This window comes from Podarcis filfolensis (genome assembly GCF_964270895.1).
Source record: "Podarcis filfolensis genome assembly, chromosome: 1".
Classification (NCBI taxonomy): domain Eukaryota; kingdom Metazoa; phylum Chordata; class Lepidosauria; order Squamata; family Lacertidae; genus Podarcis; species Podarcis filfolensis.
This window is the reverse complement of record NC_139604.1, coordinates 88,312,250-88,444,348: the sequence shown is the minus strand read 5'-3', so window position 1 is coordinate 88,444,348 and position 132,099 is coordinate 88,312,250. Positions and strand designations below refer to the sequence as shown.

The 132,099-nt window shown below is 42.3% G+C and overlaps 5 protein-coding genes and 1 long non-coding RNA gene across 20 annotated transcripts; 4 read left to right on the top strand and 2 right to left on the bottom strand.

Moving 5' to 3' along the window:
* Positions 1-2,141: 2,141 nt before the first annotated feature.
* Positions 2,142-14,346, top strand: LOC310758928 (retinol dehydrogenase 12-like). Of its 2 annotated transcripts, XM_083605718.1 has the most exons (8): positions 2,199-2,268; positions 4,010-4,030; positions 4,924-5,042; positions 6,442-6,597; positions 9,850-9,954; positions 10,866-11,075; positions 12,533-12,722; positions 14,092-14,346. In XM_083605718.1, the coding sequence occupies exons 1-8, from the start codon at positions 2,255-2,257 to the stop codon at positions 14,192-14,194; spliced, it is 918 nt and encodes a 305-aa protein (XP_083461844.1). In that variant the 5' UTR covers positions 2,199-2,254; the 3' UTR covers positions 14,195-14,346. The 2 variants fall into 2 exon arrangements, with proteins under 2 accessions (XP_083461843.1, XP_083461844.1); XM_083605717.1 differs by lacking the exon at positions 4,010-4,030 and having other exon boundaries at positions 2,142-2,268.
* A 21,922-nt stretch (positions 14,347-36,268) lies between these two features.
* Positions 36,269-36,760, top strand: LOC310759123. The gene is made up of 2 exons (XR_014546231.1): positions 36,269-36,480; positions 36,522-36,760. It is a non-coding gene; the product is annotated as an uncharacterized lncRNA (long non-coding RNA).
* An 8,857-nt stretch (positions 36,761-45,617) lies between these two features.
* LOC310758738 (retinol dehydrogenase 12-like) lies at positions 45,618-57,227 on the top strand. Of its 5 annotated transcripts, none has more exons than XM_083605650.1 (7): positions 45,618-45,820; positions 48,925-49,083; positions 50,892-51,106; positions 51,828-51,932; positions 52,499-52,708; positions 54,144-54,333; positions 55,472-57,227. In XM_083605650.1, exons 1-7 carry the CDS (start codon positions 45,741-45,743, stop codon positions 55,572-55,574), a joined length of 1,062 nt encoding a protein of 353 aa, XP_083461776.1. In that variant the 5' UTR covers positions 45,618-45,740; the 3' UTR covers positions 55,575-57,227. The 5 variants fall into 5 exon arrangements, with proteins under 5 accessions (XP_083461776.1, XP_083461778.1, XP_083461780.1 ...); XM_083605652.1 differs by having other exon boundaries at positions 45,624-45,820; positions 48,925-49,043; positions 50,951-51,106; XM_083605654.1 differs by having other exon boundaries at positions 45,632-45,757; positions 48,925-49,043; positions 50,951-51,106.
* ZFYVE26 (zinc finger FYVE-type containing 26) lies at positions 57,206-111,582 on the bottom strand. Of its 5 annotated transcripts, none has more exons than XM_083603666.1 (42): positions 111,444-111,582; positions 108,963-109,160; positions 108,139-108,217; positions 106,884-106,973; positions 103,825-104,365; positions 103,526-103,656; positions 102,488-102,652; positions 102,263-102,351; positions 101,779-101,942; positions 100,735-100,947; positions 98,109-98,768; positions 96,988-97,080; positions 95,946-96,017; positions 95,081-95,229; positions 94,196-94,394; positions 89,704-89,967; positions 89,422-89,532; positions 87,010-87,174; positions 85,601-85,828; positions 85,138-85,243; positions 84,246-84,985; positions 83,128-83,324; positions 82,797-82,901; positions 82,312-82,434; positions 81,601-81,777; positions 81,163-81,409; positions 80,479-80,577; positions 80,014-80,171; positions 79,635-79,804; positions 79,315-79,346; positions 78,196-78,329; positions 71,786-72,006; positions 71,434-71,581; positions 70,378-70,587; positions 67,713-67,931; positions 66,758-66,955; positions 66,020-66,222; positions 64,891-65,032; positions 63,978-64,037; positions 62,153-62,335; positions 61,592-61,636; positions 57,206-59,742 (listed from the first exon to the last, which is right to left on the bottom strand). In XM_083603666.1, exons 2-42 carry the CDS (start codon positions 109,151-109,153, stop codon positions 59,533-59,535), a joined length of 7,731 nt encoding a protein of 2,576 aa, XP_083459792.1. In that variant the 5' UTR covers positions 109,154-109,160; positions 111,444-111,582; the 3' UTR covers positions 57,206-59,532. The 5 variants fall into 5 exon arrangements, with proteins under 5 accessions (XP_083459792.1, XP_083459794.1, XP_083459793.1 ...); XM_083603668.1 differs by having other exon boundaries at positions 67,713-67,928; XM_083603667.1 differs by having other exon boundaries at positions 108,963-109,157; positions 111,444-111,566.
* On the top strand, positions 111,443-119,413 carry LOC310759064 (galectin-related protein A-like). Of its 6 annotated transcripts, none has more exons than XM_083605886.1 (5): positions 111,443-111,579; positions 113,140-113,243; positions 116,602-116,690; positions 118,458-118,632; positions 119,109-119,413. In XM_083605886.1, exons 2-5 carry the CDS (start codon positions 113,217-113,219, stop codon positions 119,250-119,252), a joined length of 435 nt encoding a protein of 144 aa, XP_083462012.1. In that variant the 5' UTR covers positions 111,443-111,579; positions 113,140-113,216; the 3' UTR covers positions 119,253-119,413. The 6 variants fall into 6 exon arrangements, with proteins under 6 accessions (XP_083462012.1, XP_083462011.1, XP_083462014.1 ...); XM_083605885.1 differs by lacking the exon at positions 111,443-111,579 and adding an exon at positions 111,611-111,716; XM_083605888.1 differs by lacking the exon at positions 111,443-111,579 and adding an exon at positions 111,707-111,727.
* Positions 119,414-120,436: 1,023 nt separating this feature from the next.
* Positions 120,437-131,669, bottom strand: PLEK2 (pleckstrin 2). Its single transcript, XM_083605641.1, has 9 exons — positions 131,125-131,669; positions 128,891-129,052; positions 128,095-128,276; positions 126,930-127,021; positions 125,805-125,992; positions 125,030-125,131; positions 123,623-123,706; positions 122,640-122,718; positions 120,437-121,773 (listed from the first exon to the last, which is right to left on the bottom strand). Exons 1-9 carry the CDS (start codon positions 131,170-131,172, stop codon positions 121,646-121,648), a joined length of 1,065 nt encoding a protein of 354 aa, XP_083461767.1. The 5' UTR covers positions 131,173-131,669; the 3' UTR covers positions 120,437-121,645.
* Positions 131,670-132,099: the final 430 nt, after the last annotated feature.

The following is a 132,099-nucleotide window of genomic DNA, read 5'->3' as shown; positions in this document are numbered from 1 at the left end:
CCAGACATCTAAAAGCTGTTTTGAATTGGCTTTATTCAGCTGGTATGCTGGTATGCTTTTACTGTACTGCTTGGCTAATTATACTTCTTGGTAATTTTATTATTTTAATCTATTTCAAATGATTTGCTAGCCGTTCTGGAAATAGTAATATTGAAGTGCAGGGTAAAGTAGAAGTGGAGGAGGAGTGATAGTCAAGTACATTGCACAACTAGGCTTAAGCAGGGGAGCGCAGTGTACTTAAACAATATGATGCAATTTACACTGATACCTGAGATTAGATTGGAATAATTTTGTGGGTGATCTCAAAAGAGTCTGCTATGGTTAGGGTGGTGTCTCATAATGGAAGTGGTGTGACACCTTGGTGAATCGAAGACTGAGGTGTTTTCTGTTGTTTCATATTTTATTTTCTGCATAAAAATAAATAAAACAATAATAAAAAGAGCCTATTTGGGAAGAGTTTACATAAAAGGTTGTGAGCAATCTTATGATTGATTTTGACGTGCTAAGGATAATCATAATAAAGTTTGTGTGCTAATCAGGGCCTGCCAGCTATGAGGCAAGGTGAGGCAACTGCTTCAGGTGGCAGGATCCACAGGGACAGTAGATTCCAATGCAGGATCTTTATTTCCTCCCTTGTTGCTGATGCAGATCTTGACTCACCCCTTCTTTCCTGGAGTGTGTGTGGGGCATTTTGTGGCTCACTTCTGGTGACAAAAGTGTCTCAGGCCAGCCCTGGTGCTTAACAGCAGTACATTGGTGTAGGTATTCCCAAGGCCAAACCAACAGCTGCTATGGACCTCCTCCAGCAGAAGAGACACTATAAACATCTGCTGGCACGTAAGAAAAGGCAAGCCATTAAGAAAACCTGAACATGACTTATTCAGGCAGTTAAATCCAATGATTCAGCCACATTCTGACATATCACATCTAGCCCACAAGGCTATGGCCCAACCATGGTGGACTGTCACATTCCCCCAGGGACCTGGGAGGCACACTTTCAGGAACTTTACTCGGACAGTTCTGCTGAAAATGGAAGATCTAGGCAAATGATAAGAAATCTGCCTATGTGGGATCCAGTGATGGTGACAGAGATTAAGAACTAGGTAGCTCAGCTAAGACTGGGGAAGGCCCCAGGGGAAGGCCTAATCCCAGCAGAGGCCATTAAAAACAATTTGGACTTCTGGGCCCCCACTCTGGCTTCACTCTTGACCTGCATTGACACCAATGGTCGAGTCTCCAAGGACTGGGGCCTTGCAATCATTGCCCCTATATATAAAAAGCTGATGAGATAAAACAAGATATATAGTCAACATCTATTTCTGTGTGGAATGGTTCATTTCAGTGAGAATACATACATTATATATTACCGGTACCTGTAATCCAGAAACCCAGCAGGCTGCTGCTGGATGGACAAAACACTGTTTCTTCTCCAGCAGCAGATTGCATTGTCGGGCTTCAGAGAGAGGAAGAGAAGCCTTCAAGTTACACTATTCATACTCTTTAAAAAGTGTGTTTAAGATAGCCCTTTCTATTTTTTAAAGAAAAGCAGAAACGTGGGGCTCCAATTTGCAAAGCACATCTGGTTCAGAAAGCGGGACCAGGCCAATTTCCTGCTAAAAATCACCCTCTAGTTGCTGTTTGTGTCATAAACCCACTTGCTTTACTCTGATAGTGAGACCGAAGTACATTAACAAGTAGAGGCTATAGATCAAATCCATATAGTACACTTTATTTAGAAGTTTTATGAAATAAAATAAATATAAATATCCTCCCCCCAAAAGACTATTCAGTCCAGGGTCTAAAGTGATCTAGCTGCACCATTGCCTTTCCTCTGCAAGTATATTAAATATTTTCAGGCTGTTTGGACTGGGATTCAGTCATGTACTGGCAATTTCAGGTTGTACAATGAAAGGAGATTTGGATATCTTGCATAACAAAGCCAGTTTCTCCCAAGACTGGATTTTTTTGCAATAAGTATAATGTTGGGGAAATGCACTGGAAAGTGTGGGATAAAAATTGCTTGATGCAACATTCTACAACCTCCCTCCAGATAAATCAGGATGAATGCTCAGTAAGCAGCCTGTCACCCTCTTGGTTGCTCCCAGCTATTAGCATTTGCCAACAGGTGGTGTCATAACTTTCAGTTCTTGTAATTTGTTATTTCTAATCATGTGGCACTCCTCCCACACCTCTCACTGTTTTATTTATCTCCGTCAGTGGAGAAATTTCATTTGCAGAGGAGAAGTTTTCTACAATGTCAGCTCTCAGGTTTGGGTTTCTTTATTTCACTAGCTATCCTGTAGGCTTTACTAACTTATTCTCAGAACCGCAAGTAACATTTTGCATAGGCCACATGCATTTTTGTATGCAATACTGAAATACAAGAAGTGGACAAAACCAAGCAGGTTGCAGTCCTAACCCCACTTACCGGGGGGTAGGACTTACTTCTGAGTAGATTTGGTTAGGACTGTACTATGTGTAGATAATTTCTAACCTAATTTAATATTTGACTTTTTGCTGCACTTTTATTATGCTGGAAGCTGCCCAGAGTGGGTGAGGTATAAGTAAAAAAAAATATTATTATTTAATATTCATTGAGGTTATGATTAATATCTCCTTGGCACGCTGAAATAAATATCTACACTTATTGCATGCATTGTGTGGCTCCCTTTCCCCCTCTCTCATTAATATGCTTGTGGGCTCTAGCACTTTGGGGAGATTTGCTTCAGCCCTCCCTAGTGACATTCTGAAGGCTAAACTGAAAAAAGTTGCTAGGAACCTTTGGGTGAAACCATGCACTTTAAATGTATGGTGCAGATGTGACCTTAGGCTGAAATTGTGAGAGAAAGCCTTACTGAACTTAATGGGTATTATTTCTATTATTTCTGCAATTGTGCTACTGAATTTTCCCCTGGCTCCCTGTTGTTATGTATTATCTGCTATCTCTTTTGTCTGTATTGTCGCACAGACCCCAATTTTTGAGCAGCAATACATTCCAGGGAGTCTGGTGCTTATGCAGGGGTTGGCTTTCTAGGAAGAAATGTTATGAATTGGGGTGAGGGGGGCAGTCCATTTCCAGACCTGCAATCCTGTATCCAGGGCTGGTCATTAAGTGGCCACCTAGGGCACAGACTTCAGGGGGACACAGTACTGACCTTTGAGGGGCAGTTTTATATAGGTGAGTTTTTGTAATATTGTATCTTATAAATTTCTGATCATCTTATTTTTTTCCACAAGACATCTGCTTTTGAAAATTGAAATTAGTAGTTTTGTGCAAGTAGTTCAACCTAGGGTACGAAATAACTTAGCACTGGTTACTGCCTGTATCTGTGAGGGAATGCAGAAGGCGAAGGTTGCCAAACCACTTGCTTTGTCAGGGAATAGCTTTCGCTGGCTAGTTAGGTGGTACGATTTAGCATAGCCAAAGAAGTTGCTCTGTGCCATAGAAACCAGCCTTTCCCCTCGCCTGGCTGGTAAGTAGAAGAACAACAGCAGAGTAGTGTGAGGGAGCTGGAAGCTGGAAAAAACAGAGACATGACTTGCTCTGTGCTGGACTTTGGGGCTTCCCTAGAAACCATAGCAAGATCTATGGTTGCTAATCCTGTGAGCGCCTCCATCTTATGCTCTAGTTATATATGCATATGTGTCAATAAAGCCATATATCCTAACAGCACCAACAGTCTCCATTGGCCTTCACTCCAAGGAAGCAAATCCTTGGGAAGCACAGGCACCTCTAGAGTCTCTCACTGCTCAGAGATTGGGGTGGTATGTAACAGAAGGTTAATGGCTATTGAGCTGTAGGATATACTATTTTCTTTATGCATATATACAACCTGAGCATAGGATGGAATGGCTCACAGCATCAACACTCCAACAGATCTTGCCTCTCCATTAGGTTCTTAGCCCCCACCATTCTGCTGCATATCTTTGGATTCAGCACAGCCTACGGAGTCAAGCTCAGACAAACCTCAAATGCCAAAACTAACATCCTTTTGCTTTTCCTTCCTAGCATAGCATGGCATCCAGCCAGGTAAGAAGGACGTGGGAATACCTACCTGCTCTTTGAAGCATCTACGGTGGTCATTATGGCAACACATCTATTTCCTATCTAACTTTTTAAGGTGTCAAAGCCATTCTGATCCTGATTGATTGATTATTGTTGTCATCGCTACTTATTATCTGCCCTACACCTTAAGGCCCCGGGGGTGGGGGTGGCTTACGACATTTAAAATGCAATTATTGCACAATATTAAAAACAGATCGAAACAACTTCTTTAACCAAGGAACCAGTTTGACTGGTTCACCAGGTTTCCTCTTGTAGAGTATAACCTCACAGACAAAAAATCACAGGCCTGCAAGAGATCCACAGATATCATCCAGACTCATCTCCCAAACCAGTAGCAATATTCTTTCTTCAGATTTTTGCTTAATTGGTGTTACATTTTTTTCATTTAAAGGGATTTTTTACCATGCTCTTCAGGTCAAAAAGGCTCACTGCGTGTCTTAGAAAGGAAAGTCTCTGTTCTCTGGCATAGAATCTGAGGGTGCCCCCAGATTATTTTGTGGGAAAGGAGTCAAGCGCACTCTGGAACTTTAGAATTCTACAGTCTAAATCCAGCTGCTCCTTGTTGTTATATTTTTAAACAGACTTTTTGTGGTTTGGAAAGTGATGTGGGAATGCATGAGCCAGAGGAGCAGGTTAAAGGATAGAATCACAGAACTGTAGAGTTGGGAGGGATGATGAGGGTCCTCTATTCCAACCCCTGCAAGCAGGAATCTTTTGCCCAATGTGGGGTTCAAATCCATGACCCTGACATTAATAGTCTCATGCTCTAGCATCTGAGCTACCCAGAGGAGCAGACCAAGAGAAAACCTCTATACATACCAAAGTAACATTTACGGCTGCGCTCTCTTATGTTTTAGGAAGTGGTTTGCAGGAGGAGTATGCACATCAACAGCTCGGCTGGATGGAAAGGTGGCCGTGGTCACAGGGGCTAACACTGGCATAGGGAAGGAAACTGCCAAGGACCTCGCACGAAGAGGCAAGTTGTCTGTCCATTCATCATCCACCACATGCCACTCAACCCAAATTGAGCGGGACATCTCTGAATTACAGAAGCCATCCTGTTTTTTGGTCCAGTACTCTGCTGTGAGTCAGCTGGTTTGTGCCAGACCAAAAAACACACTCTTTTTTTGTTTTGTTTTGTTTTTTGTTTCATGCTCTCCTGCAAATTGGCTCTCTCACACCAGAGCGCTGGACCAAAAGACACTGGCTCCCACGAGAGCACCCCTATTTTCATCAGACGGATGTTGCAGAGTATGCCACCATCAGCCTTAACCATTTTTAAGTGAACAAGCAAATTTATAAGTGCATTAACTCTTTCCTTAAACAGAGGGTTTCTGGTTCATAGGATTTATTTTCATTTTTTAAAGGAAATTCACTGAATTACATAAGCCCCCTGAAGGAGAGAAGGCATGTTGTTGTTTTTTTAAAAAAACACTCCACAAGGGCTCTGCAATAGCAGCTGCACTTTAATATGTAAGCTGCCATATCTGTTTTAACTATATATTTCCCCTTTGGCTCTAAAAGCATACTTGGCATACAATGTAGTTCTTAGCCACACTTCTCTGTATTCACTTTTTCTATACAATAAATAATTTTAGAAACCTCTATCATGCCACTTTCCTTAGGCTGCAACCTTACACACTGGAAGTAAGTCCAACTGAAGCAACTGGTCATTACTGCTGAGTAGACATGTCTAGGAGTACACAGTTGTTGCTTTAAAAGGCCAAACAATGTGATCCACATGCAATTTTTTACCACAGGGATGAGGAGCCAGTGGCCTTCCAGATGTTGCTGGACTTCCACTACTCCTCAGCATGGCCAGTCGTCAGGGGTGATGAGAGCTGTGGTCCAGCCCTTCTGAATGTGCCCTCATTGGTGAAATAAACATTTGACTGTGTCCCATTGGAACTGCAGTCTCGATATATTTAATTAACCATGGTTTAGCGTTATATCTGAATACAGCCATTACATTTGGGGTAAGGGGGGTGTATTTATTACTATAAATGTATGTATTCTGTCCCCTAAAATAACTTTAACCAAAGGTAATTTCCATTTTTAGAAATACATTAAAGTGTATTTTTCTTGAACATAGTAATGGGTAATTAGACAAGGGCAACTACTTCAAATGCTTGAGGTGAGCTTAAAAAAGCTGAGTATTACTCCCCTCCCACAATGATTCACAATTCATTGCTGCCTATAACATCTGCTGGCAAAAGGGCTTTTACATATATTTATATTTACATATTCATATTGTAGAATTTTTATATTAATTTATATTTTGTTGCATTAAAAGAAATTAGTCTAGAAAGACAGGACCAAGTTTAGAAACAGCTTGTTTGCCTTATTCCTCTTTTCTATTAATTTCCCTTTTGAAGGTGGTCGTGTCATCCTTGCCTGCAGAGATATAGCAAAGGGGGAAGCAGCAGCCCGTGAAATTATAGCCGAAACAGGGAATCAGCAAGTTATTGTGAAAAAACTGGACCTGTCTGATAGCAAATCTATACGGGCATTTGCAGAAGATTTCCTAAAAGGTATGACTGACTAAAAGTTGGCACCTGTGTAGTTACTGGTCCTAGAGATAATCTGTGTGGAGTCAAGAGTTTCATAGGTTTTGTTTAAAATAGAGAGGTATTTGTCTGGCTTCCCTATGTGTTCTTTAAACCAGGGATCAATAACCATTTTAGACCAGGGGGCACATTTTGAATTTTGAGAGAGTGCTGACTGCTCCAGTCACAAAATTGCTGTAATGGGGGCCATGGCTTAACACAACATGGCTGCCATAGCATAACACAAAAGAAAAGAGAGAACAGTCATTGCTGATTTTCCACCCTTACCCCACCCTTGGACATCCTCATGCTTAGCACAGGAAGTCATCTATGTCCTGCTGGTCCTGATTGTAGTGACACAGCTGTGAAAGGCAAAAATTCCTGTTTTCTCCATTTCTAAACAAAGCGAAGGCTGACATCCTGTAGCCATTTACCTGGTGTTGTAAGTGACAAAACTGCCCCTTTCCCCTTATGGGGTACCCAAGAGCCCATATAGAATCCTTTCGTAGGTTCTCTATCAGTAGGAGAAAATAACAGAGACCAACCAGAGAATATTGAGAAGCAAAGCAGCTAGTAAGCCTGATCTTTATTGACTGTTGCAACAGGGTGCTCCCCCACACACAGGAGAGAGGAGGAGGACCCAGAACAAAGGTGTGTCTGCCCTTATATAGACATTTTAAATTGCCCGCCCCGGAGTCCAAGACCACAGCCAGAAACATCATACATACATCACAGAAGGGGTGTAGCCCAAGACCACCACCAAAATACATCATACCTACATCACAGAAAAGGTGGTCTACAACAAACCTGAATGAGTTGTTTATCTCCTGGCAAGTTACCTGATTGCATTATCTGGGTTTTGGCCACTCTTTTGTTATTGTAACTACTTAATTCCTGAATCTAGGTCACAGGCTCACACCCTGTTCATATCTTGAATGTGCCCTTAAGACAGGATTTGTGAGGACAGGATTTGTGAGGAAAGAGACAAGGGGAAGGTTTCTCACTTTGACCTTGCAGAGAAATATTTGAGGTCAATTTCTTCGGGACCTTGTCTATGGGGTTTCAGACGTGTGGTTTATATATACAGTTATCAAAATTTATTTATTTTATATATGACCTTAAATTTTTTATAACACTGGGAATAACCCCCACTGAACACAGAGACATCTGAAGTAGAAATGTATCCCATTATACTGGACATTAACAATGCTGTGAATTCTTAATAAGTACTTGGACATTAGCTTCTGCACAGCAGGAGCCTTTTTGCAAATTTCACATTTTGTATTTGCCATTTGAGGAGGGAATTATTTAACACCAACCTGCATTTATTGTGTAGTATTTACAGAAAATAACTTTTAGCAGGTACCTAATCTTGAATGAGTCCACTACAGAAAAGACGCATCCTGGTTGCTAGGAAAAAAGAAGTTCAACCTATGGAGATTCCAAGAACTCCTAGAAAATAAGACAGAAGCAGGAAAAGGACAGTAAAGGGGAGGGGTAAACAGAAACTTTTAATGACCTCAGGGATTTCTATTGCCTGGTGTCCAAACAACTTACTTTACAGTCACCACATTGACTTTACTAATTGGCCTAAAAACACTGGCAGGTGGGAGCAGCTAAGCCGATTCATTTCACAGAAATCACTTAGAAGGGAGTCTGCACATTTTGCTTCATAACTTTCCTTGTAAGAGGGCTAGAGACTTAATTTTTTAAATAGAAGCTTAGAGTCTAAGGAACCCGCCTGAGGTCACCAAAGAAGGCCTTGTGCCTGCTTGGCGATCTCCACTTTAAACCTTCCATGACAATGTTCTTGTATTTAAGAGGAGCTAACCTTTTGCTTGGAAGCTTTCCCTTGAACCTTTCTGGCACTTTGAAGCAGGAGATGGATCATTCCACAGCTTCCATTTGAATTTCAAGATGTCTTATATAAAACACCTGGCAATGTTAACTGTCAGAGACATGGTAGATGGACCTTAGGTATGACCCAGAATAGCTATTCTTATAATTGTCTCATTGCACTCTTGGGCACTCTTACTTCTGGGTCTGATTAAAAGGATGATATGCTTTTGAGTAAACACATTTAAGCATGTATGCTACATTTTGCCTGAAAGGGTAATAATGTGTGTGTGTGTGTGTGTGTGTGTGTGTGTGTGTGTGCGCGTGTGTGTGTGTGCACGTGTAGGAATGACTGTTCGGCTCCTTAGATATAATAAATCCTTCTAATGATAGTAGCGTTCTATCCAAAACATGTGTCACTCAGAATGGACACAGGGTATATTATATATTTAGCTAACAATAAAGATTTAGAGATAATTTTTAAATAAATAATAGTCCGTGAAAGTGGACTACTACAATTGCCAAAACCCATTCAAAATGGGTATGCATGCACTCAGATAATTGCATACTTGAGCAATAAGGATACATATAATATTCACTGGAAATTAGTCTGGGGTAATAGGCCGTTCATACAATCCATTTCTTTCCCACTAGTGCTTCCATTTACAGTGGCACCTTGGTTAAGTACTTAATTCGTTCCGGAGGTCCTTTCTTAACCTGAAACTGTTCTTAACCTGAAGCACCACTTTAGCTAATGGGGCTTCCCGCTGTCACCGTGCCGTCGTGGCGCTATTTCTGTTCTCATCCTGAAGCAAAGTTCTTAAGCTGAGGTAATATTTCTAGGTTAGCGGAGTCTGTAACCTGAAGCGTATGTAACCTGAGGTCTGTGCAACCCAAGGTACCACTGTATTTATTTATCCTGTCATGTGGTCCGATGGTGGGATCTCACTATTTATTTACCTAAATTAGTAGGAGAACTTGGCAAGAACCATCAACCCTCTGTCTGATAGAAGTTTAAATTTCCTCCACCTGTCGGTCCCGTCGGTTAAACTGTAAAGTTTTTCTGTAGACTGAGTAACACAGTCTAATATTTCCTCACTTAGTATTTGCTAATTATTTTAATCAATTTACTATACTGTACTTCCTTGTTCCCAACATATATATTCACAGTAACCTTAAATCATAGAATTGTAGAGTTCAAAGGGATCATGGGGGTCATCTAGTCCAACCCCTGGAAAGCAGGAATGTCAAATAAAGCATCCATGACAGATAGGTGGCCATGTAACCAAATGCTAGTTATGATGACAGTTTAATAAGAGCCTTGCTCCTTAAAACATCTCAATCTTCTTGTCTTTGGTATTTTCTGCTTAATACCCCAATCTCGGCCATTATTTCCTGTAGAGGAGAAGAAGCTCCATATCCTCATTAACAATGCAGGAGTGATGATGGTTCCCTATTCCAAGACTGCTGATGGTTTTGAAATGCATATTGGAGTCAATCACCTTGGTAAGATCATGAGACATTGATGTGATAAATGGATATATTACCTGGCTTCTCTTTGCCTTTGCTTATCTTCCCTGCTCTTTTCCCCAGATTTCACAGATTATTCCTGTATTTGTAAACCTGAATTTATACAGGAAAAGCATAGAGACAGGCGTTGTTGAGGGTAACACCATGAGTATTTCACAAATTAAATTTGAACGCAAAAAGTTATAGACTCACTGTAAACTCCAGTATGGACAGGCCCCAAGTCACAGTCCCCTGGAGATTTAATTAAATTATTTATACTGTGCCCATCTTGGTTGAATTTCATATATTCATTTGAACTAACCAGCCAATTTTTTGGTTATCTATTTCTAGCTGATTTATAGTACAGTAAAATTAATGTCATTTTGTTTGATTTTTAAAAAAACAACCATAAAGTGTTTACATTATTGTGAGTACTATTTTTGTTCCAAAGGTTAGTTTTACATTATACATATGTGTGCCCATAAGCTCTAGAAAAAGGTAAAGGTAAAGGACCCCTGACAGTTACTGTAAGTCCAGTCACAGACGACTCTGGGGTTGCGGCGCTCATCTCGCTTTACAGGCCGAAGGAGCAGACGTTTGTCCTCAGACAGTTTTTCCAGGTCATGTGGCCAGCATGACTAAGCCGCTTCTGGCGAAACCAGAGCAGCGCACGGAAATGCTGTTTACCTTCCCGCCGGAGCGGTACCTATTTATCTACTTGCACTTTGACGTGCCTTTGAACTGCTAGGTTGGCAGGAGCTGGGACCGAGCAACGGGAGCTCACCCTGTCGCGGGGATTCGAACTGGCGACCTTCTGATCGGCAAGCCCAAGGCTCAGTGGTTTACACCACAGCATCAGCCACGTCCCTAAGCTCTAGTAAATAATTGTAAATCTCCTCTCCCTTTAGGGCATTTTCTCTTAACATTCCTGCTGCTGGACCGTTTGAAAGAGTCAGCCCCAGCTCGGATAGTGAATGTTTCTTCGCACCTCCATGCTTTTTGGCGGATAAACTTCAAGAACCTGCAGGGAGAGAAATACTACAATGGGTTCCTGGCATACTGTCAAAGCAAACTGGCTAATGTTCTGTTTACCAGGGAGCTGGCTCGTAAATTGCAAGGTGAGCTTTAAGAATGAAATGCTAATGGCACACAACCACTCATACGTACGTATATAATAGGGTTGCCCATAGCCAAAGCCTGGATGTGTGAGGAAGGGGGAAGTCACAGATTACTGAAAGGTTGCACGCATGAGAGACACCCCAATCTCCAAGCGGTGAGAGACTCTAGGGATACCAGCACTTACCCAGTGTTCAGCTTTCTTGGAATGAGGTCAGTGGAGACTGTGGTGTCTTTAAGATATATGGTTTTATTTACACATACATACAATCTCAGCATATGATGGAGGGGCTCATAGCATTAGCACAGCATAGATCTTGCTTCCTCATTTATTTGCTGGGAGCCCCAAAGTCCAGCACAGAGGTAAACATGTCTCTCTCCCAGGCGCTGCAGCATCTCCCCACTTCCCCTCTCACTCGCAAGCAGCTTTCCAGCTCTCAGCTCCTTTGTTGTCCTTTTGCTTCTTTGTCACCTAGATGCAGCTAATTTCAACATAGCTCATTCCTTTGAAGTGAAGCAGAGCACTACAGTGGCTGTCTGGTCTTTGAATTCAAAGAGCTTGCCTGACTGGCTCCCAACCTCCCCCAATCTCGTAACCATAGCTGGGTTGAAATTTAATGGAAGCATCAGAATGAAATGACTCTGCATTTAAAATTCCTTCTGGGAAAGCTATTAAAAGTATGATTTGGAGCCGTGGGTAGAGAAAAGGTTAGGCATCACCACATCACCTCTATGTTTCTCACTGCTCCCAATGAGGAATTTTAAATATTGCACATTGAAAGGGGCCATTGGGCTAACCTGACATGCATTTTGTGGCATTGGATGTCTAAATTGTCCTAATATTGTATCTTACCCATGCCATTGCCAGTGGCTTCTAATGTTATCTAAATTAAGGGTTTTCAGTGATTTATGAATCCACTTTCCACAGTCTCAAATGCTTCTTTATCCCCAAGGATGTTTCAGCCAAGCCATCTCACTGCTGTCTTTCCTCTCAGTTCAAACTCAGACTGGTTCCGAAGTGCTTATTTGCTCCCTATGGCAAGCTCTGATAAGTGTTGCTAGTTCCCAAACTGTGCTGGGCATTGCACTTCAAGACTGCAGGGAGAGAGGGAGATCCCCAACCATCAAGACAGATTAACATTCTGTTCACCCCCCCCCCAAATATGTAAACCATTCATTTAGTATGCTATAACAGATTTCAATTTAAAAGATGTTAACTTTTTGCTGTTTTATTTATATTTTTTTGTGTATTTTTTAAAAATGGCTTTGTTAAACCCTCGATACTAATTGAGTGCTGCACAAGGTTCGGTGCATTGCAATGATATTGTGTGTATTACAGTGAAAAGGGTGGTCCAATACTAGCTGCCTTACAGGGTACATGGGAACAATATTACTCCTTTCCTTTTGAACCTTTGGATTCATATATTTTGGTTGATATTTCTGCTTTATGTTTTTCTAGGCACTGGAGTTACTGTCAATGCTTTACATCCTGGTGTGGTTGATTCTGAATTGTCGCGTTACTCATATTCGTCAGGAATTTTTAAAGCGCTGTTTCGCTTCACGTTTAAGACACCAAAAGAAGGAGCCCAGACTAGTATTTACTGTGCAGTGGCAAAGGAACTGGAGTCAGTGAGTGGGCAATATTTCAGGTGGGTCTGGGATTGTGATTTGCAGTTGGAATACAGACATCTGGATTCAGCACGTCTGGATAAAGTTTTCTGTGGTAATGCTCAGAGGTGCCCACATCAGACCCAGAAGGCAATATTAAAATGGCACATCGCACATTAAAAGAAAGAGATCATATGCAATAGCTCTAACTTAAAAATAGCAGTGTGGACATGGGTTGTGAAAAGTCTTTGCCTCTGGTACAGCAGACAGAGAACAATTGCTCCTTCGAAATATTAAAGGTAAAGGTAAAGGACCCCTGACAGTTAAGTCCAGTCATGAACGACTCTGGGGTTTTGACGATCATCTTGCTTTACTGGCTGAGGGAGCCAACGTTTGTCCGCAGACAGTTTTTCTGGATCATGTGGCCAGCATGACTAAGCCGCTGCTGGCGAAACCAGAGCAGCGCATGGAAACGCCATTTACCTTCCCTGACAGAGCGGTACCTATTTATCTACTTGCACTTTGACGTGCTTTCAAACTGATAGGTTGGCAGGAGCAGGGACTGAGCAACGCGGGGATTTGTCCTAGGCCCTAGGCTCAGTGGTTTAGACCACAGCGCCACCCACATCCCATCTTCGAACTATACAGAAGCTATACAGAAATAACAAAGCTATTATCAGGAACATCCAGACAGAACAAAAGCCCTTTTCATACATAGTCAATTGGGGGGGGGGTGTCATATACCAAAATTTGCCCCTTACTTTTTCAACGGTGGGCAGGACAGCTTCTTTATCTTGTGAACTGCCCTGAGTTTTTCGGATGAAGGGCAGTATATAAATTTAATAAACAACACCAACAATAATTCATTATTATATTTTGTAACTTGAGAAATGACAAGCAGTTTGCTGTCAGTGGGCTGGCCACTAATTCCTTCACCCTCAAATGATTCGGATGCAGCTTCAGTTGGGGGGGGGGAGCTGCAACAAAGCCATAGTGTCTCCTTATCGGCAACCACCATGTTTTGTGACAACTGTCTCAGCCACCAATGACTGCAAAAATTAGGCAAAGTGCAGTGGACAGTGCCCCATACAAAAACAATGAAAACATCTCCTTTGTTCAGGAGTTTGAATTTGCTCTGATATGATCACTCAGTTAATAGGTTTGGCTATTCCTCGTCTTACTTGTCAACCCTATTGAATTGTCTGAGACTTACTTCTCAGTAAACATGTATAGGATTGTGCTGCTGGGGTAACCTTAGCCCACTGTTGTCCATAAACCCAATTTGCTGCTATATTGATTTGGGAAATACGCTCAATGTTTAATCAGAATTCTGATTCTTTGATGGTTTTGAATGGCTTAACAAATGATTAACAAAGTGCCTAATGAATATTTGTTTTTTTCTTTCTACAGTGACTGTAGACCAGCCTGGGTTGCTCCTCAGGCTTGTAACAAAGAGACCGCAAAAAAGCTCTGGCAAGTCAGCTGTGAGCTGATGGGCATCCAGTGGGAGTGAACTGGGATGGGTCTGTGGTTGACATTCGTAGACAGAATGTGAATGCAACCGGAACGAAATAAACTATCCTTATCTTCTCATGTGTAGATGTCAGTGTCTATCAGGCACTTTATAAACATAGATTGTATATTAATAAAATATGTTCTAATCAACACTGAGTTCTACTCTTTGGTGACCTGAAGACAGTGATACTTAGCTGCCAACACATAACTGCTTCCCTGGGCGGGGGGGGGGGGGAGTGAATCTGCCCTAATTGGTTTGTCATATAACTTTCACATGTAAACCTGTTAGATTGGTTGGATTTTGAGAAATTATCCCTACATAGAGGAGGGCAAAAGTATTTTTTTTTATGTGCTGAGTCAGAATCTTCCTTCACATTGAAAACTGCTCGCTTCTGCAGCAGATATACTAAAATTGGGACGATACAGAGAAGATTAGCATGGCCCCTGCGCAAGGATGACAAGCAAATTCGTGAAGCGTTCCATATTTTTTGACTTCCGGTTTCGATTGCAGACAGAAAGGGAGCGCGGAAAACCTCGTCGGGGGTTTTCCGAGTAATACAGGGGCTTGGGGGAGCCGCAAAGGCACTGCGCCCCCCAAAAATCTTAAGGGGGACACCCTTGAGGGATAGGCTATCCAGCAGCATGGGAGCGGTTTTGCGTTTTTTTCGGGTTTTTTCTTCTGGAAGAACTTGAGGACGGCAGGACTGTGAGCGCAATGGGAAAGTATCGACCCTGTGTTACGATGCCTCTGGCTCTCACTGGAGAAAGCGATGGATCTCCATAACTACAAGAATGGAACCCTTAGTTTGAGTAGAGCATTTTTATTCCAAAAAATTGAAGAACACACTAAGTGAACGTTGGAAGTTAAAGGATTTAAGTAAGGAATTCAGCTTGGCAGAGGATTAAAATGGCGCAGGATACAAAGTCGCAGGGAGGAGAAAGGAAGTAATATTCTGCCTGACTGAGTGAGTACAAAACGAAAGGCCTCGGCACTTATTGTTGAGGCTACTAGACTCACCAAATACCAAATACAAAGTAACAAATAATAGACTGCGTGGAAACTTTGTTATACCTTTTTTGGGAAAGTAATGAGTAGAAATGCAACAACATAAAGTCGTTTAAAAGAACAGCTTGAAAGAGCAGGGGAAAAAAGAGGCAGAAAGAAAGTATGAAAAGCGGCTCTAAAGGGATGAAAAGGAAAGATTGAAAAAAACTGTTTTCCTATACTTTGGAACTTTCCCCCCCTTATTCTGAAAACGGTTTGTACAGAAGGCTTAAGAAAAGAGGATATATTAAGAACTTTGAAGAACCCTCTGCACATTTTCTTTTCCCAGCCCACTTTCTAATTTTTTCTACTTTCCCTTCACAATTTCCGGATTTCTGTATTATCCTCCCAATTCTTTTTTGGATTTTGGTACAAAAACCCAGATGTTTGATTGTGCTACCTCTTCCGTCTTCTTTCTCCTCCCCCTTTTCCTCCTTTTTCTTTTCTTTTTGTTTCTTACCTCACTAATACAATATTAACAACTCATTCTTCCTCCTCTCTGTTTTAATAATAATATAAAGAGCTGTAAAATCTAGGGAAATTCTGCTCTAATCCAATTCCTCACCTTTTGGGGGATTTGTATCTACATGCTGAAGCAACAAAGAACAGATGGGACTAAAAAACTGATTCTAGAAATGGACTAAGTGCAAACAGTGGAAGAGTCTAGAATTTCACCTCAACAACGAATAGCCGAGTTTCCTATTTTACGTTAAACTTCAAATTAAACTTTAATAAATCTGAAAGGACATAAATAGACTCTATATACTTGCAAAACCTTTGGTTTTGAAGATCCTGACTTATCTAGTTACTTATTTGGACACTTATTTGGATATTTATATTCCATCAGGAATTCCAAAGATTGAAAGCAAACTGTAACTTATTAGACTTTGGATTCATGCTCGGAATAAACTTCTGAAGACTCTTTCCGCGAATTGGATTAAGCTGACAAGTGGCTGAAGATGACAGAATTTGATTTGGACTGGACGCTCTCTTTCTAACTATAAAAGAAGCTATCCCTCATTTATTAAAATTCTCTTTGCTCTGAAAAATAACATACTAACACGACTATATTTAACATGTGACAAGGTCACTGGGACTCTATAATATTTTAAGGGTTTTTTTGGGGGGGAGTTTTGACTAAAACCAAGGGGGGTATAATATCAAGAGGTATAAAGAAAGTGGTAAGAGAGTAAACTTGTAAACTTGTTAAGGTCCATTAAGATATACAAAGAATAAGAAAGAGATTGTGCGCCCTCTAGGGGAGAGATCGAATATTAAAACAGACCAACTGATAAAATAATTGTAAAATGTCGGGGGGAAATGGAAAAAAGGTAGGAGGGACACCAGGAGATAGGAAGGTATCCCGACAAGAGGAAATTAAAGACCTAGACATTTTGTGGCTAAAAATCAAGGAGGAATTTAAGCAAAGTGAATTACACATGGAAAGTAAACTAGGAGAGGTGCAGGAACAGATAGATAGAAAGATAGAAGGTGCTGTAGGAGAACTTTCTAGTAAGATACAAGATTTGACAGTCAGGTCAAAAACAATTGAAGAGACAAATAAGAAAATTAAAAAAGAAATGAAGGAACAAAAGAAGGAGACAGAAAAAATAAAGGAAGAAATAAAAGACTTGAATAAAACGCAAGGTCAAATTTGGGATAGTCTAGCTATGGCAGAAATGCGACAGAAGCAGCTTAATTTGAAATATAGAGGAGTGGGAGAAGAAGCAAACGAGAACATAAAGGAAAAAATGATTAGGGAATTAGCAAAATGGTTGGAGATAAAAGAGGAAGAGGTAGCATATACGGTAGAAAATGCATTCAGAGTAAGCGTGAAATCCCAACAAATTAAGTCAATAAAACTTTCTGGTGATTGTTTAGTTATTTTTAATTCAATTGAGATGAAAAACACAATATTAAGAATGAGTTATCAAAAAAAAATAATAATTGGAGGCAGGCCAATTATTATTTTTAAAGAAATTCCAATCAGGATTTTGCGCAAAAGGGAAGGATATAGAGAAATAATAAGTGTCTTGAAAAGAAATGCTATACAATACAGATGGGAGTTCCCAGAAGGAATCTCCTTCTACTATAAGGATAAAAGATTCAAATTGACAGACACTCAAGAAGTGAAAAAAATTCTGAGAAGATATGAAAAGGAACTTGGAAAAGTGTAAGAAAGACCTGGAGGAAGAGAGATGAATACGGAGGAGAAGAGAGGAAAAAAGGAAATCGAGAGGGAAGAGACAGGGAGAGGAGGGGAGGAGGACGGAGAGGAGGAAGGAGCAGTAGGAGGAGAAGAGGAGGAAGAGGAAGAAACAATCGGAAATAGAACCACCAGAATATAAACCAGAAAAACAGAGTAGAACGAATCGTAACTAAACATAACAATGTCTCTTAAATTTTTGTCCTGGAATGTTAATGATTTGAATGAAAAACATAAGAGAAATAAAATTGAGAAGGTTTTAAAGAAAAAGAACTTTGATGTGATTTGTTGTCAGGAAACACATGTGGCCGAAAAACATAAGCATATTTTGATAAATAAAAGGTTGGGAACAGAATTCATTAACTCAGATACAAACAAAAAAAGAGGGGTAGTGATATATGCAAAGGAGAAATGGGAACCCAAATTAATATGTAAGGATGACGAAGGAAGAATTTTGGGAATACAAATTAACCATCAGGGAGAAAAATTTAATGTGGTAACCGTTTACGCCCCAAACACAAATAAAGCAGAGTTTTTCAAGAAACTGGAACAAATATTATTAGACCTAGAGAGTTATAAGTTGATTTTACTTGGAGATTTAAATGGAGTGCCAACACCGGAATTAGACAGAAGTTCAAAAAGGAGGAAACTGAATCAAGGGAAACTACCAAGATTGTTTAATGACCTTGAGGAAAACCTAGACTTAATAGACAGATGGAGACATAAAAATCCAATGATGAAACAATTTACACATTTTTCAGAACCACATCAGAGCTGGGGTAGGTTGGATCAAATATGGGTCTCAAGAGAACTAACAACAAGAGTTGTGAAATGTGAGATACATCCTAGAACCCTCTCCGATCATAGTTCGATAGCTTTGGAGTTAAAATGTGAAGTACAGGGTACGTACAGATGGAGAATGAACGATTATTTACTTGAAAATGATGAGGTGATTGAGAAGGCCAAAGTTACCCTTGAAAGAATATTTTGATTTAAACATCAACAAAGAAACAAATATCGATATAGTTTGGGATGCCAGTAAGGCAGTTTTAAGAGGTTTTCTGATTCAACAAAACAGTTATAGGAAAAAGTTGAGAGAACAAAAAAAAGAAGAGATACTCAATTAAGAGATTGTGAAAAAAATTTAATAACAAAACCTAGTGAGGAACGAAATAAGCAATTGTATAAGATGTTGCAAACACAATATTCAATGTTAATAAACCAAGAAGTGGAATGGAGAATTAAGTCAATGAAACAAAAATTATTTGAATCAGCAAATAAAACGGGGAAATTTTTGGCGTGGCAATTAAGAAAACCAAAAAACCAAAACGTGATTAACAAAATAAAAATAGAAGAGCAACTTTTGGAAGACCCTAATGAAATAAAGAAAAGCTTCCTTAAATTTTACGAAAAATTATATAAAAGAGAAGAGGAAGATATAACAGAAATAGAAAAATACTTAGAAGACAATAGAATTGAATGTTGAACGGAAGCGGAGAAAAGCCAACTAAACAAACCCATAAAAATAGAGGAAATCCAACTTCCGGGTTAGCGCCATCGGCGAATGGCGGAGTTCCTCCGATTGGAGCAACTGGCTCCGTGGAAACTGGGTCTTCCCACCGCGGCGAAGGTGGGGACCCACTAGAAATCCCAGGTGGAGGAAGCCTGGGAACGTGGGGTTCGGCAGGGCACCAGGAGCGCCCCCCCTACTTGCGGGGAATCCCATTTAGGGGCTCCGGAGCGAAGTGGGGGTGAGCGGCGCGGTGCTGCGAACTGATTGCTACTTTCACGGAGGGAAGCCGCACAGCCATTGCCGGAGAGCGCTGACTTTTTCCTGTGGACAATTAGACTCTAAACAAGTACCCGTGAGTAGAAACGGAAAATTGGATCAAGAAACACCCTAATTTGGCACCGAAGCGGGAAGGTTCAAAACAGGAAGTCCGCCTTCCGCTTTTTGTAAATAGACTGAAGCAAAAACCTTGTAAGCTAATAGCCTGGAAAGTCGTTCATAAAGGTCGAAACTTCCTTCATTTATAACCATTAAAACCCCCTTGGAAGCAGGAGAAAAGGGGGGGGGGATTTTGACTGTTCAAGCCTGCAGGAGAGGGAGTAAAGAGAGATAAGTTTCCACCGTCTCAAACCTGGGAACAGGGTGTCAAAGACAGAAATTGTCGGAGACGTTCATTGACTGTGAATGGAACATTTTGACAGATAGCTAAAAAAAGAGAAACAAACTGATTCCAATGTTGCCTTTTGCATTCTAAAGAAACAAAATATTTGAAAAATGAAAGTAACTTTCCTTTGTTGGATATGCTTTAAAAAGATGGACACAAATAGAAATTGTCTTCTCTAGAGGGAGCTTGTTAAATTGTTGCTGCAGTCTACTTGGGGACTTTACAGCTGCGAGATTAAGATCGTGGGACCAGTCTTTTGACCTTGAATAAAAATGTCTTAGGAGGAAGTTTTGGTGCTTGCTTTTTGCAAGACAAATGCTTTGTTGGAGCAGTTGCATGAGAAGGTGGATTTGATGAATGAGAAGATGGTTTTGATGACTGTTGTAGTCAGTAAATGCGGACAAACAGGGAATACTGACACAGAAATCATACAGAGACCAACTCAGGAAACTGGTTCGACTGGGCAAGTGCAAGTGCAAGGGCAGATGATAATGGAGGAGGTTGCGGTTGCACCTCAAGTAATACAAATGGAGAGATCCGAGGCCCTGCAGGAGCATAAGCCGCTGTTTTTGGAGATTGAATTTGGAGTGGGCCAGGGGGAGCCTGGAGTTGAGGAGGCTCTTAACTTCGGAGGGACTTTGAAATATGCTGTTAAATATTTTTTGGATTACACTGATGACTGCGGGGAGTGGGACTGTGGGGAAGGGGCTGGTCTGATGAGGGGAGATGGAGATAATTATGGGCTGGAATCCCCCAGAGACCTACTCCTCAATGAGAAAGGAAAGAAATTAAGAAAGAGACCAACAAAAGACAAGGAAAAGTGCAAGTATAAACAAGAAGAAGAAGATATGCAGAAGGGGCATGGAAAAGACCTAAGAGCCTCGGACATTAGATTACCAGGTTGATGGACTAGATGGAATTGACAGTAAGGACTGACATAACCCGAGACCAGGAAAAAGGGACGTTGGATGAAAATTGGAAGAAAGTCTATAAAGAAATTTTTTTATTTTGGGAATTAGTGTAAAATTAATGAATATTAGGGAAAATGTTGGAATGAAACTATCTGGCTTTAGTAGAAATGATATAAGGAGTTATGTATAAATAAGGATTAAGTTTTAAGTTCTAAGGTATTTTATGATAAGATAAGGTTAAATAAATAAGATAAGGGGCAGGGCTTCTGTTGAGGTAGGTGATTAGCTGTGGGAGGAGCTTGTCAGAGCTTGTAGGGCAGCGGCGCGCGCCTAGCGGCGCGCGCAGTTTGATCCATCTTTTAGATTTAGGGGAGCTAGTCTCAAACGTTTGTTGGGGGAGATATAGGTTTATTTGGGGGGATTTATTTGTCCTGTCTTCACGCTTTTTATGATGGAGGACCGCTGTAGTCACCCCCAACGACACGTTCTCAAGATGGAGGGTGAGGGAACAGCTGCAGTCGCCTGTGGTTCCTGCGCAATGTTTGCCATCTTGCCAAAGGTTGCAGGCAGCTTTACCTGCAGCAATTGCATGTTGATTGCCCTCTTAAAAGACAAAGTCCAGCAACTGGAGGAACGTGTAGCTACGCTCCAAAGAATTAGAGAGCTGGAGCTCTTCTTGGAAGCAACAGAGCACACCGTCTCCACCAAGGAGGAGACAGGGGACTCCCCTGAGAAGGAGGCTAGTTCACCAACACAGGAGCCAGATATATGGAGAAACGTGACTCAAAGAAGTAGGAGACCCAGGGTTCGCTCTGATTGTTTAGAAATACGCAATCGCTTTGAGGTCCTTTCCCCTAGCATGGAAGACGAAGAGCAGACTCCATTTGAGGATCTCTCCCTCATTACAGTCGATCAGGTATATGAAGACGAGCAGCAAAGGCAGTCCTCAGGGAATGTGCAGGCGACCTTGGAACGGACAGCTCACGGAAGAACCCCGACCAGACCTAAGAGGAGGCGTGTAGTGGTGATAGGGGATTCCCTACTGAGGGGAACAGAAGCAGTGATCTGTGGGCCTGACAAGATGTCTCGGGAAGTGTGCTGTCTCCCCGGGGCTAAGGTCCAAGATGTAACTGAACGACTGCAAGGAATCATAAAACCCACTGACAAATACCCCTTTCTCTTGGTTCATGTGGGAACCAATGACACTGCAAGCAATAGCCTCCAGAAGATCAAAAGAGATTACGAGGCTCTGGGCAGGAAACTGAAGCAATTAAATGCACAAATTGTCATCTCATCTGTCCTCCCAGTTGAACGACGTGGCCCAGGGAGAGAGGGAAAAATAGTGGAAGTGAACAACTGGCTTCGCAAATGGTGTAAACAGGAACGGTTTGGATTCTTAGATCACGGAATGCAGTTTCTTGAAGATGGACTTCTGGCAAGCGATGGGCTGCACCTCACAACGGTTGGGAGGAATGTTTTTGCAAAAAATCTCAGAAACCTCATCAGGAGGGCTTTAAACTGACTAATGTGGGGGAGGGAGACAGTGCTCCTGTAGGTAGGAGTCTATCAATTGATGAAGATGATCATCCAAATGTCATAGACCGAATGGAGCAAACAGCACGCAGACCTAGTGGTGGGAGGAAAAAATCCTTAAATAAGAGACACGGGGGAATGATTAATGGACTTCAATGTCTGTACACTAATGCGCAAAGTATGGGAAATAAACAAGATGAGCTTGAGCTCTTGGTACAGCAAACTAAATATGACATAATAGGAATCACTGAAACCTGGTGGGATAAGTCCCACGATTGGAATGTAATAATGGAGGGATACAATCTATTTCAGAGAAACAGACCAGACAAGAAAGGAGGAGGAGTGGCGTTATATGTCAGGGATGTGTATACCTGTGAAGAGATCCAAGATTTAGAACCTCAAAGCCAAAGTGAGAGCATTTGGGTCAAAATTAAGGGAGAGAAGAATAACAGTGACCTCATAGTGGGAGTTTACTATAGATCCCCAAGCCAAACGGAGGACATAGATGATGCCTTCCTGGAACAGATGGCCAAGCATGCAAAAGGAAGGGAGATAGTAGTAATGGGGGACTTCAATTACCCGGATATTTGTTGGATGTCAAACTCAGCCAAGAGCATAAGGTCAAACAGATTCCTCACTGGCCTTGCAGACAACTTCATTGTCCAGAAAGTGGGAGAAGCAACAAGAGGAACAGCCATTTTAGATCTGGTCCTAACCAATGTTGATGACCTGGTTAGTGGGGTAGAAGTGGAAGGATCATTAGGCGCGAGTGATCATGCTCTTCTGAAGTTTACTATACAGCGGAAAGGAGCAGCCAAGCATACTAGGACTCAATTTCTCGACTTTAAGAAAGCCGACTTCATAAAACTTAGGGAAGTGCTTGGTGAGATCCCATGGACAGTAATACTAAAAGGAAAGGGAGTTCATGATGGCTGGGAGTTTGTTAAGAGGGAGATAGTAAAAGCACAACTTCAGGCAATACCAATGAGACGGAAACACGGAAGGTGCCTAAAGAAGCCAGGGTGGCTATCTAAAGAACTTTTAACTGAGTTAAGATTAAAAAAGGATGTGTACAAAAAATGGAAAAGGGGGGAAACCACCAAAGAGGAATTCAAACAAATAGCCAGCACGTGTAGACACAAAGTCAGAAAAGCTAAAGCACAGAATGAACTCAGGCTTGCTAGAGAGGTTAAAAGCAACAAAAAAGGCTTTTATGGGTATGTTCGTAGCAAAAGGAAGAACAAAGAAACAGTGGGGTCACTCAGAGGAGAAGATGGTGAAATGCAAACAGGGGACACAGAAAGGGCTGAACTCCTCAATGCCTTCTTTGCCTCAGTCTTCTCCGATAAAGAAAACAATGCCCGACCTGAAGAATTTGGAGCAAATGATTCAGCAGAGGAAACACAGCCCAGAATAACTAAGGAGATAGTACAAGAATACTTGGCTAGTCTAGATGTATTCAAGTCTCCAGGGCCAGATGAACTGCATCCAAGAGTATTAAAAGAACTGGCAGATGTGATTTCAGAACCACTGGCAGTCATCTTTGAGAATTCCTGGAGAACAGGCGAAGTCCCGGCAGACTGGAGGAGGGCAAATGTTGTCCCTATTTTCAAAAAGGGGAAAAGAGAGGACCCAAATAATTACCGCCCAGTCAGTCTGACATCAATACCAGGGAAGATTCTGGAGCAGATCATTAAGCAAACAGTCTGTGAGCACCTAGAAAGGAATGCTGTGATCACCAATAGTCAGCATGGATTTCTGAAAAATAAGTCATGTCAGACTAACCTGATCTCGTTTTTTGACAGAATTACCAGCCTGGTAGATGAAGGGAACGCAGTGGATGTAGCCTACCTTGATTTCAGCAAGGCATTTGACAAGGTGCCCCATGATATTCTTGTAAAGAAGCTGGTAAAATGCGGTCTTGACTATGCTACCACTCAGTGGATTTGTAGCTGGCTGACTGACCGAACCCAAAGGGTGCTCATCAATGGTTCCTCTTCATCCTGGAGAAGAGTGACTAGTGGGGTGCCACAGGGTTCTGTCTTGGGCCCGGTCTTATTCAACATCTTTATCAACGACTTGGATGATGGACTCAAGGGCATCCTGATCAAATTTGCAGATGACACCAAACTGGGAGGGGTGGCTAACACCCCAGAGGACAGGATCACACTTCAAAACGACCTTGACAGATTAGAGAACTGGGCCAAAACAAACAGGATGAATTTTAACAGGGAGAAATGTAAAGTATTGCACTTGGGCAAAAAAAATGAGAGGCACAAATACAAGATGGGTGACACCTGGCTTGAGAGCACTACATGTGAAAAGGATCTAGGAGTCTTGGTTGACCACAAACTTGACATGAGCCAACAGTGTGACGCGGCAGCTAAAAAAGCCAATGCAATTCTGGGCTGCATCAATAGGAGTATAGCATCTAGATCAAGGGAAGTAATAGTGCCACTGTATTCTGCTCTGGTCAGACCTCACCTGGAGTACTGTGTCCAGTTCTGGGCACCACAGTTCAAGAAGGACATTGACAAACTGGAACGTGTCCAGAGGAGGGCAACCAAAATGGTCAAAGGCCTGGAAACGATGCCTTATGAGGAACGGCTAAGGGAGCTGGGCATGTTTAGCCTGGAGAAGAGGAGGTTAAGGGGTGATATGATAGCCATGTTCAAATATATAAAAGGATGTCACATAGAGGAGGGAGAAAGGTTGTTTTCTGCTGCTCCAGAGAAGCGGACACGGAGCAATGGATCCAAACTACAAGAAAGAAGATTCCACCTAAACATTAGGAAGAACTTCCTGACAGTAAGAGCTGTTCGACAGTGGAATTTGCTGCCAAGGAGTGTGGTGGAGTCTCCTTCTTTGGAGGTCTTTAAGCAGAGGCTTGACAACCATATGTCAGGAGTGCTCTGATGGTGTTTCCTGCTTGGCAGGGGGTTGGACTCGATGGCCCTTGTGGTCTCTTCCAACTCTATGATTCTATGATTCTATGATTCTATGATTCTATGAAATTAAGGCAAATTGAATAACAGAATATGGTGAAAGATGGAAAGGATCTGCTGAGTTAATTAATAGGTTAGACTGTTAAGATAAAGTATTCAATAAAAATTGAGTAAGATGGAAATAATTTGCTGAAACAACTAATTAAGCTAGAACACAAAAAGGGAGGTGTGAGGAGGTCAAGGAAACAAGCAAATGAAAGATAAAGATATGTAATATGGGATTTGTATTCTTTATTTTTTTTCTTTTGTTGTTATGTTGTTGTATTGGTTTTTATCTTTTTTCCTTTTTCCTTTTTCTTTCCCCCCCCTTATTTTTGTAATCTTTTCTGAAACTTTAATAAATATCATTTAAAAAAAAAAGAAAGAGGAAATCCAAGAGGCGATAAAGAAGATGAAACTAGGGAAAGCCCCAGGGCCTGATGGTTTATCAGCTAAGTATTATAAAGTCCTGGAAGAACATCTAATACTGGTGTTGTGCGAAGTAACAAATAACATTTTAAGAGGAGGAAAGATACCAGATTCCTGGAAAGAAGCATACATTACGTTGATAACCAGACTCAGATACACTCAATATTAAGAACTACAGACCGATATCATTATTAAATAATGACTATAAAATTTATGCAGAAGTAATGGCGAATCGGCTCAAAAAATGTTTAATCAATCTTATTCATACGGACCAAGTCGGATTTCTACCCAATAGGCAATTAAAAGATAATGTAAGGCACATAATAAATATTATTGAATACTTGGAATGTAAAAATGAAATCCCCGCGGCATTAATTTTTATTGACGCCGAAAAGGCTTTCGATAATGTATCTTGGCAATTCTTATTAAAATGTATGGAAACAGCAGGGATAGAGGGCACATTTGATCTATTCAGATCAAAGAGCTAAGCTGGTTATCTTTTTCCCCCCTTCAATTTATTTTTATTGACTTTCTCTTTAAAAAAAAAATCAAAAGAAAAAAAACAAATCAACAAATCCAAAAGAAATATCCATACCTGGCACAAAGATAACATCCATTACAGTTCTTTGTCTTCTTCCTTGAATCTTTATATTTTAGATATTTAAACCTTTTCTCTACACACCCATTGACCTCCTTCCCTCCCGATTTCGGGCTTCTTAATAAAAATTCTTTCTTTTTTCTGCAGCTATTAATTGTTAATGGTTTACGCGTCGTAAGACTTATATCAAACCTGCTATAGTTTTTAAGTCTCTGTAGTTTTCTTCAATGTATAACATAAATTTATTCCAGTCACTAATAAACTTTGTATTTCTTTGGTTTCTGATTTTTTGTGTCATTTTTGCTAAATCAACATATTCATATAATTTTGTTTGCCAATCTCTGATTGTTGGGGTATTTGGGCTTTTCCAATTTTGTGCAATTAATATTCTAGCGGCAGCTGTGGCATATTGGAATAATGTCTTATCTTCTTTTTTGATTTTATCCCCAATTATTCCTAGTAAGAAGGCCTCTGGTCTTTTAATGAAGGTATATTTAAATATTTTTTTTAACTCATTATAAATAAGTTCCCAGAACTTCTTCATTATTTCGCAGGTCCACCACATATGGTAGAAATTGCCTTCTTCGATTTTACACTTCCAGCAAGCCTTATTTCCTGTTTTGTACATTTTCCCTAGTTTTGCCGGTGTGATGTACCACCTATACATCATTTTTTCCAAATTTTCTCTGATTAAGACACATGCCGTGAATTTCATTCCACTAGTCCATAATTTCAACCACTTATCATATTCTATATTGTATCCCAAGTCCATTGCCCATTTTGTCATGACCTCCTTTATTTCTTCATCTTTAGTGTCCCAATCTAATAATATGTTATACATTTTAGATAATAACTTGGATTTACCTTCAATTATTTCTATCTGGAATTTAGATTTTTTCTCGTTTATCCCTACTTTTTTGTCTTCCTTCCATACTGCGTTTATTTTATGAAATTGCAGCCAGCCTGTCAGTTTGTCTTTCAACTCCTCGTATGTTCTCAATTTCCATCCACTCTCTGATCTTATCAGTAGGTCTTCATATGTCAGTCTTTTTCCTTCCATATTTGCTTTTTTGGTTGTTAAAATATCAACTGGGGATAACCACCAGGGTGTTTTCCATTCCAGAAGTTTTTTATTTTTCTCCCAAACTTTGTATAGTGGCCCTCTAATAATGTGGTTTGAAAAACCTTTATGTATCTTTTCTTTATTTAGCCACAAATAGGCATGCCAACCGAACCTGTTATTGAAGCCTTCTAATTCTAACAGATCGGTGTTTTCCAAATTTATCCAATCTCTGATCCAGCAGAGGCAGGAGGCCTCAAAGTATAACTTCAGATTAGGTACCGAGAATCCCCCTCTTTCTTTCCGATCTGTAAGTAATTTGAATCTAATTCTCGGTCTTTTTCCTTGCCATATAAATTTCGAAAGAGTTTTTTGCCAATCTTTAAACATTGAGGAACCTCTAATCACTGGGATGTTTTGGAACAGAAATATCATTCTTGGGAGTATGTTCATTTTTATTGCAGCCATCCTTCCCGCCCACGAAAGTTTTACTCTGTTCCACGTATCTAGATGTTTTTTAATCTCCTTCCATGTTGTGGAATAATTATCCTGAATTAGATTTATGTTTTTTGTGGTGAGCCAAATTCCCAAATATTTTATTTTTTTAGCTACCTTGATTCCATTCTGTATCTCCAGTTTTTCTCTTTCATCTTTTCCCAAATTTTTAGTCAACATTTTTGTCTTTAATTTGTTTAATTTAAAACCGGATAGTTTGCCATATTCTTCTAATAACTCCAAGGCCTTACTAACGCTTTTCTGTGGTTCTTCTAGGGATAGCATCAGATCATCTGCGTATGCTTTTAGTTTGTATTCCTTTGATCCCTCGAATCTCTGGTGTTGCTCTTATCTTGTTCGTTATTACCTCTAATGCCATAATGAATAAAAGCGGGGATAGAGGGCATCCCTGTCTTGTTCCTTTTTCAATTTTGAATGAATCTGTTAGATTATTGTTTATGATCAGTTTAGCAGATTGGTTCGAATAAATCGATTTTATTCCTTCCATAAATTTGCCCTCTATTTTAAAAAAAAAAGATATTTATTGAATTTTCACAAAAAACAAAGAGTTACAGTATAAAAAGAAAACACAAAGAAAAAAAAGAAAACAATACATTAAAACATATATAAAAAGATATAAAAAACGTACAAAGATAAATAGAAAAAATTAAAAGAAACAAATTAGTTTTTCTATCTTAATTTTCATTTGCTTGTTTCCCTGACCTCCTCACGCCTCCCTTTTTTGTATTCCCCTTCACATGATTGGTTCAGCAAATCCTTACCCTCTTTCATTTATCTTAACTCTATATCTCAACATATTATAACTATATATTTTCATCCGTTATCAATCCATTTTTACATATTCTTATTAACCTTGTTGCTAATACCACTTAGTTTCAATCCGACATCATTTTAACATTCATTGATTTTACAATGTTTCCGCAAATAGTCTTTAAATTTATTCCAATCTTCTTCCACCAACTCTTCTCCCTGGTTTCGGATTCTGCCAGTCATTTCCGCCAGTTCCATATAGTCTATCACCTTCATCTGCCACTCTTCCAGGGTGGGCATAAATTCGCCCTCTAGCCCTGCTTTCTCCAAATTTTTTAATAAGAACAGCCACGAGACATTGTCGAATGCCTTCTCTGCATCGATGAAAATCAGCACCGCAGGTACCTCATTCTTACACTCCAGATATTCAATGATGTTTATGATGTGCCTTACATTATCTTTGAGTAACCTATTTGGGAGGAATCCTGCTTGATATTTATGTATTAAATTTACTAGGCATTTTTTGAGTCTGTTTGCCATCACCTCTGCGAAAATTTATAATCGTTGTTTAATAGTGATATAGGTCTATAGTTTTTGATATTTAATTTATCCATGTCTGGTTTAGGGATCATCGTAATGTGGGCCTCTTTCCATGTCTCTGGTATCCTACCTCCTCTTAATATATTGTTCATGATGTCACATAACACTGGCGTTAGTTGGTTTTCTAATACTTTATAATATTTAGCTGACAGTCCGTCCGGTCCCAGGGCTTTCCCTGGTTTCATCTTCCTTATCGCATCCTGGATCTCTTCTACTTTTATAGGTTTATTTAATTGGGTTCTTTCTTCCTCTGTTATGGTCTTCCCACTGTAGTCTTCTAAGTATTCTTCTATCCGGGTTATCTCTTCATCTTCCTTTTTGTACAATTTCTCATAAAATTTAAGGAAATTTTCCTTTATTTCTTTTGGGTCTTCTATCAATTGTTCCTCTATTTTTATCTTATTTATTACATTTTGTTTTTGCCTTTTTCGCAGTTGCCAAGCTAATAGTTTACCTGTTTTGTTAGCTGATTCAAAATATTTTTGTTTCATTAACTTAATTTTCCATTCAATTTCTTGACTTGTTAGCATTGAATACTGTGTTTGTAACATTTTTATTATTTGTATGTTTTGTTCGTCTTTTGGGTTTGTTATTAATTTTTTCTCACATTCTCTTAGCTGACTAATCTTTCTTTTGTTCTCTTACTTTCCTCTTATAGCTATTTTGCTGAATAAGAAACCCTCTTGCTGGCATCCCAGACTACATCTATACTTGTTTCTTTATTGAGATTCAGACTGAAATAGTCTTTTAAGGTGGCTTTGGCCTTTTCAATGACATCTTCACTCTCTAATAAATATTCATTCATTCTCCATCTGAACCCACTCTGAGAGACACCTTTTATTTCGAAAACTATTGAATTATGATCAGAAAGGGTTCTAGGTTGGATTTCGCACTTTGAAGTTATTAATGTGAGTTCTCTTGAAACCCAGATTCTGCCCCAGCTCTTATGAGCTGGAGCTAAACTGATTATCAATAATAACTTAACTAACTCATTTGAAATCTCGAAGGGTACAAGACAGGGGTGCCCTCTGTCACCTCTTTTGTTTATAATGGTGCTAGAAATAATTGCAAATAAGATAAGGAAAATATCAGAGATACGTGGAATTAGAATTGGTGTAAAAGAATATAAACTGAAAGCGTACGCTGATGATTTGATGTTATCGTTAGAAGATCCACAAAAAAGTGTTGGTAAAGTGTTAGAATTATTAGAGGAATTTGGAAAGTTATCCGGCTTTAAGCTAAATAAAACAAAAACCAAAATGATGACTAAGAACATGAAGGAAGATTTAAGAAACCATCTCGAATCACAGACTGGGATTAAAGTGGTAAAAAAGGTAAAATACCTGGGAATATGGTTAACCATGAAAAACATAATGGAAGATAATTATACAAACACCTGGAAAGAAATAAAAAAGGACTTAGATACTTGGAACAGGATAAAACTCTCATGGTCTGTGTCAGGGAACTGTCATCTGAGACGAAGGAGGTGGAAGGGCTCATGGAGGGTGAGAGAGACCACTCAGCGGAGGAGGGGACCAGCAGGGGGAGAAGTGGAGTTACAAGGGAAAGTGAGTCGGAGGGAGAGCTCAGAGATACTTCAAGCGGGAACAGTGGAGAGGTTTCAGGACCTCCCGTAGGCACACCCACTCCTCGGCGGAAACTGTCGCGCCGAGAGTCCAGAAGACGCGTTTCCGTCAAGGAGCTTTTATGCTGGAAGAAGTTCCGTAAACGCCCACTGTCCGATTCAACGAGCGATTGATGGAGCCATGCTTAAGGAGCTCCATCACAGACAGAGGTTTGGGAACTTAGCCAAACTCTGAGGGATCAGGATTTTACGCACAAGCAGCTCACCATCCCATCACAGCAATCGGACAGTCCCTGAAAGCAGCTTGTGCAGAGAGGCATCATGAGCAACCCAGCTGGAGCCGGAGGAGCAGCAGGAGCTGGAGAAGGTCCAACTCTGGAAGAAAGGTGCAGAGTTTTGGAACTCCAGCTAGCAATGCAAACGGCGAGGCTAGAAGAAAGGAGGGCGCAGGATGCAGAAAAGGCAAAAGGCGCTACACTAGCAAGAAAGATGCCAGGAATGGTGCAGAAGTTTGGGGGGGACCCCAGGAACTACCAAGCCTTTAGGACAGAGATGCAGTATGCTCTTGAACTGCAGTTTAACGACTTTCCCGATGAGGCATCGCAAGTGGCGTTTGTGATTGGCCATCTCGAAGGGGGGGCGAGAGACTGGGTCCGGCCCCTGATGGCAGGGAATAGTGACATGCTGAAGGACGCGAGGAAGTTTTTTCGCGCCATGGATTTGATGTTTTCCAGCGAGATTGAACAGGGACTGGTGCGCAGACAATTGATGGCTTGCAAACAGGGGAGCCAATCGGTTCGTGAGTACTGGACTGAGTTTACAATGTTGATACATAAATTGGGGTGGGACCTATCGGCGGAACCCATTCAAATGCTCTTTGAAGAGGGGCTTTCGTCGGCGGTGAAAGACGAACTTTCCCGGGCGCCCAGGGCGGAGTCTATGGACCAGCTGACCAAATCAGCGCTGACCATTGGAGCGCGCCAGGAGGCAAGAGCCTTGGAGAAGCGGGAGGGGAAAGGAGAGCGTTGGAGGGATTTCCGCATTCCAGAGATTCCAGAACCCAGTTTCCCGCCCGGAGAGCCGATGGAAGTTGGAACAGCGCGCGCGCGCGCAGTTTCAAATCCCAGTGAAGGGAGGAAGAAGGAGGGAAAGAGCGCCAAGAAATGTTACCTCTGCCAGCAGCCAGGTCACTTTGCCAGAGTCTGCCCACAAAGAAATGAATGGCAAGGGATGGCGGGAGCTGTTGGGGGGAAGGAGGAGGAAGTCCAGGAGCCAGTAAAAGCCACCGCCTGTCTGCCGCTGTCAGGGCACTGCAGACAGGCCAAGGAGCAGTAAAAGTGCCCACTCCGGAACCTCCAAGACCAGCTCTAGTAATAGAGGTGCTGCTAGAGCTGGCAAACGGATACCCACTAAAGACCAAGGCGCTGTTGGACTCAGGCAGCTCCTGTAATTTTATGAGCAAGGAGTTTGCAGCTGAACACCAGATACAGACACTCCCTTTAAGCAACCCCCTGCAGGTCACCACTATCGATGGGAGGGAGCTGTTGGGGGGAGAAGTTAGCCTACAGACCATCCCAATGGTTATGAGGGTGGCAAGGCACACTGAAAGGATAGCGTTCAATGTAGCCACCCTGGGAGGGGCGCCAGTCATTTTGGGAATGAGCTGGCTAGCGTTGCATGACCCGCTAGTGGGCTGGCATCAGAGAGTGGTCTCCTTTGGGTCAGCACATTGCTTGGAACACTGCAAAGAGGGAAAGGTGCCAGAAGGGGCAAAAGCCTCCCTAGCAGGGATGGAAGTGGCGGACAAAGGGAAGGTGCCCAAACAATACGCTGACCTGAGCAAGGTCTTCAGCGAAAGGGAAGCAGATAAACTACCACCGCATAGAGACTTTGACTGCCAAATTAACCTGGTCCCTGGGGCCCAGCTCCCCGTGGGCAAGCTGTACGCCATGTCAGACAGGGAAATGCAGGAGTTGAGGGAGTTTATTGACAAAAACCTGAAGAGAGGTTTCATCAGAGAGTCCAGAGCGGTGGGGGGCAGCCCAGTGTTTTTTGTGGACAAAAAAAACACGGATAAACCGAGATTGATCGTGGACTACCGGCGGCTGAATGCCGTGTCAGAACCAGTGACTTTCCCCATGCCCAGAATTGATGACATTTTGACCAGGGTGAGGAAGGGAAAGATATTCACGAAACTGGACCTGAGAGGAGCGTACAACCTGATACGAATAAAGAAGGGGGACGAATGGAAGACAACGATGTTCACCCCCCTAGGGGCTTTCGAATATCTCGTTATGCCCTTTGGATTACAAGCAGGCTCCGCCTGTTTTCAATCGCTCATGAACCATGTACTGGGACCTTTGCTCTACAAGAATTGCGTGGCCTTTCTCGATGACGTGCTGATATATTCAGAGAATGAGGAGCAGCATGTAAAGGATGTCAGGGAAGTGCTGAGCCAGCTGCAAGCAAACCAGTTGTGGGTGAAATTGGAGAAGTGTCAGTTCCACGCCAAGGAGGTGGAATTCCTGGGGTACCGCCTATCAGACAAGGGATTAGCCATGGATCCAGGCAAGGTACAGGCGGTGCTGGAATGGAAGACACCGAAAACGAAAAAAGATGTGCAAAGGTTCTTAGGGTTTGGGAACTTTTACCGTAAATTCATCAAGAACTTTGCCCACTTAACGGCTCCCATCACGGACTGTCTGAGCAGCAAGAAGAAATTCGTTTGGACGGCGGAGGCGGAGCACGCTTTTGAGGAATTGAAAAAGGCATTCGCTTCGGAAGAACAGCTCCTGCATGTGGATTTACAAAAACCCATGAGAGTGGAAACTGATGCCTCAGACCGCGCGGTGGGGGCGGTGCTACTTCAGCCAGGGAGCAATAAGTCGGAATGGAGACCGTGCGCCTTCTTTTCGCGTAAGCTGAACAAATCCGAGAGGAACTACACGGTATATGACCGAGAACTACTCGCCATTCACGAAGCGTTCCGGAGATGGAGACACTTACTAATTGGTGCACAGCATAAGGTACAAGTATGTACGGACCACAAGAATTTGGAGTATTGGAGAACGGCACGAGTGCTCAACCAACGACAAGTGAGATGGGCCCAGGAGTTCTCCAAATTCCATTTTGAAATCTGCTATGTGCCAGGTCCAGAAAACATCAGAGCGGACGCTCTCTCTCGCAAACCGGAATATTTGGAGGGGGAGGGAGCGCCAGAAGAGAGACATATTATCCCAGAGGACCACTGGGTGTGTGGTGCGGCCTGGGTGGGGCAAAGAGAACTGGTAGAGGGAACGGTAAATGATGAGTACGCCCAGGATAAGCTCAGAGGTTTAAGGGGAGAGGGAGAAGACCCCGGAGGTTTTGAAGAAAGAAACGGGGCATTGTATTACAAAGGGGCGCTATATATACCAGAAGGGGAATTGAGGGGGAGAGTACTCAAACAGCTGCACGACAATCCCACAGCGGGGCATTTTGGGCAACACAAGACCATGTGGTTGGTGACCAGGGAGTTTTGGTGGCCCAAGGTGAGGGAGGATGTACGGGAGTATGTGAGAAGGTGTGACCAATGCCAGAGAGCCAAAGGAGAAAGGCGGGCACCAGCGGGGTATTTAGAACCGTTACCCACACCAGAACGACCGTGGGAGGCGGTGTCGATAGATTTTATGACTGATCTGCCCAAATCCCAGGGGAAAACCGCCATACTAGTCGTAGTAGACCAGTTAACTAAGATGGGTCACTTTGTAGCTTGCTCACATGCAGTCACGGCGGAAGAGACAGCAAAATTGTTTGTAGAACATATTTTTAGGCTGCATGGCGCCCCCTTGAGGCTGGTTTCCGACAGAGGGAAACAGTTCACGTCCAGATTCTGGAGGAAGCTTATGAGCTTGTTGCACGTAGAGGTCAACTTTTCGACTGCCAGGCACCCTGAGACCAATGGGCAGGCGGAGAGGGCAAACGGTATCCTTCAACAATACCTGAGGTGTTATGTCAATGACAGACAAAACGATTGGGTCGAAAAGTTGGCACTAGCGGAATTTGCTTACAATAATGCAGAGAATGTGTCCACCGGGATGAGCCCCTTTTTGGCTAATTATGGGTGCCACCCCAGGGCGTTTCCAGGGGAAGGAGGAGAGAGATGGAGTGTTCCGGCCGCTGAACTGTTTGTAGAAGAAATGGAAGCGATCCATCGTCAACTCCAACACAACTTAGAAAGGGCCAAAGAAGAATATAAGAGGCAGGCAGACAAGAGCAGAAGGGAAGGTGAAACAATTAGGGTGGGGAGTCGGGTCTGGCTATCAACCCAAGGGTTGCCGTTCAAGGGTAGTTGCAAGAAATTGAGACCCAAAAGATTGGGACCATTTGAGGTCATCCAACAGGTCAACCCAGTGGCTTTCAGACTCCGGTTACCGAACCACATGAAACTGCACCCAGTATTCCACAGGTCATTACTGTCACCATACAGGGGGGAAGGTGAAGGGGTATCCACACGGGGGCCAGCCATAGAAGAAAGGGAAAGCCGCAACTATGTGGCGGAAATCATCGACTCCAGGTGGAAGGGTAATCAGGTGGAGTATTTGGTCGCGTGGGAAGGGGAACCGGAGTCGGAAAACACCTGGGTGAAGGCAGAGGAGGTCCATGACGAGGTCTTGATCGAAACGTTCCACCAAAGGTTCCCCAGGAAACCTCAACCAGTAGCGAGGTTCCGGAGGGAGTACTTTGGCACCACCGACGATGAGGAGGAACTGGAGGGATTCAGGGAATCGGAGTTGGAAGAGGGTACAGACTCCGAGGAGGAGGAGTACTTGGAAACCGGGAACAGCAAAAGGTGGAGGGAAGTGTTCGAAACTTCGGAAGATGAGGGAGGTTCCTTCAGGGGTTTTGCTCCCTCGCCTCCCGCAGAGGAGGGGAGGGAAGGGGGTGAAGGGGGCCCTAGAGGGGAGGTGGATGTCAGGGAACTGTCATCTGAGACGAAGGAGGTGGAAGGGCTCATGGAGGGTGAGAGAGACCACTCAGCGGAGGAGGGGACCAGCAGGGGGAGAAGTGGAGTTACAAGGGAAAGTGAGTCGGAGGGAGAGCTCAGAGATACTTCAAGCGGGAACAGTGGAGAGGTTTCAGGACCTCCCGTAGGCACACCCACTCCTCGGCGGAAACTGTCGCGCCGAGAGTCCAGAAGACGCGTTTCCGTCAAGGAGCTTTTATGCTGGAAGAAGTTCCGTAAACGCCCACTGTCCGATTCAACGAGCGATTGATGGAGCCATGCTTAAGGAGCTCCATCACAGACAGAGGTTTGGGAACTTAGCCAAACTCTGAGGGATCAGGATTTTACGCACAAGCAGCTCACCATCCCATCACAGTCTGGAAGAATGGCGGCAATTAAGATGAATATACTGCCGAAACTGCTGTTTTTATTCCAAAATATTCCGGTAATTAGGGGAACCTCAGTATTTAAAGATTGGCAAAAAACTCTCTCGAAATTTATTTGGCAGGCGAAAAGACCGAGAATTAAATTTAAATTACTCATGGACCGAAGAGACAGAGGAGGATTTGCGGTTCCAAATCTGAGATTATATTATGAAGCCTCGTGCCTTTGTTGGATCAAAGAATGGATTGTTATAAAGAACACAGATTTCCTGGATTTAGAAGGTTTTAACATCAGATTTGGATGGCACGCATACAGTGGTGCCTCGCAAGACAAAAAGAATCCGTTCCGCGAGTCTCTTCGTCTTGCGGTTTTTTCGTCTTGCGAAGCAAGCCCATTAGCGGCTTAGCGGATTAGCGCTATTAGCGGCTTAGCGGCTCAGCTGATAAGCGGCTTAGCGGATCAGCTGTTAAGCGGCTTAGCAGATCAGCTGATAAGCGGCTTAGCGATCAGCTGTTAAGCGGCTTAGTGGCTTAGCGGATCAGCTGTTAAGCGGCTTAGTGGCTTAGCGGATCAGCTGTTAAGCGGCTTTGCGGCTTTGCGGATCAGCTGATAAGCGGCTTAGCGGCTTGGGAAAAAGGGGGGGGGGAGGAAAAAAACCCCGCAGGAACTCGCAAGACATTTTCGTCTTGCGAAGCAAGCCCATAGGAAATTCGTTTTGCGAAGCACCTCCAAAACGGAAAACCCTTTCGTCTAGCGGGTTTTCCGTCTTGCGAGGCATTCGTCTTGCGGGGCACCACTGTATCTGTGGCACAATAAAGAAAAGGTCCATAAAGGATTCTCTAACCATATTATTAGAGGGCCACTGCTTGAGGTATGGGAGAAAAATAAAAAGCTGCTTGAAAGAAACACTCCCTGGTGGTTATCACCAATTGACATCTTAGCAGTTAAAAAAATAAACACAGAAGGTGAAAGATGGACTTATGAACAGAAAAAGGATGGAAAATCAGATCATATGAAGAGAGAATAAATTAACAGGTTGGCTCCAATTTCACCAAATTAATGCTCTGTGGACTGAAGATAAAAAGGCAGGGATGAATGAAAAAAAATCCAGATACCAGGTAGAAATATTAGAAGGTAAATCTAAACTTCTATCCAAAATGTATAACCAGTTACTAGAATGGGATACCAAAGATGAAGAGATAAAAGAAGTAATGGTAAAATGGGTGATAGATTTTGGATATAATTTAGAATATGACAGTTGGGCGAGACTTTAGAATAAAGGAATGAAATTCACAGCTTGTACGGCACTTAGAGAAAATATGGAAAAAATGATGTACAGATGGTACATCACACCTGTAAAACTGGAAAAAATGTACAAGACTGGAGATAAAACATGTTGGAAATGTAAAACACATAGAATGTAGTGGCGTCCACCCTGTGGAACACCCTCCCATCAGATGTGAAGGAAATAAGCAGCTATCTTCATTTTAAAAGACATCTGAAGGCAGCCCTGTTTAGGGAAGTTTTTAATATTTAATGCTGCATTTTTTTTTTTTTTAACACTCGATTGGAAGCTGCCCAGAAGTGGTGGGGGAAACTCAGCCAGATTGCGGGGGGGGGGTATAAATAAAAAATTATTATTATTATTATGTGTTCTCTTTTTTTAGGACACATTCTCTTTTTTGGGAGGAAATTTTCTGTCCCAGTGGATTTTTTAAATTTGCCAAAATGTCTCTGGCTATACTTTCTGAATGAGATACAGATATAAGTGGTGGTTAAATACTTGCTTTCCTCCTCTCTCTTCCTGCAAACCCCCCCCCCCCCCGCAATATATCAGAGCTTCTATAGCATACATATAGTAGGGGTATTTAAAATGAGAGTCTCCATAGTGTCCTCTTTTTTTGCTCTTCAAAATATGGAAACCTTAACATGATGTGGATGCGATTACAATAAATAAGATGCTGGAAATGAATGAGGAAACACAAATAATCTATAATTCCAGTATAATGTCTAGGAATACAGTTGGAAACTGTTAATCCCACGCACTTGGGGAAATGCAGTTTGGGAAAGGCGGGACACAAGCTGCATTTGTGAAAGCAAAAATAATAATAACCTCTTTCACCCAGTGCTCGGAGATTTAGCAAATGTATCCTCTCACACACTGCTCAGTTTACGGGTTTTTCTTTGCTCATCCAATGCTTTTCTAAGAGTAAAAGCAGCTGCAAGGGAAGCCAATGGAACGCAATGCCGCAACGAAGATGCCTCATTGTCAGACAACGGAAAGGCCAGTCTTCACTTTTCTTCTGTCTATGGCTTCCCTTGAAGATTGATGGAACTTCCACTCCAATAATTAACTCTTCACTTTCCGGTGCACTTTTCAGAGTGGGGAGCGGTTTGGGGAGAGCCACGTTACCTTTTACTGCAAAAGGCAACCGACGGAGTCAGGTACTAAAGGTATTGGGGCCTTTATATGTCCGGCTGTCGAGGACTTCCGGAGGCGGCGCGAAACCGTGATGGCGGACCTCTTCGAGCTCTGAAGAGGGGCACCGCAGAAAAGGGTTGTTCGCGACGGCGCAGCGGCAACCCATCAAGATAAACCACGGGCAGAGTGAGTCCGTGGCCGTGGGACCCGGCGGGCACCTGGAGCGACCCCGAAATCACAAAAGGAACCCCGTAAGGGGCTCCGGAGTGAAGGAGGGGGAGCGGTGCTGTGGGTTCATCGCTCTTTCTGCGGAGGCGAAGCCGCGCGGCTGTCACGGATGAGCGCTGACCTTTCTTCCAAGAAACATCGGGCTGAAACATCAAACCCGTGAGTAAGGACCCAAGATCCTACAAATTAATTTGGAAAATTTGGCTAAAAACGGGAGACGAGAAAGAGGAAGTCCGTCTTCCGGCACTGCTTTCAAGATCAAAGCAGACGGTCTAAAGAGCGGAAAGCGCTGTGAACAGGGAAGCTTTAAAGCTTTAAACTGGGACTTTCGTGCACACTTGAATTTTCCTTTTAAAGAATAAATACAGCATAAATTTGACCTGGAGCGGTCCCCCAAGGGGCAAGGGAAGATTCTAACCCCAAATTCCCGGGTGGCCGGGTAAAGTTGTTTAAACTGCGGAACTGTTGTAAACTTCCAGATACTTTTGTAACTGGAGAGTGTAATTTTGAGCTTACTTAGCTGAAGTGGATACAATTGCAGGCACCTTGCTGGAACTTTGTTACATGTTTAAAAGTGCCCTGCAGGACTTTTTTCTTAGTGTGCTGGAACTAATTTGCCTTTAAAATTGTTTTTAAAGTTGGAACAAAGGGACTTTAATGGCGGAAAAGTTATCTTCTTCTTACTAAAACTTTGGTGGCACTCCCCCTAGAGGACATTGGGAATATAGAGGCCTGGGAAAAGTTTTTCTGTTTATCTTCTCTCAATAGACTGTTTTTAATTTTGGGCTTGCCTTTCCCATGGGACTACAACATTTGACCTTGAACATTGACTGATGAGTGGCACAGGAAAGACAAGAGTAGCCAAAGCTAAAGAAGCTAAGGAGAAAGAGAAAGCAAAAAAGCAAGCACAGCTTTTGCAAACAACTTTAACTCAGGGACGTAGATTATCAGTTCCAGCTGTGCTTGCGACACAAAAAGTAGAAACCGAAAAGCCTGAAAGATCTGAAGAGGAAGATATGGCAGCAGGAGGAGCTGAGGGAATACTGAAACAAGTTTTGGAACAATTGTCAGCAATAAATCAAAAAATTGATAACCAATCAATAAAAATTGATCAAGCAACATCCTCGATCCAGAAATTGACAGATCAGGTTTCCCAACATAACCTAGCAATTGAAAAATTGCAAGGAGCAACAGAAGAGAATCGTAAACTGGCAGGGGAAGCCGCTCAAATTGCAACATCAGCTAAAAAAGAAGTCGAGGAAGTTAAAGCGGAAGTCAAGCCTCTCCATAAACAGATAGGGGACCAACAAACCTATCTCTCGTTGGTGGAATTGAAAAATCGCGAGACCAACCTCAGGCTAAGGGCAGTCCCAGAAATTGAACAAGAAGATCTGATTGGACTTTTGACAACAGAGTTTACAAAGTTCTGGGACTTAAAAGAAGAAAGTGATTTCAAAATTGTATCGGCTTTTCGGTTGGGAAGATTAGTAAGAAAAGACAGGTCCAGAGACTGCTTAATAGCTTTGAGATCAAGGGAAGAGAGAGACAAAATACTAGGCCTACATTTCAAAAACTCAATTGTGATACAAGAGAAAAGGGTGGAAATTTACCGAGATATTCCTAAACAGTTATTGGACTTGAGAGCCACCTATTCAGAATTGGCTAAGTTGCTGAGACTCAACACAATTCCTTATAGGTGGGAGTTCCCACAAGGGCTATCATTTACTTACAAACAGAAGAAGGTTAAAATAAGATCACCAGAGGACCTACAAAAGTTCCTGCACGACCACGGAGAAGATCTCCAAAAAGAAGCAGCAGCTAATTGGCCTATACTCAACCCAGGTGGAGCAACACCTGCACCTTCGGAACCAGAGGAGAAAGAAGACACACCGCTCTAGGTGTGGCAGAATAGTTCAGGATGTCTCTGCGGCTACTCAGTTGGAATATAAATGGCGGAAATTCCCCGGAGAAAAGAAGGAGGTTATTTCACATATTGAAGAAAGAACAATTGGACATTATTTGCTTACAAGAAACCCATGTGACCAGGCTCCACAGGAAGGTTTTGGTTAATAAAAGACTAGGCCAAGAATTTATTTCGTCTGACAAAGTAAAGAAAAGAGGAGTGGTGATTTATGCCAAGGAGAGCCTGACACCTAAATTTTTATTTAAGGATGAACAAGGAAGAATTTTGGCAATTGAAATTCAAACCCAAGGAGAAAAAATATTGATATTAGGAATTTATGCCCCAAATGACGGGAAATTAGAATTTTTCAAGAAGCTGCATGAGACGCTGCTGGACTATCTGGATTATGCTAACATCATAATGATGGGAGATATGAATGGAGTGGTGTCTACACATATGGATAAGTCTTACAACCAGAACTTAACATCAGACGGCAGACTGCCTAAAACTTTTTTCGAATTGACTGACAATCTGGATTTGATCGACATATGGAGGACAAAGAACCCCCTAGGTAAAGAAGGAACTTTTTTCTCTGAGGCCCACCTGTCCTGGTCAAGGATCGACCAAATCTGGACTTCCAGGGGGCTGGCACCTAAGACTAAAAAGGTGGAAATCTGCCCAAAAACATGCTCCGACCACAACGCCTTGAAAATAGAACTTAGATTAACTCAACCCGGTTCCTTCAGATGGAGAATGAATGACACACTACTAAGAGATCAAGAGATTGTGAAAAAGGCCCAAAAAACATTAAAGGATTATTTTGAGATAAATCTGAATACTACAGTTGAAAAAAGAACGATTTGGGATGCAAGCAAAGCTGTTATGAGAGGGTTTCTGATACAACAGAATATAATTAAGAAAAAACTCTGGAAAGGAAAGAAGGACAAAATACTGGAGAAAATACACCAAGGAGAGAAAAAACTGAGAACCAAACCAAAGTCCAAGGAGGTGCTGAGAGAAATTAAATTCCACCAAGCAGAATACTCAAAATTGATCAATCAGGAGATTGAATGGAAAATAAAACAGATGAAGCAAAGATCCTTTGAATCAGCAAATAAATGTGGAAAGCTGCTAGCTTGGCAGCTGAAAAAAAGACAAAAGCTAAATACGATAACAAATCTAGAGATTGATGGAAGGATAGTACAGAAACCAGAAGAAATTAGGAAGTGTTTCCACAGATACTTCAAAGAACTGTATGCACAGGGGCCCCAGAAAGAATCAGAGATAGATCAATTTTTAAAGATAAATGGACTATCAAAAATAACTCAAGATAAAAGATCAATCTTGAACTCTACAATAACCTCACAGGAAATTGAAGGTGCCATTCAGAACATGCAACTAGGCAAATCTCCAGGCCCGGATGGGCTTACCTCCAAATATTATAAGGTTCTGAAGGATTATTTGATACAACCTTTGTTGGAGGTATGCAACCAGATCATGGATGGGAAGAGGGCACCAGAAACGTGGAAAGAAGCCTTCATCACATTGATACCTAAGTCAGAATCTGAAAAGACTCAGCTTAAAAACTACCGTCCTATCTCACTCCTAAATGTGGATTACAAAATATTTGCAGACATTTTGGCAAATAGACTTAAAAAAGTTTTAAATGAAGTAATTCATAAAGACCAAGCAGGCTTTCTCCCTGGTAGACATTTATATGAGAACACTAGAAACATCATTGACATTTTAGAACTTTTGCAGACTAACAGGAACACAAGGGCGGTGTTAATTTTTATTGATGCGGAGAAAGCTTTTGACAACATATCTTGGATGTTTATGAAGAAGAACTTGGAAGGGATGGGAGTAGGACGGGGGTTTGAGAATGGATTACATGCAATCTATTCAGAACAAAAAGCTAAATTAATAGTGAACAATGTGGTGACGGAGGAATTTAAAATTGAAAAAGGGACACGACAAGGGTGCCCTCTATCCCCTCTGTTATTTATTTCAGTCCTGGAGGTGCTACTGAATATGATCAGAGAGGACCGGTTGGTACAAGGGATAGAGGTCGGAGTGAAACAATATAAACTGAAAGCTTTTGCAGATGACCTAGTTTTGACACTGCAGGAGCCAGAATCCAGTACAAAAAAAGTTCTTGAACTTATATCTGAATTTGGTCGGGTGGCGGGATTTAGGTTGAATAAACAAAAAACTAAGGTTCTGACCAAAAATTTAACAATTACAGAAATAGAGGGGTTTCAGAGAGAAACAGAGCTGAATGTGGTTAAAAAAGTGAAATACCTTGGGATCTATTTGTCCTCCAAAAATTTGAATTTATTTAAGGATAATTATGAGAAATGTTGGTTGGAAGTTAAAAAGGATTTAGAAATTTGGTCAAGATTGAAACTTTCCTTGTTGGGAAGAATCGCAGCTATAAAAATGAATGTGTTGCCGAAAATGTTATTTTTGTTTCAAACCTTACAGATCGTGGACAGAGTGGATTGCTTTGGAAAATGGCAGAAGGATATATCTAGATTTATCTGGCAGGGCAAAAAGCCCCGAATAAAGTTCAAAATATTAACAGATTCAAAAGAAAGAGGGGGGTTTGCCCTGCCGGACCTGAGGTTGTACTATGAAGCTGCAGCCTTCTGCTGGTTGAAAGATTGGTTCTTGTTGGAAAACACTGATGTCCTAGATCTGGAAGGTTTTAATAATGCTTTTGGTTGGCACGCATACTTATGGTACGACAAGGTTAAAGCACATAAATTGTTTAAAAGCCACATTGTCAGAAAAGCAATTTTTGCAGTCTGGATGAAATATAAAGACTTACTAGAGAGTAAAACTCCGAGGTGGTTATCACCAGTGGAGGCCAAGGCCCGAAAAAGACCCAATATGGAGGCCTACTGGCCGAAATATTGGGAACTAACTGAAAAAATTGGAGACAATTGGAAGTTGCAGAGCCAGGATAAACTAAAAAATAAGGTGCGAGATTGGCTACATTATGCTCAAATTCAAGAGGTTTTCAAAATGGATAAAAAAGTTGGTTTCCAGGTGGAAAAGTCGAAACTAGAGACAGAATTGTTAGAACCAAAGACAAAGCTGTTATCTAGAATGTATAACTTGCTGCTTATGTGGAATTTACAGGATGAGACAGTTAAATCTGCTATGATTAAATGGGCACAGGATGTTGGACACAACATTATGTTTGAAGACTGGGAAAGGTTATGGAACACCGGAATGAAATTCACGGCAAGTACTGCCTTGAAGGAAAACATTATGAAAATGATATACCGGTGGTACATGACCCCAGTCAAGTTAGCTAAGATACATCACCTGTCTGACAATAAATGTTGGAAGTGTAAGGAAGCAGAGGGGACTTTCTTTCACCTCTGGTGGACATGCCCAAAGGTTAAGGCTTTCTGGGAAATGATTTATAATGAGTTGAAAAAGGTATTTAGGTATACCTTTCCCAAGAAACCAGAGGCCTTCCTGTTGGGCATGGTGGACCAGAAAGTGTTAAAGAAGGACAGAGCTTTGTTTATGTATGCTAGTACAGCAGCAAGAATACTCATTGCAAAGAACTGGAAGACACAAGATTTACCCACGCTGGAGGAATGGCAGACGCAGTTGATGGACTACATGGAGATAGCTGAACTGACCGGCAGAATCCGAGATTTGGATGTAGAAACAATTGAGGCGGACTGGAAAAAGTTTAAAGACTACTTGCAAAAGTATTATAAACTGTATGAATCTTAAGATTGTGCATGATTTGGAAAGGATACGCTTTAGCAATCATGATTAAGTAAATAGTAAATCAAGTGATAAAAGAGAAAAGGAGATAATATGAATTGAACATGTTACGTTTATTTTAAAGGTATAAAAATTGTGATATAATATATTGAATTTAGATACATAACATGTAAAAGTTACAATAAGGTAGGACATAAGGTAATAAATTGCTGACAAGGTTAATATAAAGAACGCAGAATCGGAAGGGGTGGGGAAGTCCAAGTTGGGATTTATTTTTGTTTTGATTTTTATTGGTTTGTTATAAAAAAAAAAAAAAAAAAAAATGGTTTCTTGTAAATTCCTCATTTGCTTGCAATGTACAAAATTTGGAAAGAAACGCAATAAAAAATACTATTAAAAAAAAAAAAAAAAAAATATATATGTCCGGCTGTCCTTTGTCAACTACAAATTGTCACTGTTTTTTGTGTTGAATATATGCTATATGGTAATTTACACGGGTGGCGCTGTGGGTCCCTGCTCCTGCCAACCTAGCAGTTCGAAAGCACCCCAAAAAGTGCAAGTAGATAAATAGGTACTGCTCCGGCAGGAAGGTAAACGGCGTTTCCGTGCGCTGCTCTGGTTTGCCAGAAGTGGCTTAGTCATGCTGGCCACATGACCCGGAAACTGTAAGCCGGCTAGCCCCCCCCGGCCAATAAAGCAAGATGAGCGCCACAACTCCATTTGGTCACAACTGGACCTAATGGTCAGGGGTCCCTTTACCTTTACTTTATATGCTATATGGTAATTTATGGACCTAATAGGTATCTAAATCATTTGCACATGTTGCCATGCAACCAGTCCATGCAGAATGTAGGCACCCTATATATAGAAATGAGCAAACCAAGTGATATTTTAGGGAGCAGGCTATCAGGCGGGGCCCATTACTTACACCATAGGAGCCTACACAACACAAAACACTGTTGCTGTACGTAGGTTTTATTTTTTTATCTTATATTTTGGAAATGTATATCCAGTTTTTTCCCTCTTTAACCCCCTCCTCCCCCCGCGCTTAAACTATAGCTTGTTTAGTTTATACGTAAATCCGGCACTAGGTGGCACCAGTACTGAGAAGAAATGCTTGCAAATATACAAAGACTACCAAGTCGGCTTCCAATGCAAAACACACGGAGTTTTTACTGCAGAAGTGCCTTTAAAACGTAGCTTCAGCGACACGACGGGTGAAAAACGGCCAACGGCGTGTTTGGGCGCTTACCGGAAGCTTAGATTGAGTGTCGTTCTATTTCTTTCCTATCTCTGCGGCGCACCAATGAATGGGATCTCGCCCCGCCCCCTCTCTGCCCCGCCCCGCCCCCTCTCGCTCTCTCCCTCCCGCCAATCCCAGCACTCTGCGCTCACGCTTCTCCTTTCCGGCTGCTCCTGTGCGGCTTCGCGCGTCGCTGGGAGGTTCTTGCTGCGAGAGCCGGAGTCGGCGGAGAGGCGACGATGCTCGGCTTCGTGGGGTCCGTGCTGGCGCTGTTCGCATCTGTCCCTCTCCTGGTATTTGTGGTTGCTCCTATCTTCAGGTCTGTGATTGGTGGGCTTAGACTTGCAGCCTTTTCAGCTCCTGCCTCTGCAACAACTTCCTTGTGCTAAATGAGCTTCGACGTGATGAGGTTATATGGCAGATTTCAAAACTAAAAATCTCCTTTTGACACCGGTTTAGTTGTTAAATATTTCTGTCTTAACGCCTGTTTCTTCCTTCACTTACTGTTTTGGCTGTTTCCCCCTACTTTTTCAAAATTTGTCTGTTTTTCACCTAATCCATTCATTTCTTAAATGCTTTTGTCATAAACTCCTGTCTTTCCATTCCCCTGTTGGCTATTCAGTTTATTTTCTTATTTTTGTATTTCTCTGGTTTTCCTTTATCTTAGCCTTTAAATATGCTTTTCCGGGGTGGGGTGGGACACAACTGCAGCAAATAACTTGATTTTATGAAATTCAAGAAGCAGGGTGGGAAGGTGGAAACGTGGCTACCATGTTCTAACTAAAGTTAAAGTTCAGCAGATAAGGGACAGGTGGAAATTAAGTGAATGCAGATTTTCCATCTCCGAGGTTTACTGACAGGAAAAACTGCTGTAATTTTAAAATGTATTGTGGAGAGGATTCCTAGTCACATCCTAAAGTACAAATGAAAGAGACAGGGTATCTTCGGGCACTACTTTATATAATTCCCTGAACCAGTTAACTGATTAGGAGGCTGTCAAAGGTCTTGGAATAAAATGATCCTGTCTTTGTATTTTCCTTGGGTAACTGTTCCTACCCACTGTGTAAGATTCCCACAATCTTCTGTTAGAAAGTTTTTACAATAAAAGTTTTAAAGATCCATGTGGGGGAGGGTCTAAGAACTCAAGGGATAAAAACCGAATAAAACTGGAAAAACACTGCTAATACTAATTCTACCTTATAATAGTAATAATAATTTTATTATTTCTATGTCGCCCATCTGACTGGGTTGCCCACAACTCTGGATGGCTCCCAACAGAATATTAAAAACAATAAAACATCAAACATTACCCGAGAATGTTCTAAAACCAACTTACCTTTCATTCAGTTGTCTGTTATGTTTGCATTGTGTGTGTGTGTATGTGTGTGTGTGTGTGTGTGTGAATGTTCTAACACTGTAAAAAAACAAGGACATAGCTTTCTGGTAGCTGATAATAAGGTTTTCTTTGATCAGGGGAGCCAATGGGGGGCGGCAGAGGAAAAAATGGGTTTTCAGCTCAGGCTGAAAGGTGAACTGTGTTGCACCAGGGAAGAACATTCCACATCTGTGTGATATTTTATGTTATGGTGATATAGAAATGCTTTTTAGAAATAGAAAATCTGGACTTCCCCTGTGAAAGCCAAAGCACCTTGGACATTACTCAGTGACTAGAAGGAGTCACCCAGCAGATCTTAAATGCTGGGCAGAAGAATACCAAAAGAGGTGCTCCTTCAAATAACTGAGTCATAATTTCAGGGCTCTGTACATAAGTACTAAAACATTGAATTTGCACAGTAGCATATAGGCAGCCAGAACAAACTCTTCAGAACCAGTGTTATATGATTCCAAGCAGCTTTATCCAAACACTCTGTTCTCTGGCAGTTGCAACTGATGTAAAATACAATCTAAGCTGGAGGCTACCCGAGCATGGATTACTGTGTCCGGGTTGTCACTCTCCAGGCACGGCCATAGCTGGCAAACCACCTGAAGTTGGACATAGGTGCTCTGTGCCATTGATGCTACTTGGGCCTCCAGTGGTAACATCTGGATCAAAGAGTACTCCTAAGCTCATGGGGAGTGTGACCCAGTTCAGAACTGGTCTCTTACAAGGCACTAGAACCACCAACCCACAGCATCTCTGTCTTGTTAGGATTCAGCTTCAGTCAAGAATCTCGAGGCAAGAGTTGGTATAAACTTGTTGAACCAATTCTTGCTTCAATGTGATAACTGTGAAGATTAAAAATCTCATTGTAAACAACGAAGAACGAAACCTACCAGGTATTGGTTGGGCCGTATTGGTTCCATGCAACACTGAATATGATGCTATATTAGTTCCCATCCCATTGGCTGAGTTTTCTGAGTAGATGTTATAAAAAGAAGCCTTATTCACCAGATGCTCCCCAGCAGCTTTTGTTAAGAAAATTTCTCCTTATGGCTTCTTCCTTGAATAACTCCAGTTCAGTATAGGCTGGCATTACTGACTAATTGCCCCATAATTATTTGGTTTCTGTTCCCAGTATGTGTATGTTTTGGGTGGTGGGGGCAGGGGTCCTATTAGCTTTTAAATTAATTTCATTCCCCCCCTTTAGTGTGAAATAGCACTATTTTGTAATTAAACAATTATAGGAAGCAAGTAATGGAAGCCCCACACTTAACCACTGTGAGGAACAGGATCCAATTAATTGTGTAGAGACAAAGGGGCAATTTATCAGTAATGCCAAGAAGGGATGGAGGTAATAATGCCACACAAAAGCAAGATGGCAGACCTGTCTCCCTTTACACTATCCTAGTGGCATGGTATGATGTGATCTCACATCTCTAAGTGGAATATCACAACTATCTAAGTGAGGCTGATAAAGTGGGTCTTTCCACCCAACTGATACCTTCTCAAGGTGGCTATGATATGCTTACATGGCTCCTGATGGTGTGGGATTGTGTCCCAGAGAAGTGACTTCCATGTGGCTGTGTATGTGTGTGTGTTTAGGATTGCCAATGTATATTGGTCACACACAAGTTAGAAAAATAAGCGACAGTCCCTCTCCCCGTCATCAACAGTTAAAGTGTGGCCTGTAGGTGCAATCAGAAAAGTCTGATTAGAAAACGGGCCATTCAAAGCAAATCTGGAGAGATTTTCTTTACGTCTGCATACGAGGGAAGGGTCTGTCATTCCAATAGGCACCTGCAGAGCTGTCTAGTAAGCAATTATCTTCTTTCTACTTCTGGGCCTTTCTACTTGAGATGTAAAGGTTGTGGTCTTGCTTCACCTTTTTGTTGTTGTTGTTGTTTTAGAATTATGGAGGTGAACTTTTCTCAGAGTCATTTTCATAGCGTAGACTTGACTGTGCATATTTAACATGTAAATAAAGTAGCAGTTTGCCACATTCATTGAATCTGTGTTTGACTGATATGTCCTTATTTTTGTAGGAAGTTTATTGCAGGAGGAGTGTGCAAGTCTGCCGCGAAGCTCAATGGGAAGGTTGTTGTGATCACAGGGGCCAACACCGGCATTGGGAAGGAAACTGCCCGAGACCTTGCAGGAAGAGGCAAGTTACTTATCCCCACCCACCAGCAGTTTTCTCCTGTGTCAAGCCTTTTACAAGGCATGCAGGAGGGATAATAAAAAGGGCAATCCTAACCATGTATTAAATTCAGTGGGGCTTACTACCTGGTGAGTGCAGTTAGGCTTGCAGCCTTGAGCACTATCTGTGCTGAATATTTAATTTGGCCAGAACACCTTGTTCTCATGTTTGCTGGTGTGATGTGGGAAGCACTGGGAGACTGGTGTTCCCAAAGTAAAGGAAGGATTGAACTCTGATTAATAAGAATACACACAGAGGCTTGAACCAGCAAGACCCTGGGAAGGGTGTGTATAATAATCTCTTCCTCCACTCCTTGGCCCAGGTCGTTTTATTCACAAAAGAACTTTTTACAGAGTGTTCGTAAGAACCAATCAGATTTCTTCTGGGCATTACAACAAACCCCAAGTGGGGACAAAGTTAAACTACCAAAACTAATAAAGCATGCACTTCTGGGGTAAATAAAGAACAGAACTACAAAGGAGTGCATTTGGCAACCCCGGAGGTGATAAACAAGCAATATACATGATAAGAAGGATGGCCAGGAGGACAGCGATCATTATCACCTTCAGGTGAGATCTGCTTCCTGGCCCCAAAATTAACATCCTAAGATTAACATATCAGAAAAGCTACATCAAAGAAACTGCCCACTGTCTTTGATGACCCAGGACGCCTGCCTGTCTAAGTGTGTACCTGACTTGTCAAGCAAGAGAAATGGGCAGTAGAGGAAATGGCTAGAGATGCAGAGGGTTGTGGGATTTGATCAGAAATTATTGTCAATGTATCAAACCCAGTCAACACAATGCATTCATCGTGGACACAATGGCTTGATGCATATTTTATATTTCCTCATAGTAATCCCACCTGACCCCACACTCTGGATATTTGCACTCCTACAAACACAGCCTTCCAAGGCTTTATAACTGGCCCTCGGGACTCTTCCCCATGCCCTTCACCAGCCCTTGAGGTGAAATGTGCCCTTCTATCCTTGAGACACAACACTTGAGACTATGTATATATTGTAGCCTTCCTTGATAGAAAATATTTTATCCCTTTTCCATGAAGCACAACCAGTATTTAGCTGAGATCCAGTGTGGGAAGGAATGGGACTTAACAGCCATTTTGTGCTTAGTTTAGTAAAATGGTTGCTGTTTGGTTTTGGAGGCTGTTCTGTACAGGAGTGCCAAAGGTTTGGCCTTCAGATTTGGCAGTAAAGGAGAAATAGAAACATAACCAGGAATTAGCTCTTCCTCTGATTGACTAGATGTTAAAAAGTTAAGGGGGACAACCCAGAAACTGAACTGAGGTTACAAATGGCAAAGTATTGGCTTTGTGAGGGGGGACACTAGAATAGGTATGGCTGTTTATTTTTATTTGCTCTTATAGGTAACCCCCCCCATTGTAAAACTAAGCTCCCCTCCTTAAAATAGTTTGCACAAAAACTGTTTTCTTCACCTTACTAAAGCTGTAAATTAATAGTTTGTTTTGGAACAAGTTGGTCCGAAGCCTTCTTATTCCCTTATATTCTGCCTTTCTCAAGGCGACTCACAGCATAGATTTGAATAGATATGACAAAGAACATACAATATATATAACTATTAAAAAGCAAGTAAGTAACCCTATAAAACAACACTGAAAACCATTAAACACGTATAAAGTATAACACCCACCCTCCGAGGTGTGACTGACTGGCTAGAGATCTGAACAAATGGCATCATTTTATTGCTGGTCCTCTTCAACATACTATTGAAAATCTGTTGTAATTCTAAGGATGGTACTTGAGTCATTTACCTGGAACCTCTTTGAGCCACATAGTTTCTACCTTCTGTACCCCTTTGTGTTGTTTATTCATTCCCTGCTTTTCCTTTTTGCAGGTGCCAAAGTCATCCTTGCCTGCAGAGATATGGCAAAGGCAGAAACAGCAGCCTGTGAAATCCGGACCACGACAGGGAATCAGCAGGTTACGGCAAAGAAACTGGACTTGGCAGACACCAAGTCGATTCGAGAATTTGCTGAGAATTTCCTCAAAGGTATGTTTGAGACTCCTTGGTCGTGTTTGCATGTAATGCTAAGCCAAAGTATGGCTTGGCAAGAATGAACAAGCATGGAATAAAAAATGTGACCACTTTGCTCCTTCCCTGGTCCTCCTGCTGCTGTACTAACTAGAGCAAAGCCATAACTGTGTTATGTCCAAACCTGGTTTTGTGGTTTATTGGCAGCTCTGACTTATCAAACCGAGATTAAGATTCTCACGCTCTACTAACTGTTTCAACCCTTATTTGAAATCAGTTGCTTTTCTTCAAATATTTTGCTTCACTGTGTATAATACATGAGCCCAGGTTAGAAACATTTCTCTGGTTGTTCAGAGACTTGGATTCCAACAGCACAATCCTATGCAAGTTATGTTGAGTTCAATGGGACTTAACACCCAGGTAAAAATGTATAGGATTTCAGTCTTACCATGACATCTGACACTCTAAAACCAGACTGCTAGGTTTGAGGTAATCAGAAATTCAGTTTGCCTGTGACTGGAAATAAAACTTACTATATTGCATCAGGCCACCATTCAAAGTTATTTCACCTGTCCTGCTACATGTAGACCCGTGCTCTGAGGCAGTCTGCAAGACTAATGAAGGAACTGCAAAACAGGAGTTAAGCTGACAGCCATGAGGCAGACCATGTTGTGCTATCACTAGGGTTTTATCTTGGTTTTCCTATTTCATAGTGTGCCCTGCATGTGCTTTCTTGTAGATGAGAAAGAACTCCATATCCTCATTAACAATGCAGGGGTTATGCTGTGCCCGTACTCCAAGACAGCCGATGGCTTTGAGATGCATCTAGGAGTCAACCACCTGGGTAAGGTCCTGAGGTGTGGGTTGGATGAATGGGTTTGTCCTTTTTATATTAATAATGTTTTGGAATGTTTCTAGTTGGCTAACAGTACTGTCATATCTCGCCAGGTCCTGGGCACTACTAAAGATTAAGTTAAGGTTTGATTTCCCTCTGGTTGGTTCCATCACCAACTGTTCCAGGACACACACCCATTTAGGGTATCTAGAAATTTTACCTCTTTGTCATGACTGGAACATACATTTATCCATTGTATGTGTGATGGGAGCTGAAATTGCCTGTTATAATTACTAAAATACTTTGTCCCTGATTTCATACTCCCATCTCATACTCCCATCACCTTGAGCATTTTGGCTACACTGTTACATCCCCAGTCCTAAATAACTTTTGGGACCTGGTATTGCCACCCACAGAACTTCTCTGGAGGAATCTCCGTCTTTGGGGATTTTTACTTCATTTGGCTTAGTGTCCTGTTTGTCATACCGAGCGACATTCCTGTAACATTAAAAAGAGTTTTTGCTGCATCCTGGGTAGAATTGCATCTAAAGGTTCCTTCGCCATTTCTCTTCCAGGGCACTTCCTTTTAACATTCCTGTTGATAGACTGCCTGAAGCAGTCTGCACCAGCACGCATAGTCAATGTATCCTCACTGGCCCATCATGGTGGGAGGATTCGCTTCCATGACCTCCAGGGCGAGAAGTCCTACAATCGGGGCCTGGCATACTGTCATAGCAAACTGGCCAATATTCTCTTTACCCGGGAGTTGGCCAGACGACTGCAAGGTGAGCTGGAAGCATGTTGCGGCCTCTTGTTCAGAATCTCATCTTAAAAAGAGCTTAGTGTGACTTTGTATGGTGGGAAACTGGGATTGTTTTGGGGAGGAGGGAGGTTTAAAAGAGCGACCTTTGCAGACGATGTCTCAGTTTTCTTAAATATTTGTTCAAGGATCTGGACAGACAGTGCAGATTGTGAGCTGAAATCAAAGGGAAGACATACTGCAGCAATCTATAGGTGCTCTATAGTTGCCGTCCTAAGTACACTTGAGTTTTATTGATGTACTTGTTTCTTTGTGCGAGTTGCATGGTGCCTTTCTGCCAAGGTGGTTTATAACTTTAAAACACTAGAACAAATTCAAGGTGACAGAGCCCTCAAAGGCCAACTGGGAGCTGATGTTACGTCTGCTCCCTAGCCTGAGTTCTCTTACTTCTGCCTGCCTTCAGAGCACACAGGTCTTCAACAGCCCCAGGAAGGTGGGAGAGAAGCTGCGCAACATCTCTGTCTGGCTGTTGATGGTTGTGTCAGAAGCTGATGCTGTGTGCTTCCTGGCTTGGCCACCCAGAGCTCTCATAGCTCCCAATACGTTTCTGAGCACAATTCAAAGTGTTGGTGCTGACCTTTAAAGCCCTAAATGGCCTCGGTCCAGTATACCTGAAGGAGCGTCTCCACCTCCATTGTTCTGCCCAGACACTGAGGTCCAGCTCTGAGGGCCTTCTGGCAGTTCCCTCGCTGCGAGAAGCCAAGTCACAGGGAACCAGGCAGAGGGCCTTCTTGCTAGTGGTGCCCGCCCTGTGGAACGCCCTCCCACCAGATGTCAAAGAGAAAAATAACTACCAAACTACTTTTAGAAGACATCTAAAGGCAGCCCTGTTTAGGGAAGCTTTTAATGTTTAATAGGTTATTGTATTTTAGTGTTTTGTTGGAAGCTGCCCAGAGTGGCTGGGGAAACCCAGCCAGATGGGCGGGGTATAAAAATAAATTATTATTGTTATTGTTGTTGTTGTTGGATTGCAGTCGTATGGAACACATTGGACTTAATCCCAGTCAATGATTGATGGGATTGAACTGCACCTTCAAAAATACAGCAGCACATTTTGGCACCAGGGACTTTTTTGGCAAAGGCTCTACCCACTAAATAGTTCCAAGGAAGTATACCCTAGGGTTGTACCTGGTGTGTGTGTGTGTGTGTGCTTGTTTGTTTTCAGGAGCAAGCGACAGCCAGTGGCAATAGATTGTGTGTCATATCAGTACTGTTAAAAGTACCTTTTTATATAGACACATGAGAAATACTTGTGTTTTCATTTCCAGGTGCAAACTAATCTTATTTGTTCTGTGGCAATTCAGACAAATAAAAGAAGGGATCCATTTTGCTTTTTATGTTGGTTTATGTGCCTGCTTCCAAAATGCTTTTCTAAAGCACGCATGATTCCTCCCTTGTAGGCACTGGCGTCACTGTAAATGTCCTGCATCCTGGAACAGTCTCTTCTGAATTATCCCGCCATTCAACTATATTAGATACTGTATGGAAAAGGTCGTCTTTCTTCTTGAAGACACCGGTGGAAGGAGCCCAAACCAGTGTGTATTGTGCAGTGGCAGAGGAGCTGGAATCAGTGAGTGGGAAGTATTTCAGGTGAGTTGAGGCTGTGGAAGAACTGGCATTGGGTTGCAGTGTGGGGAAACAATGGTTTAATCCAGATCTCAAGGATGTCTTCAGGGCTAAGCAACGGCACGAGGCTTGGGAGAACAATGTCAACAGAATGAGTCAGATTGCAACCAGAACAAGCTGGACTCCTTTTGAGCCACAGAAAATGCAAAAAATTACCTATCAGGGATGGATTTTTCTAACGCCTACATCTCTTGTAGAGAAGGGAGGGCCCCAATCTAGCTGTGTGCATGATAGTAGACTGCTAGCAGTTAGCAGTATCATATGGGCAGCACCAACTTTCTCTTGGGAAGGGCTGGATGTCCAAAACTGGCACCCTTGCCTAAATGAATGGTGATCTCAGAGCCATTGTTGACCATGTGTTCTGCACTACATCTGTGCTTAACCCAGCTTTGCCCTACCTGGTGCTCTTGAGTTGGTGTTAAGACTCCCAGTTTCCACCAGCCCCAGTCAGCATAGCGAATGGTCAGGGATGTTGGGAGTTGTAATCTACTACATTTGGAAGGCTGCAGGTTGGGAAAGACTGCTCTAACCAGTGATGCTGGTAGCGATCCATATTTGGGAGCTATGTGTACAGCCCTCCCTGCCCTGGGTTCTTAATGTAGCTGGGGATATGTAGCCCAAAGGCATTTACTTCATGCTTCTTAAATCAGGCTGGCTGAGAAATTCCATCATAGTATTGGGTATTAAGGTGTGTGATGTCTCAGCTCTTCAAAAGGTAGAGGTAGGTTCTAATGCAGCATGGAGATGCTAAGATACCACTGAGCTGAATACATAGCAGCTACACCAACTGTTACGTTTGCAGGAAGTAGAGGCTGCATTTAGGGAAAGTGCAGACTGCTATAAACTTGTGCCAGCAGATAAAAAGACTCAAGTGATGGAGACTTGAGCATGTATTTTCACATACCTGCTTCCCTAAACTGCTCCAATTGAGACTGTAGGTGGGAGCTGACTGTTTTGTTCCCACTCCTCATAAAATCACTCCGCACATAGGGAGATGAGAAGGGTTCTAACCTGATGGTTTTGTGTTTTTTCATATTTGCTAACCCCAGCTTTCAATTATGCCATCCTGAATTCCTAATAGAAACTTTCCTTTATGTGACAGTGACTGCAAACCAGCATATGTATCTCCTCAAGGACGCAATGAAGAAACAGCGAAGAAGCTGTGGGACGTCAGCTGTGAACTATTGGGCATCCATTGGGACTGAACGAGGGGTGATCTTTCCCTAGAGTTGTACATGCCTAGTGAGTTATTTCTTGGAAAAGGCAAACACTGTCTGAGCTGAAGGATGCAGCTCCTACACGGTCATTTGATACCCATGTTTTGAATTTTGTTTATTATAAAGAGAGCCGTTCAAGGCTTTCATATACACAACATAGCTATCAGCATGCTCTGGTTTCCAACATGAGAACAGCCATCCTCCTCTTGGTTTGATACATAAATATGGAAGGAGCAGTTGCCAAAATGCAAGCGTGCATTGTACCTAGTCTCTCACTCCTCACTGTTGATTTGTTTGATAAATTAATCACTATTACGGTTAGGTTCCTGATGGAGGTTAACTGAGATCTGTCAATCCTGCTACAGTAGATACTTGCTTGTACTGCTACTTTCTTTATCTTTTACAAGAAGTCAGCTTTTTGCTGGCCTCTGAAACATAAAATGTGATCAGAATGGGGTGCATTGAGAGGTTTAGACCTGCAAATGAAATATTGTTTCTGGAAGCATTATATGATAGCTAGTTGAGGCCAGTTCAGTTCAGGGCAAGTTGAGTTTAAACACATAGGTTTAACTTCCCTGTAGATTTGGGGTCCAATTACACTTTTGAACTTGAGTTGTGAGGATATCACAAAATGGCTGCTAGCCACATAAAGCAAGCTGCTGAGATGAAGATAAGAGTTGCTTGCTCAAATCAGTAGGTACAAGGTGTGTGTATTCTGAGCTCCAAAACTCTTGCTTTAAGCCTCCCATTTTCTAGTCAACCAGCCAATTCCCACCAATGCAGAGAAGGCCAGCCTCTCTTCTTAAATCAGTTCTTGAAAATCTGTTTTGATTTCCTGCCCCATGACCAAATTGCCTCTTGTACTCGGGTACATACATTTCTTGCTCCCTCTCTCTCCTTGGTGTCAACACAACTTCGGGCTGCTAGTGTATAATTAGAACTATTTAATTGAATGTTGTCCGTGGGGAGAATGGCTAGTGGACCCTGAAAAGAAGAATGAACCAATCAAAGTGGTAGGGGGGCCTAAACAGACAGCATGGGGGAAAGCATGAAATAACTTTAATTCTCTCTGGGTTAAAAAAAGCTTGGTGGGTGCCCTGGTAGATATCTTGGTATTACAGTAGGGAGCTTAGCTGTAAATGGATCATACCATTATTTTGTATAACGTAAGTGCTTTGTTAGTATCTAACAGCCCTTTGTCAGAACAATAGAGCCATGGGGTGGGCATGGTATTCTTAATTTTCTGAGGGAAAATGAGAAATAAACCCAGCAGCATACCTTTTGAGTATTTAGTTGTTGGACAGATAACTTTTACAAGGAGTCAGATTCTGCATAAATGTTTGGTGCTGTGACATCAAGTTGGCTTACAGAAAAAAAAAAGTTCTGCTTGCATTGAGGGGACTTTAACATAGTTTAAGTAAAGTAATGCAAAGTACATTTTCTTTGGCTGGAACTTTCAGTTTGGCATTCAGCACTGGACATTTCTCAATACACTGACTAAATTAAACATTCAAACTTGCACTGCTCTGTCTTTGCTTTTAAACATTGATCTCTATGATTTAATTTAATGTAATTTAATACAAAAATCCCAACATATGTCAAAGTTAAACTAAATGAAATAAATTGACAAAATATGCTTTATTCCTGCTCATTATGGACAAAAGTTCATCTCTCATCAAGGGTCAACATTTGTTCATCAGAAGGTTTCATCTCATCAACACCAGTATTTATGAGGCAGGGCAATTTATAGGACAGGTTTTGCTGGTGGAAAAAACACCTTAAGAGTGAGCCACTAAGGATTCTTGAGTTGCAAACAATGTAAAGTGCATAGAGTACAGTGCAAAAGGGAACACAGAATTAGTCTAGAATCTTCACCATACCAGGGTCTATTGTTTCTCCTGTGAAGACGTATGTAAGAGACAGGTAAGGGAATGAGAGATGTATAGCAACTTAAAATACTGTATATAGAATTAGTGCTTTTCTCCCCCCCAAAAAAAAATGCTTTCCCATGAGAAAACTGATCAATACCACGTACAGTCACATTACGTTCTTCTGAAGCCCAGTAGAAATTCAGTTCTGACAGACAGAAAAGCAGCTTTTGTAAGCCTTAAATTCCTAATAGGATAATCTTCAAGACTGAGGAGGTGGAAGAACTTGAAAGCTGAATGTATATAACTTAAGCTGCAAGCTATTTCTGGACACCAAATCCCATGAGCTAATTGTTCCTAACATTTGTGGCTATGATGTAATGCTAAGACCCATAAATAAAGGTCAACCATGTTAAAGTTAAAGTTAGCAGGAAAGGACAATATTAACCTTAAAAACCCGAATGTTTTAAGGTGTAAACAATTAAGTATGCTTATGGATTGATTGTGCATCATGGCACAGCAGTTAACTTACCATCACTTTAGTGCAGTGACATCACCTACAATTCAATTCCCACACCCCCTTGTAATCAATTAGGTTCCCTTTTCACAGAAACTGATGGGCCCCATCAACTGAGCTGAAGGGTTTTAGCAGGATGCCCTGCCTTAGATTTAAAAGGAATTTTAAAGCCCACTGCAAATTATGCTTCCAATTGTGGTAACTGGAAAGACAGCAGGATAGACAGGTAATTAGCGAATGGGATGACAAAAACCAGGTACTGGGCATTACATTTGGAATCAGTCCAGACTCCCGAAGGGTCTAGGCCACGCTCTAAGTGGCTGTGGGGGCAACTTCCTCTCTGGATTCTATTTACTATTTAACTTTATACGTTGATTGCATCACATGGCAATGTGCAGAATTATGCACAGCTCCATTACTACTCATACTTACAGCAAGACATTGTGGCTTTCATTGAGTGCTTCTGGCTAACAGCAGCTGCTTAAAGTTGCTGCTACAGAGGCAACTTTATTGAAAGATTTGTGGCAAACAGATTCCAAGCTTGCACAACTATCTCACCCCTATAATTGCTTGGCCTAAGCTGCCACTCTGCACTCTGCTCCAGTTAGTTCACATATACACACAATAGTTATTTCACTCCATCTAAATGTCTACTGTTCTGCAAAGTTGGTTTTGGTCAATGAATAGATCATTAAAGTTATGACTTGTGAGAAAATATAATTAAATCAACCACCCGCTGAAGGTGTATTTTCTACAACAGAGAGGACAATTTTTTACAATAATTTTCACGCTATGCACATGTCGTAAAAAGCTTTGCTAAGTCCACAGATGGCAGCTTTAACAATTGGAACTTGTTTCCAAATTTCACATATCAAACCAGTTTAAGGATCTTACAACTGACCAGTGGTACAAGTAAAGTTTGCTCCAGGAATTAGGCTATCCTAGTATCTGTCAATTAGCAGCAGGACAAAGTGCATCTCAGCAAACTTGTGTGTTTCTCGAAACAGGAAAGGAAGCTTCCTCATAAGAATTTCCCATTCCTTTCCAATACCTATAGGAGAAACAGCACATACCTGTACAAAAGCAAATCCTTGAGATGCATCTGCTACATATTCCAAAATTCAAAACCCACATTACTATCTCTTTATACAGATTTGCCTGTGATACAGTTTTGCTTTAGCAGAATCACAAGATAAGTTCCAAACTAGATTTAACCGATGTGGGTTTTAAATTAATAAAACAATGCCCAGAGGATACATGTACTGATAGCAGCACAGGAGAATATGGTTGATGAAAGACTGAAACATTAACATTTTTAGGTTGTGCCGGGCGGTGGGGGGAGGGGAGAAAGAGAGAGAACACCCTGAGGTAGAGATAGTTGGTTGTCATCAGGACATGATTGGCACTTTTAGTCAGCAGTCTTTTCCTTTTCGGAAGAGGCATCGGAGCAGCTCCTTTCCAACCCGCTGCCATACATAGACTAAGCTGATCTGACCAACACAATGCAGAGCCTTCCCTTTATAAAAAAGCAAACCACCAACAATGATACGCTTGCTGGAAGTCACTTCTTGGAGCCCTGAGTGAGCCAGCTTCTTGGTTTGGTGTGGTGCACTGAAAGCCACTGGCTGCAGATGGCTTGCACCACATCTTCCCCACTATCCTCAGCCAACTGCCGTACATGCAGGACCAACTGCACAGCGCGAGCGTTTTCTTGTCTCACTGAGACCAGGTAAGCAGAACGTAGCTTGTGGCATTTCAGATATGCTTGGATCTGAAACGGAGAGAGAAAAGGGTGGGATTCTTCCCTCTGCAAGTGGATTTCTACTTAACAGGAAGGGGGTCTCTCACCACCTTCCTGGTATAGCCCTGTACACTTCCACCCTCCCCCTTGCCAATCTGCTTGAGGGCTGGGGGAATCCTCCAGAAAAGCATGGGATGTGATGGAAAGGATTGCAGCTGGACGTGGGAATCGGTAAAAACACACGGAATATAGAGAAGAGTCAGACCACTGATCCACCTAATTCAGTGTCCTCAACACTGCCTAGCAGCAGCTCTCCAAGGTTTCAGACAGGAGAGCCCTACGTGAAGATAGTGAGGATTGGACCTTTTGAATGCAAAGCATGTGCTCTGCCATTGAGCCACAACCTTTCTCTAAGGGAGACAAACCTCCACAAACCTTATGTGAGTGGAATAGGAGTTTTGAATCAGAGCCAAAAACCATTGGCTGGGTCCCTAGAACAACAGTATACACACAAGGTTGGGACGATTCCAAGTATTGGAACAGCTGGCATGGCTGCTCTGTTGATCAGGAACTGGAATGCATTAATTACCAAATCTTAAAATAAATCTCAATACTGATCAGCCTGGGAAGTTGGCTAGGACAAATTCAATTTCTGTCTGGAGCTTTTAGAATTGACAAACAAGTGATCAGAATGGATATTGCTTTAGTCTCAAGGATACTATACATCTTTCCTTGTTGCTTATTTAACAAAGGGTGGGGAATCTGAGGCTCTCCTGGTTGCCTATACTGCTTTTGGCTGATGGAATTACATCCCTACACCGTCTGGAGGGTCCAAATTCCCCACCAGCCATTCAACCTACCATTTTTTCCATTGCATAAAAAGAATGAAGCTCATTTAAGAGAATTTGGGTTTCAATATCCACTATTGGAGAAGCCCTATTTGAAAAATAGCACAAAGCTATGCTGTTTCATTCATGAAAAGCAAGTATTTTAGTTGTGGCTTTCTCTGAGAGCAGCAGCCTTTTGCAAAGAGAATTTACCAGCATTAGAAACACTACAATGGATGTGTTCACTAACAGGACAGAAAGAATCAAATTCTGGAATAATGAGCAGCTCAGGGCACACAAAGGATTCATTGACGGTCTCAGCTGTCTGCAGCCTATGCAAAAGTTTGCCACGAAAAAAGTGCAGGCTAAATAATTATGCTCCAGATTCTGCAGGGGACCCTCCAGGTCTTTTGGACAAGGTTTTTTCCATTGACGGGACAGCTAGATGAGGAGGCTAATCTTCAACAGCTCATGAGTTATATAAAGGGTTATATAAAAAGGTAAAGGTACCCCTGCCCGTACGGGCCAGTCTTGCCAGACTCTAGGGTTGTGCGCTCATCTCACTCTATAGGCCGGGAGCCAGCGCTGTCCGCAGACACTTCCAGGTCACGTGGCCAGCGTGACAAGCTGCATCTGGCGAGCCAGCGCAGCACACGAAACGCCGTTTACCTTCCCGCTGGTAAGCGGTCCCTATTTATCTACTTGCACCCGGAGGTGCTTTCGAACTGCTAGGTTGGCAGGCGCTGCGACCGAACGACGGGAGCGCACCCCGCCGCGGGGATTCGAACCGCCGACCATGCGATCGGCGAGTCCTAGGCACTGAGGTTTTACCCACAGCGCCACCCGCGTCCCAGTAAAGGGTTATATAGCCAGACTATATAACCCTTTCAAAGCAGCTTTCTTTTATTCTTTTGAGGCCACATCCTTGCAAGTATCACTGAATCTTCTGATACTTGCTGCTAAATCTAGAGAGCACAAGATAATGGAAGAAGCAGGAAAGACTACAAAAGTTGGGTCTTCTCCAGGATCAATGTATCCTATTCTTCACTTACCTTTTTTTCATCGCTGTCCATATCCTTGATCAGATCGTCCAGATCCTGTAACCCACAAAGAAAAAAAACCAGTTGTAAGATCGCCATGACATGATACTTCATTGTTAAACATCCCTTGTATCTATTCCAAATTTGATGACACATTAAGAATTACAGGGATCTACAGGATGATGCCAAAGAGACAGCTAGCCACTTTTGCATGGATGGATTTCAGTTTGTTGCAATCTATGGATATAGACATGGTGCTTTGAGAGGTGGGGCCCACCATGTGTTTGCTCCACACTTGCCCTCCTTAAGTGATAACAACTAGAAGGAGAAAGGCGATTGGTTGGGCCAGGAGGTGATAAACTTCCCGGATTATGAGAGGAAAGGGTCTCAGCCAGCTTGAAAGAAGCTCCTCATAAGAAGCCCCTCACGAAAGCATGACGAGCAAAATGAGAATAATTCAGTCTTGGTGATTACTAAAAGTTGTTACCTGCATTCCAAGCACACAATACTTATTTGCAGAATGTAAACAAAATAGGGTTGTGCCTTTTCTTTCCAGGAAAAGAACAAGATTACCTCAGCAGGAATAGAATCAGACTCGTCCAGACAGTTTAAGAGGACGTTGTCCCCATCAGTTTTATCTTCAGCACCAGATTCCTTGATGCACTTAAGGAGCTGCCTGATCTCACTGTACTTCTGCTGCTTCACCAGTTGTCTGGCCACTTTAATGTATACATCAGCAGCCTCCAGCTGGAAATCCTAAGGTGGAAGAACCAGTATGATTTCAAAATACACAAACACTTCCCTACAACCAGAATTGAGCTTTACTGATACAGGAGCAATAAGGATCTGGGAAAACTGCCTTGTCATGCAGAAGTCCTGTGGTACTTTGTACTATCAAACCTTTGCATGTCTTTATATAAATTTAGCCACTGTGATGCTACAGAATCCTCCTTCAATGGCCCCTACTCTGTATCTACCTTGCTCTGTCCCCATTTAAGATTAGTCCTCATTAGGGCTATAGCATCACTTAAACAAGTTCATGCAATTCAATCAGCTAAGATATATTTTAAATCGAGTGACAGCCATTCTCTCATATGCATCCCACCAAGATCAACACACAGGCCAAGCTATCGAACGACTCTGCAATAACTACATCCTTACACACACCAATATGACAATAAGTCCCACTGAGCTCTGTGTGACTTAGTCCAACACTATTTACAGTATGCAAGCTTCCTTAGGTTTTAAAAGTCAAAAATTCTTTGGCCAAAGGTTATCTGTTCCTAGTTTAATCACATAAAATTCACTATCCCAGACCACTGGTCATTATGGCTGGGACTGATGGGAGTTCAGAGTCCAGCAACATCTGAGAGGACCACAGGTTAGCCTCCTCAGATTATACAGCACATATGAAAGTGAACGAAATCAAGTCAAACCATCAGGTCAAACTGGTTTTATAGCAGCAGCTTTTCAGAGGTTCAGACTGGTCCTTTCCAGAAACAAGGACATAAAACCTTCTGTATGCAAAGTAGGTGCTCTAGCACTCAGCTACACCTCTTCCACCTCATTTTTTAAAGACCGGGAAAATGCTTGAGCCAACTAATTATCAACAAATATCAGCTATGGTGGCACTACATCCCTCACACGGTTATCTCAGCAAAGACTTGGCAATAATGCGGGAAGGGTGTGTGGAACTCGCCATTCATGTCTGTATACCTCTACAAGAGATACTGAATATTTGGCAAAGGGAACCTCTATAAAGTTGGACTCAACTAAAGCTGCAACTCTCTGGTTGGATAGTGTTCTCGAAGCTACCAGCATGAGTTTGATCAAACTGCGGGAAGCAGTGGAAGACAGAAGTGCCTGGCGTGCTCTGGTCCATGGGGTCACAAAGAGTCGGACATGACTAAACGACTAAACAACAACAACAAAGCTGCAACTCTAAGTTGAGGGTTTAGGTTTGTGAGACTCTTGGCAAGAATATGTTTGCTATGAGTATTGTGAACCTGATCAGGAGAGCTTTCAACTAAATCCTGAGGAGAAGGGAGACAAAATTACAGACGGGAATACTGAGTACTGGGGAAAATAACGTCATAGATGCTCAGAAAGCAGAGGTGGTGCTACAGAAACGTGCTAAAGGGCAAGAAACTACAAGAAGGAAGCAGCTGGAGGGAATGACTCAAGGTTTCAGTTGTCTCTATACTAAAGCTATACTAAAAACCTAACGCAATTATGAAAACAGAAGCTTCTAACTCAAGTTTTTATAGACACCTAAAAGATACATCATTGTAACTGGAAAAATGCTGTGGTATTCCTTATCTGCTTTGGTGAGAATTGTAAGGAATCAACATTATGTATAACATCATCTTTGTATAACATCATCTTAGGTTCACCGTACCTGTAGAACTCTAAACGCAATCCCAAAGCCTTCTTCAATGTTTTTACCTTCCAGCATGACCTGAGAAGAAATAGCAGCAGCAAAAAGGTTGAGTATTGTTCAAACAACCCACAGTTAGTACCGTCAGCTCCATAACACAAACAGGATTATTAGTCCCTCTTTCCAAGCTTAAAGACAGCATCCAGTTTTGGAAAAGTGATATTTATTATTTTCAATTTATTTATTTAATATACTTATCTCTGCCTTTCTTCCAAGTTGGGATTCAAGGCAGCTTACAATTATAAAACACAGCATAACAGAAACAAACTAGCTGAAAACGATTAAATTGCAACATATCTAAAACCAGGAATGAAAATATAATTTGCCCTGGGTCAGGGATCAGTATCTTCTGCACCTTAGTTTCCAAAGACCTGTCTGAAGATGAAGGTCATAGCCTGGCAGTGGAGGAAAAAGGAAAAAGGAGGGAGCCCATCCAGCCTCTCTTCAGAATGAATTCTACAATATTAAAGCAGCCATGGAAAAAAATCTCTCTTGTATCTCCTCATCCAGTCCTGCTGCTGCTGTGTGAGAAGCCAAAGTTAAGCTTAGCATGAGGTCCAAACCAGAATTTATGCATTATCTTGCAAACCACAAGTTGTAACTAAGGTTGGTTTTTGGGTTTACTCCTTGTGGTTTGTATGCAGTGAGACAAACCTTGAGTCCAGGTTTGGACAACACGCTACACGAAACCATGGTTTAGTTAGAAGTGCAGAAGCCATGATCTCTTCTCTGGGAACCTGTGCGTTTGCCCTAAGCCATAGTTTGTCCTAGTGTTAGATGGAAACCAGCTCTCTGTAGGCTACACTCAGTGCTGTTTATAGTATTCAGTTTTGATACCTATAACTATGCCATGATTTTATGAGGCACTCAGTACCTTGCAAGCTACTTCCATCTTCATTTGATTGTTTCCAAAGAGTGTAGGTACAGACGAGACAGTCAGAGATGAGGCTCCCAATTTTTCACACCGATGAAGGAATCTTGTCACTTCCAGTTGAAGCTCAACTGTATTGATATGCCTGATTTAGGGGGAAATGCTTCATTACACAATACAGTCATATCTTGGATCTCACCGCCTTGGTACTCGTCTGTTTTGGTTCCCAAACGCCACAAACTCTTAAGTGAATGTTCCGGTTTGCGAATGTTTTTTAGAAGCTGAACGTCCGACGCGGCTTCTGATCGAGCGCATGAAGCTCCTGCAGCCAATGGAAGCTGCGCCTTGGTTTTTGAATGTTTTTGGAAGTCGAACGGACTTCTGGAATGGATTCCATTTGAGAACCAAGGTACAACTGTACAGAAAAGTTGTTCTTTTTCAAGCAATGCCTTCACACATCACTGAGCCAATTAATAAATAAATAAAAATATTTACTTATTTTTCCTTTCCCAGAATAAACATCTTTAAACACTTTGTGGGCAAAAGGAAACAAAAAGAATGTCCTCATTAAAGAAAAACACACAAGCATAACTCAAGTATATCACGGAAAACATTGCATGCTAGATTTACTCTGTAAGATAAGAGAGGGTGGACGTGTCAACACATAAGGCAGTATTCAACAAATGCCTCCTGTCAGCTTAAGAATTTCCACTTGTGCAATCGGGATTTCCTCCCTTTCTACTCCTCACCCCCATCCCAAATCTGCTCTGGAGGTTTGGAGGAAACCCAAGAAAAGATATATGGGGTGAGGAGAGGTGGGAACATTTTGTTGTTCAAGCAGAAATCATTATGCTGACAGGACACATTACTTAATGTTACTTAGACAAAACCCACACTCCAAAATATCCACAGAGCTATGCCTTGTTAAAATGGAGTTGATCATGAGAAACTTTAAGAGAAATTAATTCAAGACACTAGAGTCACAATACCTCAAAAATATTGAACTTAAATCAACTAATTTTTAAGAGCATGGTAAAGGTCCTGAAGAATGCCTTATCTGTTCAGGGAAACTGTATGATCAATAAAATGAAGAATGAAAAATATGTCATCAAATGTTAACATCTGCTGGTACCTTGAGACGTCAGGAGCAGACATTTTCTTACGGAAAGTACATGTAACTTTTTTTCTTCCTGAACTCCTTGAAACTTCCTGTAGGTAAACTTTGAGATGGTCCTTGACCTTCAACAGCCAGGTATGCCTTTCTCCCAATTCAGCGTAAGACTTTGCATTGTGAGTGAAAAATCTAATACAGGTCATAGCAGCACGGACTTGATCCTGAAAGACAGGAGTGTTAAGATGGGTAAGCCTTCAAATTGTGTATCATTGGTGAAAACCACTTAGCAACTCTTCAGAACATGTTTAACTATACAGAAGGGACTGAACATAAGCAGTGATGGGATGGGTTTGCAAGCTCTGTTATAGCAGACTTTCCTAAGTTAGGAACCCAAAAGAACCCCCCCCCACTGCATGAACAAATGGCACATATTGGGGCTCTTTCCCAAAATACAGGAAATATTGTCCAACTTTCCTGACAAAAAGCTCAGAACATTTCAAACTGCAGCATGAGAAGTACATCACCCGCCCTGTGGAACTCCCTCCCACCAGATGTCAAAGAGAAAAACAATTACCAGACTTTTAGAAGACATCTGAAGGCAGCCCTGTTTAGAGAAGCTTTTAATGTTTGACGGACTATTGTATTTTAATATTTTGTTGGAAGCTGCCCAGAGTGGCTGAGGAAATCCAGCCAGATAGGCGGGATATAAATAATAAATTATCATCATCATCACCATCATCAAACCCCCACTCTTACCTTCATAAATTGTTGCAATTCATATAAGATATGATAGTAATTCTTTTTCTGCAAGTGTTTGCAAGCTGCAATGAGATAAGCACCCCAGCTAGCCAGACCTGGGTCAATCGTTTCCAGTAAGTTTTCCAACATGTGAAGTTTTCCACTGGTATAGCTTGGGATAAATATCCCTTCAATAAATACTTCATGTGGGCTCTCCTAAAACAGAGAAAAATTCAAGCGTTTAGATGGACTTGTCTCATCCATATCATTACTTTAGGAAGAAAAGCCTCTGTTATTGGGCTACAGTAGACTGCACATTTTTCATAAAAGTTACATTTGTCCAATTCTCAGATTAGGCTGAAAATTGTTTTTGGGTATGAAGGCAGACACAGCAGAAGTTGAGTTAGGGGGAGTCTCAAGATGAGACTTCTCTTGAAAGCCTGCAAATACCTACCAAACACTATGCTGTTCTAATAGTCACAAGACATCTTAAAACTGAAATATTTCCTGGCACCATTTACACTTGCCAATAAATCTTGGAGGCGCTTGAACAAGGCCTCAGCCATTTTATGAAGGGAGTCGTAACATGGAAAATAAAAGGGCTATTTTCAAGGCAAAAGAGAACACAGCACACATTGTTCAAGGGCGGCTAGTCATAGCGATAAAATAGGCAAGATTTTCAAAACAGGACAACTTCAACAAAAGATTGAGACCAAGGTCAAGGTCCTCACAATATTGAGAAAACTAGTTTCATAACAAAGTAACATGTTCCCATAATATACCACCTGGAACCCATCCAAATAAAGAGACATGAAACCTGGAACCTGCAACCCTCCAGCTGTTGTATTCCAGCTCTCATTGTCCACATGACCAATGGCCAAGGGTGATGGGAGTTGTAGTCCTACAACATCTGGAGGACCACAGGTTCATCACCCCTTACTAGAAAACCTCCAGGAGGAACAGGCTGCCTCACCTTATTTAACAAATGCAGCAGTGCTTCTCGCATGCAGTCGTGCCTCATATAAAAACAAATGATTGCTAGATTGGTGCCATAGTTGTGCAAATAGAAGAGGCACTCTTGGTAGTAGCTGTTGTGTTGAATCTTCCCCTCAGGTATCAGCTCCAGGGATAGGCTTCGTGTCCTTAGTGTTGCTTCCAGTTCCTTCAAAGTGGCAAAGTAGTCGTCATCCTGCTACCAAAAAAAGCAGAGAATCAAACATCACAAGTTCCTGTGAGGAGATGTCTGTTCACCATATGGTCCTGCTGGAGGAAGGAAGAGGGAAGCAATTTCTACCAATTCCTACATTCCTTGGCAATACTGCCACCGAAAGCTGCTCCAAAGGATAGAGGGACCCTCCAGTACAGTGTGGAAGGTAATGCAGGATGATTTTTTAAAAAAATGTTACCAATCACTCCCTGTACCACTGGGCCTTCCTCCAGAGGCCCTTCCATGTTTCTGAGCAGAGACACTCTGATCCAAATCATAGTCTAGAAACGAGCTGCACAGTTATGCTATGTGGGCACTATCTAACATCCAGTTTCCTCTTTCTCTGACCTGGTGCAAGTCAGCACAGACTGGAAAACTGCTTAACCTCTGCAAACAGGTAGGTTTCAGTATTGTACCACATCTTCTATCTACACCACAATAGCACATAATACAATGTGGCCACTATTATCAACAGCAGTTCACAAGCAGCAAGTTGCAAGCAGCATTCCTTTATCAATTCCAATTCCTCTCCAGTCCTTTCTCCAAGGTGGTCAAAGCAGCATGCATGGTCCTCACTCCCTCTTCATATCATCCTCCAAATCACTTTGTGAGAAGCAGGTGAATGACTGGCTCCCAGTCACCATGCGACTTCTGTGCCTCAATTGGGTCTTGGATCTGGGTCTCCTCAGTCCCAAATCCAGCACTACATAAGATTGGCTCTGCACATCAGGGATGGAGAATGTGTGGCTCTCTGGATGCTGTTGAACTGAAACTCCCACCAGACCCAGCCAGCAAGACCAGTGGTCAGGGATGATGGGAGTTGTAGTCACTTTCTTGCTTTACATGCTGTTGTCCATGTCAGCTTTTAGTAAGAATGGCAACAGGCCAGATGGTAATCCCAAATGTAAAACACTAGAATAATACATGCCTGGCATTTTGTCCCATGTCAGTAAACAGCCATAGATACCCTGATTTCACTTTCTTCTTCCCTAGTGTACAGCTTGAAGGCACAAAGAAAAGAATTCCAAATCAAGACAAGATGTTCTTGATGCACACTTTGTTAGCATGGATTTAACTGTGTCTTCAATATTTTCTGTATCTAACCTTGACTTGGACATTCTACCACATACCATTTTTAGCTGCAGCCTACATACCACCTAAACAGAATGTTCAGGTTACATTAAAAATAAAGTACACACATCTCTAGAGCTGTTAGTTGTGGAAATAAAAAGAAAAGCACAGGGTAATGTTCTAACTACAGTATATGCTCACTAAACCGTAAAACTTGCCCTTGCAATGAGCACACACAGAAACCAATAGGCAGTAAGCATTAGCTTCTTATTTTTAAGTATCTTTTAAAAGTACATTTAGGTACTTATACTGCACTTATACTGCAAAAGGCTTTACAAAGTGGCTTACAATACTGAATGGGTAGGCATATAATTTAAAAGCAATAACAATTCAATATAACAATTTTCTTCTAAATAGCAGATTTTATTGAATTGTTATGTTTAATTGTTTTACTTTTAAATTGTATTCCTACCCATTCAGTATTGTTAAGTCCAACAAAACAGGACAGTTTAAAGACTTTATAAAACAGGAAGGCCTTCGGAGCAAGCCCCAAAAGCATGGGGGAAGGAGATGCTGATGATTTATTATTTATACCTTGCCCATCTGATTGAGTTGCCCCAGCCACTTTGGATGGCTTCCAATATAATAAAAACACAGCAAAACATTCAACATTAAAACTTCCCTAAACAGGGCTGCCTTCAGATGTCTTCTAAAAGTCAGATAGCTGTTTATTTCCTTGACGTCTGATGGGAGGGCGTTCCACTACCGAGAAGGCCCTCTGCCTGGTTCCCTGTAACCTTACTTCTCGCAGTGAGGGAACCGCCAGAAGGCCCTTGGAGCTGGACCTTAGTGTCCACGCTGAACAAGGGGAGTGGAGCTGCTCCTTTAGGTATACTGGGCTTGGCACAGTTCCATAGAACAGCCTTTGCCAACCTGGTGTCCTCCAGTATTTTGGACTACAACTACCAACAGTCCCAACCAGCACAGTTGTAGTCCAAAAGCCTATCACTTGGATCTGAGTTATGGTGGGCAGCAGGTCTTTAGATGCCATAACTCAAGGGTTGGGGAGAATAATGTGGACATAGGCAATCACAGAGATAACTTGGTCCCAGATAAAATACAAACAGGACCTTTTTTAAGCTGGAAATACCAAACTCAGTTCCGCCACTCTCAGGGTGCCCAGCCATGGCCCTTCTAAGAGAACGAGGGAGGCGTTCATGGTGAGTTCCAGCACCTCTTTTTCTAGAAAAATAGCACTGAATATCAATACCCTAGCATGTTTAATGTTCTGGCTGTAGCTGTAGCTTAAATCTACCTCAGGAGAGTAGCTGTTGAGGAAGGAGGAAGACTGGATTCTTACCACTGAGATAATGGGCTTCACTGTGGACTCCAGGTACTGTATCACATCTTGGACCAGTCTTGAGCCTGAGTCTAGCTGGTTAAAGTCAAGAGGTGGCTTTAGGCACCGGCTGAATTTCTCTCTGGCGGCAGAGAGGTTGCCAGCTTTAAGACATGCCATGCCCCAGGCGTGCCATGCCCCACCTGGATCCAGGCCAGTCTTCGTGGAAACCTAAAATGAACAGGTTATTGAAAACAGTCATAAAATATGAGATAATCTCCCCCTCAGTTTTCCATAGTCATCTTTTGTTTTCTGATGAAAAAAAATGTACACATGTGCAATTGCAATGTCTACCTGCTCACTTTTGTTGCTCTTTTCTAGCTCTGCAGTTTTTCTAGCTCTACAGTATTCTTTTTGAGCTGCAGTAATCATGACCCAGAAGCTGTACGCCGGCTCCCTCGGCCAATAAAGCGAGATGAGCGCCACGACCCCAGAGTCGTCTGTGACTGGACCTAATGGTCAGGGGTCCCTTACCTTTAATCAGAGCTGAACACTATTGGCCTATTACTATTGTACACTATTGTGGTCACTACTGGCAGTTTTATTGGAGTGCATTTGTCACAATACTGAGAAGGTACATTTCAGATATTAAGAATTTAAGAAATCTTAATATATATTCTTAGAAACAAAGACCATGCCTAATGGGTTTTTAAAAATTTCCTATTACAGCTACAATAGAACCAAATAGTCCCCAAATTAAGCATGTCTTCAAATCCCAATAAAAGCTGACCTGTACCAATTAATCAACAAATGCTTAGTTGATTAATCTACTAATTATATAGTTGCTTTTTAAAAAAAAAAACACCAAGCATTGGTTTTCTATATTTTATAAAACACAGAACCAAGCCCAAAAGGCTAATAGGTGTCTTTGTGAGGGAAGAGATGCTTCAAGTTGAAGTTCAAACACCCCAATATTTGTGTTCTCTAAATGAAGGCAATCTCTGTGCAAAAACAGAGCAATGATTTGAAGGAGCCCTGAGGCTGTACTCCAGAGCTGCTTCTCTCCCCATGCATTACCTCTACAGCTAGCTGATAGTATTCTGCTTCCAAAAGCTGATTTCTTAGTCTTGCAACTGCTGTAGGCTGCAATATCTGATCCAGACAGGGAACACGACGATATGAGGCAGTGACTAAAATATGTAGCACATCGACTTTGCTGATGTAGCTGTTGGCGGAGTTAAAATAAGATACAAAAGTTAGAGGCAGCACAAACACTGGGATCCACCAAACTGTGGAAAATTCAGCACAGTCCTTATATAAATGTTTCAGTCTCTGCTATAGACCACTTTCTGCTGCATCCACCTCAACATGAGCCAGGCCTGTCTGACTACTTTGGGAAGGCATCTCAGGAGAACCGCAGACCACTTACCTGTCACAGAGAGCTAAATCTTGGCTCATCCCAGCTTTTACAAACATCATTTTCGCACTGAAGAGAAGTTGTTTCATGATATCCATGAGGAGGCCAGCATCCACTTCGGGGTTTGTCAGCCCTCGAGAAAGCTTGCAGCAGTGATCTATCAACTGGTGACCACAGGCTACGCTGTCCGAATGGAGATTGAAGATGGCAATACACAAGGAAGCACTGGGTGCCTGAACATTAGGAGAGGCAAAGGAAAGGCAGAGGTAATTGTGATTCCACCTGTAGGCTGCAGCTGAAGAGCTAAAGTGTACTCAGCCAAAAAGACAGGAGCAGAACAATATTCTTCACTATAAAACTCAAAGAGATAGAAGAGTCTGTTGACCCCCGCTACGTTGACCAGATGTCATCATCAAACCTTTATTGCATTAGCATACAGCCATAGCAGGATAAGACAAAACTGCTAGAGAGAAGCAACCTAACAAGATTCAAACGATATTACTGGCATTGTGACATTTAAATTACCCTAAAACAATAATGTAAAAATTTAGTTGCCAGTGCTGGGAATCTAAAATGCAGATGTATATAAAACATATAATGGCCCCAAAATAGGCTTGGCACATTAGGTTAAAAAGGTAATACAAAGAATTAAAACAGGTCCAGGTCTGGGACACACTACCCAGTCAGTGTAGCCCTGAGTTTCAAAGCCTGCACTATAAAGATTGCCACCCCACGTGAAATTTGGGGATTTGCATCCACAAGAAGCGATTTCAAACAGTCTTCCTTAGATGTGATGGTGGGCGGGATCAAGAGGAGGAGCTTAGTTCTTATTAGCTCATAAATAGGGCAGTAGGAAAAAAAATGTATGAAGTCCTCTACTTCATTCATTGTGCATGGACATAGACGCTGAGTAAGAGGGAGGGAGTAGCGTGCCGTGATAATCTCCATGGCCTTGGACCGTTTGTTGTTATGAGCACAAGTTAAAAAGGCTTGCCTGGCTAGTGGGGAGCCTGGGGCATTGATTAATTTACAATAAAAACTAATTTTTCTAATGAGGGCTCTCGCAACAATAGAGGGGAGGCCCAGTTCTGTTCTTAACTGTGCAGCAACCGAGCCCTTGGGGAGGCCCAGTAACTTTCGTGCAAAAGAGTTTTGTAGAATCTCGAGCCGTTGTAGTGTTTTTAAATTCCACCCCCAGATTTCAACCCCATACAGTAACATCGGGAGGACTTTGCTGATAAATGCTTTTCTGATTGGAGGAACCAACTGGCCGCCTTTTGCATAGAAGAATTTCTCCAAGGCTTTGATGGTTCTACGGGCAGCCAGGATGGTCATATTTAGGTGAGCTGACCAACTAAGCCCATACTGAAAAGTGATGCCCAAATACTTGAATGCTGAACAATATTCAATAGAGCGGCCCTCAAATTTCCAGAATGGCTTCCGAGTTTTCGTGCCAAAAGTAAGAATTTTGGTTTTGGCGAAATTGATTTTGAGGGAGTTGGTATCACAATATGTCATGAGCCCTCTGAGCATGTTGTTTAAGCCCTGCTTGGTTAAAGACAGTATCACCATGTCGTCCGCATAGAGTAATATGGGGATCTTGCGCTGTTGTAAAGAGGGGGCAGATTGGTTTAGGGCCATCATGGTTGTAACGATGTCATTAATGTAGAAATTAAATAGAAAAGGGGCCAAGAGGCAGCCCTGTTTGACCCCTTTATTCAGAGGGAAAGAATCAGAAAGAGCTCCCAGAGGGCCAAATTTTACTCTGGCCGATATGTCATTATGAATTTCCATAAGAAGGTGGAGGAGTCTCTTATCTATGTTGGTGTAACTAAGCTTCTGCCATAGCCTATCTCTAGGGATGGAGTCAAAAGCGGAGGTCAAGTCCACAAAAGCCGCGTGTAGTTTGCAGTTGAACCTGTTTAGGTATTTATCAATCAGTGTAAATAGAACAAGACATTGGCCAGATGTACTATGACCTTTACGGAAGCCAGCCTGTTCCGGATGGAATAACTTTGTTTCTTCTGCCCACTCGATTAATTTCTCTAACAAGAATCTAGAGTAAACCTTGTATGATATGTCCAGCAGGCTAATAGGTCGATAGTTACGCGGATCTTGTGGGTCCCCCTTTTTATGTATTGGGATGACTATGCTCTGTTTCCAGTTAGGTGGAATCTTAAGAGTAGCATTAATAGTCGTAAAGAGAGATGCTAAAATAGGGGCCCACCACGTCTGGTTCGATATAAATACCTCAGGTGGTATCATATCCTCCCCCGGGGATTTATCCCCTGATAGCATGCTAATTAGTTGTAAACATCTCTCTGGGGAAACTGGTTCCCAGGTGGGCAAGGCAGATGCTGGAAGAGAAGAGACTACGTTTACTTCAGGATCTGGGGCGGAATACAGCTGAGCAAAGTGAGAGTGCCAACTGGCTGCTGTGATATTATTAACGATGAATGAGTGGGGTCTTAAACCTGCATTAATTAAATTCCAGAATTTCTTGTCATCACGGGTTTTAATGGCCACTGACAGGGCCGTCCAGCGTTCTTTCGCAAAGAGCAATTTCTTATGTTGAATCAACTTCTTGTAGTATAAACGGAATTGGGCTAACTCCCTGATTTTGCTCTGAGAGCTGTCTGATTTCATATCAGACTGAAGAAATCTAAGCCAACTTCTGCACTGTTTGCATTCTTGGTTGAACCAAGTTTGATTCTTCCAGGTTAGAATCGCACGGGGAGATTTCGTGAGTGAAGGAAGCAAGTAGTGAGTGAGTGAAGGAAGCAAGCAACTCCAAGATGGCGTCGTCGTTAGTAGTAGCGTCGACTTGAGCTCCGCATCAGTTGATGCTGTTTTTATTATTTTTATCAGTTTTTTATTAGCTTTTTATCAGTTTTTATGAGCTTGGATTTCCTTCACTTTTGTTCTCCTTTCTGCTCCGGTGTCCTCTTGACTGAGAATTGTAAGTAAGCAACGAACTCTACCAATTTTTTTACTTACCACTCCCCTGCCTCCTACAACACTCTCTAAGGTGCATTAAGATATTTCCAATTACTGCGGATATTTCTCCTTATCTCCACTATGGGCCATGGCAAGCGGCCAAGGGACCTGGATGAGGCAATTCCTCCCCCGAGGCCCAAACAGTCCAAGATTGATTCTTTCTTTTTTAACTGTAGCAGAAATAACGAGGAAGATAGCTACACGGTTGAAACTTACAATCGTTTTAATCCTTTAATTGACCTCGCAGCCGACATAGAAGTGGAGGGGGTGAACTCGAAGGCAACGAATAATGCTAAGGATAATGACAAAGAAGTGAGAGCCACCTCGAAGGGGGAGTCCGAGTCGGCCCTGGGCACGGGATTCGATCATTTCCAATTAATAACCAGGACCCTGCGCTGCATCTTTAAGAGCATAAATGGGATCTCCATGCAGGTGAATAACCTTCACCAAAAGCTTGAGGCCCATTTGTTGGAGTTGCAGCACAACCTCACTCTGCCTCCGAGGGATTTAAAGAGACAGAGGTGTACCTCCACTGTTAGACATGAAAGTGGCTCTGGTGGTCACTTATTAAAAGCTCAATTGGACTCTCAATCTCTGATCCTACAAGCAAACAAAATATGCCTAACTATACGCAGCAGTGACCCCAGGTCCCCAAGGTGGAATAACTCGAGAGATATCAAAGATCATCTAAGGCAACTCCTTCACATTTGGCCTCCGCTAATAGATCTTAGTTCAGTGAAACTTTTGAACTACTACCATCGGTTCCAAAAAGTACTGCTCTCCTTCCAGTCACCAAAAATTCCTTCCATACTGGTTAGGCGTAAAGCGTTTTTGGCCACCTGGGGCATCTTTCCAACGAGAGTCTTTCATGACACCAGGATTAAACCTCTTTTCCGTAACATCGTACAAAAAGGTATCCGCTCACCAGACTGGCGCGACATAGTCTTGAAACTCAAGCTGCCATCCCGGGAACCTCACCCTCCCTCTCAGCCCAAGCTACCTGGTTTATCTACTCCAGCAACAGAGAAGCATGACCAAAGCGGGCCCAGCCTTCTGGCTGCTTTAGAGGAGAGGGACCTTATCTCATCCTATGGTGAGTTGCCATTAGAAGAACAGCAGGAAGTTATAAATAGGCTTGATATACTCAAGCAGCAACTTACACATGTACTTCAAGAGAAAAAAATCTCCTCAAAATCTGGTCATAGTAACCTACTAAATCAAAGGAACGCAGTCATGAAGGGGCTAACACCTCAGAAATCCCTGCCAAATATTGGGACTCCATTAACGGATGATATGGCAGTCTGCCTGGCGGAAGCTCCTCATACTCCGTCGCAACGCAGTCTCCCTTCACCTCTACTAATAGATCTGCAATCAACTACTTCGCCCTTCGTCTTAAAGAGCAATGCGCCAAACACCCCTCTCTTGGAAATCTGTCAATGTCCTATTCTTCTATGCCTGACCTGGAGTCTTCAATCAATGCGGCCCACTCAGATGACTCTACATCCTCATCCTTTGCCAGTCAACCTCTTTTGGCAGAATCTCATTTACCCACAACCTCTTCAAGCCAATACATAAACGTTAAGGAAGCCACGGTGCAAAGAGACAGCTCAGGTCTTATTGATGACCCTGTTGGACATATCAATCAAATTACCACCCCTTTGTTACCTTCGGTAACTTCACGCCTGGTGCTGTCTCAGACCCTTGGCAATGCCTCTCCCACCAGTAACCAGAGTAACTGACTAGCACATAGTCCCTCTCCAAACTGCTTTAATGTGCTATCCTGGAATGTGGCGGGATGGTCGTCCAAACAGGATGGCGGGGATATGAAAGAGTTTTTAGCGAAATTCCAGATTATGGGTATACAAGAGACCTGGTGCCTAGAATCGTCTCCCCCCCCCCCATCCCTACCGGGCTATGACGCTTATGTGATTCCTGCGACCAAAACACATTTGTATGGGCGCCCTAGTGGTGGCCTGGTAACATTTGTTTCGCAGGAGCTTCAACTTAATATCTCTCCTCTCTTTTGGTTAGAGAGTAATTCCATTCAAACTTTACATATCACTAACAGCTTGGTTGGGGACTTCATATGTGTAAACTTGTACAATCCATCTACCTCCTCCCCTTCTCATTCAAATCAGTTTTGGGAGGATTTAAGATTTATCCTCGATAAATCGGTGGCTGAATTTCCAAAGTCAGAGATCTTTATAATGGGGGACTTTAATGCCAGAATCGGAGCAGACATAAGCTCATTCACCCATAAGTCGCAATTATTCATAGAGGAGGAGTGGTTTCCTACGTGGAATTCACATGATCAGACCATCAATAGGGCTGGCATCATACTACTGGAGCTTACCATAAACTGCGGGCTGCACAGCTTGCATGGCACTCCCAAAGACCGGTCCGGGGGATTCTATACTTTTCTAGGTTCGAGAGGGGCAAGCGTTATAGACTACATCTGGTCCTCTTCGGCATTTAATGATAAGGCATATTGTTTCAATGTGTTCAACAGAACCGAAAGTGACCACCTTCCAATCGCCCTCTCCTTCCCCCACACACAGCTGGGGCTTCCCAGTTCATTCCACCGCCAGGACCCACTGATCTTAGCCCCCGGACGTAAGAAGTGGGATATCTATCTGGAGCAAGACATAAAAGTCCTCCTAAATTCCCCTGAGATCCTAGCCTTGAAAGCTCAGCTGTTAACAACGAATGTGAATGACCAGATGTATAGTAAGCTCATAGCAGTGGAAGAACAGCAGCTTACCATAAGAGACCCAATAACCATGTCCAAAAAGGCAGGCAGCACAATATGGCCCCCTTCCCAGCACCACTACTGCCAGCACAGAGTGCAATATCCAATTTATTAGCATGACTTCGACCCTGTCCATAGGCGAGCTTACATCTGAACTGTATAGGGTCCACATGCGCAACATAATAAGCTTTAACAGAAGATCTTCAGACAGCTAAAATGCAAGCTTTAGCTTCTAATTAGAGAAGCAAATCATCTTACAAAGAAGTGCTACCACATAAACTGCTATCATGAAGTAGGAACCCAGTCAAAGGAAGAGACAGAAGTGCCCAGCCCACTTATTTTCTTCATTCTCTGTGCTAATCTGTCACAAATGAACTTGAAAGCCCCTACATCACCTCATTCACTTGCTAGAGCAAGGAGTGTACATCAATTATCCCAGTGCTCACTACTATTTATGCAATGTAACAGAGGATGCAATGTAACAAAGCCCAGGGATGTCATCTGGATCTCTTCTCCCTCCCTGGTGTTCTTGGGTTCCATTTCTCAGTTTCTTTTCTATCTTCTTTCCCCACTGGTTTCCTATTCTTCTTTTCTGCCCTGCTGCCAACTTTTCCTTGCTTGCCCTATCATGTGCCGTATTGGAAGTCCATTTCCCCCTTTTAGAACATACACTTACCTGCTCGTAATAAAACTCAGTGCGCACAATTTCATTCTCCTCTTCTCTCAAAGAAAGAAGCCACTCGAGTTCTGTTATTTTGGGTATTTGCACCACTGCAGAGTAATCTGAGCATTCGTTATCGGAGGACGCAACTGCCATTGACAGAACACACAAGAAATCAGGACAAGAAGTCACATGTTACAATTTGGAATCAGACATCTGTTCCGACCCCTGCTCAGTAGAGGCTCTGTGAAGCAGGGTGCAACTACAGGAGGGAAGGGGAACCCTGCTTCCAGGGGCTGCCAACCATCAGCTCTATAGCAGGTAAGGGAAAAGACTGGGATGTTGTGTACAAATTGCAGCTCCTTCCTTTGCAAAAGATGATTAAAGCAAAGTGGGGAACTGGCTCAGTGCACTTCTGTTCCCTGTCAATATGGTGGGGGGGACAGTCCTTGCAAATTTGAAACTGCATGCATACGATTTTCAGAATGCAATACATTTTGAAGTTTAAGGCCTTGAATAGCTCTAAGCTTACACTTCTTCTGGGATGACTGAGTTGTTTCTGCCTTGCGCACCGTAAGGGCAGATAAAGGATACTGAAAAGCTTTTCTAACCAACTTTGTAAAAGCCTATGAAGAAAACAAAGAGAAACTTGAACAACTTGGAATTAAATACAGGCACCTGTTTCCATGGAGAAAGGAAAGGGGGGGTCAGAGCCTGTTCACTACCAGAACAATGTTCCATCAGCTTTACACCAGAGTAATGTGGCCTTCAGTTCCAAAAAAGGTTCTCACCCTTGAACTACAACATTACTAAAAGATAGGGCATGGGTGAGGGGTTGGGGAGTCCCAAGGGCAAATAGCCCAAGGAGTCCTCTAGCCAGTCATGACAACACATTGTGGCTTCCAAATCTTGCCATGTTTTCCAGCAAGTAATCTGGCTGAGTTAGAACAAATCCCTGTTCTCTTAAAGAAAAGTAGCTGTGTTAGCCATGCAGCAACGCATTAGAAAGCTCATGCCACTATGCATTTGTTACGTCTTTGAAGATGCTTCAGGGCTTGCCCACGTTGCCCACAAGCAACGTTAACTGTGAAGTCAGTCCTGTAATACATGCCAACAAAATGCAAATCTCCTCACCTTCTTCTTGGTCCTGATCCTCCACTTTTGAACTATGAAAAGAGAAAAACACAGATGCTTCATACCTATTCAAACATGCGTCAAAAAGTTAAATTCAGTAAAGCAAGTGTTTTCATAGCATTAAATCAAACTCTGAAGCCCTACCCCTAGTCCCACTGTTGGAACTAGAAACAGGAACAGCAGAACTAGAAACAGAGACTTTTCCTCCTGACTGAAACTCTCAGGGGGGAGACCCACAAGAAACGCTAAAATGATTCACTAGTTGACATCGAAGGCTAGCATTCCAGATACAAAAAAATGGGGAAAGATTGTTTACACACATTTCTGCCTCAGGGGGCAAGTCCTCTGAGCCCTCCTTGTTGTAATAATTGTAGCACTGGTCACAAACACGAGCCGGGTTTTCCCTACACTCTTCCACCGTCATTTTCTTGGTTGAACACGAGCTGCACACCAGCCTCCCGCAGCGTCTGCAGTGATGTCGTCTATTAAACTGAGACACAAAGAAGAACCTTTAAGGGAGCAATAACATTTCAGTGGTTACCATTTAACCCGTTCAAGACCCACAGCCATTTGGATCTTTTGGGCACAGTAGCAAATACGACTGACAGAAGTGCAGCAAGCTGCCCAAAGAGCCAATGGCAGACACACCCATTCAAGTGTTCCAGTTACATGTCAAGTATGGCCTTGGGGGTTCCTCACCATAGTAAAACGTTCTGTTTTGCAGACCATACACGTGACTTCAGTCTCATCGGGAATCCATTGCTGCTTTGGTGGGGGCTTCTCTGGTGGCACAAACTCCTCTGGGGACACAGTTTGCTGCAGGCTTCTCTCTCTCATGCTGGAAGAATGTGTTGCATCTTGATGATAAACAAGAAACGAAACAAAAAAATGGAGAACTGAAATAGAATATTTAGTCATTTCATAAAATGTACAAAGCACTCGATTGTAAGTAAAAGCCTCAAATCAATCACTGCTACTCTTCAGTGACAAGGCAATGCAAAGGATGTGCTAGTAGAAGTTCTTGCATGGGCTTTGGGCAGGGCTCATCCATTGAATCCCACCCAGAATGTTGTTGTTTTTTTTAAATCTACCACAGCAGAAAGCAGATTTCAGAGAAAAAGACAAGTATGAAACACAACATCCAGCCCTTAGACCTTCTCTCACCAGGAGAACTAACTGGAAACTGTTCCGTCGATTCTGATTTAGACAACGTATCAGACTCGGATCCCCGACACAAATTCTCCTGCATCTGAATCACAGAATCTAAAGGCAAAAGAGAAAACCATTTTTATCTGCAGCAAAGAAGATTAGAATGATTCATCCAAAACTGGATCAGCACATGTGATTCAAGTGACTACAGTTTTTGTGCAAGCAATTTACTAACCCAATGGCATGCACAAGAAGGTGTAAGGTTCAGACTTTTGCATCTAAGCAAAAGGAGAACAAGACGGATATTTAGAAACATAGGGATACTAGGCCTTCTAATGTTATTTTTCCTCAACTCTTTTGACTACGCCATCTTAAAAATATACCAAAAGTTGAGCCGGAAGAAGTAAGGGGCTTGGTTCACTGCCTTATGCCTTTTGAATGCAGGCTCCACTGCCACGGTCAGTAAAACACATTAGTAGTACTGCACTGTGTGGCATCAAGGGAAACAGGAGAAGAAATGGAGCAGCACAGGGGCTTTTCAGTTAAGTCGTGAGCCAAAACCATGGGGTCACAGAACCCAAAGCGATAAGGTGGATTTGGCTTAAATCCAATCTGCCTTACCAGCTGAGAATCTGTCATGTTTGGTTAAAGAGCACATGGAACATCTTCACTGATTAGAGATTTCCAAAAGCAAGTCACCTGATCTTTTCTCTTTTAACGAGAAAGGGAAGTCAAGGGCTTTCCCAGCGTACTTGGAGAGCAAGACATCAATGTCTTCTACCGTAAAGCCTATCTCTTGCCCAACCAAGAGCTGGTGCAGTGTCTGTACAGCCACGGCTACCCAATCCACCTTCATGTTCATCAAGAGCTGCTCCAACATGAGCAGCGGCTTGCAGGACAGGTGAGAGTAGTTAGCACGGTATGGCTCAGGAAGAGTCAGTAAGACCTTGGATGTAGAAACAGAAGAGAAACAAAATTTATTTATTTCATAAAATTTATATAATGCCTGATTATTATTATTATTATTATTATTATTATTATTATTATTAAAAAAACCCAACCCTGAAACCTCTCTCATTACTTGAGAGAAGAACCCCAAAACCCAGCCATGCAGTTGCAAATTTCACATCTGCTTACCTTTGATCCCATATAAAGGGCCTGAATTTCATTATGGCGCATAATTGTTAAGTGTTTGTAGAAGTGTGTGGTGAGATAATCTGCAAGGAAATGAGAAGCTGCCAGGCTGGGATGTTTATCAAGACACTGTTCACTTATGACCAGCTGAATGTCTGGGTCTTCTATCCTTTGCAAGAGCTACAACGAAAGTGAACAATGGCGAGTTAATTCAGATTATAAAATAATTTCACACTGCCAGCTGAAGACACCTGCAACCTAAAATTATCTGTTTAACACAGTTCTACACTGCACTTTATGAGGTTAGGTTTTCACGGCAGCACCAAACAAATATATAAACCACAATACAGGAAATACAGATAATGAGGCAGAAAAGACAACTAAAAACATTCCAAGCACATTGGGACCTAGCAAATTATTATGGCTGCTCATTTTATGATGAAGGCTGCTGAGCAGGGCTACAAGAAGGAGGCCTTCCTGCTTGTACATCATATGACTCTACAACAAACAAGTGTCATACATGGAAGGGGGATGGGTTTGTGTCCACAGGAACCAAAGGCTCCTGGGCACATCTTGTCATTTGCTCAGACACAGCCACCCACCGGAGACACCCACTGAATACAGGAAATCATTTTCCTCCCTAATGTGCAAAGCATCCCATTACTGACATCTTTAAGATTGGAAAATGATTTTGGAGGCAGAAAAAGCAGTTACCTGCAAAGCCTTTTCTGTGTCTCCCATTTCCAATAAATGAAGGAGATGCTCTTGGTGAAGACTGATCAAATCATCTCTTGGAACAGGATACAAGTTCCCCCATTCTTCACATAATTCATGATCCTAGGATAAAGACAAATAGCTCTTTCTTGTATTGCCATCACTCTGATACTGGAAATCTGGAAAACCTTAGATGAGAAGAGCTTTCTGCAAGGCCAACCAATTTATTTGTAGAAAGTTGTTCCTCTGCTAGGCAAGGAAACAATGGATGTGAAAAGTGCAGTTCCTTTCTACAGCATGACTGGGAAATAAAACCCCAACTGTGGGTTTCTCAGAAGTCACCAGTTAGCCATTGCAAGAAAATAGCCATTGCAAGAAAATGTGGGACTAGATGGGACTCTGGGCTTGGGTGAGAATCTGGGGGAAATTGCGTATTGTGCAGGATCAAGCTTCCAAGGGAGGAAACACAAAAAAATGTAGCCTACCTTTGCCTCCAAAATCACTCCTACAACGGTTTGGGGGTCATCAGTGCAGGCTCTTTTCAGATCCTGCCAGTCATGCCAGAGTGTGACATCTTGTAGACTTAGAATCTGACAAAATAAAATAAATACAACTGAACAGCCCCTTCAGCAATCTCTCTCTCTACTTTTAAAAAGGACTAAGGCAGACAACTGAACCAGGAATTATTCTAAATTACAAGTGGTCTGCTGCCAAAAGACCAGAAAGAGCTATCATTACCTTTATATAACCCAGCAGCCGAAAGACACCAAAAAATCTGGGAGAAATATTCTACCCCCAAATAAAATGATTTATTACCTTTTGATAAACCCGAAGCTCTCTCGTTTTCCTCTGCAGCTCAGATCTGAGTTCTTCGGGCACCTCAGGGTCGCAGGCACAATAAGCCAAGATTTCTAGACAAGCTTCCAAGGGCCAGTTATCCAGACAACGCAGGGCCAACCTGCTCCTCAGCAAGGCATCTCTCACTCGGAACAGGTATTGCCAACCATCCTTACCTGGAAAGGAAGAATACACTAGAGATCTGAAGCTTGGCTTTAGAGTACTGTATGCTTTAGCTGCACAGCATTAAGGTGACGCAAAGTAGGGTAGCAGCAACGGCATTAGGAACATCAAAAGCTGCCTTATACTGAATCAGACCCTCTCTCCAGGGTTTCAGGCAGGAGTCTTTCCCAGCCTGATCTGGAGATGCGGGTCACTGGATCTGGGACCTTCAGAATGCAAAGCATGTGCTCTGCCTTCTGACCTACAGCCTGCCTCTTCCCCCTCTTTATAGAACCAGTTGGGGGAATAACATGGCTATTGCTGCTTTTTCTATTTCTACTCTACCTCCACCCTACTCTCAAGCAGGCCCACTTATCAGATTTTTCCAGCTCCAGGGCTACCAGAGCAATGGCCTCCAAACCTTTCCACGCATGGACCACTTAAAAACTGCTGATGGTCTTGGTGGAGCACCTAATGATTTTTATGTCTGCCACAACAACTGTAGCAAATGGTGCTTTATGCTGTAATTACATTTATTACTTTTATTTCTGATATTGCATTTTATTGTATTGCAATCTGCATTCCATTGAATTCCTAATGCAATAAAATATTTAAAAAATGAAAGAAGTTATACGAATACAATAAAAATAATATGCATTTTTAACGCATTTAATGCCACACACAGAAGCCTGCACACCACTGAATGAAGCATGTATACCATTGTTGGTCCATGGAGTACAGTTTGGGAACCCCTGAACTAGAGGAAACATCATGGGCCCAAGTCTCAGACTGAGTGGCAAAACCATGGTTTGTCACTGTATCCAAAGTGCCTCAAGACATTTTCCATTTCCTTCCAAAACTAGACGACTGAGTCGTCAGTTCCTGGTCTGCAGCCCAAAGTGCCATTTCTACAAGAAAAATAATCCCTTCTTTACCATCAGCAGCAGCACAGCTGAGTACGGCATCCTGCACGGTGATTAGCTCTTCTGTGTCCTGGCTACAGAGATTCAAGATCTGGAGGGCTCTGGGCCAGTCCCCTGTGCTGAGAGCTTGCTCAAAGTTCTCCATCAACACCTCAACACCCATAACAGAATGCAACCCCAGGAAGAGCAACGACACGTAAGGCTTGCCACAAAGTGCACTAGCCAAGCCTTTTCCCTCCTCCTGAGGGTCCTGAAGAGGCTCACACATGGCAAGAAGAAAGCTCTCCAGAAATGGAAACTCCTTTAATAGCGCTTCACATTCCTTGGCAACATGCTCTATAGACAAGGGCGCTTCCCGTTTGCCTCGAAAGTCCATCCACAACAGGCCCTGCTTGGGGGTCTTCTGAGCCTTCGACACACTAAGACAAGCCACGGCAGCTGTCAGTTTTGACTGAGATTTCAAGAAGGCGAGGGTGGAAGCTGTAAGCATGTGCTGGTTCTGGTCAGGCAGAGTGGGAGAGGGATGCCCAGAAAGGTCCTCAGAGTCCACGGCGGGATTGTGGACTGGCACCTCCACGTCAGGCAGACAGTGATAGGCATGCAGGTGGGCCAGGCTACTAATGTTGGTCAAAAGGATCCTGGTCTGGTTGCTTTGCCTGGTACAGCACAGAGGCAATGCCTTACAGCAGCAGCTGATGATCACTTCTTGCACATTTAGGTTCAGTTCTTCTTTGGCCAGCAGCAAAGACAGCCTGCACAATTGAGGAACAGAAAGTACAAAAAAATTAGCAGTACACTAAGCTCTGCTTTAAAGAGAGTGAGTGGTATACAAGGTAAACCCAGGTTTGCTATTGATCGTACACAATACATCAGCCCAGCACCCGTCGTTGAAGAAAGTCAGTACCTGTCAGGAGCAACCTGTCTCTCAAACAAAAGCTGGGATAACAAATGGGGAGGACTCTGCTGAAGTAATAGGAAAGGGTTTGCCACTCTTAACTCCGTAGATTGATCTAGAATTAGAGAAAGGATATTGTAAAAGTGTCATGTCAACTTGATTCCGCGCTATGCTCCTAAAATCTGCTCTTGGCATGCAGCAATGCTGCATGTTTTTGAAACAAACTTCTTAGTGCTCCCGTTTCTGCTGCACAGATGCAAAATAGGTTACCTTAGAAAAAGGTAGTCATAGGCAGAGAATCAGTGACACAGGCACAGGTAAAGTTACCCACTAGGACCTGGGAGACTAGGGTTTAAATCCCCACTCAGCCATGAAACTCACTTGAGGTTAAGAAGCTAGTTCCCCCACCCATATTGATATTTCTTGAATTAAAACTTGGATTAGCTTGTTTCAATGGTGAGAGATCTCCCACCTAGCTCTGGAGTGAGGCTTCGGAGGAGAACGGCAGCCAGCCTGTTAATATAGTCAAAGAAGGTTTGCACGTAGAGGTTTTGCACAGGGCTCCCTTCAAGGGTCTGAGCATGTTGCTCCAGGGTTCTCAGCAAGAGTTTGAACTGATTAGAAATGGGATGTGCCTCCAATTCCGCAGGTTTCAAAGAAGCCTGTTCTGCTAATGCGGCCAGCAGGTTCCCTCTGGAATCTATTAATACCAAAAGAGAAAGAAAAAGATTAGAGGTGAAATGCTCTCTCTCACAGAACACAGAATCACTCTTTATTTCTACGTATCCCACATAACCCTTTCCATTCAAGTGAGAGCCAGTGTGGCATAAGGGTGAGAGTGTTGAACTAGGACCTGGGAGACTAGGGTTTAAATCCCCACTCAGCCATGAAGCTCACTGGGTGGCCTTGGGCCAGTCACTGCCTCTCAGCCTAACCTACCTCACAGGGTTTTCTGAGGATTAAATGAGGAGGGCTGAACTGTGAATGCCACCCTGAGCTCCTTGGAGAAAAAAAAAATGGGATAGAAATGCAATGCGCAAATAAGAAAGCAACAGTCTGTCTTGGTACAAAAATTATTTCCACCAGCAGGTGAAGTCTTGGGGAAATTTTACATCTAAGAATGTTAAATGGGAATAATTAAAAAGCACTTTTATCCATTATTTTGTACCAGATTATGAGGTAGATATTTATGGCTTGATCAGGGTAAATTTTTAAAAACCCAATATTTAACATTTTCCTAGAAATATTTACTCATGTTGAATAAGAATGATTTCAGAATTTTCCAAGTTATTTAAAATTGGGAGCTAAATTTAAAATTTAAATATGGAGAAACACATACGGCATTTTTCCATGTATAACACGCCCCTGTGTATAAGACACCCCCTATTTTGGGGGACTACAAATTAAGAAAATGGGGGGAGATTGCCCAGAGTTTCTGAGCTTTTTTTTAGGGAGGATTGCCCTGAGCTGTTGAGCTTTTTTTGGGGGGGGGATTGCCGAAAATCACTCACCCACCTGACCTACGCTGCCACTCGCACACGTCACGAAACCACCTATTGTCTGTCCCCTCGTCAGCAGAAACCGCCAATCGCCCACCCAATTGCCGCAGTGACAGCCAATCAACAAAACAGCCCTTGCAGCAGCCACCAATAACACGCCCAATAGCCGCTGACAAACTCCAGCTCACGGCAGCAACCAATCCCAGGTCCCCCCTATGCACTATCTGTGTATAAGATGACCCCCCATTTTTCACATAATTTTAAAATAAAAAAACCTCATCTTATGCACTGAAAAGTACGGTAGTTCAAATCAAGAAAAAAGTATGAGTGCTTGACTTTAAGATAGCCATTAAGATACACACAGACTCATGCACACACTTACCTGAAGACTCTTCTACATGTGCCAGTCTTTGAAGGATTTGGTCAAAGTCTTGTGATAAAACAATCTGGCTGGTAATACAGTTCTCGGTCAGGACAGGGTAACAAGTCTGCATGAGGTCAGCAATGCTGCTGTGGAAGTGGCTGCTTATTTTCTCATCTGAGATTTCTGTTGGGAAACAAGACGAAAGAGTCAATTAATACCAAATCTGAATGTTGTTTCAAATATGGAATAGATATATTAAGGACGCATGAAGGGGCCTAAGTGGCATAACTGAGGCTCACTGTTGAGCTGAGTCAATGCATCATGCAGACAGATGTCTTGCATTGAATAAGACCATTGCTCCATCTAGCCCAGTACCATCGAAAGATTGGCAGCAGCTCTCTGAAGCATCAGCTCAGGATCACTAAAACTCCCAACTTAGATTCTCTCTGGTTTCCAAGGGCCGATTCACATATTCTGTTTTGCTATCTGGAGCTCAGCTTCCATGAACACCAGGTGTGGGGAACCTGGGGCTCTCTAGACATTGCTGAACTACAACTCCCATCAGCCCCAGCAAGCATGGCCAACAGTCAGAAATGATGGGAGCAGTAGTTCAGCAACATCCAGAGAGTCAAATGTTCCCCACACTTGATGTGCACCAATATTTGTGAGGGTTTTTCCTGCTGGGGTGCCCACCAGCTGGGCAGTGAACAACAACTGCTGAAACGACACTCACAACAGAACGAAGACTCAAAACACAGTTCATAGCCGTAATCTAATAAGGAGAGTCCTTCTGAGTAAAGTATGGGCAGTGGTAAAACTGCTCCCCCATGCCAATATATATATTCAAAGTGTATAGCCAACAAGTCCTTTAACACAGGCATCCTGTTCACATCCCTCAACTAACTGCCAGTGACCAAATGATGCTTTGATTTAGCCTTGGGCCTCTAGCTGCTGATTCCTATTTTATCCTACACAAGGTGTATGGAATATTGACACTTGAAACAACTTCAAGCAATTAACAACAACAAAAAGACATTTTGCGCATACTCTCTCCTGTACAGCCTTGAAGAAAAACCATAGCTGAGAGCTTGCCATTTAGAGAAAAGCAAGCAAGCCTTCCTTGGGATTCTGTTGAAATCAGCAGATATCATATGCTACCCTCAGAAATCACTGCAACATAGGATTCCTAAGGAACCCTGCAGTGACAATACAAGTCGTATCTAGCGTGGCCAAGAATCTGTGATAATATACCAAAAGCAATAGTTTAATGTAGACACAAGCCCAGGCAAAATCCTCATAGCCAGCTTAACAGAATGTAGGTCTGCATCTGTCCCTATCTTCTTGCTCAGGTTAAATACATTTATATCCATCTTTCCTAATGGTTCACGGTGGCGAACAACAAGCACACACAATCGTAAGAAGAAATCACGCAAGCAAACAAAAATATAAAAGCCACATAAAATACCCATTTTTAAAAAAATGTTTAAAACCAGCAGCAGGAAATGCAAACATTAAATTCACAGAGCAAACAGTCAAATGAAGTCAGTGAACTGAGGTGCAGCAAAACAGACGGTCAAAGGCTGAAAGCCTTTCCAAAAGAGTAAAGCTGCCATCAGAAGAATGGAGAAAGGAGTGGTTTTCAGTTATTCCCCCTTGCCATCCAGCCTCAAGATCAGCGGCGTAGCGTGGGTTGTCAGCACCCGGGGCAAGGCAAGTAATTTGCGCCCCCTAACCCCTAACCTGCCGCCGCTGCCAGCTTCTTCTTGCTGTTGCCTGGGCTGGGGTATTTACGGTAAGGTAGCCACGGCGGCGGCGGCGGGTCCGTGTCAGGTGATCTGAGGCGAGTTGCCGCTGGCGCTGCCGCCCAAACGACGCCGCTTGCCCAGAGGAGGAGGAGGGCAGAGAGGCGGGGGAAATGCAACATGGCCCAGCAGCTGCAGCAGCGGCAGCGGCGGCGGGGCTGTGAGGAGGGGCTGCCTGGCGCGCCCTCCGCGGCCCTGACACGCGGGGACCGCGGCGAGCGCTGAGAGCCACTGCCTGCCAGACGCCTTCAGCCCGGACGCGCACACAGCTCGTCGGTTCCGCGAGACATGGGGCTCTGCTACAGCCTGCGCCCCCCACGCTACGCCACTGCTCAAGATGCCCCACACCTAAACTTACTCTGAATGAGCAGATGTAAGGTGTGAGAGGGGGCTGCAAAGAAGAGAGGGATTCACAAAAAATGCTTCTCTCCCTTTTCCACTGATGGAAGCCTTACTGTCAGCTGAGCAACGCCACAGGATGCAACCCAAAGTCTTCACTCTTCAGCCGATGTCCAACAGAGCGGAAGCCAGGTGAGCTGACTTCAGGAGGGAGATCTATAGTCCAGGGGTGACTCTCAAGAATTGGTCCTCGAGGTGTAAGCGAATGAATGATGTTTAAATCAGTTACCTGATTTAGGCTGCCCTTGTGATGTGTTGATAATTTTACTTATTTGTTGAAGAACTGCTGGGAAACCCCTCATGCCAAGAAAGCCCTGGAGAACAGAATCAAGTCTTCGGCCTGGTATCAGATGCAGAAGGCAAAGAAAGAAAACACAGGAGAGAGAGAAACTAATTATGCTGACAGCATTACATGCAAGGTCTATGGTGGCCATAGCTGTTGTAGTTACTTTTGGTGCTAAACATTTTGTTTTTCAAGGTCAATGCACCTAAACAGAGGTGAGAAACTTACCCTTAGTTTCAAGGCTGTTATGCAACTTCCTATCTGCTGTCTCCAAGAGCTGCTTGCAGGTTTTCCATAAGTGGCACTGAGTAGACGCCAAGTCAAAGAGAGCCATAGCGGAGGGGCAGAGGCCCTCCACAACATTTCTCAGAGGATCTGTATGCTCTAGCTGGAGACTGTTGGCCCAGAAGCTCTCTTGGAGCATAGGGACAAGGCCTTCTGAAGGGGCAAGGAGCTTGTTGGTAACATCCGAAATCGAGTAGAACACCATACCTTGGGAAACCAAGAGAGAAAGCTTCATTAATGATTTGGGGCCACAGTTAACAGGCAACATGGGATTTCAGTCATGAATATATCAGACCCCTCCCTAGGTTCCACTCTCATTTTTGTCCAAAACTGGGAGTGCACAGCTCCCTTTCATGCTTAGTGTGGTTTTACATGACAGAGCAGAGAACAGGGGCTGCTTATTCCCTCACTGTATCCAATACCAACATGGATTCCTTACTTGCATGTTTTCATTTGTCCCTCATCGCTCTTATGTAAGCATAACCCCACTTTGTGTGTGCGTGCGTGTGTGTGTCCCCACATACTCTATTACTATGATTAACAAAACGGAACATTTTTTATTTATACTGCATATATTTTATATATTTTATTATACTTCTCGTTTCTGAACTGCTGTGTGATGCTTTTATAGCACTCTCTTCATTTTACTGTGATCAGGAAAAAGTGAGGGACAGAAGACAATTGACAAAATGTGCTGCAACCAAGAGTGCCTGACGCAAACATAAGGAAAGTAATTTCTTGCTGAGCTACTCCCCTTGCAGCATTAGTTTTAGAGAACACCTGTGACAATCTTCTTGTTTAGACACCCTTCAGGGGCGGTGGGGGCGGGGAGAGACACTGAATTTCCAACAGGCCTGCACAGCTTTCGTCCCATCAAGCCAAATCCAGACCGCCAGCTTTGGACTGCAGCCCATCGGGGGCTTGCTTGCACCCACTCTATGTTTGCAGTCCCAGCAGGCAGAAAAATCGATAGGGGTTGGGGTTTGTTTATTTTTAAGCCTATGTTGTATATAGCCTGTATTTAGTTTGGTGGGACACAAAGCAGATTATATAGTAAGCTACAGTTTAATTCCCTTTTTTTTTTTTTTTAAATTAATTTTTATTCAAATTTATAATAACCAATCCAATTACAATTTAACATCCAATTTAACTTATACATCTTATAGACTTCCATCAACCTATCTGACAATTTCCATATTTTTCACAACATTTCACATTCCTTAAATTGTGTTGCACTTTAACAGTCCTTATTTTATCTTTCCTTTTAAACAACATTCCTTACTATTCTCTTCACAAAGCTTCCTGAAATCCAACAAGCGTTATTTCCTGATCACACACAGTTTTGATATACTCTGTAAATTTGTTCCAGTCCTCGGTGAACCTCTGATCGCGTTGGTCTCTAATTTTACATGTTAATTTATCCATCTCTGCGTATTCCATCAGTTTCATTCTCCATTCCTCCCTCGTTGGCATTTCTTCCTGTTTCCATTTTTGGGCCATCAAGATTCTGGCAGCTGTAACTGCATATCTAAATAGTTTCACATCTTTCTTTTCAACATCATTACCTAGTATGCCTAGTAACAATGCTTCTGGTTTCTTTACAAACGTGTATCTCATCATTTTTTTCATCTCGTTATAAATCATTTCCCAGAAGCATTTCACTTTCTTGCATTCCCACCACATGTGATAAAATGTTCCTTCTTTCTCTTGACATTTCCAACATTTATTACTAACTTTGAACATCTTACCTAATTTCACTGGAGTTATATACCATCTATATAACATTTTCATCACATTCTCTTTTATCGTGGTACATGCGGTGAATTTCATTCCCTCTTTCCATAACCTTATCCAATCATCAAATTGTATATTGTAACCAAAATCTTTAGCCCATTGAATCATTGCCGTTTTAACTTCCTCGTCTTTTGTGTGCCATTCAAGTAATAGTTTGTACATTTTTGACAATACTTTTACATCACTATTCAAAATTTCTTGCTGAAACTTTGATTTTTTTCCTGAGTAACCTTTCTCCCGCATCTCTTTTTTAAACATTGCATTCAGTTGAAAATAATGCAGCCAATCATACACTTTTTCTTTAACCTCTTCATATGGTTTCAAATTCCATTTATCACCTTCTTTGATTATTAAATTTTCATATGTAATCCAATCTCCTGTCATATTGACTTTTTTCGTACTCATTATCTCCAGTGGGGATAACCACATTGGTATTTTCGGCTCTAATAGATTTTTGTACCTGTTCCATACTTCAATTAACGTACCTCTAAAAATATGACTTTCAAAACCTCTGTGTACTCTATTTTTGTCACACCATAGATAAGCGTGCCACCCAAATCTGTTGTCATGTCCCTCTAAGTCCAACAATTCCGTATTCTCCAGTTTTATCCATTCTTTCAACCAGCAAAGACACGAAGCCTCATAATATAACTTCAAGTCTGGCAGGGCAAAGCCTCCTCTTTCTTTTGCATCTGTTAATATCTTAAATTTAATTCTCGGCTTTTTGCCCTGCCAGATATATTTTGACATTGTTCTTTGCCATTCTTTAAAAATAGTCACTCCTTTAATTATTGGTATCATCTGGAACAAAAACAACATTTTCGGTAGCACGCTCATTTTTATTGTTGCAATTCTTCCCCAAAACGATAATCTCATTCTTGCCCATACGTCTAAGTCCCGTTTAATCTTATTCCAAACTGGTACATAATTATTTTGAAACAAGTCAATATTTCTAGGAGTTAACGTAATTCCTAAGTATTTTACTTTTTTTACTACATTCATTTCTGTTTGCTGCTGTATTTCTTCTATAACTTCTTGATCCAAATTTTTAACCATTATTTTGGTTTTTTTCCTATTTAATTTGAAACCTGACACCTGACCGAAATGTTCAATTTCTTCTATCACTTCTTTAACACTCTGTATAGGATCCTCAATAGTTATAACCAAGTCATCGGCAAAGGCCTTGACCTTATATTGATTACTACCCACAGTTACTCCTTTTATATTTTCATTGTTTCTTATAGTTCTTAGGAAGACCTCCAGGACCGAGATGAATAACAACGGAGATAACGGACACCCTTGTCTTGTACCTTTCATTATGGCAATATCTTCTGTTATAACGTTGTTCACAATTAACTTTGCTCTCTGTTCTGAGTATATTGCCTTTATACCACTTAAGAAAGATTGACCTACATCCATATATTCTAAGTTCTTTAACATAAACTCCCAATAGATGTTATCGAAGGCCTTTTCCGCATCCACAAAAATCAACATCGCTTGTTTATCCTTCCCGCTTGACAAATATTCAATTATGTTAATCACATTTCTTATGTTATCTTTCATTTGTCTCCCGGGAAGGAAACCCGCTTGGTCCTTATGTATCATTTCATTCAATACCTTTTTCATCCTATTTGCCAAAATATTTGCAAACATTTTATAATCGTTATTCAGTAACGAAATTGGCCTATAGTTTTTAACCTGCATTAAATCCGAGTCTTGTTTGGGTATTAACGTTATGTATGCTTCCTTCCAAGTTTCAGGTAATTCTCCTTTTTCCAATATCTTATTCATTACCTCTTTCAATGGTACAAGTAAAGTGTGCTTCATCTCTTTGTAATATCTTGCACTGAATCCATCCGGCCCTGGCGCCTTCCCATTTTTTAAATCCTTTATTGCTCTTGAGACCTCTTCCAGTTCTATTGGTTCATTCAATTTAATTTTATTGCTGTCTGATACTTTTTGCACCTTTTTCTTATTTAAATATTCTTCTATTGCTTTAATGTTAAGTTTCTCTTTTCTTTTGTATAAATCTTTGTAAAAGTCTACAAAACCTTTCCTTATTCCCTTCGGGTTCTCTATCTCTTGATCTTCTATTTTGATTTTCTTAATTGTACTTTGTTCCTTCCTCTTTTTAATTTGCCACGCAAGCCACTTTCCAGATTTGTTTGCATATTCAAAATTCTTTTGCTTCATTCTTCTTATGTTCCATTCCACTTCTTTGTTGATTATCATTGCGAATTGTGTCTGTAACATTTTTATACTCTGCTTTACTTTCTCATCACCTGGCCTTATCGTTAATTTCTTTTCTTTTTCCATTATTTGTTTTAAAATTTCCTTTTTCCCTTTTTCTCTCATTCTATTTTTAATTGAATTTTGTTGAATGAAAAATCCTCTCATTACGGCTTTGCTGGCGTCCCAGACCACACTCGTTTTCGTTCCTTTATTAGAATTGTTTACAAAATAATCCGTCAAGCATTTCTTCGCCATATCCACAATTTTTTGGTCATCTAGAAGGTTTAATTCCCTTGAAAGTCATACCCGTGCCGCGTGTGTGTGTGTGTGTGTGTGTGTGTGTGTCTGTCTGTCTGTCTATATCCCCCACCCATTTTCCAAATTTTAAAGCCAACAGCCAAGTCTGCACCTGCTGCTGCAGCACTTCCAATGGCCTGCAGTGTTGAACGGCCGCTTCCAGACTGTTTGAGGTTTCCAGATCCCTCAGATGACTGGTGCTCCATCTTGTGTTCCACTTTTGCCAACTCCTTGATCACTTCTTGGTAACGCTCCAAGAATATCAGCTCACCATAGGAAGAAGACGCCTCCAAACTAAACATAATCGCCACCTGTCATTGTGGAATTGAGAGAAACGACATACGTATATATTAGGCGGGAGAAGTATTTTTTAATCAATGTTCCAGATGTTCACTTGGGGGGGGGGGAATGATAAATTCTCCTCCACTGGCAAGCTCTTCTTTCCTTTTTCTGAAGTTCCTATCAAAACACAGCATAGATCCATAGATTTTTCTAGAAAGATCAGTGAGGCAAATAAAGCTACTGCTACCAGGTGTTCTACCCCTGACAGGCTGTGGGTGAACAACACATTTCCAATATTTGTGTGTCTCCTGCTTCTCCCGTCCCAAACTGAATTTCCTTTATTATGTAAACAAAATCTTTTTTTAAAAAAAGTGAAGAAATTATTAACTTGCAATCATATCTTAGATATAGAAGGATTAGTAAGCCCATAATATCTTTTCTGGAAGAAGTCTAGACTTAAAACAATCAATTTCCTGAACATTAAAAAAAAAATCCCTACTAGATCTGGCAGGGGAGGAAGCGGACAGGTGGGAGAGGGCCATTTGCCACATCAAGACTGTAGATGCAGGGTCAGTATGCAGAATGGGCACAGAATAGCTAGAAACCATGGGAGATTAATCCCATGGCTGCTCTGGACATATAATGGATGCACGATAACATCCAGGAGAAACCAGCTACTTTCAAAACAAACACCCCACAGTGGCTATTGAGTTACCTGATGAGCTTCTATGTAGTTACCCCTCAAGATACAGGCAACAAGAAGAGATTCAGGTGGGGAAAGCATCATTGGGATGAGGGAGTTCTGTTGAGGCTTTATCCTGTATTCTACATCACTGCAGCCAGTTAGTGAACTCTCACTTCCATCTAAAAATGGAGGGAAGGTGGAGGGAGGGAGATGTAACAGTTATCAGGTAATCACTATTGATTCTGAACTGGGGAAGATGTACACAAAGTAAGCAATCAGTGCCAACTCCTGCTGTTTTGGGGTAATTGCAGAACATTCAAGAGGTTTTTAATTAGTTAATTAAGTTTAAAATGTTCATGTATGTGCTGCCCTTCAGCATTTTTAACCAGGGTGGCCATCAGTTGATAAAGAAATTAATAATAAAACCCTTTAAAATTATATTGCTGCAACAGAATAAAAATTAACACTTCAGCAGAATTTCAGAGGAGAAAATAAAGAATATCTTCTATTATTATTAATATACTGTGCTTCTTTTGAGGGTGGTTTACAACACAAAGGTGAAAACACAAAATGCATATAACAACAACAAAGAATATTAATCCCCTCCTACAAACACAAATTAATAGGCCATACATTGCTTAATCAGCCAAAGGCTTGGTTATAGAAAAACAATTTTTGCCTAGCACCTAAAGATATGTAGTGAAGGTGCCACGTGAGCCTCCCTGAGGAGCATTCCACAAATGGGGAACCACTGCAGAAAAGGCCCATTCTCGCATTGCCACCCTCTTCTCCTGGCTCTTGAAAGACATATGAGCAGGCAGTAGTCATGCCACCATGGAGGGGCATTTCATGGCAAGCGAAGCACGGCAGTGCGACCAAGGAAGATGCCCTGTACCTGATGTGCTGGTGAGACTTAACTCACTGCTTGTGCTTGCCAGTGATGGGTCTGAGGTTCCCTTCTTCTGACCTGAAGAAGAAAACAAGCAGTTTGCAAAACACACTTTGGCCACACAAAGCAATTGAGAACATTTTATTCTAGGTTCCATGGGAATGATGGAAAGAGAGAAGCCAGTAACATTGATATGCTTGTTTGGCCATTCATCATTGTTAAAAGAATAGCTTATCAAGCCTTGGGGAGGGAGCCTCAGAGGGGCTTCTCTCTCACATAGAGGACACTGACTAGCACTTACAACACAGGGATACTTGTTTTTATTTGGCCCCAAGTCTAACGTGAGCACTGAAAGTTATACAGTCTGTTTTTTTAATATATATTTTAAAGATATATTTTATTAAATTTCCATAAAATTCACATAAACATTCCAATAAATAACGGATTTTTCTTTTATTTTTATATATATTGTTGTTGTTGTTGTTTAGTCGTTTAGTCGTGTCCGACTCTTCGTGACCCCATGGACCAGAGCACGCCAGGCACCTCTGTCCTCCACTACCTCCCGCAGTTTAGTCAAACTCATGCTGGTAACCTCGAAAACACTATCCAACCATCTCATCCTCTGTCGCCCCCTTCTCCTTGTGCCCTCCATCTTTCCCAGCATCAGTGTCTTCTCCAGGGAGTCTTCTCTTCTCATGAGGTGGCCAAAGTACTGGAGCCTCAGCTTCACGATCTGTCCTTCCAGTGAGCACTCAGGGCTGATTTCATTAAGAATGGATGCATTTGATCTTCTTGCAGTCCATGGGACTCTCAAGAGTCTTCTCCAGCATATATATATATGTATATATATATATATATATATATATACAGAGTGCTTTTTCTTTTTTCAACAAAAGAAAAATCAGTCTGCTTTTTTTTATTATAATGATATCTGATTCAGGGCTCTAGTTGTAGACCAGGATGGGTCACAGCCCCACAAATCCCCACGATCACAGACATGAAGTTCTGAAAGAGGGGAGCAGGTTTTCTTATATTTTCTTCACCTCACCTGGCTTTGGCCTTTGAGATGGGCTGTGCCTCCTCTTTGAGCTGGACCCCCTGGTTAAGTTTCCACATGTTTTACTGGGAACACGTTGACCTCCTAGAAGAGCAACAGTCAGCTACTGCATTGTGACTCCATTATTTATTTCAGTCCCAGCACACATTCAATGCAAACAATGACAGCATAAAGTAACCATGCAAGTAGAAGGTAGAAGCTGCCATCTCACATGTTCTGAGCTTAACACACTGAATAAAACCCAAGTTCTCCTTCAAGTATAAAACCATTAAATGATTGAGTTTTAAGTTCTAGCCACAACATTGAAGCTGTTGTGTAAACCAGGGGTAGTCAACCTTTTTATACCTACCGCCCACTAATGCATCTTTCCTGATGGTAATATTTCCTTACCGCCCACCAGTGCTCGATGGAAGGAGGATTCAGCTGGTGCTGTAGAACCCCCTACCGCCCACCAACAATCCTGAAACACCCACTAGTGGGCGGTAGGGACCAGATTGATAACCCCGTGTAAACTGACACATTTTACTTCTGGATGGGCAATAAGAGCTACGTTTTGCAGAGCTCAGGGAATTTACGAAGGGACCTGAACGGTGAGAATTTGTGGCAGATAAGCTAAAAAGAGCACTGGGAAACACTGGAATGGGCTTACTGACAACAGAGAAGCACCTTCTAGTGCAGTCTCACAGTAAGCTGCCTAGAATTAGGGACAACCATCAAAAATAATGATGGTTACGTTTGACTTCGGCCGGTGAAACCATTTTGGGCAAACCACATCCACCTGTCCTAGCCCCAGAGTCATACATTAAGTCAGGTGTGGGTAAGGGCTTTGCCAAAAGAGGCGTTGCAAGTGCTGCCTTTTGAAACAGCTGCTATAACAAAGGCAGGGGCCTTCATTATAGGCATCTTGCTGCCTGTGAGATGCTGGCCCTGCCCACCTGTCAAACTGGCCCCACCCACCCCTCTCAAGGCACATCCTAATAAGGATCTGACCCATGGAGCCATGAACATGTGCTCTATTTCTTCCCTGGCTCCTTGACGGTATGAAGATTCTTGCTGCTTGCTTTTCCATTTCAAAGCGCCACTGAAGTAGTAAACCACTTGGAACCCCTTACCTGCATTTCTGTTGCTGAGCACTATTTTGTGCCGCCACTGAGCTTCAGAGAGGTACTTGGAGAGCAGCTGCACACGACAACCAAAGCCGTCTCTGTTAACAGACACATTCAAGCAGTCCAGCAGTGCAAGCTCTTCCTGAGCCACATGCTTCGAGTCCCAGGGGGAAGAGCCCTCCATTTCTTTCAGATGGTCCTGGAGCATGTTGAGAATGATCTCCATTGCTACATCATCCGCTAAAAACCCAGAGGTGTCACGGACGAAATGCTTCAAATCCAGATGGCTCCAGCTGAAGGACTCACGTTTGTTACTATCTGACTGCAAATCTTGCAGCTTTGGGATGCTGAGATGCTCGTGAGATATACCGTAGGCAGTGCCTGTCTCAGGTCTCCTTCCGGGCTCTGCCGAGTGCTGTGGACTCGCCGAGGTGGAAGAGCCTTGGCTAGCACAACGCTCAAGCCTCCTGACGGCACAGTTCTTTTTCTCGAGGACAGACTCTTCTGTGTTGTCCTCCTCGTGGGGATCATCACTGCAGAGGTCACTGTAGGAGACAAAGAGCAAGGAGAAGATGTTCTCCAGGAGTTCCAGGCGTAGAGGAACAGGGACAGTCCTTAAAAACTGCTGGCACTTGGCAAGATACTGAGCAAAGAGACCTGCATAATCTGCATTTGGGAAAACAAAACATTAGAAACAGATTTACTATTTCCCCTGTTCTCCTCATTCAAGGACTAGATGCTCAAGATAAAGGTAACTATGGAAGTCATGCACCCTGACCTCTCTAGCCCTGTCTCCTCCCACTTCTTCCTCCTCCAGCACTTTCTTCTACCCTTTCTACCTTCTCCCCCATCACATTTTATGACTTCCCTAGGAAACCCCTACACGTACCCCCTTGTAAGTTCTTTGGGGTAGGAACCTATCATCTCTGTTCTTTGCAAAGCAACATAGACACACAGATGGTGCAGAATATATAAAAACCTCTTTACCTAACAAACCTCTGTAGGCATGCCAATATCCAGTATAAATATCATTTATTTCTAACTCCATATAAAAAGAATATGTACGATAAACTTTTATATTGTTTACAAAAACAAAACTCAAGAGGGGGAAAAGCTTCTGACTTTAATGTTTGCCTGCTGAATATGCAGAATATAAATGCACCTGAAAATTAGACAACATTCATATCCCACCCACCTGTCTTAAATGCCCCCAGCTTAAAAACTCTCCTGAGGGTTTTGATACAGCCACAGAATAAAGAAGGTAGCATTTAGTCGGACATTCAACATCACTTAGGCAGCACTGGCCATTTCCAAAAACAGAATGCAGGCTGTGCCTTACACCAAGTCAGAGAGTCGATGCGTCTAAGTCAGTGACTGGCAGCAGCTCTCCAGGGTTTTCAGGGAGAGGGTCCTTTCCAGCCCTAGAGACTCGGGGGATTGAACCCGGTATCTTCTGCATGCAAGTCATGTGCTTTACCACTAAGCTACAGCTCTTGCCCTGACACATTAGCCCATCTCATCCAGATAATAGAAGCAGGGTACAGAATTAGACTAGCAGCACTAGGACAAGGGAGTCAAAAAGAAGGAGTCTATGGATTCATGTTTAACTCAATCTATAAATAAAACCCAAATGCTATCCTCAACTGTGAGCCCATATTAAATAATTCAATTCACAGCTTATCAGGAAAACAGTTAACATTTTGACCTTGTGCAACAGCTATTGTGCTATTTTACACACTTGTAAAAATAAAAAAGACGTATTGCTCCTACAGTAAGGGTGAATTCTCAGCACAAGGCCTCCACAAATCAGCCCATGGGTATACCCAAACCTTCCACATATGATTGCAATTGCCAATGTGAACTTTCCCTCAGCTTGAAAAGGATTTTTATGTAACTGTAAAGGGATAAAAAAAAGGGGGAAATATGTTGTAATACTTCCCTATACGTTATGGTCCACCTATTCCAGTTTGTGCACTCATAAAGTCTCCTTGTAGCAGCAATGAATGGCTTTAGGGAGGGTGGAAGAAAGAGAAGTGCATGTGGCACCTGCCCCTCCATAAAGGCTTACAGCTTAGTGGGCCAGAGTGTGGTACCCAAAGAGCTAAACCTCTGGGGCAATGCCTTGCTACTTTGGCTCACCCTACACCAGCGATGGCCAAACTTGGCCCTCCAGCTGTTTTGGGACTACACCTCCCATCATCCCTAGCTAAATGGTCAGGGATGATGGGAATTGTAGTCCCAAAACAGCTGGAGGGCCAAGTTTGGCCATCACTGCCCTACACCTCTAGAAATCACTTACTGATCCTATGGACTCCTTTCCACACCTTTACCCATAAATCCTTACTTGGTGATCATCTCCTTCCATAAATCCCACCTTTCCCCTACGAAGTCTGGGCTGGTGGAGAGATCACTGCCAAAGAAATTGATGGGGCAAAGGAACGAAAGCACACCATCCCAACCGGTCATGGTGAAATGATGGCACAGCAAATTGCAACCTCTCTTGCTGCACCAGCATTACAGTTCTGGGGAAGAAAACTATTCAGGTGTTTCTTGTTCTGCAGAAAAAAGTAGATGAACACCGAATAAAAAACAACAATGACTTTTGTTACAAGGTATGTAGAAGCTACCAGACCTGGGCAAAGGGGCTGATCTGCAGATCTGCATTCGCCAGGAATCTCCTCAGGGAGGCCATTGACAAAAAAGTTCCTGCAGTCTTTGCAGTGTGAATCTTTGTGTGCATTGACACAGAGGGCGTATATGGCATATTTCATGGCACAAAATGCCTGGAAAAGAATGAGATTGCGACGCAGGCTCAAATGACTGGAAGCTGCCATCACCGTTGAATCTAAAAAAAGAAAGAGAAAGTGGGAAATGGGAAATGGAAAGTTGAGTTTGCTCAGCTGTAGGGAAGTTATTAACATTTCCGTTGTTTCCAGAGCCTGGAATCAGTGCTCCCACCCAACCCCAAACAAGGTTAGAGAAGCTGCAGACCAACAACTGGTGTAGCACATGGGGTTGTGTGTGTGTGTGTGTGTGTGTGTGTGTGTGTGGAAGAGAAGTAAAAATAGAGAAACAGGTTGGGGCTGTACTGTGAGTGGATGTGGGCTTTAACCTTTTATCTTCACTGCAGCCCCAACAGAAATTGTCTCTGTCTATACCTTCATTTCACAATGAGAAGAGAGTTTTGAATTGTACCAGTGGGAGACCCCCCCCCCCCGAAACAGTAAACACACACACATGGTTCCAATTAGGACCACAGCAGGAACAAAGGCTTGCAGTTCACCTCCCCGCGTGCCACAGTCCCCATCGGTCTCATCCCCATATACAATGGCTATTAATATCACCTAAAAAACCACGCACACCAGTTCATGATTTGCTTTCAGTTTCAAAGAATCATGGCCTAACATTCTGTAGGAACCAATCTCTGGTTAGTTTCTAAACAAGCCAACATCAAACTATGTGCTATGAAGCTGGCTTCTTTAACTGACCATAGTTTTCTTTCAAACCACAGTCTCTGGTTCGTAGGCAACACTAAGCCAAGATTCTTAGAAACTCAAAAGAAAATGCTAGCAAAGCCCTCCTTGCCATGATAAACAATAGTGTATCCAACAAACAGGTTAGATGGACACTTGGTTATATCTACAGCCATCTCTCCCCTCCCCCCACCCCCATTTACCAGGAGCTTCTTCAGTGTCCCTGGCTGGAATTGCCTGAAGAAGTTCAGTGACAGCTTCTTCGTTCAGGGCCACAAGATTAGTAAGATGGTGCAGAAAGTAAAGGGATGTGTGGGACTCCAAACTGTGCAAGTGCTGCAGAAGAACCTTCTCTGGGATAATATTACTGCAGGAGAAAAGAAGCCTAGTTTCAATGGCAGCAAGATTAGCTTGTAAGTGCACATTTTGTCAAGAGAAGGCTTCACAACACTCTGATTCAGATTTGTCTGCATGAAGTCTTTTATGTACCTGTTAAGGGGAATGTCAGTTGAGTGCTTAATGTGTGCAGCAAGTGGCCATTGCACACATTCCCCAGGCCTCATGGACATCAACCATGATGTGTACATCCATCCTCGCAGAACATGTGTATATCAAATGAATTTTATGCTTTCTCCAGCCATTGTGCATAATTCTCAACAGGTTTCCCCACCACCACCATGCTGTTACCTATTCTGTTGAATACACCATTCAAGAACTTCCACTTGGGCACACAGTCCATCACAGAAGTCTTTTAATACTGAGTCATTGTGGAGACCCTGTTAAAAAGAAATAGGTTTGCATCCATTCAAAGCAAAAAAGCCCTCCAATTCCTCTTCTTAAGAAACTGACTGGAATCAAAGCAAGGAAAAACATTGTGCCTTCCCCTCACAGGCTTGATAAGGCCTGACGTACCTGAGATTTGTGAAGAGTCCACAGAAGCATTTTTGCCGACTCTAAACTGTGACACTGAGTCCACCCTAACAATATCAGGAGGCGACTGAGGTGGCTGAATTCTTGCTGTAGTAAACTGTTGAGGCTGGAGAAGTCTTCCCTTTTCAATAAAGTTAATGCTGTACCCTAGAGAAAAGAACCACTTGTTTGTTTTAAGACTGTGGAATGCCTGAGTGGGAAGCAGAGTTAAAATTGCAAAGTTAAATTTGCAAATGTTAAAAACAGTTCTAAGAAATTGTTCATGTTCTGTTCCTCTGGCCTGTAGGGAAGTAGCCCCTGGAAAATGTATGGATAACATATGCTATTACCACCCCTCTCTCTTAGTTCCAAATGACTCCTTCAGGATTTTATGTAGACACAAATCATTCTAGCATAATGATCCAAAACCTGTACTGGGCATGGAACAATTCAAAGGGACTAAGGCTATGAAGAATGCATGCCTTGTATGTGTTAAGGTTCCATGTTCAATCGAGAGCATCTTGGGTACAAAGACCCTTTATTGAGATCTCAGAGAGCTAGCTATTGTCAATTGGGTTGGACAGTACTTACAGTGAACGTTCAGCCTGACTCCACAGAAGCAGATGCTAATATCTATATTAAGTGCTTCAACTCACTTAAATCCCATTCACCTTTATACACTATTTACACTCTTGTTTCAGACCTTTTCAAAGGCACCATTTCATAACATATGAAGGGTGTTACCCGTAGCAAGCCCCTTGATTTAGATAGGTAAGCCCACCTTCAAAAATAAACAAATCCAAGAAAGAAATACCTAAGTTACACCATTAATCAGAGTAAGCATCTACATGAAGCACATAGAGTTCTAGTTTGCAGTTCACTGACTTAACTATTAAGGTACTAAAACTGCAGCACATTTGCCAAAGATCTTGATAATAAAGCTGGTAGTGAGTTCACAAAGTTCTTTGCCTAACTCAGAAACAATGGCAGCCACATGATCCATTACTCAACTCCTATGTGAATGTCTCATAAGTGATTTACCAGAATTTGTTCCAAAAAGTGCTTGTTGCTGCTCAGGCAGTAGAAATAGGCAGCTTTCCAAGAAGGAGCGTGTTCACGATCCAAGAACAATGCCATCACTGCCCGCTCTACATCCAGCTGTTCAGATGTACCTGAAACACCCATAAGTTGGGTTAATTTCACATATAGTTAAGACACAGAATAGCACCAAGATGGGCAGGCTCTCTATACATTTTAGCTACAGTCACCAATTATCTCCTGGTTAAACTAAGCCAACAGTTATCATTGCACAGCAAAGAGACATGCAAATTTAAACAAACCTTTGCCAGGTAACTTCAGTCCCAGCAGCTTCTCTCTCATCTTCTCAATGAATACACTGCTGAACAGATTGAGCAAGGCATGGCTGTCTTTCCTGAGCAGACAGCCAAGCAGCCTCTCTTCTTTCAGCGGGCTCCGCTCAGCCCAACAGGCATCCAGAAGTTCTCGGCAGAGAAGCCGTAACTCTCCAGTCTGATTCTCCACCTCCAAATTCAACATGCCAAGGGCATGATAAATTTCATCCACGGCCTCGCTCCCACTAGATTCCAACAACTCTGGATTTAGCTGGAGTCGCTTCAAATATTTTAGGGACTCCCAGAGAAAGTCAACGAAGATGTGTTGTGGAGAGCCGCTGTGTGAGAGCGAAGAGCTCTGCTCGGCAGAATCTCTCTGGAGAAGCTCCAAGATGGCTTGCAGCTTCCGAGGAGCCTGCAACAGCATCTTTCGGAGAGCAGAGAACACCTCGGCACTGAACAGCTGCACGGCTCCATCTCTCGGCTTCCTATTTGGCCCATGCCTGTTTCCAAAAGCTTCATATAGTTCCTGGGGAAATAGCTGGATTAACAGAAGATTCTTTCCACAAATACAACTGAGAGACGTAAAGAGGTAAGCAGATATATAAAATATGGAGGAACCGTCAACAGCATTGGCCCAGTTTACACTGGGGGTCTAAGAGAGCCCCAAACATAGTTAAACATCTGCGCTGGACAGCCCCATTCCAACTCTATCTGCATACTGCAGTTACAAGGATTCTTCATGTAGCACCAGAGGAGAAATGATGTTGCTGGGTCCCTGAGGCTTCCTTGCTCCTCTCTGGTGCTATAAGAAGTATCCCCTAAGTGGCAGAGAATGAATGAGCTGATGGTGAAAAAACAGAGAGAAGACTGGAATTAGGTTCACTAGATGACTGTAGAACCAATAGCTACTACAGAGAAGCAGAGATGTCGGGCCACAGCGAGGATCTTTTTAATTCTCCTGTGTGAACTGGGCCATTGTCTGCTATCTAGGTCAAAGAACAAGAACTGCAAACACTATTAATGCTTATAGCTATTGAAAAGAAATCAGCAAGAAGATGCAAAATTGACAGACACAAGAGGAGAAATAAATGATGGGATGGTGATGCTGTCCAGCAATTAGAGGGCCAAAGATTCCCCACCCCTGGAGTGGAGAAATTCCCTTTCTCCCCATGCTGCTGCTGCTGATAATGGTGAATTATCAGGTTACTATAACCCCCACTCCCAATCAGAGACACTCTATCCCACTTGTCACACTCTGGTTAGATTTCCGTCATTTTTGCAAGGAAATAGCTTCTTTGCAAGAAAATTTATGAACATGACTGTTAAACAAGTAAAGGGCAGAATGAGCATCAAGCATTTCATTATCAAAATATTTTCACATGTGCTAGCCTCTCTTGTGGGACGCGGGTGGCGCTGTGGGTTAAACCATAGAGCCTAGGACTTGCCGATCAGAAGGTTGGTGGTTCGAATCCCCGCGACGCCGGCTCCCTTGGCCAATAAAGCGAAATGAGCACCACAACCCCAGAGTCGGCCACGACTGGACCTAATGGTCAGGGGTCCCTTTACCTTTACCTAGCCTCTCTTGTAAATTTATTCTACACCTAAAGAGTAGGCCAGGGAGCACTTTAAAATCAAAGCAGTAGTTATCAGCTTTAAATCATGAAGTAAAGGTTTCAGAAAGACTTATCAAAAGCTAGTTACATTTTCAAAGGGAAGCTAAACCAGCTGCATCTTGTACAGAAAGCCGCATGGTTTTCTCTTCTTCTTTCAGTCCTATTTAAGGGGTTTCTCACCACAGCCATTATGTAGCTGGTTACAGATGTCTGAGTCACATGAGTTTCTGACTGCATTTTGTTAATCATGACACATGATCCTAGAGCACCTTTCTCTTCCACAAACTTTCATTTTCTTTAATGAAGTTTTTTACACAAGTAGAATGATGTGGTAATATAGGATGCAATAATATCAAAAATAAACTGGTGACCTCTTAAAACAAGTAGAACTCATAAACAGTGTTCCTGAAAAAATTAAATCAGTTGAACCATTTGGTATTTGATCTCAGGTTGGCGATATCCAGTCCAGAACCGAAAGCAAAGCACTTAGAGAAAAACTGAGAAGCCTAAGAGTTTGACACTAAGACTCAGAACTTTTCCTATTACCTAGACCTTTGGGACTAGAAGACAGAGCTATGCAGATCCACTAGCAGTCTGAACAATACTTCATTATGGACCTTAAAACTGAACAACTTTTCTGGAATTGACGTGGGCCTAACAATTTTACTACACAAAGGCAGGCAGTTCCCCAACTGTTGTTTATGTTTTATGTTGGGAGGTCCAGAATCCGACATATTAGGTTAAAAACAAACAACCATCCATCAACCTTCCCAAGAGAGGTGACAAAGCGATAAGATAAAATCGTAACATAGGAATATATTTTATACCAAGTCAGACCACTGGTCCATCAAGCTTGGTACAACCCACACAGACTCCAGAGTTTCAAGCAGGATTCTTTCCCAACCCTTCCTAGAGCTGCCGGCATTTGAACCTGGGGCCTTTTGCATGAAAATCATGTGCTCTCCAACTCAGCTTGGCCCTTCCCCAAATTAATGCATCCAAAGTATGACTGTTCCCCTTGAAGGGATCAATGACATTCCCAATAATCAGTCATCTTCAGAAGGCTGGAGCTGACTGGCAATAAACTTAAGCATAAGGGGGAAGCCTCGCTGGCAAACATCCATAGAGATGGCAATCAAAACACTCAAGAAAACTAGGTAACATAGGTTATATTTTTTTAACAAGCCACACAAAGTTCACTTAAATAGGCATGGATTCGGACTAACAACTGAAGTGGTGACTGCTCATCTGAATCACAGCCAGCTAACTCCTGGATCACCCCACATTTCATATGAATTCCAGGAGTTGGAATTATCTCAGGGCTGTACTGCTCAGCTGAATTCGCTGTTCATACACAAGCTTTGCACACATAAGAGCAACATTAAATGTAACGCCTGTTGAACCAAGTTCACCCTCAAGAAGCAATCACACCTTTAGAACAGCATGTGAGACATCCTTTTCTAGTTCTTCTAGGAGAAGCAAGAACTCAGTTTCTCTCTGGAGAGCTTCTGGAACTGTTTTCTAGAATGATTGGAGGAGAAAGAGAAAAGAAATTGGAATGATATGTATTAGAATAGGTATGCAAATAAAATACCATATTTTCCCGTGTATAACCCCCCCCCCCCGTGTATCCCCCTATTTTGGGGGACTCAAATTTATGAAAATGGGGGAAGACGACCCCCGTTTTTAACATTATTTTAGAGTAAAAAAACCCTAGTCTTATACACAGAAAAGTACGGTATATCTAGTGAGCGCTTTTTGTAGACATTTTAGATGTTTTAAAGCTTTTAGGAGCTGGGGAGAGATTGCAATTTATTTTCCAGTCTACTTTGATACGTCCTGCTCAAATAGACTAATTTCAAATAGACAGGCATTCAGCCAACACCTTTTACTTGCCAGTACTTATAAACTAAATATTTGGATCAATTAGTTTAAAAAATGACAGCTACAATCTAAGGGAACAATTTATGGGAACCTTGCAGAGAGCTGGAGGGTGGTGCTTTTGGCGGGGGGCATTGCCAAATCTAAAAGAATGTTTTTGCCCACTGGTTCAGTAAGACTGCCAACTTTCTTACTGAGTCAACTCCTATGACTATGCCAGCTACTTAGCACACAGAAACGAAGCAGAGGATTTTCTTATCACTTTATCCCCATGACAGAATCTATATCTGTGTAAGTTCTGCAAGTCAGTCTGCCTTTCAATGAACAAGGGCAGGAACATCAAAAACTTAGAACTGCCACTGGCGTTTTGCAAGAATTGAAAAGAAAGCATCATTATATGCATCATTTTGCTATTTGAACAGAGCTAGCTATTTTGCATTGTGGCCTATCGATTCAGAATATCAACAGGACTTGCACTATCAAACTAATTGAAGAAGAGCATAATGTTACAGTCATAGCCAGGCATAGGCAAACTCAGCCCTCCAGATGTTTTGAGATTACAATTCCCATCATCCCTGACCACTGGTCCTGTTAGCTAGGGATCATGGGAGTTGTAGTCCCAAAACATCTGGAGTGCCGAGTTTGCCTATGCCTGGTCATAGCCAAAGCCTTCTTTAATAGCCTTCTGATTTTTTTTGTAATTACTAAAACAGCAGCAATTCTCAAACTTCATTGGGTGCTACAAAATTTCTCAAATTAGGACAGAAGTATTTTTCTTATCTGGAATGGAACAGATTTTTTTTACCTGCTCCCATGCGAGCCACGTCTGCAAAACAAGGAGCCAAAACCAAGCAAGTTTTTGAGGACTGTGCTTCGATCCACACCTACAAGGAGATATCCCCAAATTAGTCATTTTCCATACTAAATTCATTTATCTAGAAATCTCAGTAACTTTGGAACTGCTTTGAACTGCAGCCCTAGCAATGGTGCTCAAAGCTCTACCACAATCGAATCCATTCTTGAACAAAAGAAATTCAAAGGGAGACTACAAGATGAAAGCAGTAAATGGCAGTATATCAAGAGGTTCAGTACTATTGCTTGTCTATGGTATTGCCACAATCATTTGTCATCACATTACATGTGATAACTGACTTACAAATATCAGGATACCTGTGTTTTCAAACATTGTTTTTTTGTGAATCGTCCCTGTTATGTAATTCTTATCATCCTCACATTTCTGCATTCCACTTCCTTCTTTCCTCAAAGTTCACAATCACTCTTCCCCTCTGCAAATATCTATGTTCCTGCTATTCAGGATAACACTTCATGTATCCAGTGGTGAACTGGAGTTGACAGAAGTCGATATCATAATAAATTTGTTAGTCAATAACCTTTGTTATTTGTGTTGCAAAAGATTAACACTGCTGCCCTTTTGAAATTACGGTAATAAGGAACACACTCAAAACATACTTTAAGGCTGCATTCACTTACCTGGGAATAAGCCCCACTGAAAATAATGGGACTTTCTTTGGAGCATCTATGTACAGGACTGCACTGTAATATTTTAAAACTTGCAACTTTTTCACACACTTTCAACTGTTAGTTACCAAAAGTCAATGTAGTGCTCACCTCAGATAAGAAGGGCAGACTATTAGAGCATGAAGGATCCTTTCCACTTTTTCACAGCCATCTTCCTGCCACCGGTGTAACTGAGGAATGCAGGCCTGTGCAAGTTCCCAGTCTTCCCTCTTCACACAATCACAAAAAAACCAGAAGAGCCGTTCCAGGGATGCAGATTCCTCCTTACCAAATGGATGCATCTTCCTGCTTCAAAATGCAAACAAAAGACTAGAACTCATCAAATCCTATTCTTAAATCATATCTGTCAAACATTCACTTACAATGCACTTCCTAAAATGAGAGATGGAAATTTACAGAAAGATTCATGTCTAGAAGTGGAACTTTAATCTTTCCCTACACAGGGACGTGGGTGGCGCGGTGGGTTAAACCACAGAGCCTAGGACTTGCCGATCAGAAGGTTGGTGGTTCAAATCCCCGCAACGGGGTGAGCTCCCGTTGCTCGGTCCCAGCTCCTGCCAACCCAGCAGTTCGAAAGCACGTCAAGTGCAAGTAGATAAATAGGTACCGCTCTGGTGGGAAGGTGCTTCCGTGTGCTGCTCTGGTTCGCCAGAAGTGGCTTAGTCATGCTGGCCACATGACCCGGAAGCTGTACACTGGCTCCCTCGGCCAATAAAGCGAGATGAGCGCCGCAACCCCAGAGTCGGTCACGACTGGACCTAATGGTCAGGGGTCCCTTTACCTTTACCTTTACCTTTACCTTTACCTTTACACAAAGTTAGAATGTCTAGCAGGACAGACAACTAACCTAATATACTTGATTGTCCACATAAACAGACAAACAAGCACTTTTATAAAATAACAAGAATAGCAATTGTATTGTTTGCCCATTGAAAATCCGTCAAAACATTTGTACGTAAACAGGTGAGAGTGAAAACAGGAAAGTGGAAACTGCAGCTGTCTAGCCTTCCCTCAGGCCTAACAATAACAAGTTGAGAGACTAAGCTGATCTTGAGTGGAAATACAGGGGACAGTATGGATGCAAGGGAAGCTATAAAAAGGGGTTAAATCTTTGTGAGGATATAGAAATCTCTGAGGGGGCTGGGGCTGAGCCTAAGCCAGAGAGGGTTAGCAAATTCTGCATTAAGATGAGCAAAACCTTTTAGCCCAGCAATAATTATTCCTGCATGTTAAAAAACTCCCCAAAAACTTTAAGTCATCTAGTGGACTCATTAATAAACCAGGGCTCATTTATTATACCTGAACAGTTCTTATGGTGCCACAATCGACTTAACTGCTCTGTGGGAAACTTTCCACTACCAAATAAACTTTGCCCAGCTAATCTATGATGAATCAAGCCCCGCTTGATCATGCAACTTGCTCCAATTCACATTTCATAAAATATTTATTAAAGTTTTACAAAAAAACAGAGGTTTACAGAGTAAAAAGAAAGCATAAAGAAAAAAAAAGGACAGAACTTTCTTTATGTATGCAACAACAGCAGCAAGGATACTTATTGCAAAGTATTGGAAGACACAAGATTTACCCACCCTGGAAGAGTGGCAGATGAAGGTGGTGGACTATATGGAATTGGCAGAAATGACTGGCAGAATCCGAGACCAGGGAGAAGAGTTGGTGGAAGAAGATTGGAAGAAATTTAAAGACTACTTGCAGTAATATTGTAAAAGTAATGAATGTTAAAATGATGTTGGATTGAAAATAAGTGATATTAGCAACAAAGTTAATAAGAATATGCAAAAATGGATAGATAATGGATGAAAATATACAGCTATAATATGTTAAGATATAGAGTTAAGATAAATGAAAGAGGGTAAGGATTTGCTGAATTGATTATGTAAATGGGAATACAAAAAGGGGAGGTGTGAGGAGGTCAAGGAAACAAGCAAATGAGCTTAAAGATATCAAAAAATGGATTTGTTTTTAATTTTTTCTTATCTATTCGTTTTTTGTATTTTGTATTTTATTTCTTTTTTCTTTTTATGTATTTTTGTATTTTTTGTATTTTTTCTCCAATTCACATTTCAGTTTCTTAAAGAAGTACCATGAGAGGCACTACTATTCAAGTATCAAGCTTAAAAGTATCTGATCTAGGTACCTTCACTCAGAATTACGTCCCACCAAACAAGCTCAGTAGAGCTGACTCCAAAGAGGTTTAAAGAATTTAGCACTGACGTTCCGTGGCTGCTTTCTATACTTGACAACTTTGCTAAAAGGTTACTCTCATCACGTGGGCAACTGTTAATTTAAAAGCCTGGCTATATTTAAATAACCACCCGCAACAGTCTACTAGTGTCTTCCTCGCTCGTCTCGGCAAGCGAGCTGCCGTGCCCATTTCATGTGAACTTCTCCGCCTAAATACCCCTGGCAGGAGGCTCTCCTGCGTCCTCCTCCGAGTCTCGTTTCACCCAGCGGAGTTTTTCCTTTTCGCCCCCACCCTCCCCATACTTTCCCCCAGCATGTAAAGGCAGCGCAGGCAGGGAACCGGCAACTCTTGCCTCGCATAGGACCCACCTGGAAGAGAGGTCCAACCACCAGTAGAATATACACTCGCCTCGCCTCAGGAGCTTATCCTACTGTCATCAGCGCTACCTGCACTCCCAAACAGAATCAAGTCCGGTTGCCGCGGCCATGTTGAAAAGCTAATCAGGTGATCGAAGCGACAGGCGGAACAACCGGCTTATTGGGCAAGGGGGACGCCATCTTTCTCTAGGGCAACGAAGCCCAACAGTTGCCATCTCTGAAGCGGGCAAAAATATCACGTGTCTGGAAAGACAGGCGCTCGTGGTCCGCATAACGTACAATTTATTTACTGATTTTTAAAATTTTGTATTCATCCAAAGATCACGTTCTCCCTCATCCTCTCTAGTTCGGTTGGCTGGGATTTACCCAGATTTACCATACAGTGCTCCTTTATTCCACTAGCTGGCCGGATCCCTAGCTTTCGTTATATAAAATAAAATAAGCTAGTGTCTCATCAGGCAAAACGTGTAGGCCTTCCGAGCCATTCTTTTTTTTTTTTTTTAAAAAAAGCTACTCTAGTCTACTGTCATATTTTAATGTTGCTAGCCAATGAAGCAAGTAATAGCTGTGACTGACATTTAGGAAAGCAGAGCACACAGACTAAAATGTTAGACTGACACACCTACTGTCTGGAACTTCTTGATTCATCTTGAAGTCTGGAGGCGACTTCAACAGAGAAATGGTTGTGGCCCTATAGAAAACAATTCTGAAATTTAGGGTTATTGCGTAGCTGTGATTGGGCCTGTGCACCCAAAAACAAAAGGTAGTAAGTCTCTCCAAGTCATCTTTTACATCAAGAAAATGGGTCACCCTAACATTTGCAAACATATTAAACAGTAAACATGCCAATACTGTACTTAATGCTAATAAAATTAATCATTAAGAGAATGTTGGGTATTTTATATGGCAAAGTGGTCTAATATTGTTATACTCATATTGCTAAGAGGGTGGAAGAGAGTACAGTAGTTTACTACAACCCTGCAGTGCAGTTCAGAGAATCCAGGACTGGTATATTTCAGGAAATACCTTTGTGGGACCTACATTACATGTGAATGCATCTAGTCCCTTTGGAGGGAGGTGACTCTTTTATAGTGTTTATTATTAGAGCTTCTAATAGCAAATAACTCTTTAGGTCAATGAAGACTGCAATCTCTCATACCTGGGAGTAAGTCCTGCAGAACTGAGTGTTACTTGCTTCTGACTGTATAGGATTGTGATGTGTAGGGTGAAAAAACTTGTTAAATGTTCATTTCATTGGGTGCCGTTTACTTCACCATTCAGGTCTGATCGTGAACTAATTTATTTCAGCCTTATTGTCAGTTTTAGTGCTGTTCAACACAGTGAATTTCATGTACTTCCAGGCATTATTTATTTATATGCCATTGTATGTGACAAGGGTACAAGTATATCCTCTATTATATGTGTATAAAAACTGTTGTTGTTTTTGCACCTCTGAAGCCAGTCTTTGAAACTTACTGGTTGATCAATGGCAAAATGAACAAATTCCCCTATTCCCAAAGCATTATGTCAAATATTCTTCCCTCTTACTCTGTCCGGCATCCATCTGAAGATGTTGACTGTTGTGTGACTCAGCTATCTGCATGGGTGGTGTCTAACTGGTGTTTGCTAGAGATAATGTTCCCCACTACATCCTCTATTCTGGCTCTTTTGTTTGTTTTGCTTATAGGCAGGAAAAGAACAAAACTTTTTCCATAGACTTCTAAGAAGGCCTAAGTGTAACAGGCAAAAAAACCCAAAAAAAACATGACGGAAAATGACAGGTGCACAACCGTAAGTATTGAAAAACCTACTTTCTACTTTCTTGCAAGCCTATTTATTTGTGTAAGTATGTAAAGAGGAAGAGGCAAATGAGTTTTTATTTAACTTATTCATTTTAATGTTACATCTCTTTGAATCCTGAAAAAAATATCAGATATGGATTTGCCTGCCAGTCCTAATCCCGTAAATGTCTTTGTTTGGCTGCAGCATCCACATTGTTCAGACAGAGTGCTATTAAATGCTTCTGATGCATTGAAATCAGAAGCAGAAAAAGAGGGCTCAGAGAGTAGGAGGCGAGACAAACGAAACCAGTCTGTTACCCTTTGCGAGTACAGCAGCATACATTTCCCCCAATTACCATATTGTAAATAAGCCAAGCGATTCTCTACCCATTTTAAGTGACTATGTCAGTGAAAGGTGTCAGTCAAGGCTGCAGTTCCTGCCAACCATGAAATTATTAGTTGTGAGATAACATGATTGTTTTAGATGTTTGAAACTGTTTTAAGTCCATTTTTATTTTTCGTTTTTAAAAAACCGCTTGCCACCTTGGCAAGAAGGGCAGGATATAAATTTAATAATAATAAATTGCCACGGAATGCAGTGAGACTTACTTCTGAGTAAATCCATTGAGAATCAGGCTGCACAAGAAAAGCTACTGCAAAGTACTTCTACGGATGGCATTTTAAGATTAAGATTCTATAGAAATAACTGGTTAAATTGAAAATGGAAAATGTTTTGCAGCTGTGAGGCTTTAGCATAACCAATGACGGTCATGAAAACTTTTTAAAAATGCATATCAGGTAACCAGACCCATCCTTGTGGATGGCAGCGCCAGGAATCAATCTAGGTTGAAAGCAGCATGCTAAAGACAAGCATGAATAATAATAATAATAATAATAATAAATTTTATTTATATCCCGCCCTCCCCAGCCGAAGCTGGGCTCAGGGCGGCTAACAACAATCAAAATAATCCAACATTCCGGACTGAGAAAACACTATATTTTTGTTCTACAAATGGCTTGGTGTTTGTGCAGGCATTGTGGTGCAGTACAGAATCAATCTGCAAGGAGCTTTTATTTTTGGAATGAAGCACTTTTCAGGAGCAAATAGTAGATCTAGATTGTTTGTGTACTATGTAGAGAAAAACAAGCACTCAGTCTCCTTTGATTCTAGAATAAAATGTCATGTGCACAGCTTAAGAGTCATCCAGTACAGCACATTTTTGTACTGGCAGTTCATTATTGCTCTGGAAGGTGTTTGGACACACATTTCACACATTCCAGATTACATTCCATTCTGTGATCAGTGCTTTTTCATTGTCTAGCAAGTATTCATGCGATAGGTCCCCTCACTCCATCTCTCCAAAGGACTGGAGGGAAAGAGTTCAAAGTTATGCCTGAATACGAGATTAGTGGTTTTGTCCTTGGAGTATTCAAGAAGGTTTCAATGAAGGATTGCTATGCCTCTAGTGAGCAAGGGATGTGGCACCTTTGACCCTCCAGATGTTGTTGGACTCAAGAGCTCCCATCAGCTGCAGCCAGCATAGCCAATGGTTATTTTAATACATCAACACCTGGAGGGCCACAGGTGCATTATCCCAGTTGAATAGCCATCTCTCTTAAACAGGATTTGGCAGTGGGTGTAGGGTGGGAGGAGATTGTAATGTTTCAAAAACTGTCAAAGTATTTACAACCAGAGACCATGCTTTAGCATATAAATAAAAAAACAATAGTTCTGAAATAAGAGGCATATTGTTATGTGCTACCCCAATCTCTGAGTGGTGAGAAATTCCAGGAGTTCCAGTGCTTACCTAGGGTTTGGCTTCCTTGAAATGAAAGTCAGTGGAGACGACACTTTCTTTAGGATCAGGGGCAGCATTTCCCATTTCATCGCTTGTGGCCTCCCCTGCAGTTTTATCCTCACAAAAGCCCTTTGAGGTAGCTAAGGAAGAGAGAGATGGGTCACCTATTGAGCTTCATAGCTTAGGATTTGACTCCGTGGCTGTGTATACACCATACATTTGAAGCACTTTACCTCTCACAGAACAACAATTTCCAGCACCCTTAATAAACTACAGTTCCTAGATTCTTTGGGGGGAAGTCATGTGCTTTAAATATATGCTGTGTGTACACAGCCACAGGTCTCCGTTTCCAGTCTAACATTGTAAGCATTGTATTACACTGACTGTTCACTACACATTTATTAAGTCTAGAGCAGGGGTCAGCAACCTTTTTCAGCTGTGGGCCGGTCCACTATCCCTCAGACCATGTGGTGGGCTGGACTATATTTTGAAAGAAAATATGAATGAATTCCTATGCCCCACAAATAACCCAGAGATGTATTTTAAATAAAAGCACACATTCTACTCATGTAAAAACACCAGGCAGGCCCCGCAAATAACCCAGAGATGCATTTTAAATAAAAGGACACATTCTACTCATGTAAAAACACGCTGATTCCCAGACCGTCCGTGGGCCTGATTGAGAAGGCGATTGGGCTGCATCCGGCCCCTGGGCCTTAGTTTGCCTACCCCTGGTCTAGAGTAACCCAAGTGTGAAACGAGGTTATTCAACCTTTTCGGGCTTGAGGGTACATTTGGAACTGTTGGAGGTACCATAAATATCCATTTCATGGAAGAAAAACAGGTGATGCTCACCCATCCCCATAACACCTAGTCCTCCCCGCAAACTCCCCCAAATAAAACCGAGACAAGAAAAAGCAGGCAATCTTTCTAAAAGTCAGCTCCCCAACCAACCAAAAGCCCAAAAAACGACTTTAAAAAATTGAGAGGGGTCAGGGCCTTGACAAGTGCCAAGGGGGCTGTCTGAAAATGATGTAGTGCCCACATTGTGGGCCCCAGGTGTAAAGGAATGCTTTCATGAGGCAGTGCAATCCCCAGCAAGACCTACAGTCCAAGGTACACTCTTGTGTACAGCTATCTGGGTGTAACCCTCAGTGAACGCCAGTTAAAAGGTTTGAGCTTCACATCCATTTTCCTTTCTCCTACAGGGTGGCTCTTTGGATGAAAGGCTGTAGCTCAGTTGTAGGTGGAGCACTTGCTCTGCATGCATAAGGTCCCAGGGTCAAATCCCAGCATCTCCAGAGAGGACTGGGAATGTCCGCTGTCTGAAACCCTGGAGAGCCACTGCCAGCCACATTATTCCAGTACCAAGCAAGATGGACCAATAGTCTGACTTGGTATAAGACAGATTTCTATGTTGTTGTTTTTAATGCAAAGCTTAAAAGACAGGTACACCTAGGAAGAAAACTCCTGTATTACTATTAGTAATAGATAAATATGCAGCTTTGTATTTTATTGTACAGATGTCATTTTCAAACACATATTCAGAATTATTGTTTCCCCCATTAGGTGGAGAAATACGTCGGTGAGATTAAAGGAGGACTAAGGCCAACCATGAAAATCACTATCATGGGGGTAATATGCCCTGCCCCCAAGAGGCAAGTGTGTCAGCCGGCATTCTAGCAGCTGCTTCATGGATGTATCTGGCGAAAATTGCTCATAGGTGCAGATCTATTGAGGAATAGCATTAGCTGGGCAAAAAGGGAGAGATAGTATTGTCAATATGGAGAACATCAGAGGAGCACTGAACATAATTCACTATTTCTGAGCACTGTAGCTCAGCACAGCATAAATGACCATTCTTAGCTCACATATCCAGACATTAAAGGTAAAGGTACCCCTGCCCGTACGGGCCAGTCTTGACAGACTCTAGGGTTGTGCGCTCATCTCACTCTATAGGCCGGGAGCCAGCGCTGTCCGCAGACACTTCCGGGTCACGTGGCCAACGTGACGAAGCTGCTCTGGCGAGCCAGAGCCACACACGGAAACGTCGTTTACCTTCCCGCTAGTAAGCGGGCCCTATTTATCTACTTGCACCCGAGGGTGCTTTCGAACTGCTAGGTTGGCAGGCGCTGGGACCGAGCAACGGGAGCGCACCCCGCCGCGGGGATTCGAACCGCCGACCATGCGATCGGCAAGTCCTAGGCACTGAGGTTTTACCCACAGCGCCACCCGCTATCCCATCCAGACATTAGTCCCTTCCAATTCTAATATTCTATGATTCCATAATTAAGTCTCCTGTGAACCCAAAGTAATCACTCAAAAAGGTGGCTGCCTGCTGGAACTCTGCATGCTTCTTCCAATTCACCTTCACTGGGGATGGGTAATCCTGCTGACCCATCTCTGCTTCAGTTGTGGCTGGAGCACTGAATCATCCTGATTCATCACAGAATTGCCTCTACTCTCACCAAGGCTCCCTATTGCCCCTCTGCATGAGCCAGTGCTGTGTGCTTCCATCCTTCCCATTGGGAGGGCAGGGGAAAGGGGTCTTAATTTTGCTATATTTGTTTGTTTGACTGGATCATTCCAACACTTCCGATGCAAAGATGGAGAAGAAATAGCTGTTCCCAGAGGAGGCATTCCCAGAATAATGCCCCATGCACAGGGCCAGCCCTGTCAGTAGGCAGAAAGTGGGAACCCAGCTGTTCCTTCTGTACCCCCCCAGCTGTTTCCTTCTGTTGCTGTTTTGTTCTGCCTTGTCCCTCTAATCTGGCCTGCTGCTTTATGTGCAGTACAAGAAGCTATCCTATCACCCCTGGTGCTGAAGGAAAATTAATCTGCATGTCTGGTCAGCTGTTTAAAATTTGCTTGAGTAGCCACACACAATGCACCATCGCTTCATATATCTGTGCTGTTTCTTACAGAGCACTATGGTGATGTCACACTAAAAAGGCAGGCTCTGTGTCATATCTGATGTATGTTTCTGTACAGTTCTCATAATGCTTTTTCAGGGTCTAGGCCAGTGCAGTTTAGCTACTTTTCTCCAATTGCAGTTGGAGGTAAGCATTTAATGCAGGGTTGGACAACCTGTGGCCCTATAGAGACATTGCTGGGCTCCCACCAACCCCAGTCTGCATGGCCCATTGTGAAGGATGGTGGGAGCTGCAGTTCAACAGCATTTGGAGCATAGCTGTCAATGTTTCCCTTTTTAAAAGAGAAATTCCCCTATTCCGAATAGGATTCCTCACAAGAAAAGGGAAAAGTTGACAGCTATGATTTGGAGGGCCACAGGTTTCACATCCTTAGACTAGGCCATACTTACCCTGGAAACAAATATGACATTATGATGCCACAGCATGTGATAAATGAGCTCACATTATGTTAGATTGCTGAATCATTACTTATCACATGTTAATTCCTTCAAGTTTTTCAGTGACTTTGCTCTGTGACCCCATGGATTCCAGTCTGGACATTGGGCTGTTGCTTGCGGTCAGCTTTCTTGAGAAATCCATTGTCCGGAATTCACGGATTGCTGGGAAATGGGGTAAAGAGGAAAAGACCATTCCCTACTTCCCATTTACAGCAGGGGAGTCATTTAAGGTAATTTTACTTGCTAGTATGGGAGACAGATATATAGATAGAGATATAAACTGCCTAAGACCCTCTGGCCCAGTATTGTCTCCTTTGACTGACAGCAGCTCTCCAAGGCCTCAGGCAGATTTTCTTTTTCAACTCTTCAGATTATCTAACTATAGGTGCTTGGAACTAAAATTGTGGTCATGTTTGTAATAAACATGTCCTCTGTTTGCTCCATCTGTATTTACAGGATCAAAAGGAAGACCATTTACTTATTTATAAAGCTATTTCTAGGCTGTCAAGTCATAATAAAATATGGTTGTCATTTAAGTAGATCTTCCAGTGTAATATTTCCAATTCATTTTCAAAAGCGTCTACGTATAATCAAGTTCCATTGAAATCAATAAGCTTGCAACTCAATATTTTGTGGGCGCTCAACTTTATTGGGATTGCTGTCAGGCTCTGCCCCTGCCACCCATGGATCTCCTTTGTTTTTTCAGATGGAGCTCTTGTGTGAGCATCAGCAGATTCGGGTCTTGCTTGATGGACGTCAGCTCTGCAGTTTCACTCACCGCGTGCAGCCTATGCAAAGGGTGACAGCTTTACAAATCTCCGGAGACATCAAGCTCACCAAAGTGGCTTGAAGAATATATAATCCCCTATCTCCCCTTGGTTGGTGAAGAAATGTTCTCCTTATGCCGTTGGATGTTGTTCCTTACTTTTGCTCTTATGTGTGCTTCTTGAGATTTTAAATGAAGGCTGAGCTCTATAAATAGCCCTATTATACCTTGATAAGTTGCAGCAATATATTTCAATGTGCATTCTTTTCAAGCTGCAGCACTTTTGTCTATGGCTGTTTACACATCACCGGCTTAAAACTCAGATTCTTTTTCTCAATTCAGATTGAAGCTGGTTTGAGGGGAAACACATCAAAACACAGTATTTCATAAGAAATGACAGGATAGATATGAAGCGTAGCTATCATCATGTGTACACTATTTCTTAAACCAGCAATGGGAGGATGTAGAGTTAATGAGACTATGTACACACCCTATGATAAGCTACCATATGGTAAAAGGCAGCACATATGTAGTTGTACTTTTTCCTAGCTGTACATCATTGGATCTGAAGCATTTTTGGTGTGGACAGTCATGCAGTGACAACGTGAAGAAAACAATGTGGTGAGAAATAGGAGCATTCTAATAAAGCAGTCCCTGTTCCACATCGTGTGCATACCCCAACATAAGGGTGGATCAGACTAGGAAGACAGGACTTTACATGCACCTTTTGTCTAACAGTTGCATTTTAAGAAGCCAATATACAGAATTTATATTAATTAGCCTCGAGGTGCAGCTCTCATCAAGCTTTCCTATGTGAAGGGGATGGTGAATGTGGACTATAGCTCTCATCATCCCTGACCATTGGTTATGCTTACTGGGGCTGAAAGAAACTGGAGTCTCACAACATCTGGAGGGCAACAGATTCCCCGTCCTTGCTCTATGACTTCAGAGAAAACACATAGAATTCTCTGTGGGTGCATTTGGGATCACACAAATGTTTTGGTATGAAAGGTTGGATGCACAGAAAATAGTAATTTTCAGAACTGAGTGGGAGGGTTTCATATTATAGTGTTTAAAAATATATGCTTAGGCTTGAACCGGCAGCCAAATGCAGCAACTGCACATCATCTTTCCCTCTGATTGTGACTGTTGAGTTTTATTATATAAAGTTGTTTTCCACAAACAACCAAATCCATAGGCCAAATTGAGGCTTGTCAGCAAGTCTCTTGTGCTTTTGAAATTATTAACATTTAAAGGCATACTATAAGTGGCTCATCACTTTATTTTTTTAACAAAACTTTTTTTGCAATTTTACAGCTGCAGAATAAATAAACAAATCGGAAATACAAACAAATCATAGAAAAGATCATACAAAAAAAATATGGAAGATCATTAAAACATACCCCAAATATCACTTTTAAATATGGTAATTACCTTCTGCAAAACCTCAGTGTCAGAGCTTCTTAAGTGTTTCATGGGACATTTTTACTTAAAAAAGAAAAGAAAATACTATATTTGGCATGCAGTTCAAACTGCAGCAGTTACCCGTCTTGAGACATCTAGCCTCATTATCCTCTACAGAAATTAATTTCCCACAGGTAAAACACAAGATAAAAAATATTGGACCTGCCATCTCCCCTGCACTTCTGCTTGTAAGAGGTGAACTGTTCTCAGGAACTCAAACTGGCCAGTGGGCTCTAAACATTAACTTTCATATGGTCACACACAAATAGGCCGGCTTAAAAATGTATAATACGCTATAAAAAAACAGAACTGAAGCTTAAAACCATCTAAAAGCTGGCAATGAAATTATATTGATGTAAATCAGTAACACTATGGGAGGAATTCAATTTTTTGCTGTGATGAACCTTCCGTTTGTACAAGTATTTCATCTTGACTGGCAGAACAGTTTCCCCTACTCTTCTCCCCCTGCATGCTATTCTGGGTGTTCTCTTGACACCACCACCCCTAGGCAACTTCAGGGGGAATGGGAGGAGCAAAGGGGAGAAAGACCCATTGCACAAGCAGGAATCCTTATGCAGGGCTTCTGCTGATGGGGCTTGTTAGGCGAATCCCATCCTATATCCTTCTGGGCTGTAAAGGTGAATGGAAACGGATGGCAGAGGTCCAATTCAATTTCCAAGCTTGATGTCCCCATTCTAGGTTTGTCCAATTCTGTGTCATGTGATTTAGCTTTACTCAGATGAATGTACCTGGTTCAGAATTCCCAAAATGATTCTAGGAAAATGAGGCATAAGTATTGTGGACCACATACAGGAACTGACTTTTTTAAAAATCTGAATGTACAAGTCTTCAGATATGGAAAGTGTGGTAAAGGCCCAAGTAGATTTGTTGGATGCAGGATTTATGTTTGGCTGAAACAACTCACTCGTGCATCTCAAAAACCAACCATTATATTACCCCCAAAGCGATGATCCAAGTCAATGGTTTTGTCCACATAAGAAATTTGCAAATGTCTATGTTAGCTGTTTGATGGCTTCAATCCAGCTTGCCCTCTCTGCCTTGGAACTGGCCTGTATAAAGTAGTGAATGTCATTCTTTGTTATGATTTTGAAGAGGTTGCCCTGCACATTCCCTTTCACTCCTGTAACAAAAAGGAAAAGGGAGGGGAATGTTAGCAAGGCGCAGGGACAACACAATTGCTGCAGTAACAGCAAAATCTCACAAGGGAGAGAGTTTGATAACTCAACACAGTTTTGCTTTTGTTGATAAAAGAGTGTACCACTGCATTGATATGAATACAGGCTTGGATCTGGATCCAGCTAACCCGGTGTGCTAGCAGAAGCTAGTGCAAGGGCTTCCGCTAACACAGTGTGTTTCTTCCCCCTCTTGTCTGCCTGAACACCCACACATCTTGTCCAAATCCACTTTGGAGGGTTGAGAGAATCCCTAGAACAGCAGGAGGGGAAAGGGCGTACCATTTCATCTGAAAAGCAGAAATGCTTGCACGGATCAAAAGAGTGATGTGATGTTGAATTCTTCCCTTTGTCTTTACATGGCCTCCCATCCACCCAAGTGCCATGAAAGGCCAAAAAAGCAACACTTATTTTCTCCATACTATACTTTCCTTAATCTGGCGATATGGCTGCTTGAGCCAGCTATTTATAATCAAGAGAGCTACAGCCAGTCCTATTGTCACAGTTTTTCAAGGTGCCCTAATTGGTGTTCAGACTGGAGAAGGGGCAAACAGGGCCTGGCCCCCTGGCCTTTATGACAATTTCCTAAACTACTGTTTTTGGAAACCTACTGGGGAGGTGTGATTTGACTAAAATAGTAGGGTGCGGAATTCATGGATTTCATTATGCCCACCACCATTACCAGGCCCTAATATCTGAAATGGCTTCAGCTTTCCCAGTGTAAGCAGCTGATTCACACTAAACTTTATTCATAAACAAGAAAGGAACATGTGAAGAGCTCCACAACCAAAGGAACTGTTATGTTCATACTTGCCTGTTGGGACTCCATTATCTTCCAATGCTGAGACAAGGCAACCACGGAGAGAGAATCCCCCAACTGGTCGGTTATCTTCCTATGGTGGGTGGAAAGAGTCCAAATGGAGAAGTAAGGAATATGAATTATATGTTCTATGCAGCACATTTTATTTTGGCAAGACATGCAGTAGCTGGCCACATCAGCACAACATGAATCTTGTCCCAGCCTGTTCCTCTTTGGTATAGGCCTCTGGAGGTTCTAGGTGTTAATTATGTAAAGAGGTAGTATCTTAATTAAAAAAAATTATACATGTCTTCCTCCAAAGTGTTTTAATAACAGAGTTGAATTCTAAAGACAAGGGGGGAATTATAGGAACCTAGGAAGCTGTCTTATACTGCATCAGACAGTTTGTCCATCTATTATTTATTATTATTAGATTCCATTTATGAATTGCCTTAATAAAAACATTATCTAGGCAACATACACAGCAAGATCAAAAAACCAACACATATAATTCAATGAAATCATAAATAAATTGATAAAATCAACCCAGCAGTGTTATAAATCCAATCTAGATCAACACAGGCTGTGAATTATACCTTTGAAGCGTATTTCCCCCCTCAAATAATTCTGGGCACCGTAGTTTCTTAAGGGTTGCTGGAAATTATAAATCTGTGAGGAGTAAATTGCAGTGCCCAAAATTCTTTGAAGGAAATGAGCTTTAAATATATGGTGTGCGCACAGCCACAGACCAAACTCCAGCAACCAACCTAATTAGCATAACAACAAAACACAGCGCCATGTGGCCTTGCCCCTACAATTGAGGGAGCGGGGAAATGAAATGCACACACACCCCAGGATGCCACATTTGTTGACCACAAGAGGTTTAGTTTCAGCCTCACATGATTCTAACTTAAGCACAAAAAAATTCAGATCTATTTTACCAAAAAGTTACACACAAGACATGAGATAGTTTATGTACTGGAAGTCCACCATCTCACCTTTGTGGGGTCATAATAGTGTAGGAAAGCAGGGTCAGCCCTCAGGACAAAGCGCCTCACCTTCCAGTTTTTCCTCTTGTGTCCCTAAAAGTTGAAAAGATTAATAGATCCATTTCACCTTCCATTTCTCAGTTTGTCCTTCTGAAATGGCCTGTAGATCTGCATACACTGAGACATTTCTCGTTATCTGTTTTACCACATTTTATCTTCACAACAGCCCTGTGAAACAGGTTTAGCCGAGAGGAATAATTGTCATAGCCAAGTAAGTTAGACAAAGAAACGTTGTCAGAGGCAGAATTGAAGTCATTGTGCATTTTGCTAAGTCACTACATCAACTTCCTTTCCTAGCTCAAACAAGTAAAGACAGAAGTGTTTGAATAGCAACTGTAGGCTAGATTTGAATGCTTGTCTTTGAGAACCAAATTTGCTTCAGAATCAGAATATAATAATGTACACAGTGGGACCGCTGTTTCATAGAAGATCTGATTTTAGTGCAAATTATTTTGGAATTCTGCTGAGAATGACAATTCAAAAGGATCACTTGGCGTACAAATCCTTGTGGGGAATTCTGACCTCACTATTCACCAAGGCACTTCACAATGGTCTCTTAATTCCATTTTAACTTTCAGTGCACTGAAGTGTGTGGGGGAACAACCTGATTTACAAAAATATTTGAAATCAGTATAGATAGTTCTGTGTTTTGGGGGGGGGGGGAATCAAAGGCTTTCCTGGTCAGAAAATTGTTTTTGCCGATTATGATTTGAACAGCATTTCTTATGTCACACAGAAAGCTAAACCATACATTCAGAAATATCACAAGGTCCAGTGCTTTTTGTGTTGTACCACATCAGGTGAAAGATTGTGTTTCTCAATTATTCTCCACCTCAAACATTATTTGCTAAAGGAAAGGTAGCATATCTGCAAGAAGGATTCCAGTTAGTTTTCTAAAGGCAAATATATTTACTACTGAAGTATTAGGCATAGAACACATTTTTTTCCTATACATTTGGTCCTATGTGCACTCTTCTCCCTTCTCCTCTCCTCTCCTCTCCTCTCATGTGCCACCCTCAGATCTGCTCCAGATCTGTTTGTTTATGTATTGTCTTGTATTGTTTTTTTTTTTTAATATGTGTTGGAAAATCAATAAAAAATTTATATATATATATAAAAAAGATCTGCTCCAGATCTTCCCCCAATGCACTGGAACAGTTTTCAAGGGTGGGCATGAGCAGAAGAGGAGAGAGAAGTCCCATTGGACAAGTGGAAGTTTATTGTACAAGCAGATACAACCCATATTGTTTCATTTTATTACCCAACTTTCTTCTTTAAAAAGAGCTTAAGAAGACACTAAATACAGCATTGCCTCCCATTCTCCACTTGCCAACATGATTCAGAAGTCATGGTCACCTGTTTTATTAAAAATCCTTGTTTTAAAATGGTGCCACTCAGTTCAATAATGTTAAGATGAATATTTTCTTTGGAGGTGGTTCTCTTCTTATAGCTTTCCGCCTGCAATAAAAATTAAAGATATTGGGGAAATTGGGGGTGGCGGTAGCAAAACGAGTACAAAATACAGAAGTGTTCCTTTCCTCCTTTAACATGGAACTTCCATTCCTCAAATCACAGAAACTTCCATCTTCAAAGCAGTTTTTTTGCCAGACACGATAAACAGCAGAGATGGTCTCAGCACCCTGTATCCTCAGGCAGTTGCCAGGACCCCAATGCTCTTAAAGGGCCCACCACTACTGATGTCACCCCTAGGCAGGTGGCTCACAACCACCCATTGCAGGTCTCAGCACTGCTGCCACCACTCCCAGCAAATAATGCTGCTGGAGAGGCCCAGAGGGCCTTTTGCTGCCCCCTCACTAATAAACAGACACAGAAGTGCATAAATTAAGTTTCATTATGGCAGGTACAATGAGCTGTTCCCATATTGCATCCAGATAAACGCCAAACTGTTCCTGTTGCATGTCCACACCCAACCCAAAGTCCAACTACTGTATTAGTCAGATATAACTTGGAAAGCATTAGAAAGATTTTGCCCAAGTTATCTTTTGGCCTGATTTTCATTTGCTGCAAATCCTTCCTATCAGTCTCTCCAATGCGTATGCACACTGTGCCCCCATTTTTTTTTAGTGTCCTCATATGCAGAAAGGAGACTTCCAGAAATCCCATCACTTACAAATGTGTACAGAGCCGTAGAGTCATCCAAAAACTGCTCTGTCAAATCACCATTCCTCATGGCTTCAACACTGCGGGCTCCCACAGGCTTAATGAAATTTTCGTCCACCAACACAGAGGCCAGGGTGACAGCCTCTAGACGGGAGGCTGCAAAACTATTGGAAATCAGCCAGTCAACCAGCACAGAGCCTGAAAAGAATAAAGGCAAAAACAGGTGAGCAAAAACAGCAAGGAGCCAGTCAATTCCCAAGGAAGGTAGAGGTTTTTAGTACTCATCCTCTAATAGAGAAATGAGTCTTAAATTGTAATCTAACCTGACTGAAGAGCAGACATTTGCACGCACATTTTCATAAATTTGGCAGGTAGCACTGTCTTTCTGGATAACCTCATTCTAGGCCAGCCCAAGACATTTTGCAGGCAAAGAGGACCCTTTCAACTCTACAATTCTATGATTCTGTGAAGCGCGCACACACACAATTCATAAAAGATACCTAAAATTAGAGGTGTTTGGGCTCCAGACTGTATTTTCCTCTTACATTTTAATCTTGCCTTTCCTTTAAGGAGCATAATACAGTGTAGACGGGTCTCCCTCTTTCATTTCATCCTCATCACAGCCCAGGGAGGAAGATTAGGCTGAGAAGCCATGATTGGCTCAAAGTCACCCAGTGAACTTCATGGCCAAGTAGGGAATTGAACCCAAATCCCCTGGTCCTAAAGCAATTCAGGAGTAGCCAATGTAGTGCCCTCCAACTGCAGTTGGACCAACTGCAATCACCTATAGACATTTGTTTAGCTGGTTGGGGCTGATGGAAGTTGTAGTTCAACACCATATGAAGGACACCATGTTAGCTACCCACCCCACACTCCAAATACTAGGTATGGAAGCCACTCCCACTAATGTTTAAGTACCTCCATCTAATCACCAGCAGGTGAGGTCTGGCTGTAGCCACTAGTGGGAGAGAAATCACTGAAGATGTGCTCTTATTGTTCATGTCCCAGGGCTGTGCCCTAATAATGAAAACAAGGTTCTGAAGCTGCACCATGGTGGGCCCTGGGAGAAAACAACATTCCTTTGCATCAGATTATATTGAAGTACTAGGAGGCTAGTAACATGAAGTTTGCCTACCTGTAAAACTTTCTTTATATGTGCTGCCTTGTTCTGTGTTGGGTGTGAGCTTAATTCCACTGCTGCTGTCATGCATTTTGTCCACAGTGTGACTGGAAAAAACCCAGGAAAAAGCTTAATGTTTAAGAAAACAGAGAATCCGGTTTTGTGAGGGGACTCAAATCCCTCTGTCTCAATTCATACAGCCAATAAAGAGCACAGTTTCGATCGAAAGTACCTCAGGCATGAGTGGAAGGGAATTCCAGTTACACACAGGAGAGTACCATTGATTTCTGTGCCTTCAGTCCTCTATCCTTGATTCAATCAAGTAGTGGTGTAGTGGGGGGAGGCATGGGGCAATTGCCCTGGATGCACAATCGGGGGTGGCAGGCGAACCAGGCTGGGGAATGCGGGGGGTAATCTTCACCCTCCACATGCCCCTCCCCCACCTGACATGTGAGTGCCTGCAGGTGGCGGTTGCACGGGCCAGATGAGTGTACTCTACACCCCCGCCCCGGGTGCTGGCAAACAGTGCTATGCCCTTGCTTGACTGCATCTCATTCTATGTTGCTGTCAAGTAGGCTCAGTCTTGGGACTAAATTATATTCCAGTGGGGTCCCTCTTTAGATGGTAAGGCGTATTACTTCACTTCAAAATGTGGTAAACCAGCCTTGCTGCCTTTGGGGGTCCTCCTGGTCATTCTATGAAGTGGGGCTCTGAGCTTCTGCCCCAAAGTCCTGCCCTGATGGCACCACTGTCCAGAGAGTCCCCTGAGCCTCAGGTCTATAAAAACATAAGAGCAGTCCTGCAGAATCAGACCAAAGGTCAACCTAGTCCAGCATTTATTCTCCTGCAGTAGCCAAGCAGATGGCCATGGGGGGCCCACAAACTTCTTCTCCTTAACAACCATGAGTGGTTAGCCCAAACAAACCTTGGGTACAACTTATGGTTTGTCCGAATTGAGACAAACCACAATCTTTGATTCAGACGTAATGTTAAACTAAACCATGGCTTAGCTTCTGGGAGCACAGCAGCAGAACTGGGGGAGAAGTGAAGCAGCCATGACATTTGCTATGAGCATGTTCACATTTAGCCACAGTCTGGCTTAGTGTTATGTACAAAGTGGGCTACACCCCCCCCCCGCCAAATTGCAGGAAAGCAGATGGAGGCATTATTTAACACTTACTTCAGGCTGATATTTGAGGGCAGTTTGAAGGAATTTTTCATGCGGTGAAGTTGCTGGACTTGCACTGGGTTGCCAGCATGAATAGCACCAGTTATATCCAACGCCCAGGCATCACGCTCTTCTCGAGAGCAGAAATCGAGGAAATATTCCGTGTTTGTTTTTGTCTTCAGTTTAATGACCAACTACAAATAAACCCACAAGAAACAACAATACATTATTTGCTAGAAATTATCAACGCATCACTCAGAAATACTTACTGAAATTTGAGAGACCTTGAACAGCTTAACTTTCTGGTCATAAACAGATGTGATCAAACATTTTCACAGGTAAAACTACATGATAAATCTACCTGTGTTTTATTTATCACATCTATCTATATCTATCTATATCTATCTATCATCTATCTATCTATCTATCTATCTATCCTCTATCTATCTATCTCCTGGAAATTAAGGATAAGTGTGGGTTTCAGGTGTGCTGCTTTGATGTGTGAGTACTATAATATGTTCAATTTTTTAAAATACAGTATGATAAAGTTGTATATCTATCACTTGCCTTTCCTAGCTAAACTAGAGAAAATGTGTAAGATTTGTGATAGGATCTCACAACATTTTTCCAGAGCTTAGAAGTAGCCAGTTTCAACACTGCTCTTCACCCCTAGCTAAAGGGAGAATGCCCTAGCTAATATGACCCACACATTCATGGTACCAGCACTGCCCCCTTCTAATATGTTCCATTTTCTAGAGCCAACACAGCAACAGTAATTTATACCAAATGGAAAGAGAATTGGACATACCGGCCTGTTATACTCCAAACATGGACAAGTCATTGTGCAGCCATCCAAAATAATCCTGCCCTTTGGAGAAGACTCTTTCTTTCCTCCCACAACTTTATAATAGAGCAGTCTGTCCTGGAGAAGAACAAACCATCTTGCTTTCCAGTTGTGGACAACATGTCCCTGCAAACAGAAAGTGTCAATCTTAGGTGCAGCTTATAAACAACATTTATTACCTGCTTTGGTGTTGCATACCCATGAACTTCTTACTCATTGCACTCAATTGATAATTTATATTGCCTCTAATGTGCACTCATCTGGTAGGACTTTAAACCGAGTTCTTACCTTCTTTCCACAAATCCAAGGTTTCCCCAAATGTATTTTAGTGATTCCACAAGTGAGCTTTTTGCAACGATAGCACAGTTTCCCAGGCAGTCATTACAGGTATGAGCACAATAACCTGGTGCCAGTACTGAGTACCCTAGTACCCCCGGGGAAAAGCACTAACTACTATTATACAATGGGAAAGATGCTGATTCGCCCCAACTAATCCATGGCAGAAATGAAATAGATTTGTCTCCCTCAGACCCAGATTCAGTTTTATAGTCACTAGGCATGAGTGGTTCTCAAAAGGTCCTACCCTACCATGCAGCAAGGTAGGGCAGTAGATTTTTATTTATTTTTTGCAATAGATTTTTTTTTTGGGGGGGGGAATCCAATACTTTTTGAAGTGGTGGGCCCTAGCATGGGGGAGGCATCATCTGATACTCTGCCCCAGGCACTTTTGGTGTTCCTCAACTTTGACTTTTATAACAGAGAGGATTCAAACCATACATAGCACGGGGTGGAGTTCTAGCTTTAAAAACCCAGATTTCAGACAATGCTCTCAAGTTCCATACAGCAGTTCTCATCTGTTTTTAGTTTACCCAGCATATTGCTATCTCAACAACACGACAGAACATTTCACGTTGGAGGCAGTTTGCCTCTGAATATCAGGTGTTGGGAAGCACAATGGACAGAGATGTCCCACTTGCAGGTTTCCCATAAACATCTGTCTGGCCACTCTGAAAGCAAGATGTTGGACTAGCTGGGCCTTTGGCTTGATCCAGGAGTTCTTTGCTTTTGTTCTTCACTCTACCCCCAAGTAGACAGCTCTGTCAGCCAACTGCAGTACTACCTAGTCTCTGTTCCGTTTTCCCTGTTTTCCCCTAGTGGGGCTAATGGAAACCTCTGGGGGCAACTTAGATCAGGGAAAGAGCATGGTGGGGAGGAGAAAGAATAAATGCACAATCAAATTAGGAACTCTGTGGCGTCTCTGAAGTAGAGAAAAGAAATTCATTCATTAATCTCCTGCATCATGTGCAATTTGGCCCTTAGACATGAGCATAGAGAAAGCACATTGGACTGGATAAATTGTTAGAAATTAGGGCCCTTCTGAAGATCTGATAAAGGCAATGACAGATTAAGAGAGGTGGTATATTTCAGATATTGCAAAAGGATAATTTGAATAACTTGGGCCACATTTTGAACCTGGAGCCCTCCTACCATAAATTGAGTGTGCACAATAAAAGGCAAAAGATCAAGATGAGCAGACAGGTAGAGCAAGAAGAACTAGATTGTTGCTCTGACCTGTTGCACCCTAGGTCAGAAGGGCAGGATATAGGGAGAGCTGCTTGAAAAGCAAGACAAGAATAAAAGATGACAGCAGCGGTGGATCTTGAGGAGATCTGCATGCATGCAAGACAGGACCTGACAGTGAATAAGATGCTGCAGGTCAGAGCAAGAGAGGAATGTTAGCAGAATGTTAGCACAGCACTCTAGAGCAGTATCTAAACTTTATACATCCTTTGCCTAGCTATGGGAGACATTCATGTTGGAAAAGTAATAATCTGGCAAGATGTGTTTACTTCTGACATTTATAGCTCACTCTCTTTCCCAAACAAGGGCAAACACATTTTTAAAGAGGAGAATGCAAGTCTGAAACCACCTAGAGATAAAACTGTGGCTGCACATTACAACCGTGGCTGTGTGTGTGCTCTCCCATTCGTTCACTCTGCCTCCGGGACTCTCACACCACTGATTTGGGAAGCAGTGTACACATGCCATTAGCCACAATCCATATCTATCTTGTCGTTCCTTATGAAACATTGCTTATTGATGTCCCCCCCCCAAACCAGCAAGAGAAGCTGAGAAAAAGAACAAACTAGTTGTGTTTTAAGCTGGTAATGTACACATCGCCTGTGACTGCAGCTTACCTTTTTAACAAGAAAGCCTTCCTTCAGAATTCCACTCCCTTCCTCCATGCTGATCCAGTAGGAGGTGAATGTGCCTTCCAAGACCTCTGCGGGCAACTGCAAGCCGATCCCTCTGCATGAGGAGTTTTAAAACAGTGACTGTTTTCTTAGCCACCTCCTCCTCTGCTGTGACGTCTACACCCCTCCCTACCCAGGAGACAATAGGCAAATAGTGAGCTGGCACTGGGAGATCACCTGTCCTTAAGGGAATACAAAACAGGGAAAGTTTAACAAGATAATTGTACCATAGCAGTACTTCCCCTAGAACTGTGAATGGATCAAGCTCATTGAATGACTCAGAAGATATTAGTCAGCCATCCGGATTATACAACACAGGAAGGAGACAGACCTTCTGTATATAGAAGCCAGGGACTGGAGGTTCCCATGTTTTGTTCACTGGGCATTTCCATTTTTAATATATTGTTTATTGTTATCTCCATGTACTACAACAAACCAGGGACAAACACTGTGGCTACCACAGGACTTGGACTCGGTCCAGTATACCTGAAGGAATGTCTCCACCCACATTGTTCAGCCACATTGTTCACTGAGGTCCAGCTCCGAGGGACTTCTGGCAGTTCCCTCACTGTGAGAAGGTTACAGGGAACCAGGCAGAGGGACTTCTCACTAGTGGCACCCAACCTGTGGAATGCTCTCCCATCAGATGTCAAGGAAATAAACAACTATCTGACTTTTAGAAGACATTTGAAGGCAGCCCTATTTAGGGAAATTTTTAATGTTTGATGTTTGATTGTGCTTTTAATATTCTATCAGGAGCTACCAGGAGTGGCTGGGGAAACCCAGCCGGATATAAATAATAATAATAATAATAATAATAATAATAATAATAATAATAGTAATATTAGCTGCGGGGAAAAGGAGCAATGTAAGTGAACTGAACTCAAGAAAGGAAAAATGAAAAACTTGGGTCATCAA

Excerpts from the sequence above, each read along its gene's own strand:
- ZFYVE26 (XM_083603666.1), bottom strand. The coding sequence starts at position 109,153 with ATGCATCCATTTGGTAAGGAGGAATCTGCATCCCTGGAACGGCTCTTC. Across the intron at positions 101,943-102,262 it reads TGGTGTATTCAACAGAATAG|TAATATTATCCCAGAGAAGG; the intron begins GTAACAGCATGG and ends TTTCTCCTGCAG. Across the intron at positions 78,330-79,314 it reads GGATCAGGACCAAGAAGAAG|TTGCGTCCTCCGATAACGAA; the intron begins GTGAGGAGATTT and ends TGTCAATGGCAG.
- LOC310758738 (XM_083605650.1), top strand. The coding sequence starts at position 45,741 with ATGCTCGGCTTCGTGGGGTCCGTGCTGGCGCTGTTCGCATCTGTCCCT. Across the intron at positions 52,709-54,143 it reads GTTGGCCAGACGACTGCAAG|GCACTGGCGTCACTGTAAAT; the intron begins GTGAGCTGGAAG and ends CCTCCCTTGTAG. Across the intron at positions 54,334-55,471 it reads GTGAGTGGGAAGTATTTCAG|TGACTGCAAACCAGCATATG; the intron begins GTGAGTTGAGGC and ends TTTATGTGACAG.
- LOC310758928 (XM_083605718.1), top strand. Across the intron at positions 4,031-4,923 it reads ATAGCATGGCATCCAGCCAG|GAAGTGGTTTGCAGGAGGAG; the intron begins GTAAGAAGGACG and ends CTTATGTTTTAG. Across the intron at positions 12,723-14,091 it reads GTGAGTGGGCAATATTTCAG|TGACTGTAGACCAGCCTGGG; the intron begins GTGGGTCTGGGA and ends TTCTTTCTACAG.
- PLEK2 (XM_083605641.1), bottom strand. The coding sequence starts at position 131,172 with ATGGAGGAAGGGAGTGGAATTCTGAAGGAAGGCTTTCTTGTTAAAAAG. Across the intron at positions 128,277-128,890 it reads GTTTGGAGTATAACAGGCCG|TTGGTCATTAAACTGAAGAC; the intron begins GTATGTCCAATT and ends GTTTATTTGTAG. Across the intron at positions 125,993-126,929 it reads ATATAAAGAAAGTTTTACAG|GCTCTGTGCTGGTTGACTGG; the intron begins GTAGGCAAACTT and ends TATTCTTTTCAG.
- LOC310759064 (XM_083605886.1), top strand. The coding sequence starts at position 113,217 with ATGACGGAAAATGACAGGTGCACAACC. Across the intron at positions 113,244-116,601 it reads AAAATGACAGGTGCACAACC|GTGGAGAAATACGTCGGTGA; the intron begins GTAAGTATTGAA and ends TTCCCCCATTAG. Across the intron at positions 116,691-118,457 it reads ATATGCCCTGCCCCCAAGAG|TTTTTCAGTGACTTTGCTCT; the intron begins GCAAGTGTGTCA and ends AATTCCTTCAAG.